Below are 142,027 nucleotides of genomic sequence, written 5' to 3'. Positions count from 1 at the left end.
CCGAGGGCAGCGCCCCATCCTTGCAAGTACCGCCTTGAGCACGGGCTTCAACCCCGCCCGTAGGATTTCTCCATTCCTGTCAAAATTCATCGTCGCCTCTTCCAGGATGGAAAAAGCCCAGCGTGGTTTACCTGCTTCTGAGGGGCCGATAGATTCCCCCCAGGAATGGCTCCACCTTGCGGACTCACTGGTGCCCCTTCCCGCTGGCAGGCTGGACATTCCTCAGTGGCATCGGCTGGACCGGCCTTGGAAAGTGGGGACCCACGCTGCGGGGCGTCCTCGCGGCCATGACGCTCCCACGACGGATGCGGCAGGCCCGGGAGTTTCCAAAGGGCTTGTATCTCACCCCCCCCCCCGGAGAGAAGGCGTCATTCATGCAGTTGATTTGCAGGGTATTTAAAATTTTTTTTTTTACCGTGTATTTATTTTTGAGAGACAGAGAGAGACAGAGCGTGAGCGGGGGAGGAGCAGAGAGGGAGGGAGACACAGAATCGGAAGCAGGCTCCGGGCTCCGAGCTGCACAGAGCCTGACGCGGGGCTCGAAACCACGAACTGTGGGATCGTGACCTGAGCTGAAGTCGGACGCTTAACCGACGGAGCCCCCTTAACCGACGGCACCCTGATTTGTGTGGCGCCACTGTGACAGTGGCCCAACATCATGTTCTGGGGGGTGTGCAGCCAGTAAGTAATATGACAGACTCGAGGCCAGAAGGAGACAGAGAAGAGAGAGCACGGGGCCGTGGTGCAGGATGAACTGTGTATTATTGTTCATTGCAAGTCAGGACAAACCGTTTCGGATCCTCTCTTCTTCCCGGGATGAGAACGCGATGGCCCCTACCAAGAACCTGAGGCCGCGTCCATCTGGGCTGACAAAGACCATATTTGCACAGAGGTTGTGGCTGGGGCAACCACTCTGCTGAGCGGTACTAATCCACTGACACTGTCCAGGACCCGTCCCCCGACTCTCCTGGGTCAGACAGGCAAATTAAATGGAGATACAGGGGCACCTGGGTGGCTCGGTGGGTTAAGCGTCCAACTTCGGCTCAGGTCACGATCTCATGGTCCGTGAGTTTGAGCCCTGCGTCGGGCTCCGTGCTGACGGCTCGGAACCCGGAGCCTGCTTCCGATTCTGTGTCTCCCTCTCTCTCTGCCCCTCCCCTGTTCATGCTCTGTCTCTCTCTGTCTCAAAAATAAATAAACGTTAAAAAAAATTTAATAAATGGAGATACACAGGGGACCGCCACTCCCGCATCCGTTAGGCCTTTAAAGGTTTTTTTTAAGTTTCATTCATTGTGAGAGAGAGAGAGAGATACAGCATGAGTGGGGGAGGGGCAGGGAGCGAGGGAGAGAGAGAGAATCCCAAGCAGGCTCCGCCCTGTCAGCGCACAGCTCGACTCAGGGCTCGAACTCACGAACCGCGAGATCACGGCCTGAGCTGACACCAAGAGTCGGACGCTTGACCGACTGAGTCCCCCAGGCGCCCCAAGCTTTGAAAGGTGGTGTTCATTCGTGCCATTCTCCTGTGTGTGACACTGTTTTTGGTTTACTTTTTTGGCCCAGGTGAGGGTGGTCCCAACCACTGAATAGGTCTGTTTGAATTATTCACTGAAGATCCAGGGAAATAATCACTGGGGAGACTGGGGAGGCCCACAGACCCCGGAGCCACACTTGGATCCGGACGCACCTACCCCCTGGTCCCCATCCCCCCACCCCCCATCGGGGACGACGTCGGGAGGGTCACCTGGAACCCAGAGTCCAACAGCCTTCAACGCGACTGGGTATTCTCTGTTTCCCTTGCCAGAGACTCTGTCAGCATGCTTACACCCCTCTGGGGAGGAACGGGCTGTTGGGACGCGTATACTTGGGGTGGCCCAACGTCCTTCTTCCTGGAGACTGGCCTGCCTTCTATCAGTTGACTCCTGGTCTGATGGGGAACTGAGCAAAGGATCCTGGCTTTGCATTGTGGTGTCGTCTGTAGCATCCCGATCACTCATTCTTAATGTATAGAATATATACGTTAATGTATATAATGTTTATATTTTCACGTTTATTTCTTTTTGAGAGACAGAGAGAGACAGAGTGCGGGTGGAGGGGGAACAGACACACACACACACACACACACACACACACACACAGAGCCTAAAGCAGGCTCCAGGGTCCATGCAGTCAGCAAAGAGCCCCACAGGGGGCTCGACCCTGCGAACCGTGAGATCGTGACCTGAGCCGAAGTCAGACGCTTAACCGACTGAGCCCCCCCCAGATTCCCCATCATTCTTAATATTTTTTAATTGTACAGATTGTGCTTTACTCTTACAGGCTACCCGGCTATCGGCCCCCTGTTTTATTAGCCACACACACACCACTGCCAAAGCCCACCGGCTGCCGCTGGGATGCTGATGCTCATTGCTGTAATCGTTTCCACCTGCTGCGGACGGCTGGCCGCTGCCACCTCACCCCTGTTTTTCGGGGCCCTGTTGTCCTCATTGCCACCAGCGAGCCTGGTTCTGAAGCATCACGTCCTACCATCAGCCCCGGCTTACGGAGGGCACCCGCCCCTGGGCTTCTCGCAGGCGCCAGTGCATTCCTTGCTTTGCTAAGGGGTGTCTCTTCCAGGTCCTTCCATGGAGCGCAGTCCTCCGGTGGTGGCCGTGCGGGCCGTCCGTGTTCTATCCATCCAGCATGCCTACACCTCTGCCCCTTTGCTCGCCTGCCACGGCGCCCCCGGCATCTCCACTGCCCTCGGCGGACGCCGTCGCTGCCCCGTGCTGCTGGGTGCCATCGGTTCCGTGTGCTGGCACCGTCATCCGTGGCACCTGCCACACCCCGCAAACCTGTTCCCAAAGAGATAAGCCCTCCCGGATCCACCTGTGTGTCCCACCCCCTGGTCGGGCACCTTTGGACCCCAGTCCCGTGCTGGCTAGGTCCTCAGTCCCCTCCTCTTTCTCCCATGACCCTGGATGAGTTGTGTTGTGACTTAGCCTGAGTCATTGCCCTGGTGGCCGGGAGGGGAGGTGGGGTGAATTCTGGGGGGGTGCCTGCTGTCCTGTGGTGAGGAGGTTCCTGACATCTTCAAGGAAATGGGAGCACTTGCCCTTAGTAGGAACAGACCACTTTTTTTTTTTTTGCCAGCTTGGAGAGTTCAGGGGATGCGAAGGGCTCAAGGTTTTGGGTGCCTCGACTCAGAAGTCACCACCCCCTTTGTTAAAGATCTTAGTATTTTCCAATGCTGGCCTTGACCTTGTCATAGCAGACCTGCCTGTGTTGGGAGCTTAACCTTTGGAACCTGATTACTCATTTCGCTAAATCCTGGGATTTATAGCCGCTGAGGAGGCCTCGCGGTTTCCCCACATACAGTGTTATCTTTCCCCAAAGCATCAGGCGAGCGTTGCAACAGCCATCCCGGTCCCCCCTCCCTACATGGCGGGCGGTCTCCCCATCCCTCGGGACCCTGAGGCACCACACCCACCACCCACGTCTGCCCGCCGGAAGACCAGCCCTGTCCGCTCTGGTGAACATCTGGACAAGTTCTCCTGCCTTTAACTCCTGGCACCAGCCAGGGGTCCTCGCAGGCAGCCAGCGGTGGGTGAGCCCACTCCTCGGCCCCATTTTCACTTGAGAACTGAGGCCGTGAACCAGGAAGCAGACCCGGAAGTGGAGGAGGGCATGTGGGGGGGGGGGGTCCTGGGTCAGTACCTGGGGACAGGAAGGACAGGAAGCCCACCGGGCAGAGGGAGCTGCTGTCCCAGCGGGGCCCGCAGACGAGCCCCGAGGAGTCTAAGACTGGGATGGCCGTTCCGAGTTATCTCGGGTTGGGATGAATGGCTTGGCCTCGCATAGCCCCGTGGTGACTGGTCACTGGATACGGGCCACCCTAGGAGGGGATCCTGGGCAAGGGAGCCCTATCGAGCTGAGTCACTCTCCAGAGGGCTGACATCAACTGCTGGCCTCTCGAGCAGCGCATCCAGAGGCCGGGGAGAGAGTTCTCCTTCCGGCCGGGAAGCTAGGTGGCATCTCACAGTTTCTGGCCAACATGGGGCTGAACTGTCCGGGGTGAGCTAGAGCTGAGGTCGTGGGACTCAAGGGGACCTCAGAACCAGGTGTCCCGGGGCAACCTGCCAGCCTTTTAAGCCTTCCCGAGGGCCCACCCCACGCGTGCCCTCCCCTGCTTGAGGGTTCAGGATCCAAAGGCACATCTCGGCCCTCAAAAGGCTTCTAGTCTGGTGGGGAGGCCGCCTCCTGACCAGAGGATTGCCACACCTGGGGTGTGGCCAGGTCTCTGCTGGAACCTTCTAAACGAGGAACAAACTCTTCCCAGAAGAGGAGTGGGCAGGGAGGCCCAGCAGGGCGGGCACTCTGGCTGCCCATGTGCATAGGCTCTGCAGGTAGATGGCAAAGAAGGACACAGCAGGCAGAGGGAACAGCACTTGCAAAGGCTCAGAGGTAGGGCAATCATGGTGAGTCTGAAGGATTGTGAGGCTGGAGAAGGGGCCAGGTGGGAAGGGCTGGGGATAAGCGGCTGTGGATCCAGAAAGGAGATTCTCATCCCCACCCCCCCACCCCCCGCCCCCACCAGTCCCCACGGCTGGCCTCCCTCTGTGCTGTTCTCTCCTGGAAGCCAGAATGTCTTAGACTTTCCAAGACATAAACCCAGGCTGGGTCGGCGCCAGCCTAAAGGCCTGCATGGCTCCCCACTGCTCTCCGAATAAAGCCCATACTCCTTCACGTGGCACCGAGGCCCCGTCTGGACTCCGGCTCCGGCGTCCCCCCAGCGCACCTCTCCAGTGGGCGCCCGCACGCTCTCTGTCCTCACCGTTGCACAGGCTACTTCTGCTTCCACCCGGGGTCTTTGCACGTCTGCTTCCGTCCCCTGGGGTGCCCTTTCCCCACTTGTTTTCTGGTTAACTCCGACTTGGTCCTCGGGAGCCGCCTCCTCCAGGAAGCCTTCCCTGACCTCTTCCCTCCTTCAAGCCTGGGACACAGTGCACAACCCCCAGTTATCCCGCGGGATTGCCGCCGTCTCTTGTCAGGACCGTCTCCTGCTCTGGGCGGAGACTCCTCCAGCAAGGTGGCGGCGGGGGGGGGGGGGGGGGTGGCAGTGGCTGGGCTGGATTCCTCCGTGGGGCCCCAGCCTCCATCCCGAGGCACAGGGCTCTGCAACCTGCAGCCTGAATGAGAGGGAATCGAGGAGATGACGCCCTTAAGCTCTGAAAAGACATTTTCCCAAGCAGCTGGCAAGGCCCCACCCGCTCCGGGGGATTTTCCAATCTGCTCCTGAAAGGCCCAGCTCCCAGCGTATCGGGATCATTCCGGGACACGGCGTAGGCCCACTTCCCTGGCCCCGGCCCCGAGCCCCTGAGCAGAGCACATCCGAAGGTCCCTCCTGCTGCCTTTCCCGTCAGTGGTCTGCAGCAGGGGGCTGGAGATGAGGAGAGAGGGGCCCCCCCGGAGCCCTCCTCTCCTTCGCAGCCTCAGGCCGCCGAGGTAAAGACCTAGCTCCAGAATGTTCAGCGCCCTCGTGCGACATGGAAATAAGTCCTGGCTTGTGTTGCCCAGAGCCCAAGGGCCTGCAGCGATGGTAATGGGAAAGGGGTGGCTGCACCTTAAAGGGTGCGCCCCGGGGAGCCCCAGCTGGCTACAGCGCCCCTCTCTGTCTGGACTTTCTGGACCCATGCGTTGACGGTCCAGGGTGCTCAGTGTTGGCTGGTGGCAGCTGGGGGGCTCCTCCTGGTCCTTCTAGGAGCTGAGGAGGAAGGCAGAGATGGCCGGGGTGGTGGGGGGGGGAAGCAGGGGGTGGGGTCAGGGAGTGGGCGGGGGCACCAGGTAGAGGGCACCGGCTCAGCTATGGATGTGGCCAGGGCCAACACGATGTGCACCTCCCGGGATTTCTCGAACGGAGCGGAAACTCTCTGCAAAAGGGGCTTGTTCCTTGCTCTGCTTGGCACAGCTGAGATCTTCTGGGAGTTGTTTTGCTCTTGGTAATTGGTGAGAGGTTTGCTTCTAAAAGTCTGCCCAGAACCCCAAAGTGGAAGCAGGCAGAGGGCCAGCATGAGTAGAGAATGTTCTTTTTCAAACACATTTTTATAGAAGTATGTTTGGGTCTGCTCTTTGGACCCTGCGAGTTTAGAATTGGAAGTAATTGAAACAGAGCTGGGCAGGGGCTCACCTTTGCCCCACAGGCCTAGAGAGGCCCTAGAGGGCAGAGGGGTGTCCCCGGCTCTGGACGGCCAGGTGTCCTGGGGCAAATGACCTCACGCTAATCACAGACACTCCTTATCTGTGCAGAGAGCCGGCCTCTCGGGGAGCCACTGGCTTGGTAAGGCCCTGATGCTGAGGGTGCGGGAGGTGGTCAGAGTGCGGCACCCTTTGCCAAGGTCTCAGTCAGGGTAGAAAGGCGTGGGTCGGCCCAGCACCGTCCCGCTGCTGACCCCGGACTCAGCTGGCCTCTGCTCTGCACAGACAGCCGCCACCCAGCCATGGAACGAGTTGCTAACTTTGCAGAGAAGAGAGGCCTGCGGTATCCCCTTTTGCATGGTGACGGGGTATTACCTGGGCAGGAGAGCCCCCCAGGACGGTGGTTTCCTGAGCCTGTGGCAATGAGACAGGCCGCTGACCTCTTGGAGTCCCCCCCCCACCCCGCCCCGCCCCTGCTGGGCCTCGCTTTTCACAGGCAGGGGCAGAGGCGGGACCGGTTGTTCTCGAGAGTTCTGTCCGGTTCTAAAAGGTCACTCCTGCTGCCTCAGTTTCCCGTCTGTAAAAGGATAGCGTGTAAGAGGCAGCTCCAGAAAGGAAGCATGAGGTTTGTATTTGCAGATCCTGGGAGCTCAGAGAGAACCACATTTAAAAATGGTGGAAATGGGCAGGATGGTGTGCTTCCAGCCCATGTGCCTGTCTGCGGTCGTGAGTGGCTCTCCCCAGTAGGGTCCTCGGAGAAGCCGATGTCACTCGGGGGGGGGGGGGGGGGGGCGGGACGGTCACAGCCTGGCACACACAGAGGTCCTTCCTCTGCTCATGTTTGCTCCCTGGGGTGTAATGCATTCCAGAGCCTTGCTGGGATATGTTACAACATTCCAGGTCCCGGCCAGAGTGAGGTGGGCCGGGCGCCGGCACCAGGAGGTCCCGTGGGCTCTCCGCTCACCTGAACCTTCGTGAACGGTCCCGGGGCCCATCCTGCCGTGCCGGGCGCTCCTCGGCCTAAACCGAGTGCCAGCTCTCCGCTAAGGGCTCCCTGTGGATCCTTTCTCTCACGCCCACTCTTGAGATAGACTGTTGTCTCCAGTTTATGGAGGTGGAGCCCAGAGGACTTACATAACTTGCTTGAGGTCGCCCTGCCGGGGAGAGGTGAGGCGGGGCTGGGCCTGGGTCACCTGACACCAGGGACTGCCCGGTGGTCCTCCTCCCAAGTCAGTTCCAAAAGCGAGGGAGACGGGGTGGGCCCCAAGACCACTGCGGCGGCGTGCGGATGGAGCCTTTTACATAACTGTGTATTTGGTGTCATGTGTATTAGGAGGAAAGTCAACCCATCAAATCTGTGATTTCACTGAGGATATTGCCTAGAAAAAAAAAAAAAGCAAGTTTTGAAGAACAAAACTATTAAGGATTTTGCATTTGAGAAAAACATTCAGTAAGAATCGGTCTACATGGCAAGAAACCAGGGACTTGGAAAAACACCAAGCACGGTGCCAGCCCCCTTGTCCTGCACCCCGGGCTCCGCGGGGCTCCGCAGGGACCTCCCCGGGGACCTGCCCTTGCCAGCCGTCCACACCCGTTCTGTGTCGGGGAAAACCTGCAGAGAAGGACCCCGCTGCAGCCCGTCTCCCGGATCCTCTGCTGTCTGTGTCTTGTTCCTTCCTTCCCCCGTGACCACCGTGTCAGTGGCCACTTTCCCCCGAGGCCATCTTTCCCCGTGGCCATCTTCCCCCAGGGCCACCTTCCCCTGTGGCCACCTTCCCCCAAGGCCATCTTTCCCCATGGCCACCATGTCAGCGGCCACCTTCCCCCAGGGCCACCTTCCCCCGTGGCCACCTTCCCCTGTGACCACCTTCCCCTGCGGCCACCTTCCCCATGGCCACTGTGTCAGGGGGTCTGGTGGTCACTCTGTGGGGAGGTGCACGGTCGGCCTCCTCTGGGACGGCCCATTGGCTGCACTGACGCAGGTGGCCGTGCCCCCTCTGGGCTGCTTTCCCCCAGTCTTCTCTGAGGATCCCCCTCGCTCACCCCCAAAGCTGGTGCTCCTCAGCCCCTCCTCCTGTGACCTTCGGGCCCCCTTCTCACCTCATGTCCTCCCTGTGTTTACTACTAACTTGAAGCTGGTGAGCCCCCCACGTAACGCCTCCACGCCACCTTCTGAAATCCCGACCTGCCTGCTGGCCTCACGGGGACCTCGGACTTCACCGCCTGAGCTGAGTCCCGGAGCGGCCCTGAGTGCCGGTGCCCCAGGCCTCCTCCCCACGTGTGTCCCCCCTCCTCTGGGATGCGTCCTGGTCCTACCCACCCCTCTCTCTCTCTCCGCCACCGCCCCGGGCTGAGCACCGCCCCCTCTCACAGGTCAGAGGCCGTGCTGCCCGCCGCAATCCCCGTGGACACAACAGGCAGAGGGACATTTAAAAGACATGAGTGGGGTCGGATCACTGCCCTGCCTGGAACCTCCTGTGCTCTGGCTCCTCACCCAGGGGTCACAACGAGGCTGCCCTGGTTGGTCCCCTGATACAGAACCACAGGAAGAGCTCGGACAGCAACCCTCGGGGGCCAGATGCTTGAAGAGGCCAGTGTCCCTCTTCAAGAGCCTGATGAGCGAGCGGACGTGGCCCAGGCTCCCATGGCAGCTCCCCGGTGTGGGCAGCCCAGGCTCCTTCTGTCTCGTGGCTCTGCTATCCTCGAGGGTCCAAGGTGGCTGCCTGAGCTCCTGCCATCCCAGAGGGGAGGGGGAGGGCAGCCAGGAAGTTGGACACAGTCCTTCTGCTCACACTGCTTGATCAGACTTCCTGTGGCCACACCTGGCTGCCAAGGGGGCTGGGAACCGTTTCTGGCCGGGCGGTGTGTGGCCGGCTCCCTCTTCTATTACTGCAGACTCGGAGAACAGCCAGCATTCCTTCCAGGAGAGGGTGGCTCGCCCCCGACCCGAGTGCCATCCCTGCGCGCCGGTGCCCTCGTGGAAAATGGGGTGGCCTCTCCACAAGGCGGTTGAGAGAAGCCAGTGGGACGGGCAGCAGCGTGCGCCCTGCGCATCGTCAGGTATTTTCCAGAGCCGCCTTTCCCCTTCCTGCCCTGCCTCTGTCACCTCAGGTTTGGCGTTTGTGGCTCGTGAATCCCTGGGCCGGTTTTGGAACCGGCACTTAGTAGGGGCAGACAAAGGTGCTTCGGCCGCCTCGCCCCGGCCGCCTCTTCTGCGCCGAGGTTTTGGCACGCGGGGGCCTCGGGGGGCCTCGGGAGACGAGGCTGGCAGGGGCAGGCACAGTTGGTGCGTGGCAAACCGAACCTGTCAATTCCAGAAGCTTTTGGCACATTGTTGAAGCGACTAGATGACTTTGAGAAGTGTCTGCGTGTTTTTTCCCCAAGTGTAGTTATTTTTGCCGCTGTGAAATGTTCTGAAATCTGACAGTTTTGTTTTGAGTCTTAGCCCGATGTGAAGACAGAAAGGAACACTGCCTCCCAGTTCTGTGGCACTCGCTTCGTGGGGTCCCCTGAGGACACCCTGATCCTGGCAGAGGTGGGCGAGGGGACGCCAGGTGACCGAGGTCTCCCAGGTGTGAGCGCACAGTGGGTCGGGCCTGGGAGCCTCCAGACCCACTCGGGCCCGAGACCAAGGGCTGATTTGGCCAAAGTTAAAGCACCTACTGTGCGCCGGGCCCTCGCAGCATTTATTGAGCGCCCGTGATGTTCATCCTCAGACACAGACTAGGCACCTACTGTGTGTCGGGCCTCCGTCCACCCAACGTTTACCAGGCACCTGCCATGTGGTGTAGAGACACCGGAGGGCTCTCGGCACGGGGCTGACAAGCTCCCCTTGCCGCGCTGCTGGCAGGAGGCAGGTGAGGGGGCTGCCGAAGGGGCGAAGACCCCGGAGGAGGGAGAGATGACTCGGATGCCGTCCCGGCTCCTCCAAAGCCCGCAGTCCAGCCGGGACCCTGCTGGGGAGCGGCCCAGGGCGGGAGGATCCGTGTGCAACGAGGGGACGGGGACACCGTCCCCGTCCCCTCTGCCACCCTCCTCCCACCCTCTAGCTGACCCCACGCAGCCCATGTTGTCCCCGCCACGGGTGCCATGTGCCCGGGCCGCTCCGGGCGTCCCACACCGCGCCTGCCTTCTCCTCGGGGTCCTGGACTCCGAGCACAGGGTCAGAAGGCCGTAAGGTGACGTCGCTGAGAGCCGGCGGAGCGCCCTGCCTTACCTGCGTCGTCTCACCGGAGCCCAGCGCCCCGGGGAGGCAGCGGGGACCGCAGCCCCCATTTTCACAGACGACGGCACAGAGGCACGGATGACTAAGTCACCCGAGGACACACAGCGAGTCCAGTGCCTCCCGGACAAAGCACATCGTCAGGAGCTAGAGCAGCAGCAACTTCGGGTGTGCGCGGCCACGGGTCGCGCACCTGCTGCACTGTTGCCGCAGCAACCGACGACATGGCCCTTTCCGGAGGGGCGACCGAGGCCAGCACTGCTGCACGAAGACGTGGCGAGGCCTCCCTCCCCCTCCCCAGCCCGCACGCAGGCCCTCGGCTGTGTCAGCCGGACCCCAGGGCCGGCAGCCGTGACAAAGGTCCCCGCGGCCCAGTGAGCGGAACCTCTCCCGCGTCACAAGCCACGCAGGGCTCACGCGGCAGCTCCCGGTGGCCGGGGCACCGGCTGCTCCTATTCCCATCCCGCTGTCCTCCGGTACCTTCTACCTTGCCGCTCAGGAAGCTGGTGCCCGGAGCCGCAGATGCCCCGGGCAGCCAGGGGAAGACAGTAGAGGAGAGCGGGCCATGGGGCCCTTTCCGCAGGAAGCCGCACATGCGCGTTTTGCTCACGGCCCATTGGTCACACGGCCACGGGCTGCAGTGAGGGAGGCAGGGGGCATCCTCTTCGGTGGGCTGCCCTATGCAGAGCTCGAACTTGAAGGGCTCTGCCTGGACAGAAAGAAAGGGCAGGTGGACTGGGGGACCGCTAACAATCTAGGCCACAGTCCGGCCCTTTGGGGCCCGTGATTCCCGCACAGACTCTCCCTTTTGTGCTCTGAGCGCACTCGGCCCCTTCCAGTGGGCGTGGCCTTGCGGTCCCTTCCAGGCTCTGTGTCCAGCCACATCCAGGATCTGTGTGTGATGCACTTCGAGGCTGCTGTGACCCCTCAACGAACGGGGAACCATGGACCGTCATGAAAAGGGCAAGTTCACGGCGGTGCAGGGACAGACTGCCGTAAAGACCTGCCTTTGGCAGAGAGGAGGGTGCACCGTGGGGCAGCCGCTCGCCCAGGACCAGCCTCGCCGCGGCCCTGCGTCAGCCAGCCCTTTGGGCCCCCCTGCGTCTGTCTGCTCGCTTGGACCACCTCGCCTGCTGTCCCCGCCGTCCTGGCTCTGTCTTCCCGGAGCGGGCACCTGCCCCACCGTCCGCCCTCAGCCCACACCTGAAGAAGCCCGGCATGTGCTCAGCCTTCCTAACTCATTTCTGGTTCCGTCCACATTCCTGGGGCGTCCAGGAATTTCTTTGGGGGCGGGTTACGAAAAACAACAGGCTTTTGAAAGCCAGGCTTGGGGTTTATTTGGAAATACAATTCCTTCTAAAACTAGTCAACTGCTGGTCTATTTACAACCGGTTAGTGCCATGTTGCATGTAACCCCACCTAGAGATCTTGTCCAGACCTGGCTTTTTATTCTCACGAAGTTGGTCTCTTCTTTCCAGGCCCATCTTGCTGTTGACTTATCTTGCTCATTCAAGAGCTACTGCCTTGCTGTCCCCGGAATCAACAGGCTTGGCCAGGGGGACAGCACTCCATTCAGATCGCGGCCCCAGGGCCGGCCCCCCTGTCCTGCTGGGGATGCCTCCTGGGACCAACCTCTTCTCTTCCACCGAGACTGTGTCTCCAAAGCCATCTGGTGACTCTCCCAGATCAGTTCCCAAAGTCAGGAAGCACCCTCCCCACCCACCCCAACATTATGAGTCTCTCAAGCCAGTCCTAAGAGTTCCAGGGGCCATCGCGATGTGGTCTGCCTTCTATGCGTCTGAGGGAGCACTTTTAGGGCAAGATCACAGCACGGCGGGGTGGGGGTGGGGGGCTGGCGACAGCTTTCCAGCTCACAACACCTGTGTCCTGGACCACGGAGGCCAGACCGAGGGGGATTTAGCTACAAGAGCAGCGCCCGTCCCTTCTGTGTGCCCGAATCTGTATCAGTCGGGATGCTGTTCATGCTTGCTGCTAGAACAAAGATGCCCCCAGAGAGTGGCTTAAACATGATGGACGTTTCTTTCTTTCTCCCACTTCAGTCCAAACACAGGCGGTTCTGGATGTGGAGCCACCGGGACGTCAGAAGCCTAGACGCCGGGGAGCCCGCTGCTCTGTCCTCCACAAGAAACTCTGAGCTCATGGTCTCAGATGGCTGCGGCAGCTCCCTCCATCCCGTCTGCATTCCAGCCAGGGCCAAGCAGAGAAGTCATGCTCTGCCCCTTTCTCCGAGGCCCAGGGCTTGGAACGTGCACACGTCAACCCGCTCATAGTCCATAGTGAGGTGGGATCTGAGGCTCGGGATGTTCAGCCGCCCACGTGCGTGTGCGCACGCGTGCATTGCCCGGGTCTGTCTGCCCCTTTGTCCCGTGCTCTTCCCTCGGGCAGCCCCATGGGGAAGAGGTGAGTCTGGGGGAGAAACGAGACCCTCTGTTCCAAACCCCAAAGTGCCTGCGCCGTGGACCCGTACCGCGGGAGGGATTCTCGACCCGTCCTCGCGTACTTGTGGCCGTTTGCCTCGAGGCCCAGATGCCCGCTGTGTGCCGCGGGTTCACCACCAGCGGCCACAGGCCCCGCAGGGCCCCTGTGCACCCCTTCCCTGCTGCACACGCCTCAGCTTTCCACCTGTGACCTGGGGCGGATACTTGTGTCCTGCGACTTCATACGTCGCTTTGGGAAGTCCGGCGGGACCCGGGAGCCAACGGCCTGTGAGCTGTGAGCAGGTGCGTGTCCTGTGCTCGGCTGAGTACAGGCCCTGGGGCGACTCGGATGAGACAGGGACGGATTGCCCCGGGTGGACCATCGTGACCTCGAGGGTGCTCATAAGGGAAGGAGGGATGTAGGTGAGGAGGGGCTCAGAGTCAGGGAAAAGGAGATGTGATGATGAGGGAAGCGGAGGTCGTAATGCTACGACTCAAAGACGGAGAATGGCGCTGGGAGCGAGGGATGCGGGCGCCTCCAGAAGCTGGCCGTGGCCGGGAAACGGATGCTCCCGCTAGAGCCTCCAGAAGGAGCTGGCTCTGCGACATCTTGGTTCTAGCCCAGCGAGGCCACTTTGGACGCCTGACTTCCAGCACCGTCTAGTCATAAATTTGTGCTGTTTGGAGCCATGAAGTTTGTGTGATTTGTTCCCGCAACATAGGAGACTCAGGCACGAGGGCAGGAGTGTGGGGGCGGTGGGGGGGGGGGGACCGCAGCAGGCGGGGACATGGGCAGAGCGAGGGCCACGAGGGGGATGTGGGCTGTTTGCTAGATGGCCAGCGGCCCCTCAGACCAGCATGTGGGGGGCTGTAGGGTGAGGCCGGCTGGGAGGGCTGGGGGCCCGAGCACCCTGTGTGGGGTCTGTACTTAGTCTGGAGGGAGAGACACCGAACGGGGGCAGGGTGCGGACCCCTGGTGGTGCCTCTGGGCCAGGAAACGACTGGGTGTCGGGAGACAACGGGGAGACACGGCCTCACATATCCTGAGTGCTTGTGGTCACAGTGTTGTGCAAAGTTCTGGAACCCGGTGCTTGTCAGGATGTACCCGTGTGTGCAAGGCCGCGGAACAAATCTTGGGTCTGCAAGTCTAGGGCTCCAAGCAGCAAGGGGAAACCAGAGGCAAAACCATGAAACTTTTACTGAAAAAATAAATGCTTTCAGAGACGTGCTTCGCGCCCCTGGCCAGTGCCCTCTGGTTGTCTTTTTTCTCAGGGCGGGGTGAGTGAGGGCTGGGAGGAGTGGGGTGGGGGGGTGGCAGGGGTGGGGGGGGGGTCAAAGGTGCAAAAACACTTTGAAAACCGACCTGGAAACAGTTGCTGGGGATCTTAAATCATGGATCAGCCAAGATGCACAACGAAAAAAACGTGTGAGCGTGAAAGAGACACATTCAAGATCGCGTGTTTCCCGTCTTCAGTGCTCGCAGAAACAGGCCCGTTCGCAGGGGTGGGAGGCGGCGGGGGAGGGGCCCGGAGCGGCAAAGGGCTCTTGGAAGATGCCACTCGGGAGAGCCATGTGTAGACAGCGCGTCCAACTGCCCTATGGATGGTTTCAGAGCCTGCGGGGAAGAGAAAAAACAACCTTGTGAATATTGCCAGAATGGTATCTGAATAAACAGCGTGGACAGCTGCTCCTTGCCAGAGAGCCAAAGACATTCTGCTGTTGTCCGTGAAGAAAATGCATCTGACGAGGGACCGGTTCAGCAGGAGCTGGGCGGCCCTGAAGGGCCAGCAGGAGCTGGGCGCCCCCCCCTGCCCCCGCCAGAGGCCCCCAAGGACCTCCGAGCCCCACCTTGAGAGCCCCTCCTTTCAGCTGATGGGGCTGTTTCTGAATTTGGGGTTCTGCATTCCCCCTCTAAGAGAAAGTGCTAATTGCATATGGAAGCAGAAAGCGGTCCCCCTGGGAGCTGCAGTCTGGCTCCATGAGGGAGCCCCCCAGGGGGGCCTGATGCCCCCTGTGTGGGCAGGTCGGGGTTGGGGGGGGCGGGAAGCCTCAGGATGTGAATCCCCAGAGGCCTGGGGTGGGGGGCGGGCTAGAGCCTGGGGTCTCCGGGTTGCCGACCGGCCCAAAGGTCAGAGCCACACGATATGAGAGCCCGCTTGCTCCCTCTGGAACAAGAGCCTGGTCTCTCGGTCGGCAAGATGCCTAGGGATTAATTAGTTTAATTGGTCCCTGCTTTGGGCCAAATAGTCAATGTCAAAAGAGAAAAGTAAAAGATACTTTCCCATTTGGGAAGACAAAAACTGTCCCTGCTAATGGCGGAGGGTGGTAATAACAACAAAAAGCCTTTGCTGGAGTTGACTTGAATGGCCTGGGAAGGCAGCGGGACCCTGGCAGGGACCCCTGTCGCATACCAAGCAGAGACGCGGGGCCTTGTGGGAAAGGAGGGCCGACACTGCGAAGGCCGGGCTCAGGAATGTGCGCTGCCCCCGGTGCCACCCCAGGCTCGGCACGGGCATCTCGGGCCACACAAGCCTCCTTATCGGGGGGGTTCTGCCCCGCCGGGAGGGCCCCCAGCCTCAGGTGCAGGAGGAGACAGGCCCCGAGAGCCCAGGCCGGCCTGCACCGGCTGAGGCCCTGGCCTCCTGCTTGTGTGCATTGGCGGTTGTGGTGCTGGGGAGCCTTGCAGGGAGATGGGCTTGAGCTAGATCCGAGGCTGTTGTTAAGAGGCACAAGGACTTGGGGCCCCCGGGGGGTTCAGCCGATTGGGCGTCCGACTTTGGCTCGGGTCAGGATCTCCCGATCTGCGGGTTTGAGCCCCACGTCGGGCTCTGTGCTGAAAGCTGGAACCTGCTTCGGATTCGGCGTCTCCCTCTCTCTCCACCCCTCCCCCGCTCACGCTCTGTCTCTCAAAAATGAATAAACATGAAGAAAATTAAAAAAAAAAGACGCACAAGGACATGTCTGGTGGGTGGAGGGGTGGTGGGGGAGGGGCCAGAGCCCAAAGCCAAAGTTCCGGCCAGCCGTGTGTCCTTCGGCAAAGTCATCTGGATGCTCTGGGCTCGTGCAGCGTTGCTCAGCTGTGTGACTTAGGCACATTCAGCCCGAGACTGCGCCTGCATCGTGAGGACGTCGAGCAGGAAGCTCACTGTCACAGCAGGCCCGAGGCGGGCGGCTCTCAATCCCGGCCGATTGGCGACCAGGGCGTGCCACGGAGGAGGCTTGGGGAGTGGTCCCCTGTGTGCCTTCTGGATCAAGGAGCATTGACAATATAAAGGTTAGGAAACAAGTTCGGGGAACAAAACACAGTGACTCTAAAAATCGAACTGGATCTCTTCTGTTTCTACTCTACCGAGTCAAGGTAGAAAATATTTACCTTTGTTGTTTTACAAGCAGTGGCCCGTGGCCAGATGAAATGGGGACTTTGGTCCACAGAGCTGAGAGGGCAGAGGAGGAGGAAGCCCCTCCTGGATGCTCGCCCCGCGTGGCTACCGCGGAGAGCCAGGAACCCAGAGCGCAGGCCGTTGGTGTGTTTGTTACTTTGTTTTTAATTGTGGTAAAATATATTAATATTTCCTTAAAGAAATTTTAATGATTATGTATTTATTTTTGTTTGATCGAGAGAAAGAGCACAAGTGGAGGAGGGGCGGAGAGAGGGGGAGACACAGAATCTGAAACAGGCTCCAGGCTCCGAGCTGTCCACACAGAGCCTGACAAGGGGCTCGAACCCACGAGCCATGAGATCATGACCTGAGCCGAAGTTGGACACTCAATCGACTGAGCCACCCAGGCGCCCCTAATGTTTATTTATTTTTGAGAGAGAGAGAGAGAGAGAGAGAGAGAGAGAGAGAGAAACAGAGTGAGCGGGAAAGGGGCAGAGAGAGAGGGAGACACAGAATCTGAAGCAGGCTCCAGGCTCTGAGCTGTCCGCACAGAGCCCGACGTGGGGCTCGAACCCACAAACTGCGAGATCATGACCTGAGCCGAAGTCGGACGCTCAACCGACTGAGCCACCCGGGCGCCCCAAGTACATTTGCAGTATTGTACAAGCACTGCCACCATCCATCCCCAGAACTTTTACATTTTTCAAAACACTAACTCCCCTTTGCCCCTCCCCGGACCCTGGCCCCCCCATGCTGCTTTCCGTCTTCACGAACTTGCGTACTCTAGACACCTTGTGTGAATAGAGTCACACGATGTTCTTTTGTGACTGCCCGTGTCACTCAGCATGACGTCCTCCAGGCTCATCCATGTGTAGCAGGTGTCGGAACTCCCTCCTTTTTATGACTGCATAATATTCCATCTCGTGTATCCATTCATCTGCCTGAGGGAAGCTTGGATTGATTTGCACTTTGTCTCTTGTGAATAGTGCTGCTGTGAATATGGGTATTTAAGGTTTCTTTTTTTCCCCCCTCAATTATTTTGAGTATATCCTCAGAAGTGGAACTCCTGGATTATAGGACAATTCTATGTTTAATTATTTTTAAAAAATTATTTATTTTGAGAGAGAGAGACAGAGAGCATGAGCAGGGGAGGGCCAGAGAGAGAGGGAGAGAGAGAGAATTCCACCTCGGGACTTGATCCCATGAACCACGAGATCATGACCTGTGCTGAAACCAAGAGTCAGGCGCTCACTGGCTCAACCACACAGGCGCCCCTTTATGTTTAGTTTTTAAAGGAACCACGCTTTGCACCATTTTGAATGCCCACCGGTGGTGTAGTGGCTTCTGGTTTCTCCACATCCTCACCAACATTTGTTATTCTCCATTTTTAAGTGACTGTTTTCTTCTATCCATCCCAGTGGTTGTGCAGTGGTATCTTACTGACTTTGCTTTGCACTTTCCCTGACAACTAATGAGGCTGAGCATCTTTTCAGGGGCTGTTCGGTCATTTCTGTAACTTCTTTGCAGCACTGTCTGTTCAAGTCCTTTGCCCGTTTTTGAATCGGGCGGCTTATTGTTTGGTGGTTGGGTTGTATTTGCGTCACGTTCGACTTTAAAAATATCACACGAAAGGTGGCTTGTCTTCATCACGGAATTTTTGGTGCCTCCTTCAATTCTGCACCTGGGGGGAGTACCTCTTTGCTCACCTGCCTTCCAGCTCTGTGTCTTTGGGGAGGAAAATTCTTGGGTAAGTCCCTTGGAGGGGAGGGTGACCCTCAAGGCGGGGGAACTCCAGGCAAGGAAGAGAGTGCAGGGTTCCGGGGGTCTGACAGGAAGGGGGACGGGAAGGGCCGAGGAAGGTCTGAGTCCTGGTGTCCTCATGGCCATGATGGAAGAGCCCCTCCCCTCCAACCTTCGGTAGAGACTGCGCTCAGACACGGGCCGTCCATATGTGGTTTCTTATGGAAAGACAAGGGGTTGAGTTCCATATTTGGGCCGCTTGGGAGAGGGAAATGGGCAGCAGCAAATGTAGTATTGGGAATGGACACCGAGGTGACTGGGAGAAGCCAAGTGCTTGGCAATGCTAGCTTGTCAGGGAGGCGCTTGTGTGCACCAACAGATCTAGCTTCCATGGGGAGGGAGACCCCAGAGACAATGCAGACTCTTCCTCCTACGTGCTGAGCTTTCTCCTGCCCGTGTGGCCGTGGTGTGTCCACAGCATCCAGGGAAGATGGGTCTGATTGAGACGCCCGTTCCCCAAGCTCAAACCGCACCTCTTTTCCAAAGGACTCGTGTTGCTTCCTGCATCCGGGCCACCGTGTGGCGTAGCCATCACCACAACTGTGCCCAGAGGCAGTGGCAATGCTGTCCTAACTCTCCAAGTAATGGAGAGGACCTCACAGAGTCTCACCCGACTCCATCCCAACCACAGCACCATTAACACTGAGCCTTAACCACCTGTTCAGGCTCCTGGACAGCATTCTGAGCAGCGTGGTTATCCAGCTCGGTAAAACATACCGGTTGGCTCTTCTACTCAATGACAGAAGTGCTCTTTCCAGGAGGCCCAGCTGAGACACCACGTCCAAATTTGACGGGAACTCTAACTCTGCAAATCCGACAGGTTCAATAAGTCCCAAGTAGGATAAATACAAAGAGAGCCACACCAACACACATCACGGTGAATTTTCAGAAAGCAGAGTTGGAGAGAAAATCCCAAAAGCAGCCAGAGAAGAATGAGACATGCAGAGGGGACAATACAAAAATGACAGCGGTATTCTTTTTGGAAACAATGCAAGCCAGGAGTCAACGGGGTGACGTCTTTAAAATAGTGAAAGAAGCCGTTAATCTAGACTTCTATTACTCTGCAAAAATATCTTTCAGAAATGAAGGCAATATCGTTTTTAAGACACCAACAGAATGGCACTACAAGAAATGTGAAAGAAAGTTCTTCAAGAAGAAAGAAAATGATGTCAGGTGGAAAGCTGGATTTACAAAAAGTGGTGAAGAGTATTGGAAATGGAATTGGAACATACATAGGTAAATGTAAAAAAAAATTTTTTTTTAACAAACAAAAGCCCACTTTAAGAGTAATTGTTTGCAGTTATGTTTGTGGCATTCTGGTGGCTCATAAATGTTATTAAAAATAAAATAAAAACTTGATTAAATATATTGACATTATAGGTGTCATATATTCTCATTCCATCCAAATACAAATAGAACCTTAATAAAAATAAACCCTTCTGACCTGTTCCCCAAAGGAAATAATGTTTGGTGTGGATCCTTCTACACATTTTGTGTATTAAACATAAACATATGAAAACATATATGGGGCATAAATTGCTATTGTCCATGAAATCTTTCACATTATTCTGCTATATGTATTTAAAAAACTTATTAAAATAGTTTTCAACTTTTAATTTCCTTAAGAGACAATTGCCTACTTAATACCGAATATCAACAAGGTAACATTTTGCATATTGAGAAGTAGAAGTGGGGCTCCTGGGTGGCTCAGTCGGTTAAACATCCAACTTCGGCTCAGGTCATGATCTCCAGGTTTGTGGGTTCGAGCCCCGTGTCGGGCTCTGTGCTGACAGCTGGGAGCCTGGAGCCTGCTTTGGATTCTGTCTCCCTCTCTCTTCCCTTCCCCGCTCACGCTCTGTCTCTCTCTCTCTCAAAGATAAATAAACATTAAAAAAAAGAGAGAAAAGTATGATCTATGGCAACCATAGCACAATGGACAGGAGAGTTGGAATGAAGCATGTTGCTTCAGGATACTTGTGTCACACGTGACCTTGTGTAACATTTGGAACTAGACTCTGAGAAGTTAAATATGCATATTTTGAATCCTGGAGCAAATCCTAAAAATTAGAACAAAGAGATATAGTTTATTAGATATTAGTGGGGAAGATAGAATGAAAATTAATCCCAAAGAAGGAAGAAGAAAGGGAAAAAGGAACCGATGGGACAAATAGAAAACAGATACAAATATGCTAGAATTAAACCCAGCGATGCTGATAATTGTATTAGGTAAACGTCTAAACCATAAAGGTCTAAATACTCCAATAAAAGGCAGAGATTGTGACACTGGATACAAAAACAAGGCCCAACTATATGTTGCCTACAAGAAACCCATTTTAGGGGCACCTGGGTGGCTCAGTTGATCAAGTGCCCCACTCTTGGTTTCAGCCCAGGTCATGATCTCAGGGTTGTGGGATCAAGCTCTGTGCTGGGAGTGGGGACTGCTTGGGATTCTCTCTTTCCTTCCCTCTGCCCCACTTGAGCATGTGCTCTCTCTCTCTCTTTCTCTCTCTCTCTCTCTCTCTCTCTCTCTCTCTCTCTCAAAAAATAAAAGAAACCCATTTTTAATATACAAAAGTCAATTGCGTATTTATATGTAGCATATACATGTGAATATATATAGTATACAGACTATATATATACTACAAACTAGCAAAGAACATTGGGTAATCAAAATTAAAAAGTACTTTACTCCAAATGAATCATATAATCAAATGCCAATCATATGAATGGCATCATATGATGACATTATATAATCATGTAAAAAGCAAAAGGATGGGTGAATGTTGAAAAGCTATTGGAGCCAGTCTGAGAGAGCTTCCAATGGCCAAAGCTAGAACAATTTAAGCAGTGGAATAAACAATGGCAATTCTGAAGTATAATTCAAAGAATAAAGTAAATGTCTGTTAGTCCATGCTGATAAAATTAATAATGGGATAACCACATACATGGGAGAAAGGGAGCAACAACTTAGAGAATTCCAGCTAACTGTCAAAGGAATGAGGGTAACAGAAAAATCACCGTTATAATTCCACAGAAGTAATGGAGGCAAGATGCACTAGAGGATGTCAAAATTAGCGGGCAAAAGTTTAAGAAGAAACAGAGTATTTGCTTAGTCTCAAAGTGTCTCCCACCCCAAACTTACTAATGAAAAGAAAAAATAGTATAATACCATGCAGGAATCTCCAAGTGATTATGAACTACCTACTATGATGCATATCACCCCAGTGATGTTCTTCTTGATAATGCTTAACCTCACATAATCATGGGGAAACATCAGACAAAGCTAGCTTGAGGGGCAGTCTACAAAACACCTAACCATTACTCTTCAAAAGTGTCAAGTGATGAAAGACAGGAATACTGAACAACTGTCACAGATTGTAGGAGACTAAGGAGATGTGTCAACTAAATATGATGTGGGATCTTGGAGTCAAAAAGAACACTAGTGGAAAAATTGGTAAAATCTAAACAAAGTCTGTAGTTTAGTAAAGAGTATCATACCAATGTTAATGTCTCAGTTTTCAAAATTGTACCATGATTTAGGTATTAACATTAAGGGAAGGTGAGTGAAGGTTATATGGCAACTCGCTGTACTCTTTTAGCAACTCTTCTGATATTTTAAAATTATCTCAAAATTAAAAAGCTTAAAAATAATACCATTTACAATAGAATAAAATGTATGAAATGCCTAGGGATTTACTTCACAAAATATATACAAGACTGTATGCCAAAATTTATAAAGCAATCCTGGGAGAGATTAAATGTGGCACAAAGAAATAAAGAGATATACCATGTTCATGCATCCAAAGACTCAATATTATTAGATTTCAAATTCTGTCCTTTTTTTTTTTTTTAAATTTGAGCGAGAGAGAGCAGGGGAGAGGGGCAGAGGTGGGGGAAAGAGAGAGAATCCTAAGTAGGCTTCATGCTCAGCACAGAGCCCAATGCAGGGCTTGATCCCATGACCCTGGGATCATGACCTGAGCTGAAATCAAGAGTCTGACACTCAACTGACTGAGCCACCCAGGTGCCCCTCAGTCCTGTCTTCAATGAGCTATAGATTCAACATAATCCCAATTACAATTACAGCCTGTCTTTTTTGTAGAAATTGACAAGGTGATCCTAAAATTTAAATGGAAATGCAAAAGACCTAGAATAGCCAAAGCAATTTTCAAAAAAGAACAAAGTGGGAGGATTTAGACTATTGAATTTTAAGACCTATTTTAAAGCAATAGTATGATATTGACCTAAGGATAGATATCTAGATCAATGGAATAGAATAGAGAACCCAGAAATGGATCCATGTATATATGACCAATTAATTTTTTAAAGAAGGGCCAAGGTAAATCATTGGGAAAAGCAAAATCTTTAAAACAAATGTTGGTGCAACAGTGGGATATCCATATATAAAAAATATAAACCTCAACCCCTACCTCACATCATACACAAAAATTAACTTGAAAGGGATCACAGCCCTAAACATAAAGGCCAAAAAATATAAAACTTCTAGAAAAACTAGGAAAAATATTTGTGACCTTGGGGTAGGCGAAGGTTTCTTAATAAGACCCAAACAACCAAAAACATAAAAGTAAAACTTGGCCAAATGGTGGTCATCAAAATGAACAGCATCTGTATTTCAAGGGACCTGTTAAGAAAATGAACAGATGAACCACAGCCTGCGAGCACAGGTTTGCAATACACCCACATGATAAAGGACTTTATCAGAATAAATAAGAACATTTTTGCAACTCTAGGATAAGACAAACAGTGCCTCATCAGAAAAAGCTTTGGGCAGCTACTCCACGGAAGAAGATACGCAAATGACTAATCTGCTAGTTGTTCCCCCTGCCTGGCTTGCTCTCCCTCCATACTCTGTTCCGCTCACTCCCTCCCTTACTTCAAGTCTTTGCCCAGCTTTCACCCTCTCAGTGAGACCTTCCCTCACATTTTAGTAGCTACTACACTCTGCCCCAACCTCTCCCACCACACACATACCTGAGATCTTCTTTCTGCATGCTCTTTTCTTTTCTTTAATACTTTTTTAAAAAACATTTATTTAGTTTTGAGAGACAGGGAGAGACAGAGCACAAGTGGGGGAAGGGTAGAAAGAGAAGGAGACACAGAATCCAAAGCAGGCTCCAGGCTCCGAGCTGTCAGCACAGAGCCTGACGTGGGGCCCGAACCCATGAACCGTGAGATCATGACCTGAGCCGAAATCAGACACTTAACTGACTAAGCCACCCAGGCGCCCTGAGGGCTTAATATTATTAATAAGATTTTCATAGCCAGTTGTTTTGGTTCTTTTTCAAGTTTATTTGGTCTTTTTTGAAAGTACTTTGCTAACTGCCCATTGTTCGGTTTCTTGATTTCAGTTCTTGAAACGCTAAGAAAAAGTTTATTTAAGTTTCCTACTCAGTAATTGCATTTATTTGTTGAATTTGGGGGTTCTAACTTGGGATTGTGATTTCCTGTTCAATGGGTCGGTATTTGTGGGAATCCTATGAGGTCAGGTTGAGGGGGATTTGAGTTTGTTTCCACTAACTGGACCTTATCAGAAATACCTTTAAGTTGTTTTACAGTTTGGGATTTCCTGGATCACAAAGATGGTGTAAATCCAACCCCCCCCTCCCCAACTCTTGTGAAGTAAGGACTGTGGATATGAATTCTCAGAAGAGATTAGTTTTCTCCGCCTAGGCCCCAATAGTGATGAACAAGTTACCTTGTTACCCTGCTTGCTATCTCTTTTTGCCAGGTGTATCAGTCGGGGTAGCCTATGTTCTGCTTCAGTAACAAATAGTCCCTCTTACTGGTTCAACCTAACAGAGACTTATTTCTTGTTCTTGAAGCTCTTACGAAGTTTGCAGGGAATCTGAGCAACTCTCCAGGCAACTGTCTGCCACAGAGTAACTCAATGATCCAGGTTTCCTCAATCTCAACACAGCTCTGCTATCTGGGTGCACGGCATCCATGGGCACCAAGGGACTGGGAGGAGAGACGGCCCTGGAGAGTCTGGCATGGGCTGTTGATTGCTTTAGTCTAGAAGCGGCTCACATCTCTCTTTCTCAGCACCTTTTGGCCAGAACCAGTCACAAGGACAGGCTAATTAAGAAGGGGCAGGGAACCTATTCATCTGTGTCTGAAGGGAGGAATCGGGGAGGGGGGGAACTAGCTCTGAGCTGTCAACGCAGAGCCCGACACGGGGCTCGAACTCACGAACGGTGAGATCACGACCTGAGCTGAAGTTGGGGGCTTAACGGACTGAGCCACCCAGGCTCTTTCTTTCCACAAGCTAAGTTGCATTTTGCAAACGACGTTTACTGCCTTTTATGTAGCATCCCCAGGCATTCATTGTAGGAGGTAAGTATTCATATTACGTTATAGATGAGGGAAGAGGCAGAAAGCTTCAGTAACCTGCCCGGGGACACACATGGGGGGGTCCTGGAGCCTTGCTTCTCAGCCGGCCCGTCTGACCCCCACGGCCAGCTCCTTCCGCTGACCTTCCTTGGGACGGAGAGGGATGGTGTCTGGCAAAGAGTTCCGGTGCGGGCTTCCCGGAGGGGGCAACCTTTGACCGGGTCTGTAAGGATGTGAGGTTGGGGTGTGAGTGGACCCAGAGACACATGTTGGCCGCTCCATAAATATTTGCCGAATAAATGAATACGTGAATAGCCCGCTAGAGGAAAGAGGATGAATAATGCTGTTGGTAAAGCGTGAGTCAGTTTCTTGCAACGGCTCGTGTTTGACCCAGAGTTTTTCTACCTGCTCTTGCCTAACTTCCCAAGCTAAACAAACCGGGAAAACACTCGCAGGAGCGCCAGGGACGGAGTCTCTCCTGCAGGCTCAGCCCTGGCAGTTACCTAACATGACAAGCCTGTCTGAGCCCTCAGCAGAAGCGGCCCGGAGGACTGGGAGGTCAGCCCTGACGCCCACACCGAGACTGTCATCGCGATGGCTCGAGTCCCCGGGCCGTCCCGCCAGTGCACCCAGGAGAAGCAAAAGCAAACAGGGAAATTCTGGGTTGAGCCTGGACTTGGGTCAGATCCCGTTCGTAAACACCCTCCCTTGTGTTTAGTGCAGTGAGGGAACCTGAGCCCCCGGCTAGGAGAATGAGATCCAGAAAGGGCCGGGAGGCGGCCGTCCGGGGACACCCAGCGAGCACGCCTCAGGTGGTAAGTGGGGGGCCAGGGGGTGCAGAGCGCTCAGGGCGAGGTGGTGGGGGCCGGATGCCTTTCAAGTACTTCCAGTTTCAGGTAACGAGAGCACTTGCGGAGGGTAATCAAGAGGTCATGTTGGCAGACTCCTGCCGAGGCTCTCTTGGGAACGTTTAGAAGATGGAAATACTGTTGTCTTGCTCAGACGGCTAGGATGTTTCACAGAAGCCGGCTTTTCCTTATCGATCTCCTGCTGGGGGCCGGGCTCGCGTTAGCGCTGTCACACCCATGAACTCAGGCCGTCCTCATCAAAGCCCGCACAGCAGCCCTCATTACCCCCGGTGCCCACACGAGGGATCGAAGGTGCTCTGGTTAAGTGAGTTGTTTCAGGTCACTTAGCTCGGAAGTGCGGCCTGGGGACCCTGCTTCTCCATTAGGTGCGGCGGGCACGGCGTGAGAATGTCTGTCCCAACACCATTCTCTTAGGGGCTCGTGCACATCTATTGGATTTTGCTTAAAGCTGAAACATGGCGAAGTATTTGAAGGTTTATAAAAGAAAAAAATTTTATATTATTTTTATTTATTATTTTTTTAAATGTTTATTTTTGAGAGAGACAGAGACAGAGAGGCAGAACGTGAGTGGGGAAGGGGCAGAGAAAAAGGAAGACACAGAATCCAAAGAAGCAGGCTCCAGGCTCCGAGCTGTCAGCACAGAGCCCGACGTGGGGCCCGAACTCACGGACCATGAGATCGTGACCTGAGCTGAAGTCGGACGCTGAGTCGCCCAGGCGCCCCAAAGAAAATTTTAAATATGGATATTATTATGGTGTGGCCACGAAAGTCACAACGCAGCTCGGAGGGATTTTAACTCGGCCTGGCTCCCCCAGAGCCCGCCCAGGTCCTCGGGCGGTCTAGGAAGGGCGTGTGACTGGTGCGTCTGGGGCACCTGACATCAAACACAACTCCATTGAAGGGCGCTCCCCTTTTCCCAGCCCCCACGCATGACGTAACATTGCTGTTCCTGCCTGTAGTTGGGGGCGGGGGGGCGCCCAAGACAGGCTTCTAAAGATGGGAAGTACCGAGCAGTAGTGATCCGCCCTTCTGCTTATGCAGTCGGTCGCACCGCGGTCTTGGTTTTTTTGAATGAACTGTCCATCGTAGAACAATTTCAGATTTATGGAGAAGTTGCAGAGACAGTACGGAGTTCCCATGCACCCCCCGGCCAGTTTCCCTGTGGCTAACACTGTGTGTTACTGCAGCACGATGCCATTACCAACCAGCCGACATCGGTCCATTGTTAACTTGACTCCAGACTGGATTTGGATTTCCCTGGTTTTCCCACCGATGTTCTCTCTCCGTTCCAGCATCTGAGCTGGGCAACGAACTCTGCATGGTTGTCTTGTCTGGTCCATATCGTTTTTCGATAACCTGCTCTGCCGGGCGGAGCTTCGGCCGCGGTCCAGTTCGTGGTCCAGAGGGTGACGTAGACGGGGGGCCAACGCCCGCGTCGTGGTGAAAGGCTCGAAGGACGACGCGGCCTGGACACCGGCAGCTTCCCCTGGGAGGATTAGCAAAGGCAGGCCTGCAGCGCTTTGGGCTTTGAAAGGAGGGCGCTTGATGGAAAAGCCAGCTTGAATAATAACACCGAGCACTGTATTTTGATGGGATAATTGTTTTATATTTATAAAGATTCTTAATTATCTCCAGCAAATGCATTTAGCTCACTTGGTAATTGAATTAAGGAAAATGTCTTTTCAAGCGTTGTGAGTCGTTGCCATAATAAAAAAGAATAACTTAAAAGCGCTTCCCCACATGACCTAGACAGGCTCGTTATTACCGAAGGCTGAGTAATTCCATTAAGGACCCAGCCGGCTGTAATATAACAGGTATTCTAGAGATGCCGAGTTAAAATGACAAGAGACAATGGAAATTTCCTTCCTTTGGGGACCCCTCGATGATCCCCCATTTACAGCCGGTCTTCCCGTCCTGGGCCTGGGGCACACTGCCATTTTTGTGACGTGTCCCAATCGCACCGCACGGTGACCATCTCAGGGTCTGTCCCCTACCCCTTTTCCCGCCCACGTGTGTGTCTCGAGAGCTGGGACTGCATCCAGCCCACTTAGGTAGCGCAAAAAAGAAGCCTGTTTGGCACCTCCCGAACTGAGTTCTTCCACGGCTTTGAACGTTTCTTCAGAAAGCACCCTCTCGACGTTTTATCTTTGGCTGGACACGCTTTTTAGCTTATGGGGTTGCAAACACCCAGGTCACCGGAATGCTGGCCACGAGGACCTGGGCTGGGGGGGCGGTCCACAGCATCAAGGACACGGTGTCTTGATGGCCTGAATCCCCGGGCTTGGCAGGCAGCTTGGGGGGTGGGGGGTGGGGTGGGACGTGGGGAGGGCCCCGGAGGAACCCAGACAGAATGGCCCCGAACTTGGAAGAAGACCAGTGTTCATCCTGGAGTTTATTGCATCATAAACGTGTCTCGACTTTCGCGGCCGCTTCCTGGCCCTTGCACGGCCCAGGTAAGCGTTCTGCTGATTAGGGAGTCGCCTCCCCCACCCCCATATTGCCTGTCTGAGGTCACGGAAGGAGCGAAGCCGCTCTTGTGTCTGGTTGGACTTCTCGACGGGGTGAAACCGACCCATGGGGGTGCGGTGGAGGAGGCCGGCTCCCCGGTTCTCTCAGAGGTGCCTGAATTCAACAAGTGATCATGAAGTGCCCGCTATGCCCAGACACTGGGCTGGGCTCTGCTGATATGGCAGGGAGCCAGCCAGACAGGCCACTTAAGGCACGGAGTCTACAGTCCAGCGCGGAGACCGACACGGAACAGGGGAACGAAATGAGAAGCGGGGTAACTGTACGCTGATAAACGTTATCCTCTAGAGCAATAAATTGGGGGTGCGACGGAGGTGCTGGTGGGGCTGGGAGGCACTGCCCACGCTCTGGGCACCGAGCTGAGCCCGTCATCACCAGGGCAGCCCTGGGCCCACTCCTTACGGAGCCTGTCATGGCGGGCGGCCTCTCCCTCACCATTCTCGACTTTTCTCCTCTCTTCCTCCTCTCCCCGTCACCTTCCCACGCCAAAGCCAGCGTGCCCCATAGTCCCGGCACAGGCAGGAAGATCACGTTGTCCCAGTGCCAACTGCCCCACCGCCGTTTCACGTCCTAGTTCGGATGCTCGGACAGAGAGCCGCCCATCCAGCCTAGGCGCGGACTGTCCCGGGTGGGGACCGGTCTGGTGCAATCAGCTGAGCTGGGTGCAGAGTGAGGGAGCCGGGACGTGGGAGCAGGGGCTGTGGGTGTGACGGGCACAGCGTGGGTGTGGGTGGCCCAGGCTGCAGAGGGGTGTGAGGCCGGGATGGAGTCCTGCTCGGCGAGACTTGACATCTCGGCAGCTCAGCTAAGCGGTGCCCCGCACCCTACTTACCTGCGTGCGCTCCTGCCCCGTGGAGGGACCCCGATCCTCCGCTCCGGGCTTCTCTGCTCTCCCTGCTCGGACCACCCCCCGGAAGTGTCCTGCCCTGCCTGGGGCAGGAAACGGGAAGTGATTTTGTAACTTCTGTAACGACGGACAGATGTAAGGGCTGTTCCGCTGCCCGTAGTGATGGTTCCAAAGGGCGGCTCTGGGAGGGTTCTCGTTCTCCATTTTTATAGAATTCCACATCCCTTTGGAATCTTGGGATTACAAAACAGCCACCGAGAAATCATGCACCCCATTAACATCGAGACTTTTATGTATTTACAAGTCAGCTTAAATTTTTACCAAGAGAGGTTTTCAAAATGTAACATGTGTTAGTCACTGCGTGAATTGCGAAACCAAGGGAATATCTCCAAAGTGCTGGCCTTGACAATGTAATCTGGCAAGGCTTGGGGACGAATAAAAATAACACTTCTCAGCATCGCTGTCTCAAAGGGTAGGAGGGATCTGGAGCCCTCCCCAAGCCCATAGGTAGTCGGTTTGCCTGAGTAGGACGGTGGCCAGTCAGCCGGGGGTAGCGGGAAGAGAGTGGGTCTGGGGAGTCGGGGGTCCTGGCGTGAGTTCTAAGTCTGCCACTCACTGGCCAGGTGACCTCAGGCCTTTGCCAGGCCCCGCTGAGCACGGAGAGGTGCCCAAGGTGGGGCCCGCAGTGACAGGACCCTCCCCCTCCGCTCCACTGACTCCCAGGCGACTTAAAAGCCAGAGGCATGGGTGCCCATCCCCACACCGACGTCCAGGCGGCCTCAAGGGCCGTGTCTGGGAGGACGGAGGGAGGTGGCGCCCGCAGCTGTGCCCCTAGCTTGGTTTCTAAACACAACAACCCTGCACCTCCCCGCTGAGCCGCAAGCCCGCAGGTGGCCCGATGAACACGTGGTTTCTGGATGTGACATGAAAGTTAGCATTTGCGCTCGTTGTCTGGGTTCCGCGGGTTTGTTTTTCTTGCTGTCGCGGTCCTGAAATGTTCCCAACCGTGTTTACATCGAGGCGGGATGCAGGGAAGCGGGGCGCTGCTGTTCCGGGATCTGCGGGGCCCTGCCCGCTCCAGCCTCCCGCAAAGTGCCAGCGGCTGCCGCAGCTGGGGTCCAGAGTCAGCCGGGTGCACAGCCCACAGAGGCATCCGGGGCACCTGGTTCCCATCCGCCTCACCTCTGCGGGCGTCCATCGACAGTGCCAGCCACATCACACCTTCTCTGTGGAGTGCCCCCATCCGTCGGGCACGCCAGCTTTCAGGGGAACACACAGGAATGATATCTGATCCTCGCTGCCACCGGGGAGTGGGGGCCGGGATTGTTCCCATTCCACAGATGACAAAACAGAGGCTTGGGAGCAGCTTGCTGGCCCCAGGTCACGCAGAGCTGGGGTCACAAGTGGTCATCATTTCTAGTCTGAACACCCCTCTCCTGCTGTCCGTGCTTGGAGGATGTTGTCCTCAGTTCCTCACCACAATACGGGGACGGCCTGGAGCCTGCCTGGCGATGCCAACTGGGGCCCAGGGAGGGCCACCTGGGCCTCCCTTTTGGCTCCGACCGTGTGCCACCTAGCCACACCCACCCTGCTCTCCGGCACTGCTTTGGAAATCGCTGGCGTCTTGCATGCCCGTCACTGTGAACTCCGGGAGGACGGGAGGCCCAGGCTGGTGGCCTCGGGCCCGGTCGGGGCTTGCCACGCACTGGACTCTCAACCTTGCCTGTTGACCGGTGGCTCGTTGTTATCCCCGGAGGCTGGGTTCCACGTGTCTGGCCACAGGAGGCCAGCCCCCCCCCCCCCACCCCGACTGCCCCCAGGTCCTTGGCTGGCCAGCATTTCAAATGATATTGTTTCATATTAAATTATTTTAAATTCCACGGACACTGGTTTCACAATCAAATAATTCGATCTTGTTTACAAATGGAATTTTTACTTTTTGACGGTTTCTAGCTTTGCTGGGCTGGATGGTCAGTGAAAGCCTGTCCTCCCATGCCCTCCTGCCCACCTCTGCTGCCTTCCCTGGGACACCGTGGAGCCCGGGAACGGCCCTGGCCGCTGTGGACGAAGCTGCCCCTTCACTGCATGAGGGGAACAGAGTGGGGGGCTCTCTGGGCCTCCCCGGCCTCTCCCACCCTCCAGCTTCCTCCATGAGAAAACCCACAAACAACAGAATTGGAGGGGCCTTTGGCACCTGCCATCCCCATGCCTCTTTTTATAGATCAGGAAACTGAGGTGCAAAACCCCAGCCCTGTGGCCGGCCCAGGACTCAGAGGCAAGGGGGGGGGGGCGCTGTTGCAAACATCCCTCTTCGTCCTCCTGAATCCCTGCCAGCTTGCACGACTACTTGGGGCTAAAGAGACACAGAAATGGAAAGACGTGACCAGTGACCTCTAGAGGCTCGCAATCTGGGTGCTGGGGTGGGGATGAGGCGACAAAAGCTGGGGCACGATGGGGCCCGTGGCTCGGTGACCATAGGAGGGAGCAAAGGGCCCCAGAGGGCCAGGTGGGATGGAGACAGCAGGAAGAGCACAGGGAACAGCGTCTGCAAAGCCACGGACATGGCTGAGCTTGGTGGTTGTGGCCCGAACCCTTTCAGGCAGATGATGAGACCAGGCACGTGAATGTCCTCAGCAGTGTGCTGAATGTCCATCTTTCCCAGCGAGTTGCCTTGTCCCCCTGGAGGCTGTCTCCTCACCCGGCGGTGCCACTTTCACTGGAAACAGGTTTGCAGCCTCTCTTCTGGAACCTTCTCTAGGCCAGTAATGGTGCAGGGGAAGATGGGCTTCGTTGTTTTGTGGTCACTCGGATGGATGACCTGGGTTGGCCCGGCAGCAGCCCCGCTGGGCTTGGCTCAGAATGGCATCTGGCTGTTTCCACGAGTTGCCGGCTCTCTGAGGTCAGAGCCAGACCTGCTGAGGAGGCCACACAACGGGCTGTCTCCACAGGCACCCCCTCCGCCCAAAGGGGCCGAGGCGGGCGTCCCAGCCAGCCCCGGGGCTGCAGAGGGAAAAGCTGGCTGATAATGTCCCGGCCAAAAGGCCGGCATTCATTCTATCAAATGTCCTGGGAGACGAATACCAGGCAGGGCCTGAGGGTCACTGAGGAACCGGCTGCCGCTGTGGCTCCTGCCCCTCCCCCCGGGGTCCCTGAGACGTCTCTCAGCCCTGGAGCCCACTCCCCGTCTCTGTGTCTCTGCCGCATCACTGTGGCTCTGTGGTCCCGTGATGCCTTGCCAGGCTGTCCCCGAGGTGGCGACCTCGGGCCAGACTGGAAACTGCCCAGACCACAGCGGTCCCAGGGCTAGCGGGTTTTCGGAGATGGGACGCTCATCCTCGTCGATGGAAGTGTAAATCTGGCCAAACCGAAAATGCGTACACAGCTTGGGCCGGAATCGACACTTCTAGGCCTCTAACTCCCCTGTCCCGTGGTATCGGTGACCGGGGGAGGGTGGGCCCGTGGATCCGAAGGCTCTCAGTTCCAGGCCCACTGGGGGGGCTTCCTTCATCCTGGTGTCTGTCCACTTGCAGAAGGGGGGTCTTCTCTTCTACCCAGGGCCCGCCCTGATGCTCTGAAGCAGAAGCTGGGGAGGTGGACACCAATTATTTCTCTGCCGTAGCTGCTCGGTAGCCGAGTCAAAGCTCCCAAGGAGCTATGTTGAGTCCCAGACGGAATGTGAAGAGTACTGGGTTTCCTGTAGGCCTGGTCCCCACTGGCTGCCTCCCTTGTACAACCCCGGCTCCAATCCAGCATATGTGTGAGCCAGCAGTTGCTTCCCAGCACCTCGCGTGGCTGTTGAGAGGGTGACGTTGCCATCGGTGACACAGGTATCCCGGCAGCCTGGAGCGGAAGGGCCACTTCAGGCTCTCACGAGGGCCAAGTTGCCGTGGGCGGCGGTGGGATGGGAGGCGACCGGCTCTGCCCTCGGCGAGCTCCGCGCCCTTGCCAGGGGACTCCTCCTCCCCCTCGGTTTCCCCATCTGTAGAACAACGGGGGTGGTGTGGACGATGTCAGGCCTTGACAATGGTCTTGTTCCTGGGCTCGCTCCCGCTTCAGGTTAGGGGGAGGACAGACCAGTGTGTCTCGGGGACCCTGGTCCTGTCTCTGTGAAGACCAGCTCACCCGATCTCTGGCCAGTCTCCTGACGGTCACCTGGGAAACGGGGGGCTCCGGCCCCAGGCCTCCTACTGGTTGGTGACCTTGGCTTTTAGACCCTTGGAGAAACTCCGTCATGGAGGGTACTCGTAAAGACAAAGGTCTTCATTTTGCAGAGAGGAAATCAGACTGTGAAGGGCCGTGAAGGCAGCAGCGTCTGTCCAGCAGCCCCCCTGCAAGACCTGGTTCGCATCCCACGTGCTTCCCTCACAAGGCAGACCCCTCACCCCCGGGGGCTGGACTTAGGGCAGCAATATTGCCCCGTCCCCACTGGAACCTTCCTTCATTTTTGATGCCCGTCCCCTTGCAAAGGGGGTCTTCTCTTCTGTGTGGGCCCCCAAGCTCGATCCCTCATTTCCCCGAACCAGTCCTTCTAGCAGCTGCCTAACAAGGGAGGGCACAGGTGCAGGGGCTGGGGTGACCAAGGAGCCTAGACTCCTTGGGAAGTGTGTGCATAGCCCGGTTCTTCCACAGTGATGGTGGGACGGACCCGGTGGCCCAGGGTCTAGAACACAGACGTGGTCTTGGCCACCTGTATGGGTCACCTGGCCCCTAGCTCCTCCTGGTCTCATTTGGGACCTCGTCTCTGGCCTCCGCCCCGCGCACAGCCATGACCCCTGGGGACTGAGTGTGGACAGGGCTTTGGGTGTAGACCCGGTACTGAGTCGGACACACCTCCTGGGAAACTTTGTCCTGCCCGTGGCCAGGGCTGGTGGGGGGCACAGGCGTGGCCGGTCAGTGTAAGAATGCCACTCAGGCTGGCTTAAATAGGTGAATGCGCTGGTTCCTGAGACTAAGGTGTCCAAAGTTCATCTGGACCCAACGGCTCAAATGATGCCACCGCATGCGTCTGTCTTTCTGCACTCAGCTTTCCTCCAGACCCTTTCACTGTGCGGCGGGGCTTCCCCCACAAGGTGGCAAGGTCACTCCACAGGTCATTCTGCCATTCAGCAATCTCAGTGCCCACGCAGCGCCCGATCTGACTCTGATTTGGCCCGACCCTGCCCTTGGGTCCACTCCTGAGTGGACAACCAGTGTGCAGAGAAGTGGCAGGTGACATTGGGCCAGCCCCGCTCAACCAGAAGGACCACAGTGGGGAAACCTGGGGTTTGGGGCCAACAGAAGCACAGATGTCTATACAGCACGCAAACCAGCACCAGTGAAGAGAGGGCTCTGGAGGGATAGCCAGTCTGTGGGGAGGCCACACATCACGGGGACAGGAAGACAGGCTGGCAGCCGCTCTCTACAAGGCCCCACCCCCGCTCCGTGCTCCTGCCCATTGCCTTTCCCCACCACCCCCCTCCCCGTTTCCCTGCAGACCCTGGCTTGCCACGTAGCATCGCTGCCCTGACTTGAGACAACAGAAGGCAGTGTGGACACCCCTGGCCTGGCTCGTCAGGAAGTCCCCGGCCGCTCTGTTGAGGCCATCTCAGTCATGAAGCAAACTTTGTCTTCACACACCAGGGCCGCTCAAGTTGCACAGGGCCCTTCTTTCTTCAGAGCGTGTGGGGGTTGTACTGGGTCGAGTCGTGTCCCCTCCCAAATTTACATCCACCCAGAACCTCAGAATGTGCACTTATTTGGAAGTAGGGCCTTTGCAAAAGGAATGAGGTCATATAAGCCCTAAACCCAATGGTGGTGTCCTCGTGAGGAGCAGAGAAGAGACACAGAGGCTCTGGGCGCGCGCGCGTGTGTGTGTGTGTGTGTGTGTGTGTGTATGAGACAATGGAGGCAGAGTTTGGAGCAGTGCAGCTATAAGCCAACGACACCCAGGGCCACCAGAAGCTGGAAGAGGCCGGGAAGGATCCTCCCCTAAAGCTTTCAGAGGAAGCGTGTCCCTGCAGACATCTTGGTTTCAGACTCGTGGCCTCCAGAAATGTGACAGAGTATCTACTGCATGAAGTCCACCAGCTTGCGGCCACTCGTTATGGGAGCACTAGGAAGTGAATACAGGTGTCTGGGGGGATCTGGGTGGGGCGACAGGCCAGTGTGTCTGGGCTGGAGGGCGGTACCAGGGCCGGGGTCCTCACCCTATGCCATTTTGACATTCAGTGTCAGTCCCTTCCCGGTGCTGCTGGGGCCCCTGTCACCCTTTTAAGGACGTGGGACCCTGTATCCCATCGTCTGGAGCCTAGCCTGCCTCCCACGTGCCCACCTCTTCCCCAGCCCTGGTCTCGTCCAGCCCCTGAAACCCCAGGGCCTCCCTTCAGTGTGGGCTGATGAAGGGACAATGAGAGGCCCCTGGGGGCACAGAGGATTACTGTGGGGCGGGGGACGTGACCGAAAACCCGCGGTTTAATGCATGGAGACATCCCCTCATCTGCATCTGTGGGATCTCGGGGCCCCAGGCTCAGGTCCGTCTGATTCAGTTGCTGTGCTTAGTTCAACTTCTTGAAAGACTCCGATGGCTGGGGCTGGGCTGGAGCGTGGAGCTCTGTGCACGGAGCGTGGCCTGGAAGGCATCCTTGCTGGGTACCCACGGAGCCAACTGGGCTGGGGAAGGGGGCTTCTTCAGACAAGGTGAGGCATGACGGTACTAACACACAGCAAATGCTTAGCTCAGATTGCTGTGCTCCGCTGGATGCTCAGAATGGCGTGTAAATCACACCCTTCATGACTATCTGGGTTACATTCTCCGGTTTGCAGCCAAAGACACGGGCTTGCGTTAAACGCTTGCCATGCTTAACCAGCCAGAACAGAAGCCAAGAAACTTTCCGCCAGGTCTTACCAGGCTTATCAACTGGCTGTGTGACCTTGGGCCAGTCCTGTCCCTCTCTGAACCACTATGGTCTTCTCTTAAAACAAGGGGCTCAGGCCAGATGCTATCCGAGGGATTTCCTACTTCCATAGGTCCATGACTGTAGCAGACTCCAAGCTAGGTGTGCTTTGAACTAAAGTTCGGGGGCACGCTTTGAGCGTCTTGCTCGGAGTTGTAATTCAGCAAGCTCTGGGCAGGGTGGACAGGCAGACCTGGCCACAGGGTCCCAATTTCCCCTGGCACCTGCCGCTGTTGGGCGTTCTTTTGCCTTGGGGTTTTTGTGTCCTTAAGAATACGAATATTAATACACACTAAAGTAGAACATTGGAGGTTTACACTGGCAGAAAACTTCAGATGAAAATATATTGGGGGAGGTGCTGGGTAGAGGGCAGTGACCAGGGTGACAGGTCGGCAAGAAGGGAGAAAAAATAAAATGCATCCAAAGTCCAGTGAGCAGGGGGGCAGAAAGCAAGGGGGAAGGGAGCACGAGGTGAGCGGGGCATGTGTGACAGCAAAGCGGGCCAGCAGGAGGATGGGAGGGCGGGGTCCCCACCCCTCCGAGGAACCTGCTCACCTCTGTGCAACCTGTCTGTCTGCCTTGCAAGGCCAGCCTCATCATCTCTGATTAACCAGGGCCCGACGGCCAATGGAGCTCAAAGAACTTTCTAGAATGCTTGCACACCTAGTGAAGAGCTGTCCAGCAGAAGCAATGCCCGGATGAGGCAGGTGGACAGATGGGAGCGCTCACTCATGGATGCTGAAGGGGAAGCACACACCTAAGCCGACCATCACGGGGGACCAGAAGCCCGGGTCTGTGGCACCTGCTTTCCAGCGCCCAGGTCCCCGGGGTCAGAACGAGCCTCAGAAGGCGTCTTGCACTGGCCCTAAGGTGGCTTGGAGGGCGACGCTGGGTCAGCCGGTGTCGGGAAGCTCACTCCTGCATGTGGACAGTTTTCTTCACGGGACAACAGGCGTATGTGTGTGTGTGCACCTGCATGCATGGGGAGTGGGGGTGCAGGCGCCTCCCCACTGTGCGGTTCGAAGCCTCTGGCTGGAGCAAGCTTGGAGAACGACTCTGAGCCCCGTCAGCGCTTTAGGTTTCAGCTCCAGGGCCCCGGGGCTCTGCCGCACAGGCAGATGGGCAGTGGAGGCCACAAGGAAGCGGTGGTGGGGTGTCCGCCGCTCTCAGTCTCCCCCGTGAGGCCCGAGAGGGAGGAAAACAGGAGGCCAGAACAGCTGGATCGTACAAGAGCAGCTTCAAAGCGATAAAAAGCTGTCAGATGAACCAAACAAGTAAAAGGGAAAATCCTTACAAGGGAAAGTTGACTCCGAAGGACAGAGTGCAAAAGCCAGAGACGGGGCTGGCCCCGCAGAGCAGCCGTGGACGTGCGGGTCCCTCGGACCCTCTGAACTGCCGCGACCTGCTGCAGCCCTGAGAGGCGGGGCGGAGGGGGCCGGGGTGGGAGAGGGGCCCCGCAGCGCCCGTGGACTCCTGGGTAGACAAGGCTGCAGGGCCAGAGACACCCCACCGTTCTTTTTCAGTTTGTCTGCCACCTGCCCCTTGCTGTAGCCAGACCAGCTCCTTCCTGCTCCCCTGTCCTGCACCGGGTCCTGGATCAGGCCTCTGCATGCACAGGTGCCAGAACATTCCTCCAGAGCTTTGCTGCCACCTTCGTTTTTGACACCACCTTCCCTGGCCACCTGGTCCACAGCTGCCTGCTCCCAGAGGGCCCATCCCTGCCACAGCCCCCACACTGCCTGTCTGTCTCCCGCTAGATCACTGGCTGTGGGCAGGGACCTGGGTGTCTGGAGAAGGGCTCGGTCCCACAGAAGGTCTCTGTCTGTTTCAGGGGACAGGGAGCTTCCCTGCATGGCATCCTCCCACCTTAAGGCCATGGAAGATTCAGAAAGCCTGAAAAAAACTTGAGGGGAAGAGCCTTTCACAGACAACTTCCATCGGTTTCCAGTCTCTGTGTTTCCAGAAAATTCTATTACCTGGCTCAAGTGTAAGTGAGCCATCTGTTTCCTGATGTCCGTATACTGATTACAGGAAGGCTGCAGCAGTTAACGTGTGTGAAAGTAAGTTGCAAGTGTGTGTGTGTATGCACGAGTGTGTGTAAGTGTGTGCACGCATGAGGGTGTGTGTGTGTGTGTGTGTGTGTGTGTGTGTGTACATGCGTGTGTACGTGCAGAGGATGTAAGGGCAGCTACTCCTGGTCTCACGTCTGACTTCATCACTGAAGTGGCGAGTGGCCCGATGGGGGGTGCAGGAAGACTGTGGTTCTGCCCCCAAGAAGGTGGCTGTTCAAGGGAAAATGAAGTCAGCCCTCCCAGGACTGAGGAGGTGAAGGCGGACGGGGAATGATCGTCCTCCCTGCTGCCTGGGGGCCGTGGAAGACAGGAGCTCTGTGTCCCTCCCCCAGGGAGCAAGCCCCACACCCCAGGAGAGGAGCCATCCCTCGAGGGTGGTTGGGGAGAGAGCCTGAGGCCAGGGTCATCTCTGCCTGGCTGCAGGGAGGACGCTGGGCATAGACCCAGGGGCTGCGCATCAGGGGGAGTGTGACAGTGTTCCAAGGCCAGGAGAGCTGGCCTAACCCCAGCTCTACCCTTACTAATTGTGTGACGCCCCTCTGGGCCCCAGATACTCGATCAGCAACACGAGAAGAGCAGCATCCCCATCCCACAACGTACTCTTGTTGGGGTCAGTGCCAAAGCAACCAGCAGCCAGCAGAAGGTCCATGGGGGTGTGACCTATGACTTAATCAGGGCTCGGTCAGGGGCACCTGGGGGGCTCAGTCGGCTGAGTGTCCGACTTCGGCTCAGGTCATGATCTCATGGTATGTGAATTCGAGCCCCACGTTGGGCTCTGTGCTGACAGCTCAGAGCCTGGAGCCTGCGTTGGATTCTGTGTCTCCCTCTCTCTGCCCCTCCCCTGCTCATCAATGTCCCTCTCTCTCTCTCTCTCAAAAATAAATAAACATTAAAATTTTTTTTTTAAAATCAGGGCTCAATGGACACAGAGCTGGACTATACAGATCTGTGAGCCCTGAAGCCTGCAGTGGGGACCACAGAGGTGGCCCAAAGGGCAGCGGCAGGGGGAGAGTCCCACTGAGAGGCAGACTAGGGCCGGCATCCTGGCAGACAGACGGAAGAGACGGATGCTTGGGCACTTGGAGTCAGGCCCTCGTTTTGTGCACGATCTCATTTGATTGTCCCCAGGAGCCTTGGAGGTGGGCACTGTCACCCCCATTCTAAGAGAAGGAAACTCAGCGGGGGGGTGGGGGGGGCGGGGAGGGGAATTCCCCAGTGTCATGGCTCTGGGAATCCCAGCAAGACAGTCTGACTCCAGGGCTGGAATAGGGGAAGCAAAAATAGCAGGCGGGGGCTGTGGGTGCCCCAGATCGAGTCCCACGCTCCCGCACCCCACAGACCCTCAGCTCTGAAGACAGTGGCTTGCAAACTCCGAGCTGCTGCCCTCTGGGAGCATGGGACCATGTTAGCAGGTGGCTGCCGCCACCGGGAAGAAACAAAACAGGATAACAAACGTCAGGGCTCACGATGCACGGAAAGAGAAGTATTCTTTTGCGAAAACGTTTGGTTACGCGTGCATGAAAAGTTCATCACTTATTTCATACGTAGCCATTATGCGTGCACCGAGTTGAGACGCACGATGCATTTCTTACCCCGGCCACGGTCAGCAAACTTTGAAAGCCACTGCTTCCAGCCTCTCTCTGTTCTGCAGGGGCCTCCGGGCCTTTGTTCTCCGAACAAGAACGCCAGTGCTGGGCGCAGGACAGGAGCCAGGATGTGCTAGAGGACTTCCGCAATGTGCCTCTGCCCGCACACCAATGTGGCTGGCTCGGCAGGGTGGCGGCACCACCATGTGGGGTCTGACAGGTTGGGGTGTTGGTATTTGACTGCGATCCCACGGGGTTCCTCACCTGCAGGCTAGGGATGCTGCTGAGCTCCCCAAAGCTAGGCCTTCGAGGGCCCACACCAGGCTGGCCGGCTCTGAGAGGCGCTGTACCCCATGTGGTCACGGGGAACAGGCAGAGTGAGAGCCTCTCCTGTCGCTGAGCCATGTTGGTGGCAGGGGAGACTGTCTTGGAGGGGGGGGGGGTGGCGGCAAAGGAATGTCAGGGTAATGATGTTGGCAGGGCCAAGAAAGGCCAGGCTGGTTGGGACGCCTGCTGGGGAAGGAAGGGGTCTGTGTTCCCTCCTGCTGGTGGTGGGCACGTGGAGGAAAGCTTTGGGGTTGTCAGATTTGTTTTTCAATCAGGTAACTCACCCTGGCTGGGGGGTGGGCTGGCCCCACGTATCTGTTAGGCCTTGTCTGAATGGGTCTATTCCCACCACAGAGACTCGGACACGGGGCATAAACCCCGGCTGGCCGGCCCCAGTGCTGCAAAAGAGACCGTAGTTTCCCTGCGAAAACAGAACAAAACGAGGATGGAAACAATAAAAAAAAAAAAAAAAAAATCTCCAACACTCTCACACACCTAAATGCAGCTACGTCTGGAATCAGGCGTGAGGTTGCACGCGCAGTCGCCTGGCCTTTGTGGGGTGTGAATAAAGATGTCCCATGGTCTGGGCTGTTGAGGTGACAAAGGAGCCTGGCGGGGGCAGGGGGGAGGCTTCTCTGGTCCAGACTTCGGTTAACTTTTTGCTTTGTGAGCGAAAATGACAAATGGGTCCCTGGTAATGCTGCTGAGTGGGCCAGCAGGGTGTGTTTAAAGGAGAGAAAACATCCTAAAAAGGGAGAGGGGCCTCCAGATGGGACTGAAACGTGGACATGGGGGCAGCAGGACGGGAGCTGGCCAGGCTGCAGGGGGCAAGGGGGTGGTGGTGGAGGGGGGCTAGGTCCTGTCTGCACAACTGACCTGTCTGCTTCATTACCTCACCGCACCTGTCACAGCTGTCGGGGGGCCCCTGTGTCTTCACAGGTGACCAAGCACCTGAAGCCTCACCTTGAGATTCACCCTCCTGTCGAGCGGCACCTGCCCTAACAGAGCAAAGCTGACTGCACCTCGACTATCCTCCAGCTTTCCAAGGGTCAATGAAACTGTATTTCCTGCACCACCCCCTCCCGTCCAGTTTACAAGGTATTCCTAAAAAGCAACAGGCAACGTGTTTTTGATTTTTTGAAGCTCAAAAAATTATTTGCCAGGAACACACAAATCGTTTGTTTTACTCTCTGGTACTTGCTTATCGACACAAGATCGCTGGGAAAGAACAAGAGCAACATTAGTTTAAACACTGATTTTTTTTTTTTTCTTTTTTACGGCCATGGGGTTCCTGACCTCAGAACTTGTAGTTGGTTACATACTAGTTAAATATTACCATTTTGAACAAAACAAAACAAAACAAAAAAAAACCCAGATATTCCTTCGGCGAAAAAACCTGGTGACTCTTCCTGAGCGACGTTTATGTCAAGTGGAAGACGGTTCTAATTTTATCTGTGTTCAATAAGCAGATTAAAACAAATCATGAGGCTGAAGCTGTTTACAATTCTCTGAGCGGCTGAGGGAGAGAAAATCACCTTGAATCTAGCATTTTCTGGGCACACTGCAACAGCCAGGTCCCTCAGACCATCTGGGAAGGAATTAATTCCATCTATGTGTTAGTTTAATATGAAATTGTTTTATTTTGACTATATTTTCCTTCAGGCTATTAGGGAGGAGAAGAAAAAAACAGGAGAGCTGGAGAGAGACCACTTCCTTCCCAGCCTCTTCTTGCTTTGTGCTTTTGCCTTTTAAAGGTTTTACTTCTTCTGGTTGAAAAATGTATAAAATGTGTACTTGAAGTACCCCCCCCCCAAATTATATATTTTGAACACGACAAAATTTTAGATCCACAGCACATTTTGACAAAAATATTATTAAAAAAAATACCGTTTGCTTTCGCCCCACTTAAATTGAAATGTCATTCTGTTTATTTCATATCTTCTCATCAGTTCAGTCTGCCATTTGTTAGATGTGAGAAAGTTCTGCAGACTATTCCAGAAAATATTTGGAAAGAGTAAACAACCGATCTGTAAAATTTCCACGGAAGCACGCTTGCTTAGGTGACGGGCTCCCGGGGGACGGGCCGCGCGGCCGGGGCGCCCATGGCCTCTCCTGGCCCGTCCGAGGCCGGCTCCTCCCGAAGCGCCGGGCGCCCTCCCGCCGTCCCCGCCGCCCCGGCCCCGCGCGGCCTTCCAGCTGGCGAGCCGTCTCCCTCTCTGCGGCGTACGGGGGGCCGTGGGGAGACCCCCGCGGGGGCCGGACGGGGGCGCGCGGCCTGCGGCGTGGGTCCGGCCGTGTCCCACCTGCTCCGCCGGGGCTCCGCGCGCCCGCAGCCGCCGCCGCCGCCGCCGCCCGAGCGCACGGCCAGGGCCACCTGGCGGACCGTCCTGAGCTCACTCTGCCGCCGGGCTTCCGTTTGGCTTCCATCTGCCTCCCCCATCCTAACTGGTTCCAGATTTGCCACTTGAGAGGCGCGGGGACTCAGCCGAGTCTCGCTCTTGGCCTCTCGGGGACTCCAGAGCGATGAACCCGCGCGAGCGCAAGGCCGGGCCCGCTGGGGGACCGGCGGGGAGCGGGCCGTGCGGCCGGGGCTCCGAGCGCTGACTCCGCGGCCCCGGGCACCGGCCTGGCCTTCCCGGCGCGGGGCGCAGCGGAGCCGTCCGGGGGCCGCACAGCCTCCACCGGGTCGGGGAGGGGTCTTCAGGGCCTCCGGCCGCCATCGGGAGCCGGCGCAGCGGGCAGCGCTGCGCGCACCCTGGCTCCGAGGCCCTGCGCCCTCAGCAGCCACGACGCCCAGCCCTCCCGGGAGGGCGAGACCACCCACGCCGCCGCCGACGTGGGGACCCGGTTGTCGCCTAGGTCTGGGGGCGCTGCGGGTTGGGGGCTCCGCCTGGCCCCCGCAGCACCACCATCTGACACACTGTCCTCGGTGGGGAGATCCCACGGAGAACAGCTCCGAGCCTGCCAGACCGTCAGCGCCCCGCGCCCCCAGGCCTGCCTCCGCGGCTGGGTCCCCGCAGGCGCCGGGCACCGGAGGGGGAGGGCCCCGAGGGCCCGGGGCGCTGTTCCAAAGGCCAGAAAATGGAAACTGTGCGAAAAGAATCCCCAAATCCGGCCGGGCCCCAAGCCCACCAGCTTACATAAAGCCCCAGGAGCCCGCCCGCGGCCTCCCCGCCTCGGGGTGAACAATCGGCGGGCGCCCGGCCAGGCTGCCCTGGGACTGGCACCACCACCGGCCCCCTGACCGCGGGCCCGGCGTGACCCCGGGAGGGGGCAGGGGTCCCGGCCTCTTCCCACCATCTGCCCCGAGAAACATTTAACTGGCCTTTAATCACATTAGCAGCCGGCCCCAATTAGGGCCGCGGGAGGGGGAGGCAGGAGGAAACCGCCGCCGTGTCACTCGAGGATAAAGATCCTTTCATGCCCCGGGCCTGGCCGTGGGCAACGCGGCGGGCGCCATCCCCAGCCTTTGATTGCCGGCGCCTGGGCCTCGCCGACGCCGCCATCTCTTTACCCGCCCACCCCCCTCCCCAGCCCCCAGTGTGCCCTCACCCTCGGGTGACCGCGTGGGGACGCAGGGCAGCGTCCGAGGCCCCGGCCCACGCCCGCGCGCCCACGCGCCCACGCGGCGGAAGTCTGGCCCCCTGCGCCCAGCGCCTGCGCACCGGAGCGCTCCCAGGGGGCGGCGGGGGCTCGCAGAGGGCCCCGGGGACGCCAGCGCCCGGGCCGGGACCCTGGTAAGGCCACCGCCCACGGAGTAGTTCGGAGGGAGGGTGACCCCGCCACGGGCGCCCTGGGCAGGTCACCTGTGCTCTCGTGGGCCCCCTCCCGCGAGGGCCGACTCGGCCCCGAGGCGGCTCCGGCCTCCTGGGCCCGGAGCGAGGCGCAACGGGCTCAGCAGGCCAGGCCCAGGCCCAGGCCCCGGGCGCGGGCCGGGCGCCGCGGTGGCCGGGCTCCTGGGGGTCCAGGCTGGGCGTCCGGTCCCAGGAGCGCGGGGACCGCGGAGCTCGGGGAGGCGGGGCCCGAGCCTGGGCCTCCCGTGCGCCCTGTCGAGGGGTGAGGGGCCCTGGCGCGCGGAGCTTACCCGAGGGTCGTAGCGGGGCGCGCTCTGGACGGGCCGGGGTCGTGCGAGGACAGCGGCCGCCCGCGCCGCCGGAATGCCGATGCCGCCGCCGGGCCGAGACGCCCGGGGGGCCGCCCGGGACCCCCGCCCCACGGCGGCAGCTGCAGCCCGGAGCCGCGTGACCCCGGCCCCGACCTCCGGCGCTCGGCTGTTTGTCCGCACACAAAGGAGAACACTCATATTTTTCTTTCCCGGGCGCAGACTTCACACCCGCCCCACCTCCCCTCCCCTCCCCCGAGCCGTCCCCCACCTCACCCAAGCCTCGCTGAGAACCGCTTTCTCTCCGCACCCCCCCCCCCTCCGGTCCCCACTGTCGAATTCCATAGTTGTATTCGAGGATGTCAGCACAGCTTAGAAAGTTTCATAGAAAGTCAGAGAGCAATTAGGCCCTTTTATTGGAGTTTCGTTGGTGCCATGGGATCTTTTAAAGGAGCGCCTGAAGCATCGAACACAATCCCATTAAGCCGCCCAAACTCCCACAGTCCTCAACGGGGTCTCCGTACTTGGGCAGACTTTGGCCGGCTCGCCGGGGTGAGCCGCGGGGGCTCGGCTGCTAGCGGCCTGCAAGCGGCCCTCTCCCCGGGGCGCGCGGGGGACCCGGTGGTGCAGGGCCGCCGAGCGCCAGGCAGTGTCCCCGGCGCCCCGAGGCCTCCGCTCCCCCAGCTGCACCGAGCGCGGTGGAGACCTGAGGCGCTTTGGTGCCCTGACCCCGCAGTGCGAGTGTTTGAATGTTTCGAGCTCCCCGGCCGGCTTCTAGACGCGGAAACTTTTACTTCCCTCCGCTCCCAAATGGATCCGCTAACGTTTGGAAAACCGGCCGGAGACATGAACGCGTTGCCGAGAAAAAGACCACGTATGAGCAACGTTGGGGCTTCACTGAATTTTAGTGCCAAATTATAACTCCCTGAATGACCGCCCTGGGGTGAAGGGGGTGGGGCAAAAGGCAGTGAATGAAGGCAAGGCGATTCTAATGGAAATCCTGCCGTCCAGAAATGTGGTTCTGAGGCCACCCTCGCGTAGTAAGAATTGCAGCCTCCAAAGGCAGCCTAATTCCAAAGGGGTGAGGTTATCAGGCTGCCGGCTTTCATGTGGGAAAGCGGGGTTGACCCCAGCCTGAGTTGTGGTTTTGCGTTGATGTTCTTGTGTGTCATTTCACGAAGCAGGCAGCTCTTAACCTGGAGCATGGCTTTTCCTTTGTGATAGTAGAGGGTGATTTCTCTTCTTGCCAGTGAAAATTAATCTCTTCCTTTAGAAGTCAAAAAGGAAAGAAAGCAGGTGTTTTAAAGGAATAAAGCATTTTCTTCTTAAAAAAAAATAGGTAGTTGGTTGCCAAAGCAAAGTGCCAGTTTTAGAACAATTAGGAGTTTGCTCCTGGTGTATCATCACAGACGTTTACTCTATTAAATAGAGGTTCGTACCTGGTGGTTTCTGGATTCATTTTGGGAAGGGAGACTAGGTGACAGGCTCACAATTAAGGCATTATGATTCAGATGGCAATGAAATGGGCCTCCGTCACAGGGAAAATGGGCGGTCCAGTGGATCCATAAGGGGAACATTAAAAACGAGTGTGCAAAATCGAATATTTGATTTTTGAGTGGTTTGTGTTAGTCATCAATTGTTTTGAAAATTTTCTCGAAGTTGCCCCTCTTTTCTCGCATTTCGTTGCCCCTCCTGGCCCTGTGGCTGCCAGCATCGGCGACGCAACCTCTGCCCTCTCGTTCTGTGCGCACACCGCACGGTGGGCCAGCCGGCTGTCTGGCCGCATTTCCATTGCGTGACCGCACCCGGGACTCTCGCGGCCTGGGCGGGAAGGAATGGACAGCGGGCTTCAGGACCTGCGGGTCCCAGCCTCAGTCACTTCCAGTGACTTCCAGTCACTTTCAAGCCTTGCCTTGAAAACCTTCTGCGTCGGCCACGTTGGTTTCTTCAGCGACTCTTTCTCTCGTTCTTGCCTCTCGGTTTCCCTCGTGCCCTCTGCTTCCCTGAAACCCTCTCCACCTGTCCAGACGGCACCTGTCAGACCTGGTTTCCATCTCAGACCCTCGTTGACCTGGCCTGCCTTGGGCTCCAGCGGGAGCCGTCTCCACCACCGGGTTCTCACGGAGGGCCTGGTGACACCATCTGTCTTTCATTGTCCTCTGCTGCTTTCTCATATTGTGGCTTTGGGAATGTTTCTGGTTGAGGAGAAAACAATGAAGGCCCCTTGAGAGCAGGTATCACTTTACACATGTCTTGGGGCTCCGTCAGGAGCCAGCGCCCAGAAAGTAGGCCACCCATCCGTCAATGGGGTGTCGATGTAGAAATCAGAATCACATTTCAGCCGGCAGGGAGGAGGAGCACGATTACAAATGCGCCCGTGCAGTTCGCTGAAGGCGCCGGAGAAAACGGACTTCTTCGTCGCACTCACAGGACCCGTCACTGGACTTTTTCAACCAACATCAAACTATTTAAATTAGATGGAATCTTGAGTTGTTTAAAAAATGAATATGACTCAGTCAGACTGCAGTAGAAAGCGGGGGGAAAAACAAACAAAAGCAAATCCAGAAATCCAAACAGTTCAGTCTGCTTTGGATATTCTTTGATTTTCCCAAGAAAAGGAGCAGATTCCTGAGAAACAGGCGAGAAATTGGAAAAGTGCCTGTCATGTCTCGGCGAAGGCACACAAGAACACGATGCCTCTGGCAGGTTACCTGCAGGCTGGGCTGTACAGGAACCCCCTCTCGGAGGCGGCCCCCACACCACCGCAGGTCCTACGTACTTCTGGAAAAGAAACAAAGTGCCTTTCCGGTGCTGTCCCTGTGTCCCCGGAGGGGCTCAAGACACGCACCTTCTTCGGCGGCATCGGGGCTTAACGCCCATCGTGCTGGAACACCAGCGATGGGGCTGGCTCTGAAGAAGTTGAAAAATCCCACCCTGGTCAATAGTGCATGATGAAATTAACAAGATAAAAATGACACATGAACAAATGCACTTGTGAAACTCTTCAGGGAACAAAGAGATTAGCATTTGCGGTGGTACAGGAAGAAATGGAAATGATGAAAATAACTCTCTCAGGGTTTTGAAGGGGGAGCATTTAGCATTTCGAGTTCAGTGAAAATGTGTTCACCGTTCTTGTATGAGCAAGGTATCACGTCCCGCCACTTAATCAAGTTAACCGAATCAGAAGCATGAGCGTTTAGGGGAGTGCTGTGGTTCTACAGGGGGCCATCCCGAGAGCCTTCACCTTCAGCTGAGGAACTGGAAACTTCATTCCGGAGGATCAGCTTCTCAGCTCATACGTGCAAGTGCCAGTAAAACAATCCAAGGAAGAAGCAGGTGTACTGAACACAGAGGTGCATTTGGAGCGCCACCGGGGTGAAACCTACACGTGAGATTATTTTCGAGCTGTTTTAAAACTTGAAGACCTTCCTCCCTTTCTCCCCCAGGAAAAGTTTTAACAAGTGGATGGGGTGGTCTAAGCCCTTCCCAGCCGTGAAATCATCTGACCTTCTTCTCGCTGTGTCTCTTCGACCAGGGACTTAGACTGGATGAGACACTGATCCTGTTTGCGTTATTTTCGGAGAGCGTTTTGATGTTCTGACATTACTCCCATTCAATAGTTTAAGAAAACATGTAGATGCAGGTTTGGTTTAAACTGGCTCCCTTGGTGTCTTTCTGGGGGAAAAAAGAGAGAGAAACGGAACAAAACTACCTACTTGAGACTTATGGTTCAATACAGAATTAATGCTGGGCTTTGGGCCAGTGACCTGGGGACCAGTGCTGTGTGTTTGGGTGTTTGTGAGAGACAGCTTTGGGTCAAGGCCAGGTTTCCAGTTTTAACCCCAAGTGCTGACCTCCTTTTTAAAATTAAAAAAAAAAATTTTTTTTTTTTTTTTTTTTTACCAGTTTAGGTGTTTCTCTATCTTAATTCTATGCCGGGTCCCTTCTTACATCAGACTTTGGCAACACTGCTCCACAAAACGTTTGGGACTGGATATTTTCCAGAATTTGGACTCCCCCCCCCCCCCCCCAGATGTTAGAAGAGAATGAGCGTGTTATGTATAATGTATATAATGGACTGTTCCGCAGCCCGGGACCACTCCCTTATCAGAGACACGGATGTTTTCACAGCAAACGTATGAATATTCACCCTAAGCGGGAACAGAGACTCTAAGCAGCTTCACGTCAGGGTCGTGTGCTAAGTGTATGAAATCAACTTTCGTTTTCGGAGCTCTTTGGAGTTTTGGACGTTTGTGTGAAGGATCATGGATTTGGATTATGGCAGGATGCCCCTGCCCCCCACTCTTTTCCTTTAAACAGAAAAGGCACCAGTTCCAGGGTCCTTCAAACCCCTCTCCCATCGGTCAGTTTTCATTGTAGCTGGTGCCTCAGTGTTGTTTTAAGAATGCTTACATATTTTTAAATAGTTCACACACACACACACACACACACACACACAAAATGGACTAAGGCCCTTGATTTAGTGGATTAAAAGCTCCCTGCACTAACACCCAAGGCTAATTTTCATGTCCTACCCTACGTAAGGACTGTCCACAGCGCCAGGGACAGTGCTGACCCACTGATGTCCGCGTCTCACCCCTCCCCGTCAGAAAAGCCTCCCTTGCTTAAAAACACTGCACACGCCTTCATTTGCCTCTGACCCTTCGAACAAAAATAAACTGCTCATAACTAATAGAACCTAGGGTCCTAAGAGGTCCTTAAAATGATGACAGTTAGCCCTCAGCATGCGGACGGGACTCCTGCACGGGGTAGAGGGTTGGGTTACACAGCCTCTACCATCGCATCCGGCTTTGACTCAGTGAGTCTGTGTGACCTAGATCAGGGCTAATAATAAACGTCTGCTGTTTGAAGAGACGTTTTGCGCAGAAATAGTGAGCATTCCCATTTAGGTGGGAATGTGATGTATATTTTAATTAGTCCTCGTTTATTTTATAAGAAAGGTCCCGAGCTGTTTGTGAATTCGAGTTGTTTGTGAATTTGCATTTGGGGCCTCTATGCGCAAATTCAACGCACACGGGCTGTGTGCCCTCGGGAAGTGTCACGGTCCTCCGTCGGATGTCACACTGGTGGACACGAGGGTACGACCTATAGGAAGTCGAGTGGCAGTCATGGGACCGACCGAGGACCCCAGTGCCAGCGTTCTGTTTGCACTGCCTCTTCAGGGTTCCATCTGGTGCTCAAAGCAAAGTGCTCCTGCTTTAGTAATGCACACTTTTGGGGTTCAGTATGTGTGGATTCCAGAGGTACAGGCTTCAAGGAGCTGGCAGCTTATGCTAGTAAGAGGGGAGAGACTTTGAAGGCCAGCATCCCCTGCGTCTAAAGGGCTGGGGGGGCGCCCGAGGGAAGAAGCAGGTAGTTCTGAAGCCCACACCCAAGGGAGAGGCCTGGCCACAGGGAGGTTTAAACCCCCTGCAGGTGAACTTCACCCGCAGCAGGGGACAGAGGCCTGTGGCAGCGTCCCATCTGAGCATTTCTCGTACTTGCTCCTCTTCCCCCTGGAGACCTCAGGATGTTTGCACAACTTTTCAAGTGTGGAGGAACCCTGCTTCTCCAGGACACGCCGATGGGGTGATCTCTGTCCCTAATACCTCGCCGGATTGCCGCAGATGAGTTCAAGTTCTGCGCACTTGGGTGGGCCTCCACAAAAGAGAAAGGCCGAGGGACAACTTTCCAACATTTCCTATGCGGGGATGTTGGAAGGTTTTGCTTCACACCTTCAGGATCTCTGTGTTAGTACTGTCTTTAGCTCCTTCACTCAGTAAACGTTTACTGAGCATCCAATAGGCCCAAAGAGCTGACCCAGGCACTGCGGTAAATGAGGGGCTGATGGGTGGGGCTTCTGCCCCCCCCCCCCCAGGGGTTTACTGTCGGGGCCCGGGGAAGACTTTTAACAACAGCAGCGTGCAACCCAGGCGTCTTTTTAATGCCTGCTGCTGTGTTTGCTGCTCGGAAAGGAAAGGAGCCTTCGGAAGCAAACGTCTCCCGGAACTCTGCCATGTGCCGGGCGCCCTGTGAGGTGCTGGAGAGTGAGGGAGGGGGTCCCCATCTCCAGCGAGTTCAGGGCCTGGTAGGGAAAGATGGCAAGGCTGTATGAGTGTTGTCACTGGTAGGAGTCCTGGGGGGGGGGGACGCCTGCTGGGGGCGGTCAGTGCTGTGCACGGGGGGATGCCAGGAGGAGGGAAGGCTCGCCAACAGCTGGTCTCTCCGGGGGGGACAGTAAACCCTCACTGGGGTTGGGGAGTGGGTGTGATGGCAGTGGAGAGGGGCGGTGGGGAGGTGGGGGGGCGTGCGGCCGGGCCGGTTCACCACCCCTCCCCTCCGTTGGTCTGTCCTTGCTGAGTCACCTGCTCCCGCATGATGAGAATTCGGAAGGTTGAAGGTGTCCCGTCGAAGATGTTCTACTAAATTTAATTCCTATTTTATATGCAATGTTCCGCAACATGAGGTATAATTTGACATCTCTTAAAGAACAGTCTGATTTCCCAAATGTAGCCTGGGTGGCTGCTTCGGTGTCACATTAGCTTCCTGTTGAATAAAGATTTCGAGCGTGGAGTGCCAAGAAGCGGTAGGGACACGGGTCCCTTTTCCAGGACACCGGTGACCCGAGCCGCGGATTCGCAGTGCAGCTTGAATCTCCCCAAAGGCGAGCAGTCAGACAGCTAAGCTTGGGAGCCCCTTCCCTGGCCGGTTGCAAGGGCAGACCTCCCCTCCCGCTGCTCCCACGTCTGTTCGGGCCGGAGGGCTGGCCTGGCCTGCTGGTGCTCTCACGTTGGATTCCATTTCTGTGATTCGGAGGGAGGGGCGAGCGTGTGGACACGGCTGCTCCCTGGAGTCAGCGGGCCAGCTGTCCCCGAGGGGGATCAAGTGACTGCAGCCCCTGAAGCCGGTGTTCAGAAAGTTTCCTTATCCCCCGCCCCCCCCACCTCTCGCTGGAGCTGTGGGTGCCCTCGGTGGCCGAGCAGCTGGTCAGGAGGCCATGACCTCTGGCGGGCCTCATGCTTGGGCTCCAGGAGATGCCTGCCTATATGGTGACATGGATTTCTGGGCTCAGCCAAATACATTTTTCTCTTTCTGTCTGTCTGTCTGTCCTTTTTTTTTTTAAATAGAGCAATGAGTTAGAAATGAGCTGTTCAATTCAACTTTTTTTTTTTTTTTTGCCTTCTCTTAAATTATTATTTTTTAAAAATGTGATAGAAAAAAAATTTTTTTTTCTTCTGGGCAAATTCTTAGGATTTAATTGCACTTAAAATTACGGAGCCTGTCAGAGCAAATTGCAGCTAGCATAGTTTTACCCGAGGAAACCAGTCCTGTGATTGTCACCACCGCCAGGCTTCTGAGAGAAAAGTTGTGGGAAGGACGATTTAAGTCTGCACGGTGAACCACACCTCAAATCAGTATTCAGCACCCAGCTCCTCGTGCTGAAAGGCAGGCCCAGGTTAGCAGCCATGATGTTGGAGGAACCAGGCTGGGATTTTTAAGGGAATCCAGAATTCCCCTCCTGGAAGAAGAAGGAGAGATGTCTACCCCACTGGTTTTTAAGTTAAAGCGGTGTGAGTTAATCTGTAATTTCCCGCCCCCCCCCCCAAAAAAAGAGCAGTCAGATGGCTTATTAAAAATAGGAGAGCAGAAACAGTATTACCAGCTTCATGTAAAGTTGGATCTGCTCTTGGCTCAGTGGGCTCCTGCTGATTCCCGGGGAGCAAACAGAATCGCTGCGCATCACATATGAGCACAGCCTTTTCTTTGACCTTGAGATAAGGGACCACCCTCGGGGTCTGCAAAGCTCACGTGTCCTCTCCCTCCCCCGAAACACTTCCTTCTTTCCTCCATTGTTTTTAAACATGGAGTTTTAAGATTTGATTGATTGATTGATTGATTTTAAATTTTATTTTAATTCCAGTGTTGTTAACATTCAGTGTTATATTAGGTCTTCCTTCCTCCACTTTCGATGAGTGAGCATCTAGTGCTGAACGGATTTAATCTTGTGAAAGGCAGAACTTTCTGGAAGATACAAATTCACCTGACTTCGATCAGATAAAAGATAAGGTGAGACCGGACTTTGGTCTCTGGGGACAAGAGAGGACATAGTTTATATTTTTCCTTCCTTCCTTCCTTCCTTCCTTCCTTCCTCAGCACTCACACTGACCAATAATAAATCTCAACCAGATTATTATGTTTGGATTAATTAATTTTGTTTCAGAGAGAGAATGAGAGCAGGTGGGGGAGGGGCAGAGGGAGAGAGAGAATCCCAAGCAGGCTCCACGCTCAGCACAGAGCTCGATGAGGGGCTCGATCCCATGACCCTGGGATCGTGACCTAAACCCAGATCAAGTGTCGGACGCTCAACAGACTGAGCTGCCCACCTCAATCAAGCCACCGTTGAATCTGTAAAGGATGGGATGTTGTCTCTCTGTCATTTGGAATCATTTTTAAGTGGACTGTATTGCGTCCATCAATCATTAATATAGAATTCATCTGTATTTTTTATGTAGGTCCCTATAGTTCAGCGTGGGTGAGGAAGAGCGCCCACCTTATGTGAAAAGTGCGGACTCGTTTCTGCCCTCTGCCATCGTGGTGAAGGTTTGTTGAGCAACGGACCGCTTCCCTAAGGAGCAGGGTGCTCGCCGAGAACCTACGAAGAGCATGGGCGTGGAGGCTGACCGCCTCGGGTCCAGCCCCGGGATTCAGCTTGGAGCTGGGATGCGCAGGTCACTGGGCGCCTGCACCTGCGTTCCCTCATCTGCAGTGGCTGTGGGCATCAGCGTCCTCATCCGAGCTGTTGTAGGGACGAACCCGTGGACCCAGGTAAGGTCCTTCGCGCGGCGCCTGACACGTCGTAGAGGGTGTGATGTTGTGATCAGTCGTTACGGAGAAGACAGGATTTTACAAAAACAAAATTAGAAACGCTGAGGACTCTGGATATTTGTCTTGAAAGTGATGTGTACTTTGCTCTACTGCCATATTAAGAATATTAGCCTGGGGGCGCCTGGGGGGCTCAGTCGGTTGAGTGTCTGACTTGGGCTCAGGTCGTGATCTCGCGGTGCGTGGGTTCGAGCCCCACGTCGGGCTCTGTGCTGACGGCTCGGAGCCTGGAGCCTGTTTCGGATTCTGTGTCTCCCTCTCTCTCTACCCCTCCCCTGCACATGCTCTGTCTCTCTCTCTCTCTCTCTTTAAAGTGAATAAAATTTTTAAAAAATTAGAAAAAATCTTTTAAGAATATTAGCCTGTTATCTGTCATTCATGTGATTATGTACAACCTCAACATGTGAGTCCTGATGACGTTTAAACATCTGTTGCCCGTGAATGCCGTGGGGTCACTAGTACGTGTGTGCTTGGAGTGCATACGCCTTAGGCGTTCTGCAGGCTGTTGGGTGGCAACAGTAGGGCTGGTATCAGCCTCGTGTCCCTACAGCTAACGTGAGCCGCGACACGACCACATACACCGCCAGTGAAGTCGGAAGGCTGTGTGCGCGAATGGGCCTCTCCGTTGGGTCCCTGCTGCGGCCACTGTGTACTCCACAGCGGAAAATGGGGACCTCAGAGGCTCGTTCTCCTCTGGCGCCATTGGGGATGTGGGAGGAAGGCTTCCTTCCTCTTCTTCCTGGCAGAAAGGGGCATCCAGGGCCCCCGAGCTGGCCAGTCCCGCTGCTGCACCTGGCAGGCGGAGTGCCGGGGTCAGGCTGGTCCCTTGCACCGGAAGGCACGAGCGAGGTGTGAGGGAAAGGACCAGAGACGACCTCGTCCAGGGGCCTCGGGCACGCCTCAGAAGCTTCTAAGGCTCCCGTTCCTTCTGTTGTGTGAAGGCTAGCTAATGTCACCAAGATGAGCTGCAGGGACCTGCCCTCCCTCTTCACAGGCAGGGTGGGTGACAGATGTCACTTGGTGTCATAAGAGCACGTCCCAGCTGAGAAAGAGGCAATCGCTTTCTGGAGCGGTTTTCTTTTGTAAATGCCTCCAGCTTTTACAAAATGCAGCAGGACCTCCGATGTCAGTCGGTGATCATGTGAGCAGGTGTGTTTTGTCCAGTCCTGCCTTTCACAGATCTGTGTTTCTGGGTGTGTGGTTTTTCACAAATAGCTTCTCCCACCGTGCAGCTCCGTTCAGAGAAAGGGAAAGCCGGGTTACACCCTGAGTCGTTGCCCCACATAAAGGCCCTTCCAACTTATATTAAATAACGGCAAGAGAGACAAAAAAGACAGAGGATTCCCTACCCAATTCAGTGTGGAAAACGGAGCTAGACCATATAGTGAATGTGGTGGGTCTTTATTTGTTGAGCTTCGAATAGGCTCAGTATTAAAATATCTTGGGGCTCCTGGGTGGCTCAGTCGGTTAGGCATCCGACTTCAGCTCAGGTCATGATCTCTCAGTCTGTGAGTTCGAGCCCCGCGTCGGGCTCTGTGCTGACAGCTCGGAGCCTGGAGCCTGCTCCGGATTCTGTGTCTCCCTCTCTCTCCGCCCCTCCCCTGCTCATGCTCATGCTCTGTCTCTGTCTCAAAAATAAATAAATACATTAAAAGAATAAAAAAATAATAAAAAAATAAAATCTCTTATCCCTACTATTTCAGAAAGTGCACACAGTATACTCCTATAGTATGCCATTGATTTACTTTCAGACTGTAAAATTAGGTTCAAATCTGTCCACTAAAAACCTTTCTGATGACCAACTTAAGGTAACCTGGTGAAAAATAGTGACGATTCAGTCCGCAGAGGCAAACTGGCTTGCGTAAAATACTGTTAATGATCAGCTGTTTGATCTTGTCCTGGTATCCTTGAACGCTGGTTCGCTGTCTGATTTCATTCAACCTTTAAAACTGGTTTGTGGTGGGTACACATGTGAGTCTTGTTTATGAAAAGACAGCATTTTCGGTTGGGGCTCCGAGTAGGGATTGTGGAATAATACATCGTTACAGAATGCATTTTTAAAACGGCTTATAGATTTTTTTTTTTTTTCTCCTGGGGAGAACCTCGTGCTGGCATCTTGCACGGGGCTGTGAGCGTCCTCGATTCCTTCGTCTCGAAGCCGAAGGGACTGAAGTGATAATATCTTCGTTACCTGCTGACTCTCCCCGACGCCGCTCGGAAGGCTTCCCCTGCCGACTCCCTGGTTCCCACTATCAGTCTGGAGAGTTGGGTGCCCTTCTCATGTCCATCTTATCGGTGAGGGGACCTCCGCCCCGTGAGGCCAGATACCTCATCCGAGGTCCAGGGGGGACCCCATCAGAGTTCAGGAATGTGTGTGCTCAGTGATGGTATAGCACTGCTTCTCAGGACTGAAGAGTCTGGGAGTCCTTCATCTCCAGGGACAGCCTGTAGTGTTGCAGACTATGCAATAATAAACACGAATGGGGGTAGATTAGGACTATTGGGCTGATTTCACAATGGCAGGTGTTTTGAACTTCTGCTTGAAATACTTGTCCGTAGCAGGTGGCCTGTTCCTGTGGTGGGATTTAGGAACACTTGCCCAGTTTGGACACCGTCCCTGCGTGATGATCAGAGGACGTTTCCGAATTGAATTCGTCCTGTGGAAATTTAAGAAAGAGCTGATGTTATAATTATAGTATGGACTCTACGTACAATGCAAACTGTTAGCTTAATAGTGAAGAGGGGAGAGCTAAAAATACAGTTTTATTTTACTTTATGAAATTAAAATTTTAAATGTTTATTCATTTTTGAGAGAGAGAGAGAGAAAGAGAGAGAGGCAGAGAGAGAGGGAGACACAGAATCCGAAGCAGGCTGAGCTGTCAGCACAGAGCCCGATGCGGGGCTTGAACCCACAAACCACAAGATCATGATCTGAGCCAAAATCGGATGCTTAACCGACTGAGCCACCCAAGCGCCCCCAAATATTTTTAAATTTAAAGTTTATTTATTTATTTTGAGAGTGAATGTGCATGGGGGAGGGGGAGGGGGAGAGGGGGAGAGAGAGAGAGAGAGAGAGAGAGAGAGAGAGAATCCTAAGCACTGATATGGGGCTCGATGTCACAAACCGTGGGATCTTGACCTGAGCTGAAATCAAGAGTCAGACGCTTAACCGACAGAGCCACCCAGGTGCCCCTGGATCATATGGTATTTCTGTTTTTAATTTTTTGAGAAAGCTCCGTACTATTTTCTGCAGTGGCTGTGATCTTTGACCAAGGAGGCAGGAATAGCCAGTGGGAAAAAGACAGTCTCTTCGATAAATTATCCTGGGAAAACTGAACAGCCACATGCGAAAGAATGAAACCAGACCACTTTCTTACACCGTACACAAAATTAACTCTAAGTGGATTAAAGACCTAAATGTGAGGCCTGAAACCGTAAAATGTATAGAAGAGAGCCCAGGCAGTAATCTGACATGGACCATAGCAACACTTTTCTAGATATGTCTCCTAAAAACATGATTTTAATTAAAAAAATCATTCTGTGTATTGAGCGTCTCTCCCGAGCCGGCGCCTTCTCTCGGGAGCTCCCGGACTGGTCTGGCAGGAGAGAGACCCACAGGCGGAGAGGACAAAAGCATCCTGGATGGACACGAAGAGGCTTGCCAATGTAAAAGGGATATCACGGAGGTATAAAAAGCAAATGTTTTCCAAGTACAGTCTCCGATCCTCAAGAATACCAGTAGTTTCAAAAGTAACTGTTAAACATCAACTAGGGGAATACTAGTGCAGGGGAGTGGCGCTTAATGAAACGTTGATTGGCGACTGCATTCTTTCGAAACCGGAATGGCTCCCAAGGGCTTCATTGCACAACCCGGGACCCAGGCAGACCAACAGACCGTTCAGTGACTAGCAGGGTACTGCATTTCCGACATCTGTGTATCTCAGCACGTTTGATTTATTGGGTAAGTGAGTCACGGATGATCAAATGTCCTTGAAGGGACCCCACCCCCCATTCCTCTGCACTGGAGGATCCCAGGAGCTTGTGAGGGTGGAGGGCGAAGGCTCAGTGATGTTTAGAGTCTGGGTCGGTCTCATTAGGGGACCAAATGTGTCTGTGCTTGTTTCGAAGCAGAAGAAACACATTTTTAGAGGAAGGAGAGAAACCCAGCTGTAATCCTGCCCACTGGAGCCCATGGCATAACTTCCAGATGGTGATATTCAGATTCTTTTGATATTCCTCCAGCTAGGAATATGAAATACGTACGAGAAAAAAAAAAAAAAACACAACACCCAAACTTATGCCCTGGAAAACACGATAAGCGCGTCCAAACTCCTGACAATCTCTGGCCTGTATTTAATGAGATGGTCACCTTCCGCTGTGAACGTGGTGAAGTCAACTGTGGGTGATATTAAAGTATAAACCTCCTGCGGTCACTCGTGGATCTATGATTTCATCTGCCGGCTGGCTCAGCATTGCTATGCCCCGAAGAAGTTCTGGGGGGTTGTAGATGCTCGGAAATACTGATGACCCCGTGTCCTCACAGTTGCCAGGGGCAAACGTAAAGTGGAAGGCATCCGATGAAGTGCCTTTGGGGCAATAATTTAAAATACACCATTGAGCACTTCACGGTGGCGTTTGATGGTGCAATCTTCTCGAACCTTTGCCTGGTTCTCAAACAACTGAAGAAGAATAAGGAAGCCCAGGGGAGGAATAAACAAGAGGCAGACAGAATGGTGGAGAAATCCAGTAGCGGTGGAGACCGCGGGGGGTGGGGAGCCTGAAAACAAATTGGAAAGTGGGCTCGCTGGCGAGCACAAGCAGCATCCGTATTTCAGGAGTAATTGTCGAGAGTTAATTTTGAGAGGGAAGGAGGATTTTCCTTCACTTTTTTACACAAGACGGCTCTCCATCATGGACTGTTGTAGCAACGAAAGAATCTGTTTGGCGCTTGGCTGAAAACTCAAAGGCAAAAAAAAAAAAAAAAAAAAGCAAAGTCCCCTTAAGGATGTCAGCCCCAGACTACAGGAGTCCGTTGGAAACATCTTAGTTTTAAGAAGGTGGCAGAATTACATAATTATTCACAACTCATAAGAAATTAAAATACCTCTTCCAAATATGAAGTTGTAAGATAACACAAACCACAAATTCTAGACTTGCGGACTGTGTGCATCTTTAACTCTCCCACACAGAAACCCACAGCAAAATGTCTGGGCTGAGAACACATGACTGCGTGTCCCTTATGTCCCTTGGAACCTCGCGCAGGAGGAGGTCTCTGGGAGCGGCTCCTTCCAGCCCCGACTTGGAGGAGTTGGGTCAGCCGCGATGCTGCGGAGAAGCAGGTGGCCCCCACGAGGTGCCGGGGACCACAGAGGCACCTTCTCTCCCCCTCACAGCAAAGCTGCGCGAGGTGAGGAATGACCGAGAAGGTTCTGGAACAAAGGGGCAGCCAGATGGGAGGAACATGGGGAATATGGAGAAACGGTCCAATGGGCCCAGGCAGTGTGGGATTCCGGGCCGGAGACCCTGCACGTTCCTCCCGTTTGGGAATATCTTTGGAAAATCACAGCATTTCATTCAACCAGACTTATTTTGAAAGCAAGTGAGTGTTACCTGTTAAAAATCCAAGGGAGTTGTTTTGGTCTATACAGTAAGCATCTCTCAGTCCCGTTTTCAGGGCCTAACCTGCTCCCCACCCTGCACAAGGCCCTGGGGGTTCTCAAGCAGAGCGGGTGGCTTCCTGCCCACAGGGTATTCATCAAGAGTAGGGCAGCTGAGCGCGTGAACCTGGTCGGTACGGTGCACAGTGCCAAGGAGGAGAGGAAATGCAGGTGGGGTGGGCGCCCTGGAGCAGGAGGTGGTGAGCCCCAGAGCAGGAGTGGGCGTGAGCCCAGGGCTTGAGGAAGCATCCTGAGAAGGGATGGGTGCATTCGGCGGGGGAGTGATCGAGGGTGCAAGGCTGCGGAGGTTGGGGGGGACCTCATGACCTGGGGGGCTTTGTGTGCCGCGTCGAGCTGGCGCTGGCCGCGGGGAGGGGCGAGGACCCAGGATGCCTCCTAGGCTCCCCTCTGGGAGCCACAGGTGCCTGGCAGCTCAGGGTGGGTCCCGCCTACTGGGGAGGGAGGGATGGGCACTTGGGAGCAAGCGCGGGCGGGAGCGGAGTCTGTGGAACTCTCTCCATCGGGAGGACCTGGGAGCCACTGCCGAAGCCGTTGGTTGGAAACACGAACTTACTGCCTTGGGCAGAGTGAGTCGGGGTGCAGGGGGTAGGTTCTCCAGGGCAGAGCTGTGACTTACGCATCTCGGGGTCCACTGTAGTGCACACAGTCGGGGCCCAGTCAATATATTTTAACTGGAAATACTTGCCCCTGTTTCTAGAGACCATCATAGGCGATGCTCTTTCCGCAAACTTCTCTTACTGAATTTTTATAAAAGCGCATCATCTTGACAGAGGAAACAGGCTTAGGAACATGACACAGGATGTGCCCCAGGTCTGTCCGGTTTGTGTCTTCTCCATTTTCCTAGCTGTTCTTTGCCGAGTCACCCCCCCACCCCCCCACCCCCCAAAGAGTAGTATCTTTGAACCGCACGTTAGCCGCCTAGACGCTAAATTCAAGGAATGATTAATGCCGCGTTGTACTGCGTACCTACCATCTACCAAAGCACATGGACGGTGTGTGGCTGTTGCCCTTTGGGAACTCATGGTCTAGTTTCTTGGCTTAAGGTGGTGGAAATGGGACGTGATTGACTTCTCGGAAGAAGTGAGACCCACAGAAGGGTTGGGGGCCGAGCAGCCTCGGTGGTCCTCTGTTTGGAAACCCTGTGGCAGGACCCCCACAGCCAGGAGCCCAGGAGAGCCGTCTCCGGTAGCGCGCCCCCTCGCCCCCACCCCCCATGCAGAGTTCGCTAGCCTCGCCCCGCCCGGAACTGACAGCGAAGGGGTTAAAATAACAAATAAATGACTTTATTTAGACTTGAGCATTTCTGGCAGTTTTTCTGGATTTTTTTTTTCCCCGCAGTATTTGATGTGACAGCTTTTGTTTGCTTGCGCTTGTCTCTTTCGAATTTCTCATGTCAGTGGTAAAAGCTATTTCTTTTTCCTGTAACATCTTGAGCTTGGCATCCAATGAAGGGAGAAATTGCTCTTACCTTACTTGAGATTATAATATTATACCTAATTTTGGGGGGAGAAAAATTAGAGTAATTTAGATCTCCAGGCACTGAGGATTTTGCAGACGGGTCATTTGCAGCACTGCTGCTGATTATTCATCCATAAAAGTGTTTTTTACCGCGGGGGAGGCTCCATCATTTCTGGTGTTCTTTAGAAACGCTGATTTTCGAGGCCCATCCAGGCAGGAGAAGGACGGTCATCATCCATCTCGAGCCAGTGGTCTGGCTTTGATGGGGCTCGGGCCGGGGAGCCGCCAGGTCTATCAGCGGGATAGTTTGTTTGAATGGCTAATGAGAAATCTTAAGTGGCACGTCTCAGGGGTGGGGAGAGGATGAAGTGCAGAGGGGCCGGTCCCCGGATCTGCGTGGCTGCCAGCCGGTGTCTCCTAAACTTTTCTGTGTATGTGGCGGAAAGCGCAGCCTCCCCCTGCAAAGAAGGACACGGAGGAGCCACATGCCAGTGGGATTCTGTAATGTGGGCTGCGGTGTAAACAGTGGTACAGTTGAACTGGGGGCTGTTCGCGAGAAACCCGTAAGTAATTAAGCGCTCCCTCCAGCAAGGTAAGAGCCGAGGCTGAAGTATATTAGTACAAAGAAAGAAAGAAAGAAAGAAAGAAAGAAAGAAAGAAAAGAAGGAAGGAAGGAAGGAAGGAAGGAAGGAAGGAAGGAAGGAAGGAAGGAAGGAAGGAAGGAAGGAAAGGAAGGAAGGAAAGGAAGGAAGGAAGGAAAGAAAGAAAGAAAGAAAGAGAAAGAAAGAAAAAGAAAAGAGTGAAACCTTTGTTGGTGGTTGTACACTCCCTTTTTTCTTTCTAAATGTAAATAAATAAGGAATTCTGGTGAGACCAAAAACCTCTCGGATCCCGTTACTGACCTAAGGAGAAGAAAACAAAGGATGCAACCATTGCTGGCTGCGTGTTTTAAATTGCCGAGGTCAGAACAAAACTTAGATTACCCAGCCTCAGCAGGCCCCACGCCGTGCTCCAGGGATAGAGGATACTTCTTGGGAAGGGGAGGAAGATTCCACGGTGCACCTCAGCGAGTTAACAGAATGCCGCGTTTCTTTGCATGACCCAGCGACCTGTGGTCCCGGGTGACCAGTGACCCGGCTAGCGCCTGCTCTGCCGACCACCTTCCCTGTCCTCCGAGCTCGCCCCACGGCACTCCCTCTGTGTCGCTGTCACCCCCGGCCTGCTGTGCTGTGTGTGGCCAGGTCTAGAGACGGACCCCACGCTCCTCCGGTCTCACCTGTGCATTTGCAAAGCGCCCGGTGCAAGGAGCGGGATCCCCTCGCTGTTGAGACCTCGACCCACGGTGGGCCCCTGAGGGACCTGGGCTCGCTTCGGACCTGCTGATGGTGAGGAAGGTTAGAAGTAAGAGCTTGCGGAGCGGGGAGCGGGGGCAGTGGAAGTGAGAGACGCGGAGCCTCCCACCTCGAGTTCTCCCGCGGCTTGCATCCCGCTTCAGCGGACACGGCAGATACCTTCGCTGGAGTCTTTGTCTACACTCGCAAGTCTACACTACACTTTGTCTACACTACACTTGGCGCTCGCAAGAATGAGAACATACAGAAGACATTTTGTTGTGCAGTTAGGAAGAGAAATAATCTGGCGGACTGAGGCCCAATTTAACTGGCGAGGCTGGGTGGGTAACGTCAGGTTTTCCTAAAGGGCTCCGGGCAGAGCGCAGGGCTTAGAAAAGAAGCCTTGGGAACTTGGGTCTTCTAGGCGCAATCGGAATGGGTGACAGGAGATTGCTGTCACCCTGTGAGGAGATGCAGGGCCATCACCAAGGGGGACGCAGCGAGACGGCGCGGTGACCGTGGCTCGGCATCTCGGGAAGAGCGTGGGCTTTGTGAGCCAGCGGTCCTGGATCCAAGTACCTGCAGCTTCGTTTCCTACTCACGTGATCTTGAACCAGAGGCCCCGAGTCTTTATTTTTAAATATTTAAAAATACTTACCTTCAATTTTATTAACTGCCTATAAATGAAAGACACATGCAATATAAATTTTTAACATTGATAACACCCGCGCCCTAAGTAGCTTGCATAGATACTTTATGTATCTATTTGAACAAAATATACGAGGTTGTTAACACAAGTGATCTGGGGGGATGGCCTCCTGGTTGAGGGTCAATGTTGGGGAGGGCCTGTGGCCAGCCTTGCCTGCGACGTTCATGCCTTGGTGCAGCCCCCGCTCACAGTGAGCAGACCTGACCCGGGTAACCAGGAGAATAACACTTTCAAGGCGAGTTCATACGAGACGTTGCAGCTTCCACCATGCTGTCTGCTTTTGCTGAGAGAAAAGCCAGCTGCCATGTTGTGAGGACACTAAAGCAGCTTTCTAGAAAGGCCCGTGCAGTGAGGGACACAGGACTGGCTTCCTGCCAACCATGTGGGCTCTTAGAGCTCCCAGCCCCAGTCGAGCCTTCTGATGATGGCCGCCCCGCCCAACTGCGACCTGATGAGAGACCCTCCACTGAGAACCACCCAGCTGAGGGCTCCCCAACTTCTGACCTCCCAAAGCTCCAAGACAGTGAATGTGCATGGTTGCTTTTGGCTGCTGGGGTCTGAGTTATCCTGTAACGTAGCGATGGGTGACTGAGACAAGTCAGGGAGGTGAGGAGGCAGACGAGAGGGGAAGGCTGTGCCGAAGCGCCGTGACGTGCGTGATGTGAGTTCATTCACATACACTTTTACATAAGTGCATATAAACGAACTAGAAAAATATGTAGTCACAGACTTGTAGGAATGTCTGTGTTACAGAGTCAATTGCCAAGTGACAAATATAAATTATGGAATAATGTGTGTAGAATGATTCTATTTTGGTATAAAGCAAGCAAGAAATCCACCCTCATGTGTTTGTAGAAGTAAGGGGAAGGGGGTGGTGGGTTTCTTCAGGGCGTAGAAGGTGAGGGGCTGGAGGAGGTGACCACATCTGCTTTTGTGGGATCTTTTTGCCTTGTTTCACTTGTTAGCATAAGCTTACATTATTTTTGTAATTTAGTATATGTAAGTTAAAAGAAAAATTAAAAGGGGGCACTTGGATGGCTTAGACATTCCTCCCCTTCCCCAAATGAGAGTCCGACTCTTGATTTTGGCTCAGGTCATGATCTCAGGGTTCATGGGATCGAGCCCCATCTTGGGCTCTGCGCTGACAGTGTGGAGCCTGCTTGGGATTCTCTCTCTCTCCCTCTCTCTCTGCCCCTCCCTGCTCGTGCTCTGTCTCTCTCAAAAACAAATAAACATCTTAAAAGAAATAAAAAATTTAAAAGAAGAGAGTGATTGAAAATGAAAAACAGTAAGAAATAAGGAAACCTGCTTGGCGTAGAGAGGCGCTCATGAAAGGTCCTTGTCTGTGCCGTGGGCCTGTCTGCTGGTCAACGTCGGTGATCGCGTGAAGCCTACAGACCTAGGTCACACTAATGAACTAACATACACAGGCTTGCAAAGGAAACCTGTTCTATGGAAACAGTTACAATATATTAAAAGGCAAACTTGTGATATAGTAATATATGTGCTTCTTGTAATTAATTTTTTAAATGTTTATTCATTTTTGAAAGAGGGAGAGAAGGAGAGAGAGCATGAATGGGGGAGGGGTGGAGAGAGAGAGGGAGACGCAGAATCCGAAGCAGGTTCCAGGCTCTGAACCGTCAGCACAGAGCCGGATGCGGGGCTCTAACCCACACACTGCGAGATCGTGACCTGAGCCGAAGTCGGACGCTCAACCGACTGAGTCACCCAGGCGCCCTGTAATATGTGTGCTTCTTATTTTAAGTAAGATATAGTGGTGAATGTAGCAACTAGCATCATTTCAAAGCAGTGATGAGCGTAAGTGGTGTTTTAAGATCCCCGCAATGATGTGAATGTGGTTAAGAGCACATTTGTGATTTCTGTGGATGACAGGGTCCTAGGAACTGTTAATACTGTGGAGATTTGCTGCCTCCGTTCGTAGCGGAAGGGAGCGTACTAATGTCTGAAAGAGAGTAGAGAACATAAAGATCTAATTATTTTCCCATGCAAGTTCACAGACTCCTTTGCAGTGAACTGTAGTTACAAATAAGTCAGAGTCCAAGCTGCATCATTTTGGGAACATGACTTGAAAACACGGGACATGACGTCTTTGTGGGTAATGGGGTCACGGAAAGGCAAGCCCAGAGGCACTCAGGTATGTCGACAGGGCAGGACCCAGATGGGGGTGCAGCGGGGTGCCAGTGGGGTAGCCGGCCGGGCTGAGCAGGACAAAGGACAGCGGCCACCGTGTGCACCCCCCGGCGTGGTGCGTCCGTGGGGCCCGGCACACAGCTCTCATGCTGCCCTTCTGTGCTGTTTTTCTTTCTTCTTCCTTCTTTTTCAAAGAAGCTTTGAAAAGCAGCACAGCTGGAAAAAAAGCACACCGGCCTTATTGTTTCATGTTTGATAGGACCCCAGTCTCCTATTTCCGCCCTGATCCAGGAGCCTGGACTTGGGAGGGATTACGCACTGGCCCAGCTAATAACCAAGGAGTTCCTTTCCCCATTGTTTTCTTTTTCTCTCTTTCTCTCTTTCTCTTTCTTTCTTTCTTTCTTTCTTTCTCTCTTTCTCTCTTTCTCTCTGCCTCCCTCCCTCCCTCTCTCTCTCTTTTGTCTGTCTTTCTTTCTTTCTTTCTTTCTTTCTTTCTTTCTTTCTTTCTTCTTTCCTTTTTTTTTAACGTGTGTTCATCTTCTTCAGGAACCCACAGAGAGAAAGAGTGCTCTGCAGGTTACGGCTTGGGTGGCCTGACATCCTGTAGTAACCATACCAAATGCTCTTTGCTGCTTTACATTTTTATGATTTTTAATTTTTCTGCTTTCATTCTTGATTCCCATTTTATTCTTGGTAGCTTTTTGGGGGCAGTTGTTTTATGGAGGTAATACTTTGAGCTAATTTCTGATCATTGCTGGCTTTCTTGAATTTCTTATTTAACTATTTCTAAAATTATAGGGTTTGTTTAGGAGCTTAGGGACTTGGGTCAACACACCAACAAGGGCCCCTTTGGATTGATACCCCTCCCTCCTAGGGCCCCCTTGACGGGGCCTCACCATCTGGGGAGGTAAATCATGTAACTTGCCAGCAAGCTTAACAAATTGGAAAGATCCAGAGACCCAGAGCCAAAGGTCAAGGCCTTTCCAGACTGTTAGTTGGATATTCTCATAACCAGCCAATCGCTTAATCATTCATAAAATATTTATGGAGTACTTCTTATGTGTGAGTCACTTTGCTAAGAGTTGCAGGCAGTGTTCTTCAAACTGTGTGTCACACACATTAGTGGATTAGTAAAATTAACTTAGGGAGTCGTGACCAACATTTAAAAAATGAAATAGAAAACAATAGGTTCCGTAGTAGTCAGGGTAAATATTGTATCGTGAAACGTATGTCTGAGATCTACACACATCCACACGCATGCGTGGGTATACCAGATTACAACGTATAGCATATTAATTTCATATTTTGGGTCATTGCCAAAAAACTGGGAAGTCCTAGCTAGGGATATTCAGCAGACCTTAAAGATTAGAGTTCTCCAGTCGTTGAAGTTGTGGCTCAGTGCAATAACATGTTTTTCATGGCTACATGAAAAGCCAAGAGCACAGGGCAGCCGTGTGATTCTACAGAACGCCTGGGGGAGCACCTGCCCTAGGTGAGCATGAGCCCAACCTCAGAGGTGGTCTTCCCTGGAGGCAAGGGGAGGAGTCTCTTGAATTCAGGAGTTGGCCTACCTTTGGACGGCCTCTGGGGAGAGGCATCACCTCTCAGGGGTGTGGCTCCTGCGTGGTGGACAGAGGAGACCCTGGAGGGAAGGGGGCATCCAGGAGTACCCCACACTCACAGCTGGGGGGGGGGGGTGGACACACCAAGGTGGTAGGTGAATCTGGGCGGGTCACCAGCAGGATCTGCTGCGTGGAGCTCAGACTTCGTAACGGAGGTCCGAGCTCCCTCGGAGGTTGGATGAGGCCTCATCGATCCCTAAATGAATTCCAATGGAAGATCCAAGGATTTGGAGTATGTTATCCGGGCGGGGGGTGCTCCTACTTCTGCTTACATAGTTACATGCTGCCGGCATTTCAGCTTTCCATAGGCCGTATGTGACATAGCGCCACACACACGGCACCTCTTATGTGTCATCTGACACGGAGGCATGTTTGTTGTCCGTTGTCTGATAGGATTCCAGGCTTCTTTCTTGGAATAGGTTGTGTCCTCGTTAAGCCAAACGGGGCTGTCACTTGGTGCTTCCCGGTGGCGTTGAGGAGGGCCGTCCCGGGCCTCTGGTTGGTTGGCACACATTCTTGGCCAGCAGGTGTTGTCAGAACATTGAGGTCACTGTGGCTCATGAACTTGCCTTTGTTAAATATTTGCGGGCTCTGTGCGTTTGAAGCCATCTTGCCTCCCCAGGACCTACGGGGAGGTGGTGGCATTCCAGGGAAGATTTCTGCTAGAAAGGGAATGTGAACAGAAATGGCTTTTGACGTTTGGAGTGGTTGCAGAGGGGCTCTCCTGAATGAAAACACCCGGATTCTCTGCGCGCCCGGCCTCTCCCCCCGAGACCCTGTGCCCTCTGAGCATACACGTCCACTAATTTTCACTAGGATTTGTACCCAGTCTTGCTGTGCGTACCGTAACCCGTGATTATACAGCAAGTGTATCAGAAAAAGCAAGGCCAGCCTAGGAAACTCTGGGTCCAGACAGTCTGTCCCTTCGGAGGATTTGGGAGTTCCGTGGTGCGGAGCCCAGCACACGCCGTCCCAAACGTTCTCGGGCCAGCCTGGTCGGTCCCATCCCTTGGGTCATGTTCCGTGTTCATTGACGAGACTCTTTGGTGCCCGGGGTGCCAGGGTCTTGCCGTCTCTAATGTGGGGACACTGTCAGTTGAATGTCAGGGTCAAGTCTGTGTAGTACCCAGGGCAGCGCAAGTGTGTCCTCTGTCTGATTAATCTAATTAATTTTTCAGCCATCCAATAGCGAAGACCCCTTACATGAACATTCACTACAGGGGCTCCTGGTGGCTCAGTCAGTTAAGCATCTGACTTTGACTCAGTTCACGATCTCACGGCTTGTGAGTTCCAGCCCCGCATTGGGCTCTGCACTGACAGTGCTGAGCCTGCTTGGGATTCTCTCTCCCTGCGTCTCTGTCCCCTCCCCACTTATGCATGCTCTCTCTCTCTCTCTCAAAATAATCAAACTTTTGAAAAAGGAAACCTCAAAAAGAAAAAGAAAATTCGCCACAGGTTATCAGTGTTCTGGTTCCTCTCTTTCTAGACAAACAAAGAGCAAGGAAAGGGTAATTACAAAATCCTCGTTTTACTTTACCTCTGCTGGATGGTATAAGGAGTGCCTAGGAAAGACTGCTAACCACTGCAGGCAACCACGGTCCTGTCGCTTAGCAGGCTGGAGAATAGACCTTCGCCATCTGTCTGTGCAGGGGAAACTCTTTTGAGTAAACAGAGGATTTTTCCTGATGAGTTTGCGCGAGAAATGGAGAAAGGAAGGACACTCCTTGAGAGAGGTGACAGGTGAAAGGGAGAGAATCGTGTTTACAGCAGTGGTTCTCAATCCTGTCTGACCTGATGTCCCTTTTGGTAATGTGTATTTGTGATGCTCCGTGATTAATCACAAAATATGGGTTCTGTGGGACTCCCTTCGCTGCTCCTCCCATCGAGAAGTGGTGTCTGTGTCTCTACCTCCTTGAATCCGGGCTAGCTTTCTGATTAACGGGAACCGATAAAATGGAATAGAGGTGATGTGGAGTCTCAGAGCCGAGGTCTCAAAGGGCTTTGTGGCTTCTACCGTCTCCCTCTTGGAAACAAATCACCACGTGAGGAAGCCTGAACCCACCACCTGGAGAGGCCACATGAAGGAGAACCGAGCCACTGTGGCTGGGGGTCCTAGCCACCCACCAGGCACGTGGCTCTCCGGGACTAGCCAGTCCAGGGATAACCAGCCGACTCACCCCAAGGGCAAAGTGCACTCAGCCGGCATGCGGTGGCTGAGCCTTGCCCACGTTGCCAGTTCACGGAGCCGGGAGCTAAGAAATGATGATTGCTTTAAGCCACTAAGTTTCGGGTAGTTTGTTACCCACCGACAGAAGATTGATACTGACCCTTCATTTTCTTTGAAAGTCATAGGTTACATAAGCGACCACACGTATAATGAAAGAGAAAAATGTAATACCTTAATAGTGACACAAAAGGAAAACATAGGGAAGTAATTTATGATGAATCGCATGCAAATGCCAGAACGCAAGGACACAGAAGTCATAAGGAAGCAGCAGAGGTACCAGGGGTCGCACAAACCCGCCTGCTCCAGGCGCACCGCCGCGCAGGTAGGAGTCAGATACTGCGAGTGGCGTTGCCATCAGTGATGGGACTTTTGGAAATGGTCAGTTCTTGGCTGAGTCCAGGAACACACAAAAATAACATTTCACCTCTGTTGACAACAGCCATCAGATTCCTAGAGAATTAATTTTATATCAAAGCTGTATCCCCAAATCCCCTTTGTGTTTATACACAAAATGAAGTTATGTTCTAGACTCAGATAAGTATAAACACAATCAAAAGCTGAAAGAATTCATCGCCAATAGACCTGCACCATAAGAAAGGTCATAGGAAGTCCTTCAGGCAGAAGGTCATTGACACCATCTAGAAATACGGATTACGTACAGGAATGAGTGGTACTGGATATGAGAACCACATGGGCAGATATTTAAGATATAAGATATATTTTTTAAATTATTTGGATCTCTTTGAAAGATAGTTGACTATTTTAAAAAATAAGAATGTAGCATGAGGTTTATAACAAATGTAAATGTAGAACGCATGACCACAAGAGCATAACGGTCAGTGGCAGTATACCATTTTAAGGCTCCTATCCTGAATGCAAAGTGATATAATATCTGTTGAAGGCAGACAGTGTGAAGTTAGAAATGTGTGCTATAAATCCGAAAGCCACCACTGAAATAGCAAAACAAAGACATATTGCTCATAAGCTAACAAAAAAAAAAACAACAGAATTATGAAAAAAAGTATACAATCAATTCAAAAGAAGAGAAAAAAGAAGAAAAAAGAACAGATGGAATGAATAGGAAACAAAGAATGAGTTTATAGATTTAAACCTACCCATACCGATAATCACATCAAATGTAAATATAAAATACCCCAATTAAAAGTTAGAGATTGTTAAGAGATAAAAAAAAGCAATACTCAACTCTATGCTGCCTACAAAAAATAAAGCAAAACAAAATGCACCTTAACTATGAAGACACAGAGAGATGGGAAAAGATTTACTGTGATAATAATAATCCAAAGAAAATTGGAGTGGTTGTGTTAATATCAGACAAAGAAGATACCAGAGTAAAGTTTACTACCAGGGAGAAAGAAGGTCACTTTGTAATAATGTTGAAGTCAATTCAGCAAGAGGATATGTTAACAATTTATGCACCTAATAAAAGAACTTTAAGACAAATAAAGCAAAATAGGATAGACTCCGCAAGGAGAAATGGAAAAATCCACCATTATGCGCGGGGGTTTCAATACCCTCTCTTCGTAATCGACAAGACTTGAATGACTTGATCTGATTGACATTTGGGGAACATTCCATCCAGCAACATAATGCACGTTCAATTCTACCAAAGCAGATCAGGTCCTGAGCCATAAAACGAGGCTCAGTAAAGTAAAGAGGTTTCAGGTTATGTGAAGAGTATTCTCTGACCACGGTGGAATCAAATTAGAAATCAACAACCGAAGGATATCTGGACAATCCCCAAGCATTTGGGAACTAAACAATACACCTGTAAATAACCCACGGGTCAAAGAAGAGATCAGAAGAGAGATTTGAAAGTGTTGTGAATAGAACTAAAACCAAAATACTACACATCAGAATTTGTGGGAGCGCCTTGATGGAGAACTCCAGGGACCGAGCTGCATGCAACTCCTATGTTAGAGGAGAAGATCGATCTCAAATCAATGACCTCAGTCTCTACTGTAAGAAGCATGAAAAGAAGGGCAGAGTAAACCCAAATTAAGTAGAAGAAAGGAAAAAGAAAAGAGCAGAGTAGAAATCCATTAAAAAAAAAAAAAAGACGATAGAGAAAATCCCTGAAACCAAAAGCTTTAAAATAGGTCAATAATACTGATAAACCTCTATACACTGAGGCAGAAAGAGGGGAGCAACAAATAACAGGTATCAGAAACGAGCGAGGTGACATCACTATAGATCACACAGTTGTTTAAAATATAATGAGGAGATAATATGGAAACTTTATACCAATAAATTTGCACCTTGGTGACGAATACTTTGAAAGACACCAATGCTCACTCATTACAAATTAAATAGCCTAGGGACGCCTGGGTGGCTCAGTCAGTTAAGCGGCTGACTCTTGGTTTCAGCTCAGGTCATGATCTCACGGTTGGTGCAATCGAGCCCCATGTCAGGCTCTATGCTGACAGCATGGAGCCTACTTGGTCTTCTCTTTCTCCCTCTCTCCCTGCCCCTCCCTGACACATGCATGTTTTCTCCGTCTGTCTCTCAAAATGAATAAATAAACATTAAAAAATTAAAAAAAATTAAATAGCCTAAATAACCCTTTATCCATTATAAAAATTAAGTTTCTGGTGAAATATCTTTTCCCAAAGAAAATGTTAGCTTAAATGACTTTGCTGGTCAATCCTAGCAGACATTTAAAGAGGAAATAATACCAATTCTGTACAACCATTAAAAAAAATTTTTTTAAACAATTTAAAATTTGTTTAAAAACAAGACAAAGACATTACAAAAAAGCGTTCTAGACCAACGTCCTTCATGACCATAGGTACAAAAATTCTAAACAAGATTTTAGCAAATTGTTCAAACAATGTATAAAAAGGACTATACATCATGACCATGTGTGGTTTATCTCGGGAGTGCGTAGTTGATTTAATATTAGAAAATGAATCAATGCAATGCGTTATATTAAACAGAAAGGGGAACAACGAGGTCATTCCAATAGAGGGCCTCTTCCTCTACCTTCAAGAAGCATTGAACAAAATCCAATATCCATTCCTAACAAATAGTATTGGCAAACCAGGAATTGAAAGGATTTTCACAATGTCCTACAGGGCATCTGCAAAACACCCTCAGCTAACATCAAAGGCTGCTATTCCTCTAAGACCAGGACAAGGACGTCCCTCACCACTTTTGTTCTTGTACTGGGAATTCTAGCCAGGGCCATCAGGAAAGAAATAGAGATAAAAGGCAACTAGTTTGGAAAAGAAGTAAAACTCACCTTATTCGCAAATGATGGGATTGTCTGTAATAAAAATCGGCCGGAATCTATGAAAATGTTGCCAGAACTGATAAGTTAGCTTAATAAAGTTGTAAGAGACAAAACCAATGAAGAAATAGTCATTGTATTTCTATATATTGATCCTGAAAAGAAACAACAGAATGTCATCCATAGGCGAATGGGTAAACTGTCATATATCCATTCAATGGAATAAATAAGTCATAAATAAAAAGAAATTATTGGGGCGCCCGGGTGGCTCAGTCGGTTAAGCATCCGACTTCGGCTCAGGTCACGATCTCACAGTTCGTGGGTTCAAGCCCCACGTCGGGCTCTGTACTGACAGCTCGGAGCCTGGAGCCTGTTTCCGATTCTGTGTCTCCCTCTCTCTCTGACCCTCCCCTGCTCATGCTCATGCTCTGTCTCAAAAATAAATAAAAACATTAAAAAAATTATTAACATGTGCTACAATATGGATAAGTTTCAGATGCATTATACTGAGTGAAAGAAGCCAGACAGGTAGAGTACATATAGCATGAGCTCATTTTCATGAAGCTCTAGAAAATAGAAGCTAATCTGTAGTGACAGCAGCAGATTGGTAGTTGCTTAAGGAGGGTGGGGGCTGGGCGGAGAACAAAGGAACACAGGAGACTTTCAGGGATGGGTGGGGGTGAGGAATCACTGTATTATCTTGATCTTGGTGATGCCTTCAATGGTTTGTATACCTATAAACTTATCAACTTGTACACTTCATGCAGGTTTTTGTATTTCCTTTTTATTTCAGTAGGGTTGCTAAAATTCAGATAGCATCTCCCAAACAAAATTGTTTGCAGAGTTTGCCAGCAAAATTGTTCCCCCTGATTTTTCACAGTGCCCCTAAAACTTTCCCCGAGAACACTCGTTGAGAATAGTATAGAAATCATTGCTGATGGCTGACTTGTTTGTCCTTTTTAAAAATTTATTTATTTAATTTAAATCCAAGTTAACATACAGCGTAATAATAATTTCAAGATAAAATTTAGTGATTCATACTTCCATATAGCACCCAGTGCTCATCCCAACAAGTGCCCTCCTTAATGACCCATCACTCCTTTAGGCCTTCCCCCCCCACCCAGCACCCTGCCAGCAACTGTCAGTTCGTTCTCTGTATTTGAGAGTCTCTTATCGTTTGTCCCCTTCCCTGTTTTTATATTATTTTTGTTTTCCTTCCCTATGTTCATCTGTTTTTGTCTCTTAAAGTCTTCATATGAGTGAAGTCATATGACTTTTGTCTTTCTCTGACTGACTCATTTCACTTAACATAATACCCTCCAGTTCCATCCACGTAGTTGCAATGGCAAGATTTCATTATTTTTGACTGCCGAGTAATACTCCCTTGTATATATAGACCACATCTTCTTTGTCCATTCATCCATCGTTGGACATTTGGGCTCTTTCCATACTTTGGCTGTTGTTGATAGTGCTGCTGAAACATGGGGGTGCACGTGTCCCTTCGAAACAGCATTTTTGTATCCTTGGGATAAATACCTAGTAGTGTAATTGCTAGGTCATAGGGTAGTTCTATTTTTAATTTTTTGAGGAACCTCCATACTGTTTTCCAGAGCAGCTGCACCAGTTTGCATTCCCACCAGCAGTGCAAAAGGGTTCCTCTCTCTCCACATCCTCACCAACATCTGTTGTTGCCCGACTTGTTAATTTTAGTCATTCTGACAGGTGTGAGGTGGTACCTTATTGTGGTTTCGATTTGTATTTCCCTGATGATGAGTGATATAGTGCCTTTTTTCATGTGTCTGTTAGCCCTCTGGATGTCTTCTTTGGAGAAGTGTCTACTCATGTCTTCTGCCCATTTCTTCACTGGATTATTTGTTTTTCGGGTGTGGAGTTTGGTGAGTTCTTTATAGATTTTGGATACTAACCCTTTATCTGATGTGTCATTTGCAAATATCTTCTCTCATTCCGTTGGTTGCCTTTTAGTTTTGCTGATTGTTTCCTTCACCGTGAAGAAGTTTTTTATCTTGATGAGGTCCCAATAGTTCATTTTTGCTTTTGTTTCCCTTGCCTCTGGAGACGTGTTGAGTCAGAAGTTGCTGCGGCCAAGATCGAAGAGGTTTTTGCCTGCTTTCTCCTCGAGGATTTTGATGGCTTCCTGCCTTGTGTTTAGGTCTTTCATCCATTTTGAGTTTATTTTTGTGTCTGGTGTAAGAAAGCGGTCCAGGTTCATTCTTCTGCATGTCGCTGTCCCGTTTTCCCAACACCATTTGCTAAGGAGACTGTCTTCATTCCATTGGATATTCTTTCCTGCTTTGTCAAAGATTAGTTGGCCGTATGTTTGTGGGTCCATTTCTGGGTTCTCTACTCCGTTCCATTGATCTGAGTGTCTGTTCTTGTGCCAGTGCCATACTGTCTTGATTACAGCTTTATAATACAGCCTGAGGTAAGGAACTGTGATGCCTCCAGCTTTGGTTTTCTTTTTCAGGATTGCTTTGGCTATTCGGGGTCTTTTCTGATTCCATACAAATTTTAGGATTGTTTGTTGTAGCTCTGTGAAGAATGCTGGTGTTACTTTGATAGGGATTTCTATTTGTCCTTTATCCTTAGTATATTTTCTGTGTCCTAAGAAACATTTTCTCCCTAAAACGCCATGCTATTGGTTGAGTTTGTTCTCTATCTCGGGAGCAGTCAGATTATTGTTATCAAATAATATTGTTGTCATTACTCTTGGTTTATGCTTAAATGAAAGATGACATTTAAGGCTACGCCTTTGTTTTCCTCATGCCATTGCAAAACCAACCCATCATTAAAGGGGCTTAGCTTTGTTGCCCGTGAGTTTTTACCATCTCTGTAAATTCGTTGACTTTTCTAGTCTGTTTTAGTGTGGCAGGTAGTTATCAAGGACCTCAGTCTCAGCTCCGTGCTGCTTAGCACCATGAGCTCTTTAAGGCAGGAATAATAACTTACTTTTGTGCTTCCCATGTCTAGCTTAACAAATGCTGAATTAAATTGTTAGTTATTCTAGTATGTTATATAGGTACTGCATTGTTTGCTAATGACTTTGTGTATTCACTCTCTTTTTCTCTATTCTTGCCTCTAGCACAGACTTAACACAGAGGAAATGACTAATGCTTACAGATCAAATGATTTTGCGGGGAGCATAGATAATCCACTAACAGCCAGCAAGTAGCCTTAGAACTTTCTTCCATATGTCAGAACCCACTTATTAAATGTGAATGCCTTAATAATGTGCTTGGCTGGACAGAATCATTTCCTCTTGTAAAAAAAAGAAAATGAAAAAGGTAACGTCTACTAGGCCTGTATACACCAATGACTTCATTCCCCAAACATCTGTTGTTTTTATTGGCTGTGATATGACATGTTTTAAATAAATGCAGGCTAATTAATTTACCTACAACAGCATCACACTAATAGGCCCTCCTAGGTATGTGGCTTATGGGTCCTAAGCACTCCAGATTTACACAGTTGTTTTTATGATAGAATCTGAATCGCTAAGATTAGCTGGATTTTGATTTGTTTACCAAATTCAGAACTATTAGAATCAGAGAGAAGAACTGAGATCGTTTTAGGATATGTGAAAAGAACGGCTCTGCCTTGCCTGTGGTGCTCTTCTGCAACTGTTATGCCCAAGAGATGATACATTCTAAAAACGGGAGATTTCAGAGAGCTTAGGTGAGTTTATGAATGATCCATCCATAGCCGGGTAGTAGGGAAATGCAAGAATGTTCGAGATCATGTCCTGATCTCTCAGAGAATGATGCCTGGGAAGGCAGCGATGATCTTGGAGACCAGTGCTGGGCTGGAGAGCTCTTTAGCTTGATATATTAGCTCCTCTATCAACGAAACAGGATTTCTCAACTCCCCATTGTACAAAATTCATGCTTATTTCAGTCAGGTGAGAAAGTGCCAACAAGTACAAAGAAATAGAAAAGATTCATTCTCGTGACTCGATGATTGCCATGTCTCTGCTCTTTTTAACAGGTGCACATTTATTTTTCCACTATTTTATTAAGAAAAATTTCAAATGTATAGCAGAAATTTTTGGTGAACACTCATATACCCACACTAGATTTTGCCGTTGACATTTTGCTATACTTTCTTTATCATCTATCCATTTATCCCTCTATCCTTCCCTCCCATCCCTCTATCAATACGTCTTGTTTTATTGATGTTTTTCAACAATTCAGCATGCGTATCTAGAGCTCATTCTATTTCTCCTTTTGATGTCAAATGCCCAGATCTTAAGTGTTCACTTTCTGAGTGTGTTGGGTGTCCTCTAAGGTGACCCCGAATGATACCTGGCATTCACACCCTGCATAATCCCCTGAAAACTTGCTTGTAAGCAACAGCTATGGCAAAGATGTTAAGATGTCATTCCTGTGATTATGTTGTATTGTTTAAGAGTCCATCATGCTGGTAGACTGGTGCTAGACTTCTTGTGGGCTGGCTAAAGTAGGAACCCATATTGGAGGAGCTCACGTCACCAGGGACTGTGGGAGGCATCTGGGGTCCGAGGGTCGTCTCTATCAAGAGCAAACAGATGGCTTGGCCCTCAGCCATAAGGTGAGAGCAAGCTTAGAAGTGGATTCTTCTCCAGCTGGGCCTCCAGATGAGAACATGGCCTTGCAGGACCCTGAACAGAGGACCTAGAGAAGTCATAAGCCATGCCCAAGCTTCTGACCTACAGAAGCTATGAATAATGAATGTGTGTTATTTTTTTAAGTTTATTTATTTCCTTATTTTGAGAGAGAGAGAGAGCGAGAGCATGAGCCAGGGGAGTGGCAGAGAGAGAGGGAGAGAGAATCCCAAGCACCCTGTACACTGTCAGTGTGGAGTCTGATGTGGATTTGAACCCATGAACTGTGAGACCATGACCTGAACTGAGGCCAAGAGTTGGACGCTTAACCAGCTGAGCCACCCAGCTCTGTGTGTTGTTTTAAATTGCTAAGTTTAGGGGCACCTGGGTGGCTCAGTCGGTTGACTGTCCGACTTCAGCTCAGATCATGATCTCATGGTTTGTGAGTTTGAGCCCCACCTCGGGCTCTGTGCTGATAGCTCAGTGCCTGGTGCCTGCTTTGGATTCTGTGTCTCCCTCCCTCTCTGCCCCTCCCCCACGCTTGCTGTCTCTCTCTCTCATAAATAAATAAAAGCCTACAAAAAATTTAAATCGCTAAGTTGATGGGATCTGTTATGCAGCAACATAAAACGAGGTATTGGTACCGAGAAACAGGGTGCTGTTGTAACACATACCTGAAAATGCGGAGTGGTTTTGGAGCTCACTAGTGGCCAGAGAATCATGATAGAGAAAGCCTGCATCTTCCTGAAAAGACTGTTTAATAATGCAAACCTGGATGTTAAGCGTGCTGCTGGTGAAGCTCATAAGGAAGTGAGAAAAGTCCACTTGGAAACTGGAGGAAGGGAACCCTTGACAGGCAGTGGCGGGAAGTTAAGTGACACTGCTTCCTGAGTATGGAAAACAGGACTTGTAGATCAGGAGCTCGGTTGTACAGCTAAGGAATACCAAGCAAAGTCCTGAAGGCCTCCCCTGGTTTCTTCTGGCTGCTTACAGGAAAATGTGGGCGGAAAGAGAATTGATGGGCAAACTGTCAAACAGACAGGAAGCAGGACTGGATGATTTTTGAAAATTCTGAGCCTCTCCGGATGGCAGCAGGGGCTGAGATTCAGACAGCATGGGGTGTAGAGAAATCCGAGGGTGTGACTGTACCACCACTTGCTAAAACCCAAAAGATCAAAAGGCCAGAATGTTCAGTCAAAGAGACTTTGAGAGGGTATGCCCCACAGATCCACTCAGTCAGACCGGAAAACCTCTGGAAGGTGTGAGTGCATGGACCCCTGACATCTCCCTCTTGATAGCAGATGGGACCAGAGCCTCTTTGCGTGGGCTTGTTGAAATAAGGGGTCATGCTGCAGAGTCCCACATGACAAGGGACCCAGGGCAACCCAGGGCGGCCCAAGAACTGCGCAGGGGCTGTAGGACCTCAGGCAGTCTCCAGGCGGTAGCCAGCTAAAGCTAACCTCAGTCTGAGAGCTGCCAGGACACGAAATTCTCTCAACTTGGCGGATGGTAGAAGCAGATGCTTCCCCAGGCAACCTTCGCATGAGAACACAGCCCGGCTGTCGCATCCACTGCAGCTTTGTGAGACCCCGAGAAGAAAACCCAGTGAAGTTGTGGGTGGACTTCCGGCCAGCCAAAGCTACGAGGTCATACATGTGTGTGGTTTTAAGCTTCTGTGTGGTTTGTGGTAATTTGTTATGCAGCGTTACAAACCGAATACACTGGGTTTTGACACATCCGTACCCTGCAACCCAAATTTCTGCCCAGATAGAGAACATTACCATCACCCTAGAAAGTTTCCTGCTGCCACTTTCAGGTCACTCCCCACCGTCAAACCCCGAGAGGCGGAAACCCTTCTGACGAGTTTCTACCCTATGGATTAATTTCGCCTGTTCTACAGTTTCATATAAATAGAACCACGCTGCGTGTATGCTTATGTTGTTTCTCTAATCGCACTTCACATAATAACGTTTGCAACTTATCCATGTTGTGTGTATCAGTGGTTTGTTGTTGCCGTGGAATATTATCCTGTGATGTGAATATATCACAAGTTGTCCTTTTTGTTGTTGTTGTTGTTGATGAGCATAGGGGCGGTTTCTGGTTTTAGGCCATTATGAATAAACCTGCTGTAAGCATTTTTTTGGTTTGTTTTGCAGAAGTCTTTTTGTGAATGAGTATGTATTTTTATTTCCTTAGGTAAACATCCACTTGTGGAATTGCTAAGCCATAGGATAGGTATATGATTAATTTATAGGAAACTTACAGGAACTTTTCCAGAGTGGCTACATCATTATACATTCTTCCCAACAACGTGTGAACGTTCCAGCTGCATTGCCTTCTCACCAGCTTTGGTGTTTCCATCTTTTAAAATTGTAGCTGTTCTACTAGATGTGTAGTACTGTATCATTGTGATTTTTAAAATGTTTATTTATTTGAGAGAGAGAGAGAGAGAGAGAGAGAGAATGAGTGCATGAGTGGGATAGGGGTGGAGAGATAGACACAGAATCCCAAGCAGGCTCTGTGCTGACACCCCAACAAAGGGCTCAATCCCACGAACCGTGAAATCATGACCTGAACCAAAACCAAGAGTCAGACGCTTAGCTGACTGAGCCACCCAGGTGCCCCTGGAAAATCTTTTTTTTAAAACCTTTACCTCCTGCTCCCTTTTTGAGGAGAGGTGTTGTTTTTGCTTTACTATTATTGTTGAGTTATAGGGGCTCTTTATGTATCCTGGATACCAGTCCTGGGTCACATGTTTTGAAAACCTTTTCTCTCCTATGGTGGCTTGCCTATTAATTTTCCTGATGATGTCTTTTGATTGACAGAAACATTCATTTTTCATTAATTCTGATTTTTCAGTGTTTTCTTTTATGGTATTGCTTTATGTGACTTGTTAAAGAAAACTTTGCCTGTCCTTAAGCCATGAATATATTCTCCTATGTTTTCTTCTTTTATTTAAAAAAAAAATTTAAAAATGTTTTTATTTATTTTTTAGACAGAGACAGAGCATGAGCAGGGGAGGGGCAGAGAAAGAGGGAGACACAGAATCCCAAGCAGGCTCCAGGCTCTGAGCTGTCAGCACAGAGCCTGATGCGGGGCTCCAACTCATGGACTGTGAGATCATGACCTGAGCTGAAGTCAGACGCCCAACCGACTGAGCCACCCAGGCGCCCCATCCTATGTTTTTTTTTAATGCAAATACCACAATTTCCAAATTACTATAACTATACAGTTAGTTTTGAAGTCAGGTAGTAGTGTAAGTCCTCTAGTTTTGTATTTTTTTTCAAGGTTGCTTCATATATTAAGACCATTGCTGTCCAAAAGAACTTTCTGCAGTGATAAAAATATTATATACCTGCACGGGTTAAGGAACAGCTACATGTGAATATTTTGCATTTGAAATGTGATTAGTGCAATTAAGGAACAGAATTTCTAATTGTATTTAATTTTAATTTAATTTTAATTAATTTAAAGTAAATTTAAGTAGCCACATGTGGCTAGTGATTACTATAATATCCAGTGACGTTATTGGTTTTTTGAATTGCCATATACACCTTATTGTTTTATTTATTTTTAATTTTTATATTTATTAAACATTTTTTTAATGTTTATTTATTATTGAGAGACAGAGTGAGACAGAGCATGAGCATGGGAAGGGCAGAGAGAGGAGGAGACACAGAATTTGAAACAGGCTCCAGGCACTGAGGTGTCAGCACAGAGCCCGACGTGGGGCTTGAACCCACCAACTGTGAGATCATGACCTGAGCCGAAGTCGGATGCCCAACTGACTGAGCCACCCAGGTGTCCCTCCATATACACTTCAGAATAAACCTGTCCATTTCTACTGCCCCCAAAAGGCATTAGCATTATAATTGGGATCACATTGACTTTAGAGATCAATTTGGGCAGAACTGACATCTTAGCAATGGTTAGTCTTTTTATCTATTATCATGGTATATTTTCCCATTTATCCTTAGCCTTCTTTAAGTTCTCTCAATATGTTTTGTAGTTTTCAGTGTACTGGTCTAGCAGATATTTTGTAAAACATTAAATTAAATTAACTTGTTAAATTAAACATAAATGAAGTATTTTATGTTTTTTGGTGGTATTCTAAGTAGAACTGTTTTTAAAACTTTTTTTTTCAATTGTTTTCTGCCATTAACTTTTGTATATTTACCTTCTATCCTTTGACATTGCTAAATTCACTAATGCATTCTAGTAGCAGTTTTGTTGATTCTTTTGGATTTTCTGGGTAAACAATCAGGTTATCTAAAATAGAGACAGTTCTTTCTTTCCAATCTGGATGACATTTATTTGTTTAATTCTTTATTTATTTTTATTGGCTTATTGTATTGGCTAGAGCCTCCACAATGCTGAATAAGAATGGTGAGAATAGACATTCTTGCCTTGTTCCCAACTTAGTGGGAAAAGTTTCACTCTTTCATCTTTAAATATGTAATTGGTTGTATATACGATGTTATTTCTAGTTTTTATCATGAGTGAGTTTTGAGTTTTGCCAAATGCTTTCTTTCTTTTTTTTTTTTTTTTTTGCATTTGTTGAAATGGTCATATGGTTTATCTCCTTTAGTCTGTTAATACTATGAATTAAATTATTTTTAAATGTTAAGAAAAGTTTAAATTTCCGGGATAACTTCTACTTGGTCATGATGTATTATTCTTTTCCTATTTTGCTGTATTCTACTTACTAATATTTTGTTAAGGACTTTTGCATTTATGTTCATGAGAGATATTGTTCATATTTTTATTTTGTAATGTCTATCCAGCTTTGATTTTAAGGTTTCAGTAGCCTCACAAAATAAGTTGGGAAGTGTTTCCTCCTCTATTTTTAGAAAGAGTTGGTATGTTGTTGGTGCTTTTATTTCCTTAAATGCTGTGAACTAGTGAAGAAGATATCTAAGTATGCAGTTTTGTGTGTGTGTGTGTGTGTGTGTGTGTCTGTGTTTGATAGAAAAACTAATTGTTTTTGTAGATATATGACAATTGAGATACTCTCTTATAAAGAATTTGTCCATTTCATCTAAATTGTCATATTTGTTAAAGCTGACATAGTCTGTAACATCTGTAGGATCTGTGGTGATGTCCTTATGTCATTCTTTATGTTGTTATTTGTTCCTTCTCTCTTTATTTTCCTGACCAGAATATCTGGAAGTGTATCAATCATATTGATTTTTCCAAGAACAAGCTTTTGGTTCCATTGATTTTTCCTTGCCTTTTTTTGGTCTTATATTGTATTGATTTCTGCTCTTATGTTTACTATTTCCCTCTGTGTACTTCCTTTGGGGTTTCTTTGCTCCTCTTTTCCTAGTGTCATAAGTTGGAACCTTGGGTTATTGGTTTTAGATTTTTCTTACTTTCAAATACAAGTATTTTAAGCTTTGATTGCCCTCTAAGCACCGCTCTAGATCACTTCCCCTAATTTGGTATATTTCCATTATCATTTGGTTAAAATATTTTTTTTTTAATGTTAATTTAGTTTTGGGAGAGAATGGGAGCACAAGAGAGGTGCAGAGAGAAAGGGAGACAGAGGATCCAAAGCGGGCTCTGCGCTGACAGCAGAGAGCCCATGTGGGGCTCAAACTCAGGAACTGTGAGATCACGTCCTGAGCTGAAGTCAGAAGGTTAACCGACTGAGCCACCCAGGCGCCTCCAAAATATTTTCTAATTTCCTTTGTGACTTATTATTTGGCTCATGTCATTACTTAGCAGTGTGTCATTTAACTTTCAAATATTTGGGCTTTTCTAGATATTTTATTTCTAATTCCATTGTGGTCAGAGATCATACTTTGTATGATTCTAGTGTGACTTGTTGTATGTCTTGATGAATGTATCCTGTGCATTTGAAAAGAAAGTATATTCCATAGGTTTTGGGTGTAGCATTTTATAAATATCAAAAAGGTCAAGGTAGTTGATAGTATTGTTCAAATCATCTGTATCTTCACTGATTTCGTTTGTTTGTTTAGTTGCTTTATTAATAGTTGAGTGAGGGGTGTTAAAATCTCCAACTATGATTTTGGAGTTGTCTACTTCTTTTTAATTGTGTCAGTCAATATTTGTTTTACACACTTGAGGACCTGCTATTAGATGCATACACGTTTATGGGTTGTTATGCTCTTATGATGAATTATACTTTTATCATTATGAACTATTCCTCCTTCACCTCTGTTAATATGCCACTCTTGAAGTCTATGTTATCTGATTCCTAAGGATGAGTTTAAAATGAAAACAAAAACAAATAGGTGTACCCAACTATTTGCTGTCTACAGGAGAGAGACATTTTAAGATATGAAGATACAGATATATTGAAAGTAAATGAGTGTAAAAATATGTATCGTGAAAAGAGTGAGCATAAGAAGGCTGGCAGGACTCTACTAATATCAGATAAAATAGAGTTTTTTTAATTAGATATTTAGTCAATGAATATTTAATGTATTTTCTTGTATAGTTGGATTTACGTTGACCATTTTATTATTTGCTTTCTATTTGTCCCACATGTTTTTTGTTCGTCTTTGCATTTTTTTAGGTATGATAATGGCTATCAATTTTTTTAATTTATCTTATTTAAAAAAATTTTCTTTAATTTAATTTTTTTTTTTAATTTACATCCAAATTAGTTAGCATATAGTGCAACAATGATTTCAGGAGTAGATTCCTTAGTGTCCCTTACCCGTTTAGCCTTTCCCCCCCTCACAACCCCTCCCACAACCCCTCCCATAACCCTCAGTTTGTTCTCCATATTTATGAGTCTCTTCTGTTTTGTCCCCCTCCTTGTTTTTATATTATTTTTGTTTCCCTTCCCTTATGTTCATCTGTTTTGTCTCTTAAAATCCTCGTATGAGTGAAGTCATATGATATTTGTCTTTCTCCAACTGACTAATTTCACTTCGCTTAATACCCTCCAGTTCCATCCACGTAGTTGCAAATGGCCAGATCTCATTCTTTTTGATTGCCGAGTAATACTCCATTGTGTGTGTGTGTGTGTGTGTGTGTGTGTGTGTGTGTACATACACACACACCACATCTTCTTTATCCATTCATCCATCGATGGACATTTGGGCTCTTGCCATACTTTGGCTATTGTCGATAGGGCTGCTATAAACATGGGGGTGCATGTGTCCCCTCGAAACAGCACATCTGTATCCCTTGGATAAATGCTTAGTAGTGCAACTTCTGGGTGGTAGGGTAGTTCTATTTTTAGTTTTTTGAGGAACCCCCATACTGTTTTCCAGAGTGGCTGCACCAGCTTGCATTCCCACATCTTTGCATTTTTTTAGTGGTTGCTCTAAACATTGCAATACGCATCCTTAACTTATCACAGTCTACTTAGTATTAAAATTGTAGCTCATCATGTAATACATATAAACTTTACAATTGCACAAGTTCATTTACACCTCCTTTTCTTCTATATTATAGTTATTATATGTATTACACTTGCATTATAAATCTATCCAGACAATGCTATAATTTTTCACTGAAGTAGTTATAAGTATTTTTAAACACACTGAGAAAATAGTTTTTTTTTATAGCTATCCAGAAGTTCATATAGTTGTCATTTTCCTCAGAAGATCTGAATTTCTATATGGTATCATTTCCCTTCAGAAAAAAGAGCTTCCTTTAGCATTTCTTAGTGCAGGTCTGTTGTCAGTGAGTTCTCAGTTATCTTTTATCTGAAATTGTTTTTATTTTGTCTTGATTCTTTTTTTCCCCCATTTGCTTGGCCCTCTTAATTTTTTTATATGAAATTTATTGTCAAATTTGTTTCCATACAAAAGATATATTCACTGAACATAGAATTTTGAGTGAACAGATTTTTAATTTTTTTTTTTTTAATTTAGGATTTTAAAGATGTTTTTCTAGTGTACTCTGGCCTGTAACAATAAACTGGAGGTCATTTGAATGGTTGTTCTTCTGTATGTCATGTCTAACTTTTCTCTGATTGCTTTCATAATTTTTCTATCTTCGATTTGGAACTGTAGTCTCTGGGTACCCAGGTGTGGTATTCTGTGTAGTTTGTCTCCCTGAGGGTCTCTGATCTTCTTATCTGTAAGTGTACATCTTTTATCAAATATGGGACATTTTTGACCATTTTTTCCAAATGTGTTTCATCCTATTCTCTCACTCTTCATTCCACCAATTATGATAGACTTGTTGGCATTGTCCCACAGATTCTTGGACGCTGTTAATATTTTCTAATGCTTTTCTTTAAGTTTCTCAGGTTGGATAATTTCTGTTGGCATGTCTCCAAGCCCACTGACATTCCTCTCTCATGCCCATTGTGCGGTTGAGCATATACAATGAAAATCTTATTTCATATGTTGTATTTTGGTGCTTTAGAATTTCCATTTGATTATTATTTTTAAAATTTGTTTAATGTTTATTTTTGAGAGAGAGGGACAGAGAGAGAGAGAGAGAGAGAGAGGGAGAATATGAGTGAGGGAGCGGCAGAAAGAGAGGGAGACACAGAATCCGAAGCAGGCTCCAGGTTCCGAGCTGTCAGCACAGAGCCCAGCACGGGGCTGGAACTCATGAACTGTGAGATCGTAACCTGAGCTATAGTCGGATATTTAACCGACTGAGCCACCCAGGCACCCCACCATTTTATCATATTTTATAGTTTCTTTTTAAAAAAATGTTTTTTATTCTTGAGAGAGAGAGAGAGAGAGAGAGAGAGAGAGAGAGAGAGAGCGAGCATGATCAGGGGAGGGACAGAGAGAGAAGGAGACACAGAATCTGAAGCAGGCTCCAGGCTCTGCTCTGTCAGCCCAGGGCCCGACATGGGGCTCGAATTTATGAACTGTGAAATCATGACCTGAGCCGAAGTTGGATGTTTAACCAACTGAGCCACCCAGGCGCCCCTATTATTTTTTTACAGTTTCTATTTATCTGCTGGCATTTCCTATCTTTACATGCTTAGAGAACACATTTTCATTTCTGCCTTTGTTTTTAAGTCATTGTCTTATAATTTTGACATTTAGATCATTTTGGAATTGGTCTCCATGTATTATGTTTTAAGAATAGGCCACATTTTTTTTGTGTGTCTTCTGTGTTGCATAATTTTGGGATAATAATGGACATTGTGAATACCATCTGGAGTCTGTTATATTTCTCTGAAGAATGTTGATTTTTTTTTTAAAGCAGACTATTAACATGATTGGACTCAACCTGCAAAGTCTTTCTCTTGGAAGAGCTAAAATCTTAGTTCAGTTCTTTATCCTTAGCTTAGCTGCTTTGAATCCACCTGTCACATAGATGGTTCAGGTGTCACTTAGAGAATCTGGAGCCCCTCTTCTCTGGGTCCCCCTTCTCTCAGAATTACCCCCTCACTCTCCAGTGACCCTAGTTGTCCTGAACCCTGTCCTTTTGTTCTTGAGGCCAGAGAAGCAGTTGGTTTTCCTTCAGGCATTTCGCCACTTCTGTGATGACTCGTTTGAGTTGCCCTCAACCAGGCAACTGAAATAGACTGAAAGCTATTTTTAAAAACGTCATCTGATGCCATTTTTCTCCTTCCAAATGTTGACTCTCCCTAGAGTCTGCCTACCTTTTGTTCATCCTCCAGTAAACAAAAGTCTTGTTTTAGATTCTTATTCAGAACTGATAGTTGTTATCTGCAGGACAGTGGGGTCTAGGAGAAGCTTACTTGGCCATGCTAAGAGGAAAAAATGCCCCCCTCCTTTTATTGAAGTTAAATACATTTTACTAAAAAATTTTTAAAAAATATTTATTCATTTTTTGAGAGACAGAGAGAGAGTGGGGGAGGGGCAGAGAGAGAGGGAGACACAGAATCCAAAGCAGGTTCCAGGCTCTGAGCTGTCAGCACAGAGCCCAATGCAGGGCTTGAACTCACGAGCTGTGAGATCGTGACCTGATCTGAAGTCGGACCCTTAACTGACTGAGCCACCCAGGCGCCCAAATACATTTTATTTTTAGACAGCCTACCTGATGTACGTGCTTTTCTTCAGGACGATGCCTAAGCTTCAAAGAAATCAAAGTCAGAATGGAAGATGAGCTCAAGATGACATTGGTCCCATTTGTCTAATCCCTGACCCGCTTTTAAAGTTATAAAAAAGGTCCTGAGTACAAATTTTATTTCAAAGCTTATAAAATGCTCTATTGTTGAGTAAATATTGAACGAATCAACGTTATGATTATGTTATGAGCATTTTATATACCATAGAGTCATTTTTAAACTATCGCTTTTAATATCTACATACCGTTAGATCATACATACCGTTAGATCATATATATGGTATGTAAACATGTATATGTAGCATGTGTCTGTATACCTATGCACAGACACTCATCATGTGGATATATTTTGTGTTTCTGTGGTTTTGCCTGAGTTACTATTCTAGTAAACCTCTTTGTACCTAAATAAATGCTTGCTGACATATCTGACTATAGAAGAAATCTCTTAACCACCTCTCCACTTAATTGATTGGCTGGATTAATTGGCGTTTTCCACGTGTCTGTGATGCTGACTGCGCAGGAACTTTTTTCTCCTGCTCCTACTGTTGGGGGTCTGTGCGTACCACCAGCTAATAGCATTTGTTCCCACGCCCATTCAATGCCCATTGTTGTGACTTAGCTGATTGGAAGACTAACCTAAGAAACACAAGTGCAAGAAAAGAAAGAGAGTGGTTGCTTCTACAAAAACTCTCCAAATGAACTTGGGTGCTTTGGAGAGACTCAACGAGGTGAAATAAGGAGATTGCTACCAAATAAGGTTATGGGCAAGGCCCTGTAATCAATCAAAAAAAAAAAAGTGAACTATTGAAGGAGTCTGTTTTCACGCCGATACCCAAATATCTTTCAATCGATGCCCCACCTCACAATTAAGAACACGAATTGTATGGGTTTGTGCAAGAACGGTATCACAGGATTCTCATCAGGGATCTGAACTCTGAGAATGGCCTTGGTCCTTCATTATAAGATTGATGAGTGAATCCACATAGTATTATAACTTATTATAATATAGTAATAATATAGTAATATAACTTACTATGAAATCTCTTTGTGTATTTTTGCCATTGTTTATGATTCCCCTGTTTAACTGATTTTTTAATGAACTGACCAGACTGTCTAACTGCTGAGAGAAGCAGACTTTAGTTGTATTTCCTCAGGATAGATTTTTAGAACTGTAATTGCTGGGTGTTTTTTAGTTCATCTGTACATATTACCTAATTGCCCTTTGGAGAGATTGTAGGGGTATGTGTTCCCATATAGGGCAGTGTCCTAGGGTTGAGACTCCAGTACAGTGAAGCTGATGTCTTTTCTCCAGCAATGGTCAGCAGTCACATGGTGGACTTGAGTGCCTGTGGCCTGAAACGCCTCAAAAAATGTCCCACGATTGTCCTTTCCTATAAGAAAACAGACTGTGATTCCTTATTAATACCAGATTTTTGTGACTCCTAACCTCAAAATGCCATAAAAGCATTGGGATCGTGTGCCAAACACACCCAAAATTCCATCTATCGCTTTAGAATATTCAGACAATCACAATTTCTTTCTTTTTGATATTAGAAGGTTCACAAGGATCGGCTTAATATTAAACCCTTCCTTTGACAAATTGGGCCCTGGAACAGGCAACAGAGAAAGTGGCTGAAGCTCAGTGCTGTCTTCGCTGAGTTCGGAGCTCCGGTCTCTGGACTCCAGGTCTAATCCAGCTCTCCCAACACGCATCACTTGGCTTCTGACTGGGGAGGGAACTGGTGTAGAACTCTGCCACGCAGAATTCCACATTGTCAAGGGCGAGGCGTGTGGAGTGTCACCAGATTACGTCGGCAATACGAGCTAACCTTTACTGAATGCTCGCAGTGCCAGATGCTGGCTCAAGTGCTTCAGTGGGGTCAAACCATCTTATTATCCCACGTGACTTCGCAGTGACTCTCCGAGGCCCCATTTTATAGATAGGGAAACAGCACAGAGCAGGGCCCGGGGTTTGACAGCTCGTAACTGGCGGAGTCCGAATTCGATTGCCTATAGTCTTGTTCCGGGGCCTGGGCTTCTGTGCATCTTGCTAAATTGCCTCTCTACAGGTCAAGAGAATGGGAGGAAAGTGGGGTTCACCAGATGTCTGTCCCCAGCCGGGCATATTTAGATATCTTACATACTTAAAAAGACCAATCTTCTACTGTTCCGTTTTCAGTTTGAAAAAGTAAATAGCGGGTACATTACACGACATGCCTAAGGACACAGCTAGTAGGTAGCAAAGCCAGAAATCAAACCAAGACTTCACTGCCCCCGTAGCCCATGGTTTTGTTAGACAACCATGTGGCTTAAGTACCACATAGGTCAGTGATTCCTGTGACCTTAGCTGCACCTTGGAATTCCCCAGGGAGCATCAGAAAACCCTGATGTGTTGGTCCCACATCCAGAATTTCTGATTTAATTGGGTTGGGGGACAGCTTGGGTAGGGGGATTTGTAGGAGATGGCGAGGGATTCTAATATGCAACCGAGGTAGGCCACACACCGCGGAAGATTCAGATGGTCCTGGTCATACCACACGATTTCATTTCTGTGTCCAAATATGGGAGTAGGGATAAATCACATCACTAAAAGACATGTTTCAACAGCGCGTTAGTTTCCTGGGGCTGCCGTGACAAATGACCACAAAGCGGGTGACTTACAACGAGAAGAACTTATTCTCTTATGGTTCTGGAGGCCAGAAGTCTGAAGTTAAAGGGTCAGCAGGGCTGTTCTCGCTCTGAGGGCTCCGGGGAAGCAGCCTTCCCTGCCTCTTCCAGCTTCTGCTGGTAGCAGTGACCCCTGCCATTCCTTGCCTCCTTGGTTTGGAGACACGTCTCTCCGACCTCGGCCTCCTTCCCTCCGCGGTCACATGGCTTCTCCCCTCTGTGTATCTGTGTTTCTGCATCTGTCTTCTTGTGAAATAATAGAAAATATGTACGTTGGTCTCTGCTCCTGGTTCCCGGCACAGAGCTTCTAAAACCCTTGGAATTTCCTAAGTGATAAGGGCCCTAGGAGCATCTTTTGTTCTAGTATTTGGTCTTTGACCCATCCCTGACCTAGGGCTCCTAAAACCCTTGGAATTTCCTGAGTGATAGGAAGGCATGTGTTTTGTTCTAGTGAGGCGGGTCTGTATGGGCCCTGGTTCACCAACCTGGAAGTTCTCCAAAGCCCATACTGTTGGGATCTTTATGGAGGCTCTCTCACGTAGGCACGAACACACACACACGTACTGGGAAGATGACGCACCCCAAGTCCATGGGAATAGAAGCACCTGCACTCAGGCCCCTCCCAGACCTTGCCCTAAGTGACTCCACATCTGGATGTTCGCCTGCGTTCTTCATCACGTACCTTATTATTAATCGATCGGTAAACAGCCATTTCCCTGAGTTCCAAGAGCTGTTCTGGCCAACTATCGAATCCAAGGAGAGGGTCCGTGGAACCTCTGATTTGTAGCCAAGTTAGCTAGAAGTTGTGGGTGACCTGGAGAATCGTTACTTTTGACTGGCATCTGGAGTGGGGGACACTCGCGTGGGACCGTGCCTGTAAGTGGGGTCTGCTCTCTCTCTGGCTAGTGTCAGGATTGAACTGAATCTGGGACACCTAGCTGGTGCCTCAGAGAATTGCCTGGTGTGGGAAAAACCACCCACGCCCGGTGTCAGGAGTGTTACAAGTGTGGTAGTACTCTGAGGGCTCAAAGTGAGCCTTCCCAACTCACTTCAACACTTACTAGGACCCACTCGAGTCCGTAGGACCTCATCTTAAATAATCGCATCTGCAAAGACGCTACTTCCAAGTCAGGTCACGTCCTGAGGTCCCAGATGGACATGAATTTGGTGGGACGGGACATGATTCAACCCAGTACCCACAGAAAATGAACCAGCATCACATTCGTAAGAAAATGTGTCTCTAGGATGGCAAATGAAATTCTGTGGCTTTTGGATCGAAGTTTTTTTAAGGATATTTTTTACTGTCTGAAATTTAATTTTTTAAAAACATTTTTAAATGTCTTAAATACCTCCCCTTCCCCCACCCCCCCTCCAAAAAGCACCCAGTAGGTGTGTCACTGAATTATAGAAAGATCTGTATAGGCTGACACCCTTTCTGCTCCTGGGTCCACATAGCATGTTTAGGAATATAGGGACGTCAGAAGTCTACAGCTGTTTGTCCAGTTGTGGGTGAATATGCACAAAAATTTCTAGAAAAGGTTGTTCCCAGCAGGGTCTTCCTTCTACTGTAAGCTGACAGAAGAAATTTACAACACTCTGTAAGGTACCAAAGAGCTAGCCACCGCTTTTTCAAATGTTCATGACATGTTATGGACCAAAGCAACGAGACTTTGGAGTTTTGTCCTGAGACCATTATTTTATTCAAATATTTCCTTTCTTTTCCCATCACAAAAACTTGATAACAATTAGGAAGTACCGTCATTGAAAACTGACAATCACATTCTTAAAGGACATTTATAGGTCAAAATTGTATATTAATCCCCCCCACCCCCACTGCCCGAGCTTGGAAATACATACCTGCTACCAATAACACCATTGTTTGTTTACATTCTTGCTTTCCGTCGAGAAGACCAGCTACCCAATTATTTCTGTCTTTGGTTGATCTTGTTAGCTGGGCTCTGTGACATTTTGACAAAATCAGAGTTTTCATTTTAGAAGTAACAGAAGGGATTTGGTTGTAAGAAGAGGCGAATTTCCCTCTGAGGTGATGGCTGAAATCCCCCTACCCGCCCCCCCCCCCATCATGAGCACACTAAAAGCTTTTTCCAGATCCTGCTTAATTTGTGATGTTTCTCTTGACCCTGGGCAGGGCAGTGTAGACAGATATGACTCATAGATTGGTAATTTACCCAGGATAAACATAATAATTGGTGCAGAGTCCGTGGACCAGCTTTCTTCCCCCCCCCCCCCCGTGAGACTTTATAAAGCCTCTCAATGGCAACATTAAGCCAATTTTTTTTTTAATTTATTTTTGAGACAGAGAGACACAGAGCATGAGCAGGGGAGGGTTAGAGAAAGAGGGAGACACAGGATCCGAAGCAGGCTCGAGGCTCCCAGCTGTCAGCACAGAGCCCGACGGCGGGGCTCAAACTCACAAACCGCGAGATCATGACCTGAGCCGGAAGTCAGATGCTTAGCCGCATGAGCCACCCAGACGCCCCCAAGGCAATTTCTTAAACAATAAATCTCCATTTCCACTTGGAGAAAAATCCCAGCCTTTCTGTCTCAAGCTAGCCTCCCTTAAAAGGGTTATACTTGGCTCTGACTTGTTTTCGGCCGTGTCCTTAGGCAAAAATTCAAGGTAAGTCAACAACTTAGTTTTCAATAATAAGCGCCACACAATCAAATCCTTAAAGGCTACCGGGTGATGTTCTTGAGAACAACTCTGTTTTGTGTGCCATACTACGGGGATGGGGACTGGCTTCTGCGTTTATGAACTGGTACCGAGGGTGCGCTTGTTGGCTCTTTGCCCCGGGAAGGCGGAGGTGCTAATGTCACAGACGGCATGCCTCTTCTTGATATCGTGTAGCTCTCTATTCAGTGTACATGAATTACTTATTAAGAGTAACCATAAATACCTAAGAAGCCACACTTTATGGCAGAGTTTCAAATTGCTTACCCATTTAAAAATGACATCGCATCAGGGTTGTGGAGCATTCTCCTTCTGTGCCTCTGAAAACTCATGAAACAAACACCCATTCATTGCGTAGAGAAATAATCAGCCAATGTAATGTGTAATAAAAAAAAAAACACCCAGAAAAATATATTTGCGTAGTTTTTTATTTAGTGAGTTCATTAGAGACCTATGCTTGAACTGGAGAAATGAAATAGCGTTCTGTGTCTAAAATGTGACTCCTCCAATTCTCTGGGGGCTCAGCCCGTATCGAGCCCCCCTCATGCGTACTTGCACGTACACACACGTGTGCCCGCACGCACAGCGTTAGGAAAACAGACGGTGGCACAAAGTGGATTGGAATCGGGCTCATTCCAGCCAACTCACGGTCATTGGTGAGCGGTCAGCGGAATTGGTGAATACTAACAGCCTGGCATCTGCTAACGTGGTTTTGATGAAGTCCTAGGATGACCCTCAGAGGTGGTCACTTGAACACCTGCACAACAGGCGAACACGTGAAACCAAGGCAGCTGGCATGGGCAGCCGTCCCAGGCCTGACCCGGTCAGACTTGGGGTGCTTTGAGAACACAGAGCCTGGACCCCAGAATACCAGTCTGCGTGAAAGTCTGGCTCTTTCTCCCTGACTGCGAAAAATCACGTCCTCTGGGGGCTGGGTGTCACCCAGCTAAATGGTGGCTAATAAGCCCATTTGCCACTTGGAAAACTTTTGCTCTTCAAGGTGAATTGCAGTAACAGGTGCGGTCAGCTGGGGAGGCCTCGTGGGGGCTGTGGCTTCAGGACTGTCACTGTTTGCTTGTAAGCTCTTCCTTTGTCCCCAGGCTCAGTGGGACTTTTAAGAAATGCTTATTCAGGGGCGCCTGGGTGGCTCAGTTGGTTAAGCATCTGACCTCGGCTCAGGTCATGATCTCACGGTTCGTGGGTTCGAGCCCCGCATTGGGGTCTGTGCTGATGTCTCAGAGCCTGGAGCCTGCTTCAGATTCTGTGTCTCCCTCTCTTCCTGCCCCTCCCCTGCTGGCACTCTGTCTGTCTGTCTCTCTCTCAAAAATGAATAAACATTAAAAAAAAAAAAAAAAAAAGAAACACTTATTTGATTTGTTTTCTCTACAACTCACAGAACAGGGGCAGGGGCCACGGTAGGCACCTGTGCCACTTTGTCACATGCCCTGTCCCATCCACCTTGGCCGACTAAACCCCAGGCCTTCCCACTGGGCCCGGCCCACGGTACGGGGCTGTGAGCACTAGGAAGGTTGCCTCCTTCCCAAGGGAACTGGCCCCCAAGAGGGGGCTCCACCACTTTGATAGAACTGGCCTTCCTAACCTTGGTTTTGGTGACACCGTGGGGTGACTTTGGTCAAATCAGAGAGGCTTGCAAAGTTAATTTTGATTTACTTGTGAAAACACCTGCTTTTCTGAGGAAGGCTGCCTGTCCTAAAGTCAGACAGACAGCATCAGGGTGGCTTTAGGGGGTAGTGAGGGTGAATTCGAGGAACATCCGTCGCATGACAACTTCACGGAGGGCAGCTTGGGATTATGGGACGACCAGGGGCTCAGACGTGAGTTCGAACCCTGGTCCTGTCGCTGCTTGTGATGTGGGCGAGTCCCTCCACATCTCTGTGCTTCTGTTGCCTCCCTGTCAAGTGCATTACCATGCGTAGCCGTCAGAGTCTGGACGATGGAATGAAGGCTAACTAACACGGGGGTTCCCAGGCACGCGCTCCGTAAATGCCGACCTTTGTCTCTGTGGCTACCGGCGAACTTTCACCGGCCCTGTCGCCTGCCTGTGTTTAGTCCGAAATAGCTTGTGAGGATTCTGAACATATTCTCTCCTATTCTCAACCAAGTGGATAAGAATGCGGCCAGCGGAACAAAGGAGAATCAGGCCTGCAAACATAAGGCCCACAGACTGTGTGCCCAAACGGTACAGGGGAAGTCTTCCAAGATGGCCCCGATCCCCCTCAACTTCATAACAAACAGTGCCGGCTCCGCGGGGAGGAGGGGGCCCTTTGGAGAAGGAGCAGGCCTCAGACAGAAAGTTAAGTGGATTTAAATGTAAGCAGGTCTAAAAAGAGAACAGAATTCCCTTTGAAAGACGTAGGAAAACGACTTGAAACAAACGAGGCCAGAAATCAGAGTGTATCACAAGACGATGGAGGAACCCGTCCACTTAGTGGATGCAGGAGCGAGGGCAAGGACAGAAACCCCACCAGAGTCACCCCGACGCTGCATTCGAACCTCTCACCGGCTCCACATCCTTCCTCCTGGGGGATTTTATAGTCACCACTCCACGGAAATGCTTGTTCGTCACAGAGCGAAAGGTCCTTTCTCTGGTGGCCAGAGTGGGCCGGGGCCACTCCCTGTCTCAGCGGCTCCGTAGGGACGCCAGGCCAGGAGGCTCCTGGCGCGCCTCCTGAGCAGGCTTCCGACCCTTCAGGGAAATGTGTTCCTTCCCTTTAAGCAGAAAGGGTGCATGGTGCTCTCCTCTGCAGCAGGGATATCACTTTTGAGTCCTGAGGGTCTACGGCACGTTAACAATTGGGGTGCCTGTCAACCACTATGGGAGCGTCACTATGGGGGCTCTGCTCTCGGGGGACACACACACGGCAGGAAGAAGAAAGACCGTGATGGAGAGTGCCTGCTTCTCTCTTTGGGGAGGCCCTGTTCTTGGTGGTGTTTGTTGGGTGGATTCAGGCCCTCTCCCTCTGGGTCCCAGGGCCCTTGACTCGGCCACTCAAGGACACGGCGGTCACGTGCTGGCCTCCCTGGAGCATCATTCTTGGTGTCAGTCATTGGAGGTTGAGCACCTCGAAGACGGGCACTATGTTTCAGGCACCGGCCCTGGCCCCGAGTAGAAGCTCAGTCATGATTCCCACCCGAATGCTAGAGGAATCTGGCCTCTCATTTCAGGGGTTAGGAAAATGACCTTCTAGAAACTTCTGAGCAGTCTGAGAAGCAAAGGCGAGTTGGTTTCTCACCATATTCTTTTCTTGCCTTGTCCGTGTTTGTGGCTGTGGCTTTGATGGCCATGCCAAGAGTGGCCTCCGGAGGTTGGCGGAGGCCCTGGTGCCCTGGCCAGCTCCGTGTTGCTGAGCAAAGTGTGTCTTCTTCAGCCTCCCATGAGTTCCCCGAGCACCATCCATTCCACGGACCTTGGCTCGTGGCCTCCCTGGCCGACCGTGTCCTCTGCGCTGCTCCTTACCCCGTGGAGCCGAGCTGTGTCAACAAGGAGAGGGCGGGTGACTGAGACGGCCGTGCCTGCCCTCGACTGTCTGCCGTCCGGAGGTCACCCCAGGGTCTTCCACCTGAGGGTGGCGAAGCATTCTGCAAACACCTATTGCCAACTCGACGCGACGCAGCAGAGATCACGACGCAGGCAGAGGCATGGCTGCTGGGTGGGGAGCGGCCTCGCAAATAGGCCAGTGGGAAAATTGATGTCCGCGGCCCTCCGCTCGGGACCTCTGGCACCGCTCTGTGCTCCAGAGAAGGCAGCGAGCCACGCAGCACCGTTCACCAATCCAAGATGGCTTTGTGGGACTGCCGGCCCGTGACCCCTGACAAATGGATGTATTCATTACACCGAAGACTGGAAGGAACCACAAAATGGGATACATATTTGAGGAAATATGCACACCACCCGGTTTATTTTTCTTATCTGATTTTTTTTTTTTTTTCTGGTGCAATCTGAGCACTGTTGAATACTTGGCAGCTGCCTTTCCATACTTGAGTTGTTTGTCATTTCTGGGGCTGCTGATGCTGTTATGATTTCCCTTCTGGGAGGAATTTACAGGCACCTGTTGACCCAGCTGAATGGGGACAGGAGCAGCGGGAATCTTATGAACGAGGACCGTCGTGGACCGGAGGCTTTTCTTGACCACGCCACGGACTCGGGCTACTCCCCACGTGGCGGGCTGGCCGTCCGATGCGCCACAACTCCGGTTTTTGCACACCCAGGTCCTCTCCTGGCTTGGCCTTGACGTAAACCTGCTTTCCTTTCAACGCTCTCTGGGAGTGGTAGGCAGTTTGTGCTTCATTGCTGGAGTATCTGGAAGGCGCCCTCCTTAGCGGCTGTTGCTAGGTGAGGCGTGGTTTCCCAGAGACCAGCACGGCGAGGTTTGCTGGCAGAAGGCCCACCGGGGACACAGAGGCCACGCTGTGGGACAGGACGGGAGGCAGGCCTGGTGGCCGCCCCCCCCACTGCCCTACCTCCTCCTGGCTCTCCCAACTCCCCTCTGGCCTCCCTCTCCCCCCAAAACCTAGCCCGTGTCTCATTCCCACAGACCCTGTGTGCACACTCACCAAGCTTTCTGGACATTTCCAACCTGTCAGGCACTGGGAGATAGGACATAAACTGGCAGCAGTGTCTGCGTTCCGGGAGCTCGGAGTCCTGCGGACAAGGCCGGCCCCGTGGACGGTGAACACAAACCCACCTGGGTGGCTGGTGCCTTTATAGTCGCAGTGGATGCTGCTGGCACCTTTCCTGTGTCCCTCTGGTCGGCCGCAGGGGTCACCTGCCGGGCGCGGTGATGGCCTCCTCTTTGGACCTGAGAATGTTTTCCGGCCATGGGAGTTAAGACCCCAGGAAGGACCTTCGACCCTTAAAGTTTAGGAGTCGGTGGGACAGTTCCTGAAATCAGTAAAGACAGTAAGATGCGTGCCCTGTACATCCTACCATGGCTAAGCGTCGGGGGCGAGGGAGAGAGGAAGGGTAATGGCTCCTGGAGGAGGCTGGGCGCACAGGCCCCGGCCCGCAGCCCGAGTTCCAGTCCTGCCTGCTGACAGCTAGCCAGCCGCTCCACCTGTCGGGCCCCCTTCCCCCCACCCCGTGAGAGAGCCCTGTGCGGTGCCCCCCGCGTGGAGCTGCCTCGCGTGGCTGGAGCTGGCGTGGTGCACAGCGCCTGTAAGCTTTGGGGAACACGTTTGTGTTCTTAGCGGGTTCCAGACGTGTCCCTTCCTGTCCACGCTGTTGGTTCCCACGTGCACCCCCCACCCCCCGCCCCGACCTGCCCGCCGTGGCCACAGGTGTCCCCAGGCCTCTAAGCCCCTCCACGGCCAACGACCTCCGCCATCGGTGTTGCCTGGTGAGGAGGGAAGCACTCTCCGAATTTGAGCAAAGCTTTAATCGGACAGGGCAGCCGCACGGCACAGCAGACTGCTGAGCAGTGTGGTCACAGCGCCTCTTCCTCCGGGTTCCCGTGTGCCCTGCAAATCCCCCCGCCTGTGGCCTCTTGGTCCCCTTGGATAGGCGGCTAGTTGCTCACAGCTGCTCTTGTAAGACGGTGAGGGTGATTGCTGGTATTTTGTGGTGGCTTTTCCTGAACTTTCTCCTACTCGTCTTCCCTAAATGCATTATTTTCGGGAAATCCATGTTGTAAGACAGGAGTCGACAAAGTACAGTCCTAGGGCCAAGTCCCTCCCACGGCTTGTTCTTGTAAATAAAGTTTTATTGGCACACAGCCAAGCCCATTCATTTGTGAATCGCCCGGGGCGGCTCTGAGCTAACACGGCAGAGTCCGGTGGTTGCGACAGGCGTCGTGTGACCCGCAAAGCCAAAAATATTTACTATCTGACCCTTTGCAGAAAACTTTTGCCAACATCCTGTTATAGGAGGTGCTCGAATGAAATTCTTTATTTTTTTTTTAAGTTTATTTATTTTGGGAGAGGGAGAAAGAGAGGGGGTGTTCGAAAACGAGGGAGGGCCAGAGAGAGAGAAGGAGAGAGAGAATTCCAAGCAGGCTCTGCACTGTCAGCACAGAGCCCAACTTGGAGCTCGATCCCATGACTGTGAGATCATGACCTGAGCTGAAACCAACAGTCAGACGCTTAACTGACTAAGCCACCTAGGCACCCCTCAAATGAAATTCTTTGAGGATTGGGGCACATAATTCAGTTGCTTTTTTTTTTTTCACTCCCATGGGTTGATTTTTTTTTTTTTTTGGTAACATTTATTTTATGAAAGAGAGAGAGAGAGAGAGAGCACGCGCAGGGGAGAGGCAGAGAGAGAAGGAGACACAGAATCTGAAGTGGGCTCCAGGCTCTGAGCTGTCTGCACAGAGCCTGACGCGGGGCTCGAACTCACGACCCATGAGATCATGACCTGAGCTGAAGTCAGACGCTCAACCGACTGAGCCCCCAGGCGCCCCTCGCTCCAACATGTTAAAAGAAAGAAAGTTGATTTGCTGCAAAATGCTCTGTAATAGCCATGAAATAGTCTCATGGAATATTGTCTCCTAAAGCACTTATTGGTATTTCAATGAGTACCGGTCACACTTTAGCAAAACCTAAGAGAGCACCTAGAAAGAAGGCTGTCACATATTCCATCCGATTTCTCCTGCCCTAACAGCCGGGATATAGACTAGTAGGTGAAGAAATCGCATCAGAAGGCATTTGGTGATATTATCTGTGGCCCCGAAAGTCTGTGTGTATACCTGTTGGGGGAGAGGTCTTTCTGTTTGGGAATTCTCACTCGATTCAGACACACAGCTATAATCGCACAGTTTCTGCCTGAAATGACATCACGAATGTGGAGCATCGTGAGGAACGAAGAAGGCCACCGGTCCTTCCGTGCACTTACCTCCTATTGGGCATCCGGGGCGGGAGAGGATTCGATTGTACCCCTCCACCCCCTGCGGTTACATATTAAACATCTCATGTGATTTGTGATCCACTAGACCAGGGCTCTCGTCTGCAGAACGGCTGACATGTGGGGACAATTCTTTGTCCTGGGGGCCTGTCCTGTGTATCGTAGCAAACGGAGCAGCCCCCCGGCCTCACCCACTAGATGCCAGTAGTAAACTCTACCTCTCCCCACCTCCCCCGGTCATGACGACCCAAACCGTCTCCAGACATTGCTAAATGTCCCCTAGGTGGCCGCATCACCTCCAGTGGGGAACCACAGAATTATTCCAGGGAGAAGCAGTGTGGGTGCTGTTTCCAGATGAAAGAAATGCTTTTGCAGGTAATTCTGAGGGAGGAGCCTGAGGAGCACCTCTGTTTGATGGCTCTGTACTTGACGCACCTGCGGGCCGCCGAGGTCTGGCTCGGGGCTCTTACCTGCTCTGAGCGAATTCCTCCCTCTGCTGGGGAAGCAGACATTCCCTTCCCCAGTTGTGGCCCCATCCACAGCTCTTGGGAATGAATGAGCATCTCCTCCGTTCAAAGCCAGTGCCCTCAAGTATTCTTTCTGTAGATGTGTGCATTACTTCCACGGCGTAGCACCCTCCTCCCCAACTAGCCCAGCACACACACGCGTATCTAAAATCATGGATATTTAAAAAAAATTTTTTTTAACGTTTATTTATTTTTGAGACAGAGACAGAGCATGAGCAGGGGTGGGTCAGAGAGAGAGGGAGACACAGAATCGGAAGCAGGCTCCAGGCTCCGAGCTGTCAGCACAGAGCCCGATGCGGGGCTCGAACTCATGGAGTGTGAGATCATGACCCGAGCCGAAGTCGGACGCTCACCCGACTGAGCCACCCAGGCGCCCCTAAAATCATGGATATTTTAAAGTTGGAGGGACTTTCACAAGGAAGCCGTGCGTCCGCGGTACAACGTTCATCAGCTCCGGGGTAAAATATTTAACCAGACAGGTTAACGGCAGAAAGGCTGGAACGCCTCGCTGCCGAGGGCACTGGCAAGTGGCTCCCCGCAACTTCGTCTCCCTCCGCGTGCCATTTTATGTAATTTTCTGCCACCACCACAACAGCTCTTCTCTTTGTTGGGAAGGAAGAAAGAAAAAAATCGGTCCCACCTCACAATCCACAGAAGCACGGTTTTGACTAATCTCTATAATCAGAAGCTGATGTGCCTAAAGAATAATCACAGTAAGAACATGCCCGTTGTGAAAGAACGTGCTTTTCTCCTTTTATTTGCCTGCGATTATGTAAATTCCAGATATAGGGTGAAGGAAGAGAAGCAGTGGGAGCCAGGGGGAGGTGCCGAGAAGGGCCTTCTGCTAACGAAGGGAGCCAGCTCTCACCCCCTGTGGAAGCAAAGTATTTTCTGCAGATGGGCTGAAGCGCTTGAGGTTGGAGTACAGTGTGTTGAAAACAGTGCAGAGCGGAGAACATTCTCCTGCTTTCTGACTGGGGGCATCTCCGGGCTTCTTCCCAGCAGGGTGCCCGGCTGGGTCTCGGGCCTTCGGGCAGCCCCCAGCGGGTGGTTCTCGGGGACCTCGACCTCTGCTCTCTCCGGGCCTCAGTGCGTCAGCCCCAGAGGGAGGAGATGGGGCACTGTCCCCGAGGCCACCTCGCCTGAGTACCTGGAGGGCGAGCCCCGGGGCCCGGCCCCTGCTCTGGCCAGGGCACGCACCACTGCCGGGCTCTGGGAGATGCCGTGTCCATCAGCACAGACGTGTGGCGGTCTGTGGTCAGGACAGCGGGGCTCCGGACAGGTGAACCTTTGCATTTTGGCTCAGTTGCTCTTGCTGTGCAGGCAAATCACTGAACACCCTTGTGCCTCCATTTGCTCTCCTGGGACGTGGGAACAGTCGCCCTATTTAATGGGAGGGTTGTGGGGGAAGACCTCCATAAATGCTGGCAAATGTCACTGCACCAGGTCACGCCCAGGACCAGGGGCCTGTGCGCCTGGCTGAGGGGATCCCAGTCTCATCCACCTTCATACTGCCCAATACTAGGTCAATGGAAGTTCTGAGATCATACTAAGGAGTGACTGGCAGTGGGATTTCACCTAAGGTTGTACGGATCCTAGGGTATAAATGATTGTTTTCTGCATACCTGCCAGGGTTCCCCGCACTTTGCAGGTATTGACTGGCTTGGTCCTTGACAAAGAGCCAGTACGATGTCATTGGCTCCATTTTACAGAGAGAGCTGGGTTACAGGTGGTGGAGGTTAAGTGGCTGCCCAGTGTCAACACGGTCCTTTGCGGCAGGCAGAGCCAGATTCCAAATGCAGGCCATCTGGCTTGGGGGCCTCCCTCTCCACCGCCCCCCCCCCACCCCGGGGTGTCAGCCACAGTTGTTGTTGGGTCCGTGTTGTTAAGCTTTAGGTTAGGTAGGCAAAAAGGCTGGTTTCTTACGTTTTCCGTAACTCCTTTCTATTTGGAGCCACTCTTCGATCCAATGACAGAAAATTCTGGGTTTAGTGACATCAGAAGTACTTCTAACTATCCCAACGCAGCTTTTTTCCCCCTCCCCAATCTGATTTTAAATCTCTTGGGCTAGGTACCCTTTCGTCCCCTTCTTCTCTGTCCTTGGTACTGCGCATGCCCGTCCTGGAGGGCTCTTATCCTTTGCCAATCTATGGCTCTGTCTCGAAAAAAAAAAAAAAAAAAGCCTCTATGCTTCCCTTTATTTGTTTGTTGGGCAATTTCCACTGGTCCCTAAAATAGCTGAAGAACCAGATCATTCTTAGGACCTAGAAGTGAGGGTCCTAGGAATTCACTCTTGGCTTGGGTGTGTTTAAGGGCAGAGCTCAGCTGGCTGACTCTCCCAGCTGCTAGGAAACATTTCATGGAAACAGTTATCTGCTGAACTGTAACATTTCACCAAAGAAGGCTCCAGCTCTCAAGACCGTTTTCTTTGCTATGGCCGAAAACCACAGTTTCCCAAAACAGATTCCCATGAAGGTAAACCAAAGAAGTCCCGCTTTTGTTCCACACTTGACTTTAGGGTATAATTTCGAAGTTTAGAGGAGTTTTAGAGTGTTTGAAAACATTTCTAATTACAGAAAACAGCATAGGCGCAGAGGAAAATTTGCACAAACCTGGACGGACGAGCAATTGGGTCACACCCCCAAAGCCAAAAGTTGCTCAAGGCTGCTGCGTCTCTCGGTGCGTTTTATCTCCGGGGGGAGATTTTAGAGTTGCTCAGTTGTCAGATGGCTCGCCTGGTCTCTGCCCGCTTATCTCGGTGGCCCCTCTGAGGCAGGACGCCATCTACTAAGGGGATAAAGGGTGTCCACTGGCTGTTTGGGGGTGACCCACAATGGGAAACGCAGACAGATTTCTCGCAGACCTCGGCGAAACAGCTGGCTTCTGACGTTTCCTCTTGCGCGCGGAGAGGCATAGGGGACGTGGCAGGGAGATCGGAGTGCCGAGGGCCGCTCACATTGCCTTCAAGACGCTCCGCAGTTCTGGAGTGTTCCCGAAGCTGGGCCTGGTTGGGAGAGAGCTGGGTTGCAAAGCAACAAGATCATGAGGCACAACTGAGTTAGCCAGAGGATACATGTCAGCCGTGGCTGCCGCCCTCCTCACTTGAGTGCACTCGACTCTGGAAGGTCTTTGGTTCGGTTCCATGAGATCATTTCTCCACAGCCCCAAACCGGCAAGAGGACGGTCCGAGAGTGAACGTAAGCGGGCAGCGTGAATACTCCGTTAGCTCTACCTGGAGGCTGTTTAACTGGATCAGCCCCACGCCGACACAGGCTGGTTTCCTTACGTGCAGTTCACACCCCGCGATTACGGCCTGTGCACGCGCACGTGTCCTCTTGTTCTCTGTGCCTCCGTTTGAAGTCTGATTTGGTGGAGGCGCAAAGCACGAGCAGAGGAGATCGTCTGCGAAGCGTGGACGCCCGCGTCCCAGGGCCCCTTCCGGTGCTTGAGCCTCTGGTGGAGACAGGAGCTGGACTCGGAGGGGGCACGGATGTGTGACCTGTGCGCACGGGTGCCTGACTGAGAGGCAGACAGGGGCTGAACCCCCAGCTCCGTTCCCCTCGCCAGGCCGTGGGCTGGGCCCAGGGAGGAAGGGAGGGCATGTTGTGGTCTCGGTGGCTCAAGTCAAGGACTTTGTCTGTGTAATGACCCCTGTGTCTGGGAGCCACGTCCGCCCAAAGAGGACACCATTTACTAATTCCCATGCAGGTGCCGCAAGGGCTCACAGGAGCCCAGGGCAAGCAGCGTGATTCAGTGAGCACTTGCTGAACGGGTTCCTGAGCCCCTGTGGGTGGGCGGGGATTTTCAGGGTATTCAGTCAAGATGAGGTCCCATGCTCTCTCCTCTCTCCCCTCCCTCCCTCTCCTTTTCTCCCTTCTCTCCCTTCCTTCCTCCCTTTCCTCCCTTCCTCCCTCCTTTCCTTCCTTCCTTCCTTCCTTCCTTCCTTCCTTTCCTTCCTTCCTTCCTTCCTTCCTTCCTTCCTTCCTTCCTTCCTTCCTTCTTTCCTTCCTCCCTCCCTCCCTCCCTCCTTCCCTCTTTCCTTCCCTTCCCTCTTCCCTTCCCTTCGTTCCCTTCCGTTCCCTTCCCTTCCCTCTTCCCTTCCCTCCCCTCCCCTCCCCGCCCCTCCCCGTCCCTCTCCCCCCTTCCCTTCCCTTCCCTTCCTCACATTCAATTCTGTTTAAGGAACATTCATCAAGGTCTTTGAACCAGGTCCTATACTGGTTGTCGGGAAATAGAGTCAGACACAACGAGGCCCAACTCTCTGGAGTCTGAAAAGCCAAGTGATGTAGAATGGGGATGTCCATGGAGACTGCAGCTTTATTTGGAAGCAGGCTCAGTAGACCCAGCAAACCAGTCTTCTTTGAGAGTCTGTGGTGAGCAGGGAGCTGTGGGCGAAACAGACCTTGTCCTGACACATCTTCCTTTGGATTTCCAGTATTATCTGGGGAGCAATCTCCGGTTTCCCTGCAGGTATTGGCCTTACAAGTTTCTCAGTGACTTTGATTTTTCAATACTTACCCTTTCATGTATTGTCTGGCAGGATGATGGCCCCGCCTTTGAGGCAGGGTTGATACACGTGGCAAAACAAACAACATTAAAATAATAACACCCTCCCCCCAGGATGCCTGGTTAAATTTGAATGTGAAATAAGCAATAAATAATTCTCTTTAATTGTTTATTTCGTAAATAAGGAGGCCCCATGCAATATTTGGGACCCACCCCTACTAAAATTTTTTGTTGCTGTTTATCTGCTATTTAAGCTGAACTGAACATCTGGTGGATGCAGGTACTCACCTCTTCTCTGAGGCACTCAGTAGACCTGACTTAAAGCCACGCGTGGATTAAGAGATACTTAGGTCTTGGGGCGCCTGGGTGGCTCAGTTGGTTGAGTTTCCGCCTCTTGATTTCAGCTCAGGTCATGACCTCCCAGTTCATGGGTTCAAGCCCCGCATCGGGCTCTGCGCTGACGGGTGGAGCCTGCTTGGGATTCTCTCTCTCTCCCTCTCCCTCCCTCTCTGCCCCTTCCCTGCTCCTTTTCTCTCTCAAAATAAATAAACCAACATTATGAAAAGAGATACTTAGGTTTTATGCCTCAGCCTTTTAGCTTTTTTTAAAAAAAGAGAGGCTAGAATACACCGTATTTAAACTTTTAGAATTAGAAGCAGTAACGTAACTGCAGAGTTTCTGTGTCCTAGCGGAAAGGACACGGGCTGTGAGATCAAATACACATAGGTCTCATTTCCGGCTCTGAGACACCTGCTGTCTAATGTGGTGTCCTGGCGCTCGCTCGCGCTCTCTCGGCACACGGCGGGATCTCCTTCTCTGCCCACTGTTAGTTGCTTGACTGTGCCCGGTGCGATGGGGGTGACACCGGTCATTTCCAGGTGGCAGCAGGAAGAGCCAGGGCACCACCGGCCAGGCTTTGTCCCTGCCACCGTGACCCCAGTGCTCCACGTGGGGGGCTGCCCTCTCTGTCCTAGGTCAGTGCTCTGGAGACAAGGCGATGCCAACCCAGAGCAAAGCTCCCAGGCCAGCTGGGGCAGCCACGTAGAGTGAAGGAAAGCGCATGTACGTTGTTGTCGTCGCTGAGGTTGGGGGTTATCTTGTGCAGCCCGATCGAGGTTTTCCTGCCTGGTACACGGTGTCCGGGCACCTGGGACGAGCCCTCCACCTTCCGTGACACTTGATGTCCATATTTGCAAGGACAAGGAGAGGGCACCTGGGTGGCACAGTCCGCTGAGCGTCCAACTTCAGCTCAGGTCATGTCCTCGCAGTCTGTGAGTTCGAGCCCCGCGTCGGGCTGTGCGCTGACTGCTCAGAACCTGGAGCCTGCTTCCGACTCTGTGTGTGCGTGTCTCTCTCTCGGCCCCTCCCCTGCTTGCATTCTCTCTCTCTCTCTCAAAAAATAAATAAACATTAAAAGCTTTTTTTTTTAAAAGGTAAGGATAATGTAACCAATCCTTTTATGTACAAACCTTTCATTTTGAAGTCGTTTAAGACTCACAAGAAGTTTGCAAAAATAGTACCATGTGGGCTGAAACTCCCGCAAAGAGCACTTAAACATAGTTCGTGGAAAATCCTGCTTTGGTCACCTGAGGCATAGACGCTCCCGGTGAGGACGGGAGACTCTTTAAAACCAAATGGCTGCAAGCAGAATCTCAGCGACATCCACATAGTGACACTGGGGTGACAGGCCCCTCTCGGCGCGGGTCACCAGCCCACTGCCCGGCCCCACCGTCCCGCGTCCGGCCGCTTAGAGAAGGGCCCGCTCTTTGTGAGCTGCGGGCCGACAGTGAAGTTTTCTTCTTTCCTTAGGGAACTGATCCAGAGGGTTATGTAAGCTTTCTCTCTCACACACATTCAAAAAAACATGTTAAAACAATACAAAATGCCTACTGTAACCACATGAGAGCTAAAAAAACAGGCAGGAGCTCATCTTTCCATTTATAACGCGTCCTCCACGGGCCAAGGTTTTTGGCTACGTCTCTTTAGAAAGTTTTGTCCTGTTTCTGGGGCTGCCTGATGGCAACTCATCCTGTGCCGTGTTTCGGCCAAATGGGATTTGCTGGTTCTCCTCCTGGTAAGAGGTGCCGTTAAGAGAGGGACAGTTCAGCAGGGTCCCAGTGAGTTCGAGGACAGAGCTTTAGAGAGGGATGAGACGGTTCGTGTTTTCACCGGTACCCACATCCAGGGGACACCGTCCTTGTCACCACACATTTATGAGGCATCCCTGACTCTTTAGACTTTGAAGTGAAAGGGTGGGATGCTTTTCTTTCCAAGCTTCCTTCTAATTCAGGAGCTCTGCATTTGCAGAAAGCCGTCCCCGGTCCCTCCCACCAAACCGGGTCTCTCTGACTGTGTACAAAGCCCTGTCAGGAATTGATGGCCTCCGAAGGAGGCCCTTGGGGAAGATTCTGGCTCTCTTAGGACCTGATGATCTGATGAGTCTGACTTCACCAGCATTTAACTCACTATCATTTCAGTATTTGAGCTGTTTTTGTTATTTAAAGATTAGGCTAGACCCTGGAACAAGAAAGGTGGAGTGACACAGAGAGGAAAATCATTTTGACTGGGAGCCGTGTGCTTAAAGTGACAAACGCAGCCCGTGACAGTGCTGGTTTACCTTGTAGCCAAATTTCAACGCCTGTAATGGATGTGTCGGTTCCCAGGCTTGTGCGGTATGTAACTAGGTTCCCACGGCACGGGAGACCATAGCCCGTTTCTTGGACTAATTTCCATGTATTATATAATTTTTTTTTCTGGATACACTTATTTAATGCCATGTCTTCATTCAGAGCTTGGTCTCTGAAGCTGCCAACGGTTGCTTCTTCCGCTCTTGGACTGATTTCAAGTTGCTGAGAGCAGGAGTCCTGAGCGCACATGAGGATTCATTCCTACACAGGTCGTGGAGAGGGAGGGCAGAACGGGTGGGGCCTGGACACAAACCTTCTGTGTGAAACCTGCCTGGTATTTAAGGAGATCCAGTTAACAATCCGATGAGCCGGGGGCACGATAAAAGACGAGCTGATGGACGGTCACGTCGTTCCTCAGGATCTTGGAATTGTACACTTAGACGTGCTTACGCAGCCCCCACCCTCGCCTCCTGGCAAGTTTTCATGGCAGCCCCACACGCCGAATGGCATTTTCTTCCTGTCCTAGTCAGCTCGGGCTGCTATAACAAAATACCGTAGACTGTGTGGCTTGAAAAAAGAAAAAAAAGAAACCACACATTTGTTTCTCAGCGTTCTGGAGGCTAGGAAGTCCACGATCAGGGTTCCAGCATGGTCGGGTTCTGATAAGGGCTCTCCTCCTGGCTTGCAGGGGGCTCCTTTCTTGCCGTGTCCTCATATGATGGAGAGGGGGGGAGAGAGAGAGCGAGAGCGAGAGAGCAAGCTCCAGTCTTCTCATCCCCTTAGAAGGATACCGGTCCCAGCATGGGGGTTGCACCCTCACGACCTCATCTAGACCTCATCACCTTCCAAAGGCCCAGCCTGCAAACACTGTCACACTAGGGATTAGGGCTGAGACATACCTTTAGGGCCCTCCTAAGACACACGTTCTAGTAGGGACAGCTGGTAAACCAGTCTTCACAAATCAGTGCAGCAAGGGCTGGGCTGGAGGTGTGTGCTGATTGCTGGTGGTCCATTTGGTGGCATGAGGGGGGCCCTCGAGTTCTCTAGAAAGCAAAAAAGTTAAGGGGGCCTCAGCAAGACCATAGCAGTGTTCAGGGAAACACGGTGTTGGGTTACGGAGAAGTGGCAGCAGACGGACCGGGACAGGTTAGCTGGGGTTTGCTCATGGTGGACCTTGGATGGTGAACTTGGTCTGGTAGGCAAGAGGCAGCCTGCTGGGTTTTTCTTTGTACGTTGTTTTGCAAATGTCGGAGGAGCACGTGTTTAGTTACATCTTAGGATGAGCGCCTCGGTGTGTTGGGCTGCTGAAGAAGGGAGGAGGTCGGCATAGCATTACCTGAGACGAGCAGGGACATGCTGTCCCCACCCCCCACCCCCCACCAGGAAGAGGCTCTAGTTGACTCAGCTTCTGACCAGCTTCCCAGGAGAGACGCGCTCTTTGGCCGTAGCACAAATATCTTGGGGGGCCGTTCAAACCCATTCTTGCCCATTCTGTTACGTGAGCATCTTTGACGGGATGCTCATGCTCCCCTGTGTTATGGGAGAGGTAGATACAGTTCTGTCTTGTTTTAGCCACTGTTGGCCTGGGGTGGTATGGAATGGCCGACCTCGTATCCCAAAATTAACTCTCGGCTGGTTGGCTCTACCCTTCACAGCCAGCCTTCTCCTGGGGACCTTTCTGAAGCATCTGTCCACCTCCGTCCAACCAGCCTCCTCAGCTTCCCCAGGTGTGCTCTCTCTTCTCTAGCCATCCATCGTTGGCCAAGCTTACAAGGTGCAGCTCGCATCACCTCTGGTTTCGGGACGGAAATTCCATCTGTGGGGCTTGGCCAGGTTAGCTGACCTGTCCAAGACTGACTTTTCCCCTTGTATAATGTGAATAACAATAATGTGATGTTTGGGCACTGGGTGAAGTGATTGGCAGGTATTAACACATTACACTTAATCCCCATAGCAACTCTATGGGTTAGATCTTATTCTTATCCCCATTTCACAGATGAGGAAACTGAAGCACAGAGAGGTGTAGTAAGGAGAAAACAGCTTTACTGAGGTATGGAGAGGAAAAAGAGGTGAAAAAGAAGAAAAAATCCTGGGATATTCGAGAGATAGCAAAAATGCCTAATATTGGGGTAATTTTCAGCGGAGAAGGAGAAGAGAGGGGTAGAATGAGGGAAGAGCAATACTTGAAGTTTTACCAGCGACACACTTACTGACAAATGATGAAACACGTCAGACTCAGGAATGACTGTGACCTCCACAAAATACACCTACAGCGAAGACTAAATCAAAGCGCGGTAAAACTGCTGAAAAACAATGCCGATGAGAAAACTCCAGAGGAGGCAGGGGCATACGGCACATTCCCTTCCAAGGAGCGATGATACTATTTGAGGATTTCATAAGATTTAATAACAGAGTTATTTTCAGAATTGAGTGTGAAGGTGAGCATTCCTTGTAGATGGCAAAATGCCACATGCTTATTTATATTGTGCGTTTATACAGAAGGATACATATCTGTGCCCCCGATGGCTCCGGACGTAATTCCGAGCACACAGAAAAAGCTCGCCTTCTGATTGAAATGACACGTTCTCTGTTTTCCTTCCCAAAGTCTAATTCACATCTTGTGTTGCTTTAAAGTTTCTGACATCAGACTTCTATCTCTGGCCGTGAGGGAGTGATGTGTCAGAGCTTAGATTGAATACGTGAAACGACTTCTCCACTCATTAGACGTTAGTAAGTATAGGACGATGATCCTGGGAGAATGGGGGCCCGTGGAATGAATGCAGTGACTGCCCTGGCTTCCTGCCTGGAGGCAATTCGGGGTCATGGTGCAGAGAGGGGGAATCTAGGCGGTACCAGGTGGTCATACTAAGTTGAGAGAGAGAAAGATAACTGAGTGGGATCGAATCTGCAAGGAAGAGCACCAGGGAGGAGGGAGTTACACAGAGAAAGACTTCCAGAAATGGGATTGGGGCTCCCCGCATATTTGGCTAACTACTATTCTGCACTTACATAAGGCTAATCACTGTGAGGCTGGGCTGGGAATGGCTTCCGGGGAAAGGACAATTACTAGGGAGCTAGAAGATGAATAGTCCCCAGATCTTACCCAGGATCAGGAATGATAAAAGATTCTGTCAACCAGAGGAGAGAGACATCATTGGATAAAGGTGACATTTCATAAAGAACCAGAAGGGTCTGGCTATATCATGAAGGTAAAATGGTCCTTGAAGAAGGGGATAGTCTACACCTGCCCATAGGAATACAAACAAAGCCCAACATACGAAGACATAAAATTCACAGTTCTAGCATCTGCTCAAAATGTACCATGCCAACAAGCAGGAAAACATGGCCCCCAACAGGGGAAAAGTCAAGCAGTGGAGGCAGACCCAGAAGTGACAAAGATGATGATAGTATTAAAGAAGGACATTAAAACGGTCATTATAAACATGGACAATGTGCTTTAGGATGTGAAAGAAAGCATGAGTGTAATGGGACTGAAGAGGAAGATATGTATGTATATATATGTGTGTGTGTATACACACACACACACACACACACATACATACACACACCCAATGAAAGTTCCAGATATGGAAAATACAATCATACAGTATTGGGGATAAAAAAATTCACTGGGTAGAATTAACAGTAGATTTAACATGACAGAGGAGACAAAAAAAAAAAAGAAAAAAAAGAAAAGATCCATATGCTTGAATTTTAGCAACAGAAGCCACCCCAAAGGAAAGACTGAAAGAAAAATAAACAGAGTATCAGTGACCTATGGAAAAGAAGCAGCTGGGTTGGCGTACCTCTAATTAACATTCTAGGAAGAGAAGAGACAGAACAGAAAAACAGTTGCGGTAAGGACCATTAAAAATTATCAGCTTCGATAAAAACTATAAACCCATAGATCCAAGGACCTCCACAAAAGATCCTGGTTTATTCAACCAGGATAAACGCATACACAAACAAAATCCATAATCAAACTGCTGATAACCAGTGTAAAGAAAACATTTTAAGAACAGCTCAAGAGTAAGGACCCTTTACTTATCAAGGAACAAGATAAGGATATTGAAGGCTTCTTATCAGAAATTATGCAAGTTAGAGACAGTGGAAGGGCATCTTTGAAGTTTCGAAAGACAAACAAGCAAGCAAAATCCTGTCCATCCAGAACCGCATCAGCCGAAGAAAATAGATCTCCAAAATGAACATGAAATCTGTACTTTCACAGAAAAACAAAACCTGTGTGAACTTGCTGTAAGCAGACCTGCTGTATAAAAAATATTAAAAGAAGTTCTTCCAGCAGATGGAAGATGGTTCCAGATGCAATGGTAGAAGTGGTAAATGTGTTTTTACATTTCTTTGTGGGCAGTTTAATTACTGACATGTTTGCTGTTAGTCACCAATGGGGCCACCTGAATGGGAGTTTTTGTGGGAAAGTGTGGTATTATAAATTCAACTTCACTAATAGATACAGAGCTGAGCAGTCATTGTGTTTCTTCTTCAGTCAGTTTTTTTTTTTAATTTTTTTAACGTTTATTTATTTTTGGGACAGAGAGAGACAGAGCATGAACGGGGGAGGGGCAGAGAGAGAGGGAGACACAGAATCGGAAGCAGGCTCCAAGCTCTGAGCCATCAGCCCAGAGCCCGACGCGGGGCTCAAACTCACGGACCGCGAGATCGTGACCTGGCTGAAGTCGGACGCTTAACCGACTGCGCCACCCAGGCGCCCCTTCTTCAGTCAGTTTTGATTGTTTGTGTTTTTCAAAAAAAAAAAAAGTGTCCATTTCATCCAGGTTGTAGAATGTTCGGCCTAAACTGGTTCATCGTGTTGTCTTGCTATCCTTTTAATGTCTTTAAAATTTGTAGTAATTTCCCCTCTTTCACTTCTAATATTAGAGATGTGGGGGCGCCTGGGTGGCTCAGTCGGTTAAGCGTCTGACTCTTGATTTTGGCTCAGGTCATGATCTCACGGTTCTCAGGATTGAGCCCTGAGCTGGATTCTGTCCTGACTGTGTAGAACACGCTTGAGATTCTCTCTTCTTCCTCTCTTTCTCTGTCCCTCCCCTGCTTGTGTGCACTTTCTCTCTCTCTCAAAATCAATCAATAAAAAGAAATCTGTACCTTTTCTTTATCAGTCTTGTCAGATGTTTATTAATTGTATTGATCTTTTCAAAGAACTAGCTTTTGGTAACATGGATTTTCTCTACTGTTTTTTTTTTTTATTCCTATTTCACTTATTTCTGCTTTGTACTTTCTTATTTTCTTCTTTCTACTTACTTTGGCTTCAATTTGCATTTTCCCTCTAGCTCAGAGTGGTAATTGATTTAACATCTTTCTTCTTGTCTAATATGAACATTTAAAGTGGGAACATTCCCCTAGTCAGTACTTTAGCTGAGCCTCAGGTATTAGAATGCATTGGGGATATATTTTCACTCAGTCCAAAATATTTTTTTAATTGTCCCCGTGATTTTCCTTTATTATTTTTTTGTATCCTATAGGTTATTTAAAACTGTGGATTATATTTAAAATTCCGACATTTTGGAGATTTTAAAGATCTCTTTCTGTTACCGATTTATAATATAATCTCATTTTGGTCAGAAAACTTATTCTGTATGTTTTCCTCCCCCCGCCCTTTTCTTTTAATTTAATGAGATTTGCTTTATGATCCTGGATACAGCGTATCTTGCTCAATGTTCTGTGTGTGCTTCATGAGACTATGTTCCACGGACCCAGGGTAGAATTAATAGAAATATTAATTAGGTCAAGTTGGTTGATAGTGTTCTTTTTTAAAAATTTTTTAACGTTTCTATTTATTTTTGAGACAGAGAGAAACAGAGCATGAGCAGGGGAGGGGCAGAGAGAGGGGGAGACACAGAATCCGAAGCAGGCTCCAGGCTCTGCGCTGTCAGCACAGGGCCCGACACGGGGCTCGAACCCACAAACCGTGAGATCATGACCCGAGCCCGAAGTCAGACGCTCAACCGACGGAGCCACCCCGGCGCCCCAGTTGATAGTGTTCTTCAAGTTCTTCTCTATCCCTATTAATTTTCTGTATACGCCATCAATACTGACAGAAGACTGTGGAACTCTTCAACAAGTTGTGAATGTGTTTATCTTCCCAATCCTTTCAGGGTTTGCTTCATTTATGTTAAAGTTTTGTTAAGTTTTGAAGAAGGATAACTATATTGGAGGACTTGAGCTGCCGGATTTTAAGATGTTAAGGTAAACAATAGGGATCGAGCGAGCGTAGCTTGAGTGGGAGGAGAGACACCCAGCTCAATAGACCAGAATGGAGAATAGGACCTGGCATACCCAGTCAGTTGAGTTTTTATAAAAGTGCCGCCGTTCAACGGGGAAAGGAACAACTTTTCAACAAATGGTGCTCAAGCAACTGGTATCCACATGGGAAAATGGGAAACTTGACTCTTGTCTCCTGCCTTATGAAAAAAGGTTAACTCCGAGTGGGGCATAGACCTACCCCTAAAACCTGAAGGAATAAAACCTCTAGAAGAAAACGTTGGAAAGATCTTTTTGCCTTGGAGTAGGCAAAGTTTTCTTAGGACGCGTGTGCCCAAACCAGTAACCTGGTATGTCAACTTTACCAAAAGCGTAAACTTGCTCTTTAGAGAATGTTTATCATACACATCTTATAAAACCCTGTACCTAGAATATATGAAGTACTTTATTAAAAATGAGATAATATGGAGGCAAATCCCACTAATATTGGGGAAGCTTATTTGGAAAATTAGAATGGGCTTATTTTATTGTATGTAAGTTATACTTTTAACCCCCAGAGGGGACGCACGTATTTTTTTTTTTCTTGACAGTTCTGCTTCCGTCTAAGATGGGGTCCTGGGGGCTGGATTTACCCACATGCCTGAAGCAGCCATAACACTGCCAAATAAAAACCATCTCTGAGACAGGAGACGTGTAATAACAATCTTCAAGACACTGGGTACTAAGCGACAGAGGGCTTGGTTCCCTGAAAATGGGAAATGACGGAGTGAACCCGAGGCTTGCTCCGGCTTACTTATGCTTTGACAAATCTCTGGGCTGCACAAGGAAGGCGAACCCTGATGGAGCCTGGCTGGCTTGCCCCGTTGAGGCCACGGAGCTGAGAGTCCAGGGGGACCACATGGCTGAGGTTAGAAGTGTGGAAGAGTGGGGAGAAGAGAGCTATACGGAGATGAGTCCAGAGAACCGCAGAAGTACCTTCTGGGCTATTCTGGACAGCACAGTCAACACATACGAGGAATTGCCTGAAGTCGGGGGATGATCCATCCAACAGGCACAGGATCAGAAATGGTGCCTGTTCACTCCTGAGAGCCTGGCCAAACTCATAACTCACAGACATTGGTGGAATTCTCAGGAGGGTCTTGCCACACTAGTGGGGAGTAGACTGAGCGGTGTTCTAGATCCACCTAATAACTCGTAGAAAACCATGCCTGAAAAATCAACTTTTTCCAAGTAACTTACTGTTGTCCTTCAGTTATGCCAAGAAAGCCCCCCCTCCCCAACTATTTATAGAATTACCAGAAATCCAGCACCCCACAAAGTAAAAGTCGCAATGGTTGGTATATAACCACGAATTACCACACATGTAAAGAAGGGGGGATATATGACCCCAAATGAGGAGAATAATCAATCAATGACAGTTGACCTAGAACTAGCACAGAGGCCATATTTAGCAAAGACACTGACGTGGTTAATATAACTATTCTGTATGTTAAAAAGTCAAGTAGAGACATGGAAGATATAAAAATGACCCAAATTAAATGTATAGAGATGGATATTTCACCATGTGAGATGAAAAATATTCTGGGCTCGATGAACAGGAGACTAGACATTGCAGAAGAAAAGATTAGGGAACTTGAAGACACGAAGTCATAACAATAGAAACTATCCCAAAAGAAGTACACAGAGACAAAAGAATTAAAAAAAAAAAAAGAAGAAGAACAGAGCCTCTCAGTAATCTGTGGGAAAACTTCACATGGCCTAATAGAAATGCAACGGGAAACCCTGAAAATGAAGGCGGGGGAGGGGACAGGAAGGCCATACCCAGACATAGTGGCCCCCAAATTTCCAAATTCTGTGACACTACTAACGTATAGATCTAGGAAGCTCAATGAGCCTTAAAGACAAGAAAATATGATGAGAACCGTATCAGAGTACGTCATCATCAAGTTAGTCAAACCAGTAAAGTGTTACACGGAACTGGAGAAGAAAGACACATTATACACAGAAAGACGATGGTCTCAACCCAGCGTTCTCTACCTAGAGAAAATATTTTTCAAACGTGAAGGAGATTCCAGACATACAAAATCCAAAAGAATGTATCGTCAGCAGGAAATGTGCCAGAAAGTCCTTTCAGCAAATGGAAAATGATACCAGATGAAATAGGGGTCCGCACAAGGGGATGAAGAGCGTCAGAAATGTTTACGGGGGTAAACACAGAGGGTATCTTCTCATTATTTCCACCGCTTTGGAAGAGAGCTGGCCGTTTGAACCAAAATTGTCCCAATGCTTTTGGGGGATTGTGACGTGTGTGTAAGTTAAATGTAGGAAGCGGTAGTGTAAAGATTCCGTTGGGAGAAACGGAAGTGCTGTTCTTCTGTGTGAAGTAGCTACCTCTTGAAGGCGATAATACGATATGAGAAAGGTGTATACCACAGGCCCTAAAACAACCATTAAAATAAAAGAGCAAAGACATGTAGCTAATAAGCCAGCGGTGAGGAGAACATGGAATTCCTTGCGTGAATCCCTGTAAAAGATCTAATGTAGAACGATAAATGTAAATACACTTGCTGCCTGGGGCTGTCGTTGCCAGGAGAGAAGACCAGTTGGCTGAAAGCGGGTCTAAGGAAACTTATCAGAGTGATAGAAATATGCTGCACCCAGTTACTTGAGTGTATGCCTTTGTCCAGACTCATTGGGAGACTTGGAAGGAGTCCATTGTATTGTACATGATCGATCCCTTTAATCCCCAGTGTGTCACAGAAAATTCTTGTGTCATCATTGTCGCCATCATCATCATCATCATCATCATCATCATCATCACCATTGCCACCATCACGACCATGGCACTAATCATGGTAACATCTATTCAGTACTCATTACAGGCCAGGAGCAGCGTTAAGTGATTTGTGCGTGTCAGGTCCTTTCCATTGTCATCGCAAAACCACATGAGTCAGGCGCTTTTACTATCGTCTATTTATTGGCGAGGAGACGTGGGTGTACAGAATTTCAAGCCTGGGATTTAATTTCTGGCAGCCCAACTCAAGAGGACAGTCGATTAATATCTGTACCTCCTTGCCTTCCCCTTTCCACATCATGCTTACGTTTCTACAGGAAAGAGGGTCACGGAGCTCAACCGACTATACACATGCAAATTGCCGATTTTGTCATTGTGATTCTCCCCTGTCGGTGCCAGTGACAATGTCCTGGGGGAGCTCATCTGGTTTGTACTTGACTGAGGATGGTCTCTCATCTGAAGCACTGTGATAAATTAAAGAAACGGGGACCGACACAAAGGCCTTCACGGAGCCAATACCACTCAAGTGCAAGCCAGGGGATAGCTGTTGTGGTCAGAGGCTCAGAAGAGAAAAGCAAAAAGCATTCTCTTTGAAATGAGAGGGAGGATCAGTGGTTTCTTTAGTCAGTCAAAAGTACTTAGGGACTGTATATACAATAAAATCTCAGTTAAGTAGAAAAATCTTAAGTACAAACACACACATCAATGCAGGCTTACATGTTCGTAGAAAAAAGGATCAGAGAGAAAGGCACCAATTGATACAGCTGTGATTTTTATGAGTGGGAACGGTGCGTGCTCTCTACTTCCTTGTTCTTTGTACTTATCTGTGTTTTTCATATTTTCTGTGGAAACATATGTTACTGGGATAATCAGATTTTGCAAGGAAAAGAAAAGTGCCTTTCAAATGAAGGAACCAAGCGCTGTGGATACAGAATTCCAGTCCTAGATACGGGGCTTACATGGAACGAAGGCTTTCTGGGCATGTAGACCTGCACAGTGTCTGATCCAGGCTTTCCAAAATCCCTGTTGGACCCCGCCGGGGATCCTGGGGGTCCGGGCGTGTCGTCTTGTTTCCGGCTGCCAGGGCTCGGTGTTCTTCTGAAGGGACTCTTCAGGAGTTGGTGACTAAATATTTAGAGAAATCGCGACTCTCCCTACAAAGCTAACGGGCTAGTGACTCGCGGATTGCACTTTCTAGGCATCATGGGCCCTGGGACGTCTTAGGGTACCTCGCGCTTTTATTTTCTCTGTTCACTTTCCTCTTCAGTTCTGCTAGCTTGGCCTGTTGTTATTAAATGAGAAGATGCTTGTCAGCCATATAATTTCCCCTTTCTTTCCACCAAACGGCCCTTTCTCCTTTGAGAAGCTCGCTAAGTGTATGGAATGGTGTGGAGGGGGGTGTGGCAGACGGAAACCTTTGAATCCCTGCTCTGCCCCCTCTTCTGTCCGTGACCTTGAACCATTATGTAAACTCTCTGTGCCTTGGTTTCTTTTTCATCACTTTTTTCTTTTCTTTTTTTTTAAATATTAAATATAATTTATTGTCAAATTGCAACACCCAGTGCTCATCCCAACAGGTGCCCTCCTCCATGCCCATCCCCCACTTTCCCCTCTCCCCCACTCCCCATCCACCCTCAGTTTGTATTTTAAGAGTCTCTTATGGTTTGCCTCCCTCGCTCTCTGTAACTCCCCCCCACCCCCATGGTCTTCTGTTAAGTTTCTCAGGATCCACCTATGAGTGAAAACATACGGTATCTGTCTTTCTCTGCCTGACTTATTTCACTCAGCATAATACCCTCCAGTTCCATCCACGTTGCTCATTACTTTTTTCTTTATCATCTCTTAAAATACAGAAATCCTACGAAAGACTATATAGACATATATTTAGGTCTAAAGTGTAGTGACCAACCACCCATGACCCCGTAATTTGCATCCACCTGTTTTCCTCCCTGCCTCCCTCAGAGATAACCACCGCCCTAAATCAGTTCCTTATACTCTTACTTTAAAAAAAGAAAAGAAAGAAAGAAAATCTCACTCAGGGGCACCTGGGTGGCTCTGTCAGTTGAGTGTTGGACTCTTGGTTTCGGCTCAGGTCATGAGCTCACGGTTTGTGAGTTCGAACCCTGGGTCGGTGACTCTCCCCGGGTTGGGATTCTCTCTCTCCCTGCCCGCTCCCTGCCTCTCCCTCTCTCTCTCAAAATAAAGAAATACACTTAAAAAAAACCCCTCACTCATGTATTTCTGCCTAACCATATACTGTTTAATTTTATTTGCTTTTGGACTCAATAAAAATGTTATATTGCTACATGTGGCTATAGTTTATTTGTCTCCGTGGCTACATACTGTTCCGTTGTATGGGATGTTTGGGTTAGGTTCTCTCATGGATATACCGAGGGGTGGGGATTGTTGGGCCATTAAATGCATGAACGTTCAACTTCACAAAGAATGCCACATTGTTTTCCAAAGTGTTTGTGTCTATTCACACTCTGTTTATCTGTATACTCCCCAACACTTGGTGTAGCCAGACTTAATTTTTGCCAATAAAGTGTAAAGTAATAGCTTATTGATGACCTTAATTTATATTTTTCTGGTTACTGAGGAAACGAGTCCACATACCTATGTATACACATTCATCCCAATACACATGTATTCTGTAGAATCCCTATTTATGTACTTTATTCATTTTTAAAATTTGATTCCTTCCCTTTTGATTTGGAGTTCCTTATATATTTTGGGTGCTAATCATTTATTTTTTACATATAAAATGGATTAATCTTTTATGTTATGTTTAACACTTTTTTTGTGTGTCGTATACCAAGATAAAAATATATTGTCTTATATTTTCTTCTAACAGTTCTTGCTTTGTTTTCCACATTTAAGACTTTAATTCATTTAGAAGTGATTTTGTTCATGGTTTGAGACAGAGATCTAATTCTTGTTTTCCCCCATATGAGTAGCTGTTAATACCGGAACCATTTGCTAAATGGTCCCTTCTGTCTTCACTGACCTTCTGTGCAACCTCTGCCATACGTTAAAGTGTCACATGTGGGTGGATTTATTTTGAGGCCCTCTGTTCTGTTTTGGTGGCCGTCTTGCCCATCTCCAGAACAGTATCACACTATCTTATCTGCCCTAACTTTATGAAGAAGCCTTCATATTAGGACAAGTTTCTAACTTACCTCTTCTCTAAAAGTGCCTGAAATATTCTTGATATAAATTATAAATATAAATATAAATATAAATATAAATATAAATATTTTATAATCCGTTTTCAATTCCATGAAAAACCCAGTTATAATTAAAAGAATTTTTTTTTTTTAATTTGGGCATTTGAACTGGAGCCCTCCTTTCAGGAGAGATGGACATCTCTGTGATATTGATTGTTCCTATCCATGAACATGTGCTATCTCTCCATTTACTTAGACAGTCTTTGATACATTTTTAATAGAGTTCAATACCTCTAGAGTTCAGTGGAGCTTAAAGCATACAGACTATACCCATTTCCGATTAAATTCATTTCAGGATACCTTTGATTTTGGTTGCCATTATGAAGGGCGTCTGGCTTTTTACTAATGGACTCCCAAGTATTTGCTGATAGTGTAAAAAAGTGTGCAGCCAGCCCCTTGCTAAAGTTATTAGCCCTAGTGATATATATGTAGATTATTTTGAGACTCCATGTAAATAATCGTCTCATTTTCTTTTTTTTTTTAAATTTTTTTTTAACATTTATTTATTTTTGAGACAGAGAGAGACAGAGCATGAACGGGGGAGGGTCAGAGAGAGAGGGAGACACAGAATCCGAAACAGGCTCCAGGCTCTGAGCGGTCAGCACAGAGCCTGATGCGGGGCTTGAACTCATGGACGGGACTGCGAGATCATGACCTGAGCCGAAGTCGGACGCTCAACCGACTGAGCCACCCAGGCGCCCCATCGTCTCATTTTCTTTACTGTAAAAGAGATACAGGGGCGCCTGGGTGGCTCAGTCGGTTGAGCATCTGACTTCGGCTCAGGTCATGATCTCGTGGTCCGTGAGTTCAAGCCCCGCGTCGGGTTCTGTGCTGACAGCTCGGAGCCTGGAGCCTGTTTCCGATTCTGTGTCTCCCTCTCTCTCTCTCTGCCCCTTCCCCACTCATGCTCCGTCTCTCTCTCTGTCAAAAATAAACATTAAAAAATAAAATAGATATAATAGGAATAACAATAAAAGTAATTCACCTTCTTATGACTTATAAAGGATTTATACATACAAAGCGCTTAGAAATCTGAGCTACGTTAAGTGTCATTATAATTATCATTTTAAAGGAATGGCTTTATCGCTTTTATAAACGTTTTACATGCCATTATAAAAACTGAAGCAATACAGAGATGTGCAAACAGAAAGCCAACAAACTGCCCACTGCCCGGAAACAAATAGGGTTAACATTTGGTGAATGTTCTGCCAGACTCCTCTCTAGTGATAAATAAAAACGAAGAATAGAGAGATAGACAAGACGAAATTATTTCTACAAAAGTAGTGTTATATTTTATGGGATTAAAAATACGAAATTGAAGTTTTATTTGAGTTTAAAAACAGAAGAGGAGTAAACGCTGAACTTGGGACTAATCCCCTCACCACAAGAGACATCTTTAAAGACCCGACAGAGGCCAAGGAAAACGACCTTACAAACCATTACGCAGACGAGCCGTTAGGTTTTAAGGTTTTGTAGCCGATCTCTGCTCCCCGCCACGCGAGACGGGCGAGTGGTCGGCACCCCGCTCTGTGATTCCTCCTTTGTCCACCTGCTTTTGTTGTCGGCTTGGGCTCTTCTCGACCAGACAGCAAAGCCAAAGGTGTGCGTGGCACTGACACCTGACGAGGAGAAGGGCAGGGGGAGGCGTCAGTCTCTGCTGCTGACCTAGCAAACCCTCTCCCAGTCCGGAGGAGCCCCGGAGCATGGGCTTCCCTTCCAGGCCATTCTTTCCTTCTTTAAAAAAATTTTTTTAGGGGCGCCTGGGTGGCGCAGTCGGTTAAGCGTCCGACTTCAGCCAGGTCACGATCTCGCGGTCCGTGGGTTCGAGCCCCGCGTCGGGCTCTGGGCGGATGGCTCGGAGCCTGGAGCCTGTGTCTCCCTCTCTCTCGGCCCCTCCCCCGTTCATGCTCTGTCTCTCTCTGTCCCCCCAAAAAAGAAATAAACGTTGAAAAAATCTTTTTAAAGAAAAACAGGTTCTTTAAAAAGTAAAATATTGGGGCGCCTGGGTGGCACAGTCGGTTAAGCGTCCGACTTCAGCCAGGTCACGATCTTGCGGTCCGTGGGTTCGAGCCCCGCGTCGGGCTCTGGGCGGACGGCTCGGAGCCTGGAGCCTGTTTCCGATTCTGTGTCTCCCTCTCTCTCGGCCCCTCCCCCGTTCATGCTCTGTCTCTCTCTGTCCCAAAAATAAATTTAAAAAGTTGAAAAAAAATTTTAAAAAAATAAAAAGTTTTTTAAAATGTTTATTTATTTTTGAGAAAGAGAGAGAGACAGACAGAGAGCAAATCAGGGGAGGGGCAGAGAGAGAGGGGGACACAGAATCCGAAGCAGGCTCCAGGCTCCGAGCTGTCAGCACAGAGCCCGACGCGGGGCTTGAACCCACAAACCGTGAGATCATGACCTGACTTGAAGTCGGACGCTCAACCTACTGAGCCACCCAGGCGCCCCCATTCTTTCATTCTTTTTACCACGTGTGATGGGGCAGCCCAGTCCAGTCTCTCTATTTGTGTGACGTGTTCTATGCGAAAGCGTCATTTTCCCCATCTTACCTGGGGCAACCTTGTCTTTCTCTTTCCTGAGCCGTACTTCGGAGGCTGCATGTTGCGGGCAGTCAGGCTGCCTGTGCTCTGTGGGAGGGAGCAGGTAGCCTCGCTAGGCTGAGGACCGCTGGCCCTGGGGGCCACAGCTGTGACAGCTGAGTGTTCTGTCCCAGAGCCCCGTCAGCCCAGCTGAGGGTGCGTTCTCCCTCCCACGGGCATCAGATTGCTGTTCCCACTCACCACGGGGCCCAGGTAGGGGTGCCAGGGAAAATACAAGATGCCCAGTTACATTTGAATTTCAGATAAACAACCAATAATTGTTTAGGATAAGTATATCCCAAACAGGACATTTTTGGCACTTTTTTTTTTTTAAGAGAAAGGGAGAGAGCGAATGTGAGCGGCGGAGGGGGCAGAGGGAGAGGCAGAGGGAGTCCTAAGCAGGCTCCAGTGCAGAGTCTGATGTGGGGCTGGATCCCACAGCTGCAAGATCGTGCCCTGAGCCAAAATCAAGAGTGGGACGCTTGACCGACGGTGGCACCCAGGCGCCCCAGCACATTTTTACGTGCTAAATCTGGTACCCTCATGCCCTGGAGAATGGGAAGCACTTTTTCCCTCTGCCGAGCTGCCTCTGGAACACGCAGAGGCTTCTAGAGGTTTTCACTTCACTTTCACCAGGCTGCCCATGCGCACCAGCCGTCGCGGGAGCTTTGTGGCAATTCTCAGTATTAATTTCTTTCCTCAGGAAATCCCCCAGGATTATTCCTGCGACTTAGTCATTCCACACCTGGGGGCCTGTACCTTCCTGTCCCCCTTCACCTGTTTTGCCCATCCCCCCCCCATCCTCTCCCCGGCAGCCATCGGTTTGTTCTCTGTTTCCGCTTTGCTTATTCATTTGTCTTGTTTTGTAGACTCCACACGTGAGTGAAATCATGCAGTATTTGTCTGACTTCTTTCCCTCAGCACAGTACCCTCTAGGTCCGTCCATATTGTCACGAATGGCAAGATCTCATCTTTTTTTATGGCTGAGTGATACCCCATTGTAAGGATATGCCGCAGCATTTTTGTCCCTTCATCCATCAGGGGACAGCGGGGCTGCTTCCGTATCCTGGCTGTCGTAAATAATGCCGCAGTAAGCACAGGGGGGCTTATAACTTTTCATATTAGCGTTTTTGTTTTCTTTGGGTAAATACCCAGTTGTGCAACCCCTGGATCCTATGGTTTTTAGATTTTTAATTTTTTAAGGAGCCTCCGTAGTATTTGCCACAGCGGCTGCACCGATTTACCTTCCCACCGACAGTGGAAGTACGCCTTTTACTTGCTTATTTATTGACCGACTACTTAGTGAGCACCAGCCGGGCGGTCTTGGCTGCTAAGGTCATTTTGGTTTCTCCCCCTGGGTTCTTTTTTTTTTTTTTAAATTTTTTTTTCAACGTTTATTTATTTTTGGGACAGAGAGAGACAGAGCATGAACGGGGGAGGGGCAGAGAGAGAGGGAGACACAGAATCGGAAACAGGCTCCAGGCTCTGAGCCATCAGCCCAGAGCCCGACGCGGGGCTCGAACCCACGGACCGCGAGATTGTGACCTGGCTGAAGTCGGACGCTTAACCGACTGCGCCACCCAGGCGCCCCAGTGAGCACCAGCCGGGCGGTCTTGGCTGCTAAGGTCATTTTGGTTTCTCCCCCTGGGTTCTTATCTCCCCGTTAGGCTGACGGTTCCTTCGAGGCAGGAATGGGGGGGGGGCTGGGCTTTTCCCGCCCCCATGCGAAGGGCTCACAGACGTTTGCTGCACGGGTGATTGAAGAATGAGATACGGAGCTGCAGGGGCTGAGGAGAAGGAGGGGTCTCCGGGTATAGTAGGGCCGGGGGGACACAGACATTAGAGCCCTGGTCCCTCCCACCGCCCACGCAGGCTGGGCACACAAAGACAGAGCCACTCACTGATGGAACAGGGCGGCACGAACCACTAACTGAACTCCAGATCTGGCTTAGCCTCTGTTACCTTAGACCAATGGTAGGTAGGTTGAAGGAACCCAGAAACCAACCATCAATGCAAAGATTTAAAGGCAAGAAAAATTAACCAGGCAGCGGGGGCTCAGGGATCAGTGAGACCCCCAATTCAGGGCAGTGTGGCTGAGCTCCTGGGCAGCGGGGACTGTTCCCCATGTGCTTCTGAGGTTGAACAGGGAGGAGAAGGGAGGTCAGCCATCTCTGGAACACCTTAGCCACTTATCTTGGCCACGCCGCCTGTGACCTTGCTGCTGCTGTGACTCAGTGGGTAGAAGTGGCTAGTCCGTTTTCAGGCGTCCGCTTTACCCTTTCGGTTCTGGGTAATCCCAGAATCATTCCCGAATCATAGCTTTCCCCTCCACTTGTAGCGTACTGGAAATACGTTTTCAGAATCCTCTTTTTTGCATACACATAAGATGGCATGATTTTCTCCAAAGGGGTGCTCTGGGAGGAAAGCTTGTGGGCCTTACCCCCTCCTCTGGGCGAGCTCCACCCTGAGGAGTCACGTGGGGATATGCCAGGGTCACACGCGGGTCTAAGTGAGTGGTGTCGAAGGGTTCGGTGCATGTTTGCGACAGGCGTCTACACCAGGTGGACAAGCATCCGGTGAGGACCTCCTGCTCTGGGTGCTGTGCTGAGTCAGGACACAGAGGGGTCATGCGGTGTTGGGAGGCAGAGCCCGTGGAACAGGGCCAGCACACTTTCTCTGTAAGGCCCAGATGGTCGGTAAGTATCTTTGGCTCTGGGGGTCTGTCTTAGCCAGACTTATGAACAGGAGAATTTGCTCCCAGTTGCGGAGGCTAGAAATCTGAGGTCAAGATCCTGGCAGATTTGATGTCTGATGAGAGCCCACTTTCTGGTTCATCGATGGCCATCTTTTCGCTGTGCCCTCACCTGGCAGCAGGGGTAAAGGAACCTTCTGGGCTTTCTTTTTATAAGGGCAGTAATCCCAATCATGAGGGCTCTGCCCTCATGTCCTAATCGCTTCGCAAGGGCCCACATCCAAATACCATCACTCTGGGGGGTGGGTAGGATTTCAGCACACGAATGGTCGGGGGACACAACCCTTCAGACCAAGGCACTGTCACAGTCAACATGCCAACTGTACCAACGCAGTGTGAAAGCCGCCAGAGACAATATGCCAAGAAATGGATGCGGCTGCGTGTCAATAAAACTTTATTTACAAGACCAGGCATCTGGTTGGATTCGGTCCTTGGGCTGTAGCTTGTTAAGTTGTATTTTTTGGAGAAGTTTGATTTGTGAGGTTTTGGTCATTAGGTTAAGTCACCAGGAAGATGTAATTTGCCAACTTGGGATGGACTCTTCACTGACGAACGTGTCTTCTGAAGGGCCACCCGTGTCCATGTCCCATTCATTCCCGCGGCACAAGTCATTTGGCTCAGGGAGACGGGAAAGAGAAATTTAACATCAACAGCGTGTTCTTAAAGAGGCGGCCACAGTGGACTCTGGAGTCCTGCCCGCCTGGTCCTCAGTCCTCGTTCCTGTGCGTATTGCCGCGTGGGGGCTGTCGGCACTTCCCTCTCTGTGCCTGGTCGAGCCCGTGGGCCCCTGTGTCTGCTCCTCACGTCCAGGGTTCCCAGGGAGTCTGTGCCTCTCGGTGCCCAGTACTCTGCCTGGGCGTCTGCCCTGGAACCCAAGAGTTCAGAGCCGCTGCTGGAAGCATCCAGCCACAAGCGGAAAGTAAACTGCCCCATGGAGACCGGCACAGAAACTGACGCTCGTGAGCAACGTCTGAAAAGCCGCCCGGGGTATATACGGTGCCCGGGGCAGAGCATGGCACTGACCCTAGGTGAACACGCGCCCCCGTGCCCCACAGGAGCAGAACGGCCCCTTCCTTCTAATGGTGATGATGTTCAGCGTTCAGTTTCCAAAGCACCGTGGCAGCCACCGCCCTCGGTGGCCCATCGGTATTCGTTGCCCGTGGTCCAGGAGTGTGTTGGGGGAGCAAGAGATGGTGGGGGGTGGGGAGGGGGTGGAGGAGGGAGGAGGGGCTGGACAGGGGGCGTCCTCGGAGCATTCAAGCGGCTGGCCTCTCTTTCGGCCGGCTCCCGGGACCCTCCTCTCTCCCCTCGCCCCTCCACGCCTGCCTCTGGCCATCACTTTCACTCTGCCTCTTCCCTGCAGGTGCGGGAGCATCCTCCTGCATCCGTCCCTCTGCCGTCAGCTGGCCCCGCGGAGGGGATGGTGCAGACGGTGGCAGGGAGGGCACGCATCGTGGCCACACGAGGCACCCGGGTGGATAAGGAACCACTTGTGCTGCCCACGTGCCGCGCAGGTCGGGATCGTACGAACACTCAGACGCAGGAAAAGCCCAGGCTGGGAGCGCCCGGAAGGGTCTTCAACGCCAAGATTTATATCTACATTTGAGAGAGTTTTAGCCGGATTCACGGAGGGTCAGGTGCCAGCTGTTTTCAGTTATCGACACGGTAACGTCCATACGTGAGCCGGTGATGACCAAACAGTTGAGGAAGGAACGAGAAGGAAAAGCCAGCGCCCCCAGCACCCGCCGGCTCAGCTCAGCTGCCTCCTGTTTCTGGGTCTTCGCCTGAGTTGCCCCTGAGCTCCAGAGGCAATACACCGATTTCAGGGGTTGCTCTGCTCTGCTGACTCGTCTGCTGACGCCCGCCTGCTCCCATCTTTGCTCATTATTGTTTTTGTTGCTTTTAAAACTTTAGGCAGGTTTATGCGATTTCTACCCAGTTTATAATACATCATGAACTGGATTATGTGGGCACTGTCGTATTTGTGTGTATGCTGAAAATTATACATTCCATCCTTTCTTAACTATTTCTCCTTTTTAAGTTTATGCATTTATTTTGAGACGGGGTGGGGGGGGGGCACAGAGAGAGAGAATCCCAAGCAGGCTCCACACTGTCAACACAGAGCCCGACGTGGGGCTCGAATCCACTCACCGGGAGATCACGACCCGAGCCGAAACCAAGAGTCGGATGCCCAACCGACCGAGCCCCCCCAGGCGCCCCATTGTAACTATTTCTAAATGCCTGGTTTAGTGGTCGTGAGTAACAACAGCACTGCCGTCCGTCCCCAGGACGTGTCCACCTTCCCAAACTGAGACCTTGCGTCCACGTGGGACACTAACTGCCCATCCCCCTCTCGTTTTTGGGTGACCCGCTTTTTGGGTGACCTGGTGAACGGGTTGGAGTGACCCACGCGGGGACTGTTTTCTCCAAACTCCGAGGAAGCGCACACGGTGTTGTAGGAGGTCAGGTGTGCCAGCTTCCTCTCCCCCTTGGAAGGGTGTCTCAGCACGCCCGCGCCGCTGGGCCCCGGGGTGGCACTGCCCGTGAACGTGTTTTCAGAAAATCGTTTCGTTGTGGTAAAATACCCGTGACATAAAATTCGCCATCCTAACCGTTTTTCAGTGCACGGTTCTGGGGCTCAAAGCACGTTCCCGCTTTTGTGCGGCCGTCAGCACCACCCACCTCCAGAACTTTCCATCTCCCCACACTGAAACTGTCCCCATCCACCCCTGCCCACCCCCCCACCCCCCGCCCCAGCCCCTGGAGGCCTCTGTCCCTGTCTCTCCGAGTCTGACTCCTCCAGGAAACTCTTACATAGGGGATCATACGGGATCTGCTCTTTTTTCTTCTTTTAATGTTTTTATTTATTTTTGAGACAGAGAGAGACAGGGCATGAGCAGGGGAGGGGCAGAGAGAGAGGGAGACGCAGAATCTGAAGCAGGCTCCAGGCTCCGAGCTGTCAGCACAGAGCCCGATGCGGGGCTCGAACTCATGGAGTGTGAGATCATGACCTGAGCCGAAGTCGGTTGCTCAACCGACTGAGCCACCCAGGTGCCCCCGGGATCTGCTCTTTAATTCACTCCCCGCGCTCCCTGCTACCTGAGACAACTGTGTGTGCCCCGTGTCACCCAGCGACCAGGCCAGCGCTGGGGGTCGTAGGCCGGCCGTTCTGGCTCCAGAATTCCTCTGCACTTCCATTGTCCTTGGCGTGAACAGGGCTGGGACCTAAGAGATAGGTGCCGTTGGGGAAGTCCCCGTCTCACAGAGAGACACGTGGCTTGCAGGGCGTGTCACAGGGGTGGCTCCGTCCCGCGTGTCCCCTGTGGCCTCCGTGAGGAGGGTGCCGTCGGAACAGGCCCCCAGGTCCCGGCCTTCCCTCCCGGCGGCTTCAGAGGCCAGGGAGGCAGGCAGAGCAACTCGAGGATCTGGTAGCTCAGGCCTGTGTTTGCGGGAAGTCTCCTTGTTTATATGCCACTTTCACCATTTCTCCTGGCAGAGACTTTCGCCAGCCAAGGCCAGAGTCATTCTGGGACAGCTGGCCCCCGAGCCCTGCTGAGGAGCCTGGACGCAGCCCTCTGCTCCGAGGAGCCGTATTCCTGGCCGGACATGAAAGGAAAGATTAAAACAGCCCGTTCTCTGCCGGCTGCTTATCCCAAGCGGGAGCCCAGCGAAATCCATGCCGCGAGCCCTCATCCTTCTCGTCTCGTCCCACCAACCGCCGCATCCTGACGGGGTCTGATGAGACCTGGGGGTCTCGGGGTACACGGAGCCTGTGCCACACCCCGTGGGCCGCTTGTGCCCATTCTGCGGAGGCGGCCGCTGGGGCTGAGGGAGGTGGCCGGTCCTCGAGTGACGGGTGACGAGTGACGGGGGTCGGCCTGCGATGGGATCCGCCCGTTGCAGCGCCCGGGTCCCTTCCTCCTTCCTATTTGTCTTCTGCAGACCGAGGGGCTGGGCCTCGCCTGTACAGGGTGTTCCCTGCAGCTTCGGGATGGTGTTGTGTAATCCTGTGGCTGCGTGTGGTGTGTGGGACGCTGAGCGTGGGGGCCTCTGCGGGGTCAGGCAAGGTTAAGCCGAGGCCCGAGCCCGTGGCGTCGGATGGGAGCGGCCGACAGCACCCCCTCGCCCTGGGGTGAGCAGGAACGGGAAACTCCCGGTCAGGACGCCAGGGCCCGGGGCGATTTATGGAGGGGGGGAGCCTTCGGGGATGCCACCGATACAGCGCTGTGAGACTCCTGCTCCCAGGGCTGCGGGACCTCGGGCTGGCCCTCCTGCCCTCGAGCCAAAACCACACCTATGCTGAGCGCTTTTAATATTTTCCTAGGGACCGTGGGGGCAGATGATTTACGGCCGTCTCCTCCCTTGGTGCCACGGCAGATGCATCCGGAGACGACGTGAGGACACACAGATGGGCGAGAAGAGTCTCCCACGAGGCGGCCCCGTCCCACTCGCCTGAATCAGAGGGTCCGGCCGTGCCCGGCGGGGGCCCCGGGTGGGAGCCGGGCTTCCTTGGCTTTCTGTGACTTTACAAAAGCATCGTGTTGTTAGCGCAGAGCTTTGGCACACCTGGGCCCGGCGTGCGAGGCTGCTCTGGAACAGAAGTGGTTCAAAGGGCAGGGCCGTTTGGCTGGCGCGTGGGCCACCCCAGCGCTCTCCGGCCTCTCTGTGTGAGAGCAGTAACTCTCCAGTGAGACGGAAACGATTCTGAGATAACCGGAGAACACTGGCTTTCCACGCACACAAACAAAGCAGTTCAATTTTTTTTTTTATTAGTTTATTATTTATTTATTTTTAGAGAGAGAGAGAGAGAGAGAGCGAGAGAGCAGGGGAAGGGCGGGGGGGGGGGGGGGACAGAGATAATCCCAAGCAGGCTCCAATCTCAGCACAGCACCCGGCTCGGGGCTCGATCCCAGGACCCAGGGATCATGACCCGAGCTGAAATCAAGAGTCGGACTCTCAACCGACTGAGCCTCCCAGGCGCCCCAACAAGGCAATTTTTGAAGGCAAGGTTGTCCTGGGCCTGGAACCAGCCATGGCAGCACACTCGGCTGGCACACGGAGACCCAGGCTGAGCCTCAGCTAAGAGGGGCCCTCGGGTGTGGTCGTGTCCTGGTGTGGCATGGGGGGGAAAGACACGCCGGGGATCGAGACACATGCACGTTCTAGAAAGGCCGGCAGATACAGACTGTGGACCTCGACCTAACCACCGCGGCCGTGGGCCTGGCTCGGCCAAGGCTGGCGGGGACCCTTGTGGGAGCAAGGGCGGGGGAGGGCCCCTCCACGGAGGTCGGCAAAGCTGCCGGAGAGAAGGGACCCCTGGGGGGTGAGGGATGACGGGACAGTGACAGGGGAGGCGAGGGCGGATGTAAGGGGCAGAAGGAGCTGTATGAACACAGCCTGGAAGCAGAGAGTGGTGCTCGAAGTTAAGAGTCCGGGGTGGCTGAGACACATAGGGTCTGGGTCAAGGACTGGTCGGGGGGACAGCTGCCAGGTTACCGACAGCTTCTGAAGCCACCCGGATGACCACATCCTCAGGGCAACGGAGGAGCCGTGGCGTCTAAGAAGAGGAAGGGCTACGATCCACTCAGCAGATGCTCCCACGTGGTCCATACTGACCACGCGCTGCGCTCTGACCCCGGCTCAGGCACCGTGCTAGGGGATGCCGAGAAAGCATTCGAGAAGGACCGCTCGGCACTGGTGTGCGGGGTCTCTTGGGGGATTGGAAGACCAGAGGCTTTGCGGCCCTCCTGATGGGAGAGTGGGGGGTGGAAGGAAGGATCCCCCTGGGTGGTGGAAAGGGCGAGGTGGCCTGGGAATTACAGGAGCAGAGGGAGCTGGCCTGGCGGCCACGTGGATGGGGCTGTGATGGGTGGGATGAGGTGGGGAGGGAGGGCGGATGTAGAGGCTGCTACTCTTGGACTTAGGTGGTCATCACCGAGCCGGCCGCGGTGCTCGTGGGCTGTGGGAGGGACGGTGCTCTGGAGACCTCAGTGGTTTCAGCTCCTCCCGGGCGCACAGTGCTTTTAGCCTCAGAAGGGGTACGACAAACACAGGCAAGCAGAACAAATTCTACACTTTTGTGAGTCCTCTCTACGCGTGTGAGCACACTGCTGTTGGGGCAGGGACAGGAGACTCTCAGGGCCCCTGGGAGGGGGTGGGGTGCCCTACTGGTGAGAATGGACTTTGTGAGCCCGAAGATCAGATCCCTGCTTAAAAATGTGTTTCGAACGCTCAGGAGATTTGGAAGAGATTCACCAATGGGAGGGCTAGCTGAGGTCGATGTGGGAGGACTTCCTGGGGAGCACAGGGCCAAAGAGACTTGGAGACCCAAGAAGACTTAGTGCGGAGCCAGCACAGAGACCGAGGGCGCCACGGGCCCGCCATCGGGCCAGCACGTGGATTCAAATACACGGGAGAGCTCAGGAGCCGGGAGTGTCACCTCCGTGTCCCTGTGACAGAAGTTCGTGGCCCCAGGGTGGAATTTTGCGGTGCCATGGGAATACTTGGAAGGGCAGATGGGCGGGAAGGAACAGTACAGAATGCTGCATTGACCTGGCTGGAGATGAGCTCACGTCGTGCCAAAGTCTGGTCATTTGCGGTGGTTGACAGCCTCGGGGCTGGCAGAGTGTGGGGACTCAAGTTCCTCAGTGTCTCCCAGGGGCTCGGGAGGGCAGCAGAAGTGTCCACAGACCACCCACCGTGTGTGTAAAGGACTGGAAAGTCGGACGACGGCCAGTCCGGCACCCCATTTTATAGACAAGGAGAACGAGCCACTGTGACGAGAGTCACAGCTTCGTTTCATGCTCTTCGCAAACTGGCATCTGCCGTGCAAGGTTTCTAGGAACGTCCTCTTTCCAGAGGGATGTGGGAACTCAGGTCTGGGTCGCTCAGGGTTTGTCAGAGACTTCTGGGCCCCCTCGGTAGATGGCAGTGGGGCAGCCTTACCTGGTTAGGTGTCTCGTCAGCATCTTCCTTACCGACTACCGTTAGAAGCTCTATCTCCAATTCCCACAACATGAAGCTTCCATTAGCCAGGTGGCCGTCGGGCTGGCTTTGGCAGTAGGATTCCATTTCTTCTCTGGCCTTTACTTTCATGGTGATAGTGTGTGTGTGCGTGTGCGTGTGCGTGTGTTTCTCCAGTACTGTGAGCTTTTCCAAGGCCGGCCACTTTTGTAACAGGTGAGCCTGAGCTGCTGACCCAAGTGGCCTGGCCCAGGGACCCAGCCCTGCCCCACACCGTTGCTGCCCCTGCGCAGGGCTGCAAACGGCCTGGGCTCCAGAGATCCAGCCACGAGCCATCTCTATTCCCCAGGCCCCCAAGGAACTTCTGACCTTAATCCACCTCCGTGGTAAGATTTGTTAATTACCGCGCTCCAGACCGCTTTGTGCCAAGAAGTTCAAAGCGTCTTCCGGTATTAACCCGTCTGTCCCATTGGCATCCCAGGGAGAGCCGAAGGGGCCGCCGTCCTGCGACTGCCATTCATCCGTAGGCTACCGGGCACGTCAGGAGGGGGCTGGGCCGACCCTAGAGCAGGGCTTGGCCTCAGAGCCCTGCTGAGTCAACGGCAGGCCTGGAAAAGAAGCTGAGTTTCCCAGCCTGGGCCTGGGGCCACGTTGCCAGTTCAGGCTTCCTTCCTTACAAAACGGCCATTGTCCACAGCTCCAAAGGCGCACCCCCCTCCCAGCACGCCGCGTAAGTGGTTGTCACAAGCTAGGTGCCAGCGGCACCAGGGCGGTGTGCGCGGAGCTCGGAAGACGGGCGCTTGGTCATCGGGGGCAGCAAAACACGGCCCTCGCCCTCCGTGAGCATCCGTTCAGAGCCCGCCCTCCCCCACACAAGGGTTTGGCCTCAGAGAGGAGCCGGCCACCTGTGTGGGGAGCACCACAGCTGCGTGCTCCCCAGGGCTACCTACCAGGGCGGGGCTTCTCCCCGGGGGCGCACGGGAGGGGGCCGGGGTCCCAGGCAGCTGGACGAGGAAGAAACAAGATGTTCTTTCTCCTGCCTGTATTGCCTCCGTGCTCCCAAGGTTCCACATTGTTTTTCATGATCAGCCTAATTTTCGTCCAAGAACTTGGTAAAACTGGAGAAGACTCTTAAACCTTTTTTTTTTTTTTTCGTAAACAAGTGCGCTTTTCTGGCCAGATGTTTCTTTTTCCCTGGTTCTTACGGGGCTGTGCCGTTGAGCTGTCCGGCTGAAACTGAATAAATCTTTGTTTTACGTCTTCTTTGGTCCTTTACAACTAAGGACCTCAGGAAGGAGTCAGATCTTTTAATCCTTCTGGTCTTTGCCTTGAATGACCTCGCAAATGCACCATTAGCTAAAAAATCTTAAGAGATATCTTTGTCACTGACCTGAGAGCACATTCCCAAAGCCCAGGACCCTAATACTGGAAGGGGTAAATCGTGCCCGGAATGTAATACCCGGGCATGGCGTGCCCCAGCAGGTGCCATTAAGAAGAGAAAGCATTTCTTTTTCACGAACGGCAGGTCTTGCGTGGTTAGGCGCACTTCAGCAGCGACCAAGACGGCAACGGCCTGTGTCCAGCTGAACCCCCCCCCCCCCATTTAAAGCTGAGCCCTAAGTTGCACGGGCCTCAGAACGGCCCCTCAGGGTCCCACGGCCTGGTGTCACAGGAGTGAGTCTGCTAATGGGGTATAGAATGATGCGGCAGTAGGTGAAAGCTTGAGGTATGGTGAAATGTTTTCACGGTTCCGGGAGAGCAGGCTTATTTCAGCTATTTTTACTTCTAAAAGGACCCTGGCAGGAGGCCAGCCTTGTAAAATCTGTTGTGAGTGAGGCAGCTGCAGCCAACCGCCGAGCACTCCAAGTGTAGGAGAGAGCAGGGAAGGATCTGGGCCTGGGTTTTGGACAGGTTTTCATCTGGGAGGAGGAGAAGCTATTGCTCAATCTTGGAAGTCGGGTTTTAGACCCCAGCGGCACATCAGACCGCAGGGCTGGCCTCGGGCCGGCCGCGGGCGAGATTGCAAAGCGGGGCAGCGCCCCTGGCTCCCCCACGCCCCTCCGCCCGCCGGCCCGCCCCGCCAGCCTAGCCCCCCCCCCCCCCGCCCATGGCAGGAGCACCCCATGCTCTGGGTGTCTCCTTGAAACATTCAGCAGAACTTACCCGACCCTGTTTCCTGCTCTCTGGAAATGCCCCGTGCCTTCTCCTGTCCCCCTTTCCATGTGTGCGGCACCCCTGCCCTCCCTGTCATCCAGCCCTCCCCCTCCACTCCTTCCCGTCCTCCCGCATGGAAGCCGTTGTCAGATCATGTCAGCTGTACCTCCACGGCGTCTCCATCACCCAGACGCTGTCAGCAGCCTCCTACTGGCTGTTGCGTCCCACCTGGGAGCTCTTGGAACATCATGTGTCTGCCCATGCTGCAGACGGCTTTTCCTAAACCCGGCCCTGACCGTGGCACTCCACGCTCGTCAGTGGCTCCCTATTACCACAGACAGGAAGTCTGACAGGAAGTCCAGTCACCTCCCTCATGGCACTTAACTCACCATTCTGGACAAGAAGTCTGCCTCGTACGCCCCGGGCCCAGGCGACACGGGACAGAGGCTCCTCCTGTCCCCAGCCCTGTCTTTGCTCATTCTGTTGCTTCCACCTGGAGGGGACCCCCGCCCCACCCCGCTGAACGTCTAGAGGCCTCGAGAGCTGCTGAGAGAGGAGTTTCTGCACACAGATGGAAGAAAGTGGATGACAGGCCCATGTAGTTCTATAGCCAAAAGAATTATAGTCGTAAGAAAAACCCAGGAAGATATTTTGATACGGCCCCTCTAATGCATGTGTCCGGTGTAAGGGCCATGAGCCTGGGCTGCAAGACGTTACATTTCAGCTCGTTATTTGAGTGACCCACAAGGGGAACACCCTGACCTCCTGTCTGAGCCATGCCCTCTCTAGCCCACCTAGAGGAGGAAGCACGGTGTCCGCGGGGATCGCCTGGACTTGGGCACTGTCTGGGAAACGTGCGGCAGAAACCGGGCACCCGGGGTCTTCGTTTCAGGAGCGCGGTGCCGGGGCCGAGAGCCACACCTTCTCAGCACCTCCTGTTATCGGAAACCGGGGTCTATTCCCCCCTCACCCCCCTACGCCTGGATCTGGGCGACCTGACCTGGTCTGACCAGTAGGGTGTGGCTGAAGGGAGGCTGTGTACTTGGAGCCCTGGCCTCCAGAGACGTGTGCACCTGCCCCGGGCATCCTCCCCAGCATCCCCTTCACCCCTGCGCTGGGGACGAGAGACCGCGTGGAGCAGAGACCAGCCCTTCCGGCTGAGACTCCCCAACCAGCAGGTTCCCAACATCCATGCGAGGGGGTGAGGCCCCAGGAGATCCTGCAGCCTCCAGCGGCTGACCATGGACATGTGAGGGAGCCCGGACCAGAAGTGCACAGCCGGCCCACACATTGGCGAGCTTAGTTGTTTCAAGCCACTAAATGCCGAAGTGGTTTGTTAAATAGCAAAGCTGATTGTACAAGCAAAGCGTGTGCCCGTGATCTGCATTGTGAACAGTCTCGTGCCACCCTCGGTGTTCCAGGGACCCTCAGGGGATGGACCTCTGTACCTTCTTTTTAGATGGCAAAGTACTTGAGGTTAGGTAAAAAAAAAAAAAACAACCTGCAACTTTACCGTTTTAACTATTTTAGAATGTACGGTTCAGTGGCATTAAGCACGTTCACGATGTACAGCCATCGCTCTTTGTTCCAGACCTTTTTCATCGTCCACAGAGGAGACCCCAGACTCACCGAGCACTCCCCACCAATGTTTGCTGTTGCCTCCACCCTCCAGCCCCTGGCAACTGCTCATCTACTTTCTGTGTCTATACATCTGCCTCTTCTGGAATTTCATAGGCGCGGAATCGTGCAACACATGGTCTTTTGTGACTGGCGGCTTTCACTGAACACGATTTCAAGGCTCGTCCGTGTTGTAGCACGAATCAATACTTTATTCCTTTTTGTGGCTAAAGGGTCACTGTTCCCGGGCACCTGAGGAGCTCAGGCTCATTTTTTTTTTAGCTTCATTCATTTACTTTTGAGAGAGAGAGGGAGTAGGGGAGGGGGAGAGAGAGGGAGAGCAAGAATCCCAAGCAGGCTCCAAGCTGCCAGCACAGAGCCTGATGTGGTGCTCCAACTCACGAACCATGAGATCACGACCCGAGCTGAAATCAAGAGTCGGATGCTTAACCGATGGAGCCACCCAGGTGGTCCTAGCCCAGGCTCGTTCTTGTCTGCACTTGACCAAACACATGGCATCCGAGAGATGGAGATGTTAGCTACCTGACCAAAGTCACACAGCTGGCAAAAGGCGGCTCTGAGGTTCTAATGGAAGGAGTCTCATTCCCACACTGGGGCCATCCCGCTCACAAGTTTGCAGATCGTGGAGGGTGTTGGGTGACAGGACACCTCTCATTCTTAGCCTCCCACCACGCAGAGCAATCTCCACTGAACTCCCAAAAACCCATTACGCATTTGCAGCAACACAGTTGTGTTATTTATTTTGGTATCTTTTCTGATTATAAAAATATTACCCAAGACCCAGCAATTGCACTGCTAGGTATTTACCCAAAGAGTACAAAAATTCAAAGGGATACATGCACCCTGATGTTTATAGCAGCATGATGTACGATAGCCAGATTATGGAAGCAGTCCAAGTGTCAATTAAGTGATGAATGGATAAAGAAGATGTGGTATATATACACATACACAATGGAATATTACTCAGCCATAAAAAAAGAACGAAATCTTGCCATTCGCAAGGACATGGGTGGAGCTAGGGAATGTTATGCTAAGCAAAATAAGTCTGAGAATGACAGATACCATGTGATTTCACTCATACGTAGAATTTCAGAAACAAAACAAACAAGCAAAGAGGGAAAAAAAAGGAGAAACAAACTAAGAAACAGACTCTTCCTAACTATAGAGAATGCACTGGTGGTTACCAGAGGAGAGGAGGGTGGGCGATGGGGGAAATAGGTGATGGGGATTAAGGAGTGCACCTGTCGTGATGGGCACCAGGTGATGTATGGAATTGCTGAATCACCAAATTGTACATCTGGAACTAATATTACACCATATGTGAACTACAGGAACTTAGGTAAAAGCTAAAAAAAAACAAAAAAAAAACCACCCCCAAAACCCCCATGGTAGCTACTCATAAGAATTCAGACAAACCAAATGTAAAGAAAGTGAGCACTTCTGATGGAAAGAAGGGGTGTAGGAGGCGGCATTGGACACCAAAGGGGCAAATCTCTCATGATGGAATTGGAAGGGGTGATGGGATAGCATAAGGGTCCGGAGATCCGTTGTGAATATTACTCAATAAAAAAAGGAGTGACTTAAAATAATTGACAAGTCCATTCTTTTAAAAAAAATTTTGTTTAACGTTTTATTTATTTTTGAGACAGGGAGAGACAGAGCATGAACAGGGGAGGGTCAGAGAGAGGGAGACACAGAATCTGAAACAGGTTCCAGGCTCTGAGCTGTCAGCACAGAGCCTGACGTGGGGCTCGAACTCGAGATCATGACCTGAGCCGAAGTCGGCCGCTTAACCGACTGAGCCACCCAGGCGCCCCGGCAAGTCCATTCTGATGTCAGTGGCTTCACAGCAGCCTTATAAGAGCCACTGGGTTGGAATGACCACACCAGATGGGCCCGTAGCAGGGAAGGAAGACCCAAGCAGCGAGAGCCGTCCTCCAGCTCCTGCAGGGCTCAGAAAGAGGAAACTGAACCAAATGGTACTTTCAGTTTCTAGGGTCTAGGTGCCTTGCTCGATGCTTTTACAGGGAGCATCTCATGGAATCTTCCCAGCCATCGTCTGAGGTGGGTGTTTCCAGCTGCAGCAGGTAGGTGAGGGTTAGCGGTAAGATGCTCTCCATTGTCATGAAGGCTGGGGTCGCATCCAGTTTGCTGACGCTCCAACCTTTGCCGTTCCGGCAGCTCTTCAACGTGCTCCCCAGTGAACCCCTTCTTGGCCGGAGCAAAAGGTTGCATTCAGATTGGTCCTCATCGCTCATGAGAAGTAGAAAACCTACTCGAAGATCATGCCCTGCTCATGGTCTCTGCAACATTAGCTTTACTTGGTGCTCAGTGAACATGAGCATCTTGTTGTCACTGTCTGATATTCAGTGGTCTTAAAATGATATCCAGTCCAGGGGCACCTGGGGGGCTGAGTCAGTTAAGCGTCCGACTTCCGCTCAGGTCATGATCTCGCGGTTCATGGGTTCGAGCCCCGCATGGGGCTCTGTGCTGACAGCTCAGAGCCTGGAGCCTGCTTTGGATTCTGTGTCTCCTTCTCTCTCTGCCCCTACCCCACTTGTGCTCTGTCTCATTCTGTCTCTCAAAAATAAATAAATGTAATTTTTTAAGAAATTAAAAAAAAAAGATATCCAGTCTTGGGGCTCCTGGGTGGCTCATTGGTTAAGCGTCTGACTTCAGCTCAGGTCATGATCTCACAGTTCATGAGTTCCAGCCCTGTGTTGGGCTCTGTGCTGATGTCTTGGAGCCTCCGTGGGATTCTGTTTCTCCCTCTCTCTGCCCCTCCTCTGCTCACATGTGTGCATGCACTCTCTCTCTCAACATAAATAAAGTTGAAACAAAAGAGAAACATTTCTAGAAATAAAAGGAAGACCCGAGTCTACAGAATGAAAGGAAATATTATGCCTCAAGGGAAATAAATACACTTGTCAACAGTAAGGCATTCCTGATTAAAGTCACTAAATTTCAAAAACAAAACAGGAATCAAGGAAAGGTGATCAGGTTAGGTGAAAAACCTAGAAGGGGTAAGACATCCATGCAGTGTGCTCAAGAAGGTCATTTTATACCTAACCAAACTGTCCCGCAAGTATAAAGGCAATAGACACTGCTGAATAGGTGAGGACCCAGGAAGTATGGCTCACATAAGCCTTTCTTGAAGAAGCTACTAGAGCTAAAATACTAGCTAGCCAAGGGAAGAAAGGAAAGAATTGGCTCTGGGTGTTGAATTCACTTACCTCTAGGGTTAAGTCATAAGAAGGTGATGAAAATACTCCAGTGGAGAGAGAAGGTGGGTAGTGTGGGAGAGGAACTGAGAATGTCTGGAGCAGTGGCCTTCAGGGGATGTAGAGAGACGGTTCTGGAACACAGGTGGACTTGCCTTCAGGTTGGGGCATGAAAAGTTCATCACTAGAAGTAGGGATGGAGACTGAGTGTGTGGGCATGGTGCCAGCACGCAGTGGAGGTGAGCACGGCTGGGGTGGAAGATTTCTTCTGGCTGCCGCTGCTCAGCCAGCACTGTCCGTGGAGCTGGAGGGAGAAGGGAGTGGGGCTGGCATTGGAGGAAAGGAAGGGGAAGACCTGAGACCATCATTTCAGGTTGTGGTGTCTAATTTCTTGTTTGATCCACCCACTGAGTTACTTATTTCCAAATTTATCTCTTTCATTTCCAGAAGTTCCATTTGGTTCTTTTTAAGCTCTGCATGGTCATTCCTCACACAGGCCCTTGTTTGCTTATCTTTAGGAATTGGTCCTTGTTTTCTTTCAACGTGCCCTACATACCTCCCCTGTATTCTGTTTCTGCAAATTCTAGTGACCACAGGCCTCAGCATCTACACCATTTTGCCAGCCCACTGACTCTCTCACATGCCTTCAGGGCAACTTCTCCCCCATTTGCTCTTGGTTCTCAACTGTCCTGGGTTCATTGCATGCTGGTTCCCTTTTTAGTGTGTGTGTGTATGTGTGTGTGTGTGTGTGTGTGTGTGCGTGCGCTTGGGGGTGGGCATTGGTCTTTCGAGATTTCACTCACTTCCTGTGAGTCCAACAATGCATCAAAAAGGGTTTCTCCCTCTTTCTTCTGCAGATCCAGGATCTGCGTGTTTCACGGTGTTCCCCAGAGTCTTACAGAAATGAAAGAAGAAAGCCAGTTTTCACGTTCTACCCTTTGAACCTTGTACCGTGGCTGTGTACCACCTACCAAGGCAGATGAATAGGATATGCTATTCAGAAAGGTGCATCTCAGCAATTGTGCAGTCAGTTGACAGAATACCAAATCCTTCGTCTACGCTGTGGGGTACTTGAACCCACAGCCCCCTCCCCCCATCATCACACCACACTGTTTACATTTTTTTAAGTTTATTTATTTATTTTGAGAAAGAGACAGAGACAGCGTGAGTGGGGGAGGGGTAGAGGGAGAGATTGAATCCCAAGCATGCTTCTTGCTGTCAGTGCAGAGCCCAGTGCGGGGCTCGAACTCACACATCGTGAGACCGTGACCAGAGCCGACACAGAGAGTCGGACGCTTAACCGACTGAGCCACCCAGGCACCCCCACATCACACTGTTCACATGTACACCTTGTTCCTCTTCGTCTGTGCCTTCACCTGCCCTGATGTTTTCCTGAAACAGGCCTTCTGTGGTCCGGCCTTGTCTAGGGTAGCCCGCTTCTTAAAACCTCGCCTTAGCTCACCTCCTCCGGAAGCTTTCCTGACCCCCTCCCCTCTTTGCCCTCATCTCGTCTCTGCTCTCCGTGGTCTCCTCCACCCGCTGTGGGCTCCCGGGGGGAGGGAGGGGGCAGGATGGGGCTGCCTCTCCTCGTTCATCCTCCGACCGTGGAGGACTCCACGCAGGGCACACACGCATCTTTCTGGGATGAATGAATTGGAGTGTCTAAAGGGCCTCCGGTTCCTGTTCGGTTTTGCCCACCTAAGATCCTCTCTGGCATTTATGAAACATCAGCCTGTAAGAGCAAAGCGCTGAATCCAGAGAGGCATGCATTCTGGAACATGCCCGGCCCGGGGAGCTTGGGTTCCTGGCATCGAGAAGGGTGTTGGCAGGTGGTGTGAGCCAGATTCCCATGAGGGTTCCTTTGGCGATGCTGATCTGGGGACTGATGGGAATGTGGGGGAGAGAAAGGAATGCTCGCTTAGGACTGACTTGTGGTTACTGGGGGCAGGGTCAGACGGGGCTGTGCTCAGCCTTTCTGGAACCTACTGAGGGACCCCATCCAAAAGAGGAGATACTGCATGAGTCAGCTCAGTTCTGGTCAAAAGCTTGGACCCATTGACGTGGACTTTTATCCCCTGTTTGGCATCTCAGGGAGCAAACAAGAGGTTATTACAATCGCATCTGCCTCTCCTTGTAGATGTTCCTTACCGTGAAGGCTGATGCTGGCCTAGCCTGTTCTGCACCCTCTCCCTGTGGGTCCTTGGAAGGCCAGAGATGACCATGGCTACCCCAGAAGACCTCTTCTTGGGCCCCAGTTCACTCCTGAGCCGGAAGGAGGAAGCGGGACCAGGGTTCACTTGGAGACACTAGCTGTCCACTGCTCTGTTCCCTTTTCCGAGCAGCCAGAGAGGTGACATCTGGAAGAGATGGGGGTCATGCTCTCATGCTCCTGAATCTTTAACGTCAGCTGTTTCTGCCTCTTTCCAGAAGAAAGCCTTGTTCCTGCCCTTGTTTGAGACCTATGCCTACCCCTGTGCTTGTTATTTCTTCTCCAAGTGTGTTTCTGGGGCCAGGGATTATGCTGTGAACAGAGGCTGTGGGATGAGTTGTCCTCAGTGCCCTGGGAGTGACCCACACGACGCGGTTTAGACTAGTCTGATCATGAGTGTCTGATCAGAGCGCAGGCAGGCATCCCAGATCCTGCCCTGTGTCCCAGGAAGGTGTCTAGGAGGAGCTGACTTTTTCCTTGTTTAGTTTTTTATGTTCATTTATATTGGAGAGAGAGGGAGACAGACACAGAGAGAGAGAGAGAGAGAGAGAGAGAGAGAGAGCACGAGCAATGAAAGGGCAGAGAGAGAGGGAGACACAGAACCTGAAGCAGGCTCCAGGCTCTGAGCTGTCAGCACAGAGCCTGACGTGGGGCTCGAACTCAAGAACCGCGAGATCACGACCTGAGCCGAAGTCGGAGGCTCAACCGACTGAGCCACGCAGGCGCCCCTGGTTTAACTTTTTACGAAACTGTCAAACTGTTTTCCAAAGTGGCTTATTTATTTTACAATCCCACCAGCTGCGTAGAGTTCCAGGCGCTTCCCATGCTCCCCAGCACTTGGTGTGGTCAGTCTTCTCTTGTCTTTCCTTTCTCTCTCTCCCTTTCTCTCCCTTTCTCTCTCTCTCTTTCTCTCCCTTTCTCTCTCTTTCTCTCAGCATGTGGCACGCTTGTTTATTTTAATTAGCCGCTGCATTTTTTTCTCTCCTTTTTTTTAATTGAAGTAAAATGAACATACAGTGTTATATTAGTTTCAGGTGTACATGTAGTGATTCAACAATTCTGTACATTACTTGGTTCCCTGCAGTAAATGTAGTCACCATCTGTCACCAAACAACGTGATTATAATATTATCCACTGTATTCCCTATGCTGTACTTTTCACCTCCGTGACTTATTTATTTTACAAATGAAAGTTTGTACCTCTTAATCCCCTTCACCTATGTCACCCATCCCCCACCCACCCTCCCTTCTGGCTACCACCAGTTTCTTCCCTGTATTTATGAGTCTGTTTGTTCTTTTTCTTTTTCTTTTTTTTTTTTTTTTTGATTTCACGCATAAGTGAAATCATACGGTATTTGTCTTTCCCTGTCTGACTTATCTCACTTAGCATTATACCTTCTAGGTCCACGTATGAGGAAATGCAAATCAAAACCACAATGAGATATTGTCACACCTCTCAGAATGGCTAGTAGCAAAATGACAAAAAGCAGCACGTAATGGTATGGATGTGGAGGAAAGGAACCCCTCGTGCATTGTTGGTGGGAATGCAAACTGGTGCAGCCACTGTGGGAAAGAGTATGGAGGTTCCTCAAAAACTTAAAAGCGGAATTATCAGGTGATTCAGTGGTTCCACTACTACTGAGTATTTACCCAAAGAAAACAAAAATGCTAGTTTGAAGGATTCGTGCTTCCCTATGTTTACTGCAGCATTATCTACACTAGCCAAGATACGGAAGCAACCCAAGTGTCGATCTATGGCTGAGTGGATAAAGAAGATGTCACACACACACACACACACACACACACACACACACACACACACACACACACCTTGATGGAATATTATTCAGCCACAAAAAAGGGATGAACTCTTGCCATTGGCAAAAGTATAGTAAGTTTTTAAAATTTAGTCCTTCTATGGGTATGCAGTGGTATGGTTTTCTGCTTTTATTTTGCATTTCCATAGTAACCAGTAATGATGAGCATCTTTCCGTGTGCTTATTTGCTGTCTATATATCTTCTTTTGATGAAGTGTGTAATCAAATCTTCTCCTTATTTGTTTATTGGCTTGTTTATCTTATTATTGAACTATAAGAGTTCTTCATACATTCTAGGTTCGAGTCCATTGATAGATCTATGCTTTCCAGATGGCTTCCCCAGTCTGTGGCTATTAACTAATACCTATTCATTTCGTAACATTCTTTTTTGAAGAGCAAATTGTTTTATTTCAATGTAGTCCAATTTGTTTTTTTCTTTTACATTTCACACTTTATATAGTATTGAAGAAATCTTTGCCAAACACAAGATCACTAGGATTCCCTCTTATATTTTCTTCTAGAAGGGTTATCGTTTTAGCTTTCACATTTAGGACCATGATCCATTTTGAGTTAATTTTTCATATGGTATGAAATACCAGAGTTCACTTGTTTTTTTAACTTTGTATATGGTCATCTAATTTTTCCATCACCAATTATTTTAAAAATTGTAATTTCTTCGCAGTCTTACTTTGGAACTTTTGTTGAAAGCCAATCAGTCGATTTCTGACAACTTTTTTCTGTTGCACTGACCTGTATGTCTCTATATATGCTAACATGATACCGTCTTGATTACAGTAACTTTGTAATAAATCTTAAAATGTATCAGTTTAGGTTAATCCCTCTGACTTTATTCTTTTTTTTTTTCAAAGTTGTTGTTTTGTGTGTATGTGGCTATTCTTTTTTTTTAAATGTTTATTTAGTTTTGAGACAGAAAGAGACAGAGTGTGAGCGAGGAAGGGGCAGAGAGGGAGGCAGATACAGAATCCAAAGCAGGCTTCAGACTCTGAGCCATCAGCATTGAGTCCGATGCGGGGCTTGAACCCACAAATGGT

At 50.8% G+C, this 142,027-nt stretch overlaps 4 long non-coding RNA genes and 1 other non-coding gene across 10 annotated transcripts; 3 read left to right on the top strand and 2 right to left on the bottom strand.

The window, feature by feature from the left end:
• Positions 1–11,720: 11,720 nt before the first annotated feature.
• Positions 11,721–30,296, bottom strand: LOC113601459 (uncharacterized). The gene is made up of 3 exons (XR_008299711.1): positions 28,590–30,296; positions 14,195–14,446; positions 11,721–13,508 (listed from the first exon to the last, which is right to left on the bottom strand). It is a non-coding gene; the product is annotated as an uncharacterized LOC113601459 (long non-coding RNA).
• Positions 30,297–32,102: 1,806 nt separating this feature from the next.
• On the top strand, positions 32,103–41,417 carry LOC113601591 (uncharacterized). 3 transcript variants are annotated; one of them, XR_008299816.1, is made up of 3 exons: positions 32,103–32,431; positions 37,368–37,523; positions 40,461–41,417. It is a non-coding gene; the product is annotated as an uncharacterized LOC113601591 (long non-coding RNA). The 3 variants fall into 3 exon arrangements; XR_008299814.1 differs by lacking the exon at positions 40,461–41,417 and adding an exon at positions 39,260–40,006; XR_008299815.1 differs by lacking the exon at positions 40,461–41,417 and having other exon boundaries at positions 37,368–37,585.
• A 1,705-nt stretch (positions 41,418–43,122) lies between these two features.
• Positions 43,123–127,736, top strand: LOC113601458 (uncharacterized). Of its 3 annotated transcripts, none has more exons than XR_008299707.1 (4): positions 43,123–43,258; positions 52,137–52,449; positions 126,471–127,106; positions 127,299–127,736. It is a non-coding gene; the product is annotated as an uncharacterized LOC113601458 (long non-coding RNA). The 3 variants fall into 3 exon arrangements; XR_008299708.1 differs by lacking the exon at positions 43,123–43,258 and adding an exon at positions 51,183–51,690; XR_003422751.2 differs by lacking the exons at positions 43,123–43,258; positions 52,137–52,449 and adding an exon at positions 55,656–56,467.
• On the top strand, positions 52,629–52,713 carry TRNAP-UGG (transfer RNA proline (anticodon UGG)). The gene has a single exon. It is a non-coding gene; the product is annotated as a tRNA-Pro (tRNA).
• LOC128316125 (uncharacterized) lies at positions 118,381–132,401 on the bottom strand. 2 transcript variants are annotated; one of them, XR_008299709.1, is made up of 3 exons: positions 132,258–132,401; positions 119,072–119,265; positions 118,381–118,563 (listed from the first exon to the last, which is right to left on the bottom strand). It is a non-coding gene; the product is annotated as an uncharacterized LOC128316125 (long non-coding RNA). The 2 variants fall into 2 exon arrangements; XR_008299710.1 differs by lacking the exon at positions 132,258–132,401 and adding an exon at positions 126,074–127,002.
• Positions 132,402–142,027: the final 9,626 nt, after the last annotated feature.

Source organism: Acinonyx jubatus, chromosome B3 (assembly GCF_027475565.1).
Source record: "Acinonyx jubatus isolate Ajub_Pintada_27869175 chromosome B3, VMU_Ajub_asm_v1.0, whole genome shotgun sequence".
NCBI lineage: Eukaryota > Metazoa > Chordata > Mammalia > Carnivora > Felidae > Acinonyx > Acinonyx jubatus.
The sequence above is the reverse complement of the archived record's forward strand: the minus strand, read 5'-3'. Positions and strand labels throughout refer to the sequence as shown.